General features: G+C 49.4%; 1 pseudogene; it reads left to right on the top strand.

Moving 5' to 3' along the window:
- Positions 1-13,007: 13,007 nt before the first annotated feature.
- Positions 13,008-71,320, top strand: LOC138287291 (zinc finger protein 850-like; annotated as a pseudogene).
- The last annotated feature ends 72,859 nt before the right edge of the window (positions 71,321-144,179 follow it).

Genomic DNA, 144,179 nt, shown 5'->3' on the forward strand with positions numbered 1-144,179 from the left:
TCATAAGCACCTACCTCTGCACCTCCTCTGTTTGTTCCTCACAAACACCAACCAGCCAGGGCACCTCCTTTGTACACTCAGACGAGTGTCTGTGATGGAGATTGGCATCTCCGTGCTGCCAACCAGGGCCGCTTGACTACCAGGCCATTATCTAGACATGGATATTAGAAAGACACAAAGGTATAAATGTTGCACCCACCTGGTGTCAGTCGTAGTGCAGACAACTGACACCTCCGACTGCTCTGTCACAGCCCATCTGTCCACGAAACATCCCCCTGGTTATCAAATAGAAAACATTAAGTCCAATATCAAGAAAAGGCAGAAGAAGGAAAAATGATGACTAGTCACACATCTGGTGCCTGCAGGAATCTGTTGGATAAATTATTGGTTGTAATGTATTCTCTGTAGTGAGGACTAATTGACTGAAAACTCGCTTGTTTAAGAAACCTTTCAGGGTCAGAACTTTGTTTTACACTTTACTGCAAAGCTCCTAGTGTGATTGTTATGACCAGGGCTCCCGTGTTCACTGTGTCACTGACACTAAGCTACAAGCTACATCAGATTGAAATACCCCAATAAGGGCGGAAATGGTTCCTGGTTGCCTATATTCCGGTTCCGGGACAACTTGGTCTGGCAGTTCGGGCTGGACTGACCCTATTGAAGCAGGGTCCAAGATGATTTGTATATGTCTGGGTCCAAACTGAAGTGGCATGGTGTGCAACAAATTGATGGTTTGGGATGCAGCCGGAGTAATTACCAGTGGCTGAGATTAATTGAAGCATTCTACACGTCACGTATTTGTATACTTCAGGGACAGACCCAGGCCTGCTAGTTTTAGTGAGATGCACACATATTTGGCAATAGAAAATCTATCTCTCCACACAATGATCTTCCCATCTTCTAGGTTAAAAGAAGCGAGGAATGCTTCAACCAGCTCCACAAGGGCTGGGGAAAGTGGTAAAGATAGCTTAACAAATAGCAAGGTAAGCACGAGTTGGTACTTCAGCTGATTCAATGTGAACAGGAAAGTATTGTGACTGCAGTGACCTTTGTTATATACTTCCTGAAGAGTTACCCTTGTTATAAACTTACTGAAGAGATGCTTCTGTTATTTACTTCCAGCACAGCTCCTTTGTTATACACTTCCTGAAACTGAAATAAAAGCTGCTCATTCAGATCCACCTCTTTTCCACAACCTGTTTTTGTTTAAATTAAATCTTCTCCATGCCTATTGTCCTAAATCTGTACTTGTAGAATGTGGGTGCTCGGGTGTGTGCCCGTTCTCTACTAAGTTACCCTGTAAACACTGGTAAATCACCTCATTTTCAGAAGTAAATAAGACGTGACGCGTTCATCAGAACGTTTGGTTCAATATCTGTGTATGGTGAAATATCACTTGCTAAGTCTCAAAGATGTCTTTTAGAACCAGATAAATATTGTGTATTCATATTACATTGCGTTTTTCAGCTAGTAATGTTAAATCTTTTTACATCCAACAGGAAACAAGTCTTGAATGCACAAAATGATTATGAATAAGATAATATTGACAATCTGCAAACAAATGTTGTGAAAAAATGAGCTCAAGTATTCAGGTAAAACATCAGTGTAGTCAGAGGAACCTCAGAGTAAACTGACAGATCCTGGAAGAAGCAGTCAAGGGCAGGTCAGTGAATGTGGGAGTCTGAGCTCTGCATCTTCATAAACAAGACAAAGAAATGATCTCTAGAAGATGTAGGCAACAACGTTGGTACGTCACCTCCTGTGTAAACCGGTGTTCAGCACCATCTTTGATAATGGGATCGATATGATGTGACTATCACAGTGCTCTGATTCCTAAAATGATAACAGACCATCATTCAGTGCTCTAGGTGTATTGTAAATGCTTTCGGTCCAAACACAGCAACAATAGAAAAGCACAACGGAGCGGAGCCAGGCAACTGAAGAGTAAAGAAAAGAGAGTTCTGCCGTCTGCAATACAACGGAGTGTCCCAGTATGTACCGGCCAGAAGGAAGACAAATATTTACCTACAAGCGAGCAAAACCATTATCACATCTAATGACAAAATTGACCAAAATCGAAACCTTATGAATATTCTGCACTTCACAAGTATTTAGCAACCGTGACATTTGATTGTTAAAACGGAAAACAAACATCCAAACTAGCACACTCATGCAGGGACTGTGAGAATAACACATGCTTTATCAACCATGTCGGCCCGTCAGGAAACACAGTCATGGGATGGAGACAAATATATCCCGACCCAGAGGCACCAACCAAAAAAGAAGAATCATACATGTGTAACGAGAGCTGCAGTTTGTCATCTCTACTAAAGCATCATCCATGAATACACATGGAGAAAAACATTTAAATACACTAAGGGGGTTATTCCAACTTTGGAGGAGGTGTTAATCCGTCCCAAAAGTGACGGAAAAGTGACGGATTTACCACCAGCCGTATTATGAGTCCATTATATCCTATGGAACTCGTAATACGGCTGGTGGTATATCCGTCACTTTACCGTCACTTTTGGGACGGATTAACACTCCTCCAAAGTTGGAATAACCCCCTAAGTGTGTGAAGAGCTTTTGTTACTTAACAATCCTATGACGACATGAGCAAATAAACACAGAAGAAAACCTATACATTTGCCCAAAATGCAAAAATAGTTTTGCCTTCAGCATTAAGGAATCATCAGCGTACACACACGGGGAAATCCACACTATTGCAGTGAATGTGTGAAGAGTTTTAGCCGATTACCAGACCTACACCAGCATCAAAGAACACACACTGGGGAAAAAACATATATGTGCAGCGAATGTGTGTAGAGCTTTAGCTGTTTATCACTCCTGCAAAGACATCAGTGAACACACACAGGGGAAAAAACATTAGAGTGCCCTGAATGTGTGAAGAGCTTTAATCAGTTGTCATACCGCCGAAGACATCAACAAACACACACAGAGGACAAACCAAACCACTGCAATAAATGTGGAACTAGTTTACCTTAGTCATGAACATTAAAGATTGATCAGAGAATATACACAGGAGAAAAGGATCTTTATTTGATTATTAAACCTACAAGGACATCAGCGAACACACATAAGAGACAAACCATACCATTGCAATGATTGTGGAAGTAGTTTTATTCGTTACTCAACATTAAGGAATCATCAGCGAACACACACAGTGGAAACACATTCAAGTGTAATGAATGCGAGAAGAGATTTAGCAACTCATCGACCCTAAAACATCATCAGCAAGCATACACTGGAGAAAAAAAATCAGTTGCAGTGAATGTGTGAAGACCCTTTGTCAATTATCAAACCCAAAAAATACCAGCAAACACACGCACTCACTGAACACATGTAGGAATAATTATAGAGATACAGCGAACGAAGAGGAAATAAGTACAGCAAATAATAAAATTATAATTATGTGGGCCATTCAACTACAGATGATAAACAGCAGATGATAGACGACCCAACTAGTAGGAAAGAACAAAAACACAGATATTTGTAGAATCATAAAAGTGTCTGTTCCTAGCGACTGCTCATTTGCTGAAACACCATGAAGCACATTGGAACATTAGCACAAAGCGGGGTGAAGAAGAGCTACAAAGAAACATATCAAAGCACACGCGATCATGCTACCTATAGAAACAACACTGTGAACAATACTAGGACTAAGAAGGGTTTTTTCAGATAACTTTAAGGATTAATTCACAAAGCACACACTGGAGAATATTCACAGCTGGTTGTGGTGTTGGTCATTTTATGCAACATTGATGGTTCTGTGACAGCCAGAGACCAGTGTCTGAAAGCACCAGAAATGAAAGACGGAAAATGTGTGCTGTATCTCTCAGAGTTAATGCTTGCAGTGCACGACAATTACCTCCAAAGCCCTTATGCGTGAGAAATGATGCTCATTTCCATCATCACTTGTGTCTGTAAATGCATCAAGCACCGTGGCACTTTCCCAGAAGAGTCCAACATCGAGCTGGTCCTTAGAAGAGTTTCTAGCTCGCCACTGACTATTTAAATGTTTCATGATAACATTCTATATAAATATATTTTATGAGTTTCTGATTTACAGAACACCATTCTCAACTAGTGAAAGGACAGAATGAGTGCATGATGGTGAAATTATTGATAGGCGACAAAGCTGTTGAAAAATTTAGTTTGGCTACATAAAGATTGATTTTTGAGCAGTAAAGAATTCCAGCTCTTAGCAGCCAGAATACAGCCAGAATACAGAACTATTGACTCCCTCTATACATTCCGGGATGGCCCACCACATCGCACTAAGCAAAAACACTGAGACTGTGACATCAACAATCACCAAAGGGCACATACTTTATAATAGGGGGGTGACTAACACTAAGAACCTACACATACACGTGTACGTCTTCCAATTCTATGGTATATTTGACACTGAGGTGGGACCACATTCATATTAGAGAATCCTTAACCTCCCTAAGTGAAGATTAGGTACATACACGTTTCGATCTTGAAGAAATGCCACTGGATCTTTTTTGATGATCCAGGAATGAAACATGTCGACCGTAAATCTGTATTAAATGGAATTTATTTGATCACACTCCTTCAGGAGAAGCTAGGATCATTGCATCTCTAGGCTTCCCACATCTTTTTTTAATGTTGGCTTAGATATTTTCACCCTAATTAAATTACTATTAAGAAAGCTCTATAGTAAATTTTAGTTCAAGTTCCATTCAGATCATTATACTGGGATACACCAAACATTTCTAGTATTCTTTTGCCCAGTGATGAACTATACCACCTTTGGGTAAGTGAGGGCACTTGCTTCTATGAGCAGAGCTCTTAATGGCCAATAACGCCCTGGGTCTCTAAAATGATACATCGAACTTAGGGGCTCGTTTACAAGAAATGACACACAACTGCTCTAGCGCAGTTGTGCATCAAAACTTTTATCATCGGCTAACGTCAGATACTAACACCATGCTTGTGCCATATTTACAAAACAGCGCTGCATGGCGTTAAGATCATGCTAACATAAAAAAAGGGTGCTAGCCTGTGCGCCATGCTGCAAAAAAACCAAACATTACCCTAGTGCTGCAAAAGTGACACTAGCTTGATTAGCGCCCATCTGCCACTAGTCAGCCGAGAGTCATATTCGCACCAAAAAGCGTTGTAAAATGTGCCGGACGTGTACGCCGGAGCACAAACAACCACACTGACAACACTGCTGAAGCTGACATGGACCCCACAGGAGGGCAGAGACCCCAAGACAACCTTAGTACAAGCCAGGATTCACAGTCAGAGTCCCAGGAGAAGGGCACGAGGAAGAGGAAGTGCAAATTCAGTCAGGAGGAGATCAACGTCCTGATCAAGGAGGTAACGGAGCATCAACACCAGCTCTTCGTCACCTCCAAGTTGCCATTAGGGAGGAAAGAGGCTACATGGCAGTACATAGTGGATAAGGTAAGCAGTGTGACTGAGGTCAAGAGGCAGTCATCTACTGTAGGAAACGCTGGCACGATTGCAAGCGCAGAACAAAGGAAAAACTGCCCACAACAGCAAGGCAGCACTGCAGGCCGGAGGTGGAAGTCCAGCACCCCAAGAGCACCTTGATGAGTTGGAGGAGATGGTGGCAGCGCTCATCCCTGAGGAGTTGGTGGCAGGAACCCCAGGACAGGACAGTGTGGTGTATGAAGACATACAACAACCACAGGGTAAGTTACAATGTGGGGCAATGTGGGCACTACACAATAGCATAAGGTGGAGGCAGCAATGCCCTGGCACTATAACACACACTCTGCAGGCCAAAGGCTAGCATGCTGGCACTTATATGGTGAAACAGTAATAAGATGTAATGCACACTGATCACCCATAAGTAGCACTGACCGTTACACAACCATTACTTCCCTCAACTCATTCTCTGAAGTGCAGCATTTGTCCACGTGTACCTCACAATGGTACCTCATGTATGAGGAAATTACACACTGCAGTGCAGAAGGACATGCTGTGTCAAATACTAAGGACAGGAACGCGCAGTATGTCATGAAACTCAGGGGAACATCTACAAGCTCCAAGGTGTGTCACTCATTCACATAGGAAAAGCGATGGAGTGGCAGAGCACGAGGCTTGGCTAAATTCCCCAGATTGTTCCTAGCTGCCACTAAAGGGACCACAGGAATTCACACCAAATCATCATTTAGAGGGGGGATCTAAGAGATGCACACCACTGGACCATCTGTGGATAAACTAATGAGCAAATCATCACTTGGAGGGGGATGTAAGAAGTGCACACCACTGGACCATGTGTGGATAAACTAATGAGTATATGTGGGTTCATCCCAAATCATCATTTGGAGGAAGATTTAAGAGATGCACACCACTGGAACATGTGTGGATAACCCAATTAGTATATGTGGATTCAACCCAAATCATCATTTGGCGGGGGATTTAAGAGATGCACACCACTGGACCATGTGTGGATAAACTAATGAGTATATGCGGGTTCATCCTAAATCATCATTTGGCGGTGGGAGTTAAGAGGTGCACACCACTGGACCATGTGTGGATAAACTAATGAGTATATGCGGGTTCATCCTAAATCATCACTTGGCGGTAGGAGTTAACAAGTGCACACCACTGGACCATGTGTTGATAAACTAATGGGTATTTGTGGGTTTATCCAAAATCATCATTTGATGAGGATTTCAGAGATGCACACCACTGGACCATGTGTGGATAAACTAATGAGTATATGCGGGTTCATCCTAAATCATCACTTGGCGGTGGGAGTTAAGAGGTGCACACCACTGGACCATGTGTGGATAAACTAATGAGTATACGTGGGTTCATCCCAAATCATCACTTAGAGGGGGATTTAAGAGATGCACACCACTGGACCATGTGTGGATAAACTAATGAGTGTAGGAAAGTACCATCTTGTCTGGCATATTACCCCCATACTTCACTGTATATATGTTGTTTTAGTCTATATGTCACTGGGACCCTGCCAGACAGGGCCCCAGTGCTCATAAGTATGTGCCCTGTATGTGTTCCCTGTGTGATGCCTAACTGTCTCACTGAGGCTCTGCTAACCAGAACCTCAGTGGTTATGCTCTCTCTGCTTTCCAAATTTGTCACTAACAGGCTAGTGACTAAATTTACCAATTAACATTGGCATACTGGTACACCCATATAATTCCCTAGTATATGGTACTGAGGTACTCAGGGTATTGGGGTTCCAGGAGACCCCTATGGGCTGCAGCATTTCTTTTGCCACCCATAGGGAGCTCTGACAATTCTTACACAGGCCTGCCATTGCAGCCTCAGTGAAATAATGTTCACGTTATTTCACAGCCATTTACCACTGCACTTAAGTAACTTATAAGTCACCTATATGTCTAACCTTCACCTGGTGAAGGGTGGGTGCAAAGTTACTTAGTGTGTGGGCACCCTGGCACTAACCAAGGTGCCCCCACATCGTTCAGGGCAAATTCCACGGACTTTGTGAGTACGGGGACACCATTACACACGTGCACTATACATAGGTCACTACCTTTGTATAGCATCACAATGGTAACTCCAAACATGGCCATGTAACATGTCTAAGATCATGGAATTGTCCCCCCAATGCCATTCTGGCATTGGGGGAACAATTCCATGATCCCCCGGGTCTCTAGCATAGTACCTGGGTACTGCTAAACTGCCTTTCCGTGGTATCCACAGCAGCTGCTGCTGCTGCAAACCCCTCAGACAGGTTTCTGCCATCCTGGAGTCCAGGCAGCCCTGGCCCAGGAAGGCAGAACAAAGGATTTCCTCTGAGAGAGGGTGTTGCACCCTCTCCCTTTGGAAATAGGTGTGAAGGCTGGGGAGGAGTAGCCTCCCCCAGCCTCTGGAAATGCTTTGATGGGCACAGATGGTGCCCATCTCTGCATAAGCCAGTCTACACCGGTTCAGGGATCCCCCAGCCCTGCTCTGGCGCAAAACTGGACAAAGGAAAGGGGAGTGACCACTCCCCTGACCTTCACCTCCCAGGGGAGGTGCCCAGAGCTCCTCCAGTGTGTCCCAGACCTCTGCCATCTTGGATTTAGAGGTGCTGGGGGCACACTGGACTGCTCTGAGTGGCCAGTGCCAGCAGGTGACGTCAGAGACTCCTTCTGATAGGCTCTTACCTGTCTTGGTAGCCAATCCTCCTTTGTTGGTAGCCAAACCTCCTTTCCTGGCTATTTAGGGTCTCTGCTTTGGGGAATGCTTTAGATAACGAATGCAAGAGCTCACCAGAGTTCCTCTGCATCTTCCTCTTCACCTTCTACCAAAGGATCGACCGCTGACTGCTCAGGACGCCTGCAAAACCGCAACAAATTAGCAAGAAGACTACTAGCAACCTTGTATCGCTTCATCCTGCCGGCTTTCTCAACTGTTTCCAGGTGTTGCATGCTCTGGGGGTAGCCTGCCTTCACCCTGCACCAGGAGCTCTTAAGAAATCTCCCGTGGGTCGACGGAATCTTCCCCCTGCTAACGCAGGCACCAAAAGACTGCAACACTGGTCCTCTGGGTCCCCTCTCATCCTGACGAGCGTGGTCCCTGGAACTCAGCAACTCTGTCCAAGTGACTCCCACAGTCCAGTGACTCTTCAGTCCAATTTTGGTGGAGTTAAGTCCTTGCCTCCCCACGCTAGACTGCATAGCTGGGTACAGTGTGATTTGCAGCTGCTCCGGCTCCTGTGCACTCTTCCAGGATTTCCTTCGTGCACAGCCAAGCCTGGGTCCCCGACACTCCTCCCTGCAGTGCACAACCTTCTGAGTTGTCCTCCGGCATCGTGGGACTCCCTTTTGTGACTTTGTGTGGACATATGTTCACTTTCCATCCAAGTGCCTGTTCAGGTACTTTTGCGGGTGCTGCCTGCTTCTGTGAGGGCTCCCTGAGTTGCTGGTTGCCCCCTCTGTTCCCTCCTCCAAGTGGCGACATCCTGGTCCCTCCTGGGCCACAGCAGCACCCAAAAACCTCTACCGCAACACTTGCGGCTAGCAAGGCTTGTTTGCAGTCTTTCTGCGTGGGAACACCTCTGCAAGCTTCATTGCGATGTGGGACATCCGTCTTCCAAAGGAGAAGTCCCTAGCTCTCTTCGTTCTTGCAGAACTCCAAGCTTCTTCCATCCGGTGGCAGCTTCCTTGCACCCTCAGCTGGCATTTCCTGGGCTCCTGCCCACTCTCGACACTGTCACGACTATTGGACTTGGTCCCCTTGTCTAACAGGTACTCAGGTCCAGAAATCCACTGTTGTTGCATTGCTGGTGTTTGTTCTTCCTGCAGAAACCCCCTATCACGACTTCTGTGCTCTCTGGGGGTAGTAGGTGCACTTTACACCTACCTTTCAGGGTCTTGGGGTGGGCTATTTTTCTAACCCTCACTGTTTTCTTACAGTCCCAGTGACCCTCTACAAGCTCACATAGGTTTGGGGTCCATTCGTGGTTCACATTCCACTTTTGGAGTATATGGTTTGTGTTGCCCCTATACCTATGTGCTCCTATTGCAATCTATTGTAATCCTACACTGTTTGCATTACTTTTCTTGCTATTACTTACCTAGTTTGTGTACATATATCTTGTGTATATAACTTATCCTCATACTGAGGGTACTCACTGAGATACTTTTGGCATATTGTCATAAAAATAAAGTACCTTTATTTTTAGTACTTCTGTGTATTGTGTTTTCTTATGATATTGTGCATATGACACCAGTGGTATAGTAGGAGCTTTACAGGTCTCCTAGTTCAGCCTAAGCTGCTTTGCTATAGCTACCTTCTATCAGCCTAAGCTGCTAGAAACACCTCTTCTACACTAATAAGGGATAACTGGACCTGGCACAAGGTATAAGTACCTCTGGTACCCACCACAAGCCAGGCCAGCCTCCTACTATGAGTATATGTGGGTTCATCCCAAATCCTCATTTGGAGGGGGAATGAAGAGATTCACACCACTGGACCATGTGTGGGCACATACATTGATTGATTGTGGTCATGGTGGGGCGCTGATACTGCTCCGCAAGCTAGGTGCTGACTGTGTATGCCAAAATGACATTTTATGTGAAGTGGGAGACCGTGGATACTGCAGGGGTGGGAATGTTTACTAAATGGTACCTACACAATTACACAAGGGCCACTGGGTCTGACTATGCAATGCCTGTAGCACACCTGGGAAGGGATTGCTGAGAAAAGACTACTGGGGGTATACAAGCTACATGTCATCTGGATTGGGGGGAACATGTGGCGCGTGCCAGGAGGGAGTCTGATGGAACATTGTCTCATGGTGCCACTAGTGCAATCTGGAGGATGTCAAACACGAACTTGACAAGGGATAACAAGAAACACCTAACCACCACAAATGATACAACCTATGGAAGAACACAGGCTGAAGTGGGTGGGCCCAATGATGTGGGACTCTGATGTCTGTACCACTAGTACGATGCTGGGTAAAACATCAACCACTGCCGTCCACACCAAAACAACATGTGGTGACACTGGATATGGACATGCATGATCAACATGTTGTAGGCATTTAAGAATTAAGGTTTGATCTTGGTATGAACACTGTGTGCCACTCACCTGTGTAGGTAATCTGAGGAGGTCCCTACAAATACACAGGTGTGGTCTAGAGTCAAATGATGTGTGACACTCTGCAGATGAACTACTCATAACTGGATGTCAGGGGGAGAATGTCAGTGAGATAAGCTAACCATCAGGACATGGTCCATCCCCTCAGAGCAGGCACAAAGTGCATGTGAAAACAATCCATATGTAATGGAAATGTTGCTAAACTGTGCATCAGTACCCATGGCCAACAGGTGTACCACACAACACTATTCAACTCAGGGACCTATGTAGGTGGAAATCACGTATTGTGGTTCTGCAACCCAGCTTACTGTGCTATGTAACAATACTTTTAAAATGCAGGGATGTGTTTTATCCACAAAAAGCAATTCATACCTGTGCATTCCATAATTCCAACAGCAACACAGGTATCCTTGCACCATGGTGGAAGTGTGCCTGTGTTGCAGGGTTGATTTACCATGTGCATGAAGGGACAATTGCCTGAACACTAACAAACAGGAATGCTGTCGACCACTTCAATGCGTGCTGCATAATGCAGCACACATTGCAAGAGAACATAATTCTGGAGAAATACCTAATTCCTCCCCTTTGGACCACTTCAGTGCCACCTCTGAGGGGTTCTAAGAATCTGACATTTTTCAATAAAACCAAATCTGGCAATGCGCAAAACTTCTCTGGCCTCCATGGGTGCTGTAATGGAACACCCTACGCAACACCCATGGAACTCACCTAACACGCAGTGGCATGTGTGAAAGGGGTACTTATTTACCAGCCGAGCAGCAAAAACAATGACACTCTGGTTACACAGTGTGCTGCTAGGACCACATAACTTTAGAAACCTCGATTATTAAATAGATTACTCATGTCAACATCTAGCAGAGGCTAACATTAACATACCTTTCTATCTTTGCAGCAGATGATGCCATACCTCCTGCCCAGCTGTCTGTCCTGGACTTTCCCAAGGATGGCGATGACCACCTGCAAATCATCCACCAAGACACCCTCCAACAACTCCTGGGTGCCATACAGACTCCATCTCCGGTCATAGGCAGGGTTGGCAGCATCCCAGGATCCCCAAATGATCTTCCCAATTTGCAAAAGACACCAGCTGCCAGCCCACACGGAGAACTGGACTCCCAGGAACCACAATTAATCTTCCAAAGGAGCGAGGTAGGGGTCCAGTGGGAGCTGGCAGATCAGGTGAGGGTGGGGATGGAGACCATGGTCGGAACACGAGAGGGAGTCCAAGGATGCCTCAGTCCGAATAAGGACAACTTGTCCCCCATATGAGGTACCTACTCTCCGCTCCATGGCCTCCAGCAATGTCTGGTTGACATCTCTGGTTGACATCTCTGGTGTCATGAGGCAGAGGCATGAACAAATGTCATGCCAAAGTGTCACTAGCGAGATGGCAAAAAAGCTGGGGACAGTAAGGAACATCCTGGTGCCCTGGATCTAAGGCTGGACTGCTTCATTGCCAGCTTGGGTGCCTACCACTGGGACGTTGCTGCTTTGCTGCTGTGTTGCAGAACCAGCATGTCATCCTTGCTGCTGTGCTGCCTTACGTGTGCCACCGATGAGAGCTAGGTTCATGTTGTTGCCTCCCTTCTGCCTCAGTGATTGTGGAACAGGACACACCCAGACACATCTGGAGGAGCTTGAAGAGTTTGCCCTGGAAGACATGGAGAGTAGCGGGGTAAAGTCAAAGAGCTGTTCATACAGTGCTTTGTGAGGGAGACACGACTCTAAGAAGGAGAAGTTAGACGGATGCCAGGAGCACAGCACACGCAGTGAGACCTGTGCATTCCACAGCGCCCGTGCGCGGCGTCACATTGTCTGCGACACAACATGGCGAGGAAGAATGAGAGTGGAGTGTGTGATGTAAATACACTTCAGTCCTCTACCTCAGTGTTTGGAAGATGCTCATGTGAAGTGAAGCTGTTAATACTTCTCTGCAGCAGCAACCACACACCAGGGAGGGCAGGACAACACAACAGGAAGCAACAGAAATCTCCAAAGCAACAAAACCTGCATTGATGTGCAATTTGGGTGCTCAGTGTGTGGAGTTTGAAGAATTCACGTTGCATAGCTTAATTTGTGGCAAAGTGTTGGAATGCTGTTTGAGGAGACACCGCCCTATTACCACAGGAACAGGGAAATTAGAAAAACGCAGCCCAGTTTATTTTCAGTCCCGTCCGCGGCCACCAGAGGGCGCTCCTCGCCTGCTTATGAAATCCACTGAGCACATTGTATGAAAGGGAGAAGGGTTTCCTCTTCCGGGTCAGCGGCGGCAGAGACAGCACCAGCAGCGAATGCTGACATCACTTCCGGCCTCTCCCTCTGTGTCCAGCCTGCTGCAGGGGAGGAAGGACCTCTGTCTGTCTGTGCAGTTATCTTCATCTTCAGACCCTCACAGACCCCCCAGACCCCAAATCTGCACCCGACCCCCCCCCCCCCCCGCCCCAGGAGGAGGAGAGAGCCTGGAAATGTCTGCACAGGTTCCTGCTCAGGTAGGAGATTGTCAGCACCTTCTGCTGTGTTTGTAGAAATAGACTGAATAATCCTGGAGGAAATCTCTGCCAGGAGCCGGGCTGAGCTGGGCTCTTCTATCCGGGGTCCTCTGGGGGCTTTCCTTCCGGCCCTGGGGGTGTTTGTGGTCATCATTTGTGTTAAAGAGGAGATCTGTGCACTGCACTGCATCTTACTGCACTGTGAGGAATCTGTGTACTGCACTACATCTTACTCCACTGAGGAATCTGTGCACCGTGCTGCATCTTTCTGCACAGTGAGGAATGTGTACACTGCACTGCATCTTACTGCACTGTGAGGATTCTGTGTATTGCACTGCATTTTACTGCACTGTGAGGGATCTGTGCACACTGCACTACATCTTACTGCACTGTGAGGATTCTGTGCATTGCACTGCTTCTTACTTCACTGTGAGGGATCTATAGACTGCGTCTTACTGCACTGTGAGGAATATGTGCACACCACTGCGTCTTACTGCACTGTGAGGAATCTGTGCACTGCATTGCATCTTAGTGCGCTGTGAGAAATCTGTACTCTGCATATTACTGCACTGCGAGGAATCTGTGCGCACTGCATCTTAATGCATTGTGAGGAATCTGTGCACTGCACTGCATCTTACTGCACTGTGAGGAATCTATGCACTGCATCTTATTGCACTGAGGAATCTGTGCACTGCACTGCATCTTACCGCACTGAGTGACCTGTGCACTGCATCTAACTGCACTGTGAGGAATCTGTGCACTGCATCTTACTGCACTGAGGGGTCTGTGCACTGCATCTTACTGCACTGTGACCAATCTGTGCACTGCTCTGCATCTTACTTCACTGTGAGGAAACTGTGCACTGCATCTTACTTCACTGTGAGGAAACTGTGCACTGCATCTTACCGCACTATGAGGAATCTCTGGCTGGAGCCAGGCTGAGCTGGGCTCTTTTATCCGGGGACCTCTGGGGGGCTTTCCTTCCGCCCCTGGGGGTGTTTGTAGTCACCATTTGTGTTAAAGAGGGGATCTGTGCACTGCACTGTATCTTACTGCACTGTGAAGATTCTGTACACTGCATCCTACTGCACTGTGAGGAATCTGTGCACACTGCACTGCATCTTACTGCACTGTGAGAAATCTCTGCCAGGAGCCACGCTGAGCTGGGCTGTTCTATCCGTGGACCTCTGGGGGACTTTCCTTCCGGCCCTGGGGGTGTTTGTGGTCATCATTTGTGTTAAAGAGGGGATCTGTGCACTGCACTGCATCTTACTGCACTGTGAGGAGTCTGTGCACTGCACCTTACTGAACTGTGAGTAATGTGTACACTGCATCTTATTGCACTGGGAGGAATCTGTGCACTGCACTGCATCTTACTGCACTGAGGAATCTGTGCACTGCATCTTACTGCACTCTGAGGAATGTGTCCACACTGCACTGCATCTTACTACACTGTGAGGAATCTGTGCACTGCACTGCATCTTGCTGCTCTGTGAGAAAGCTGTACGCTGCATCTTACTGCACTGTGAGGGGTCTGTGCACTTCACTGCATCCTACTGCACTGTGAGGAATCTGTGAACTGCACTGTATCTTACTGCTCTATGAGGAATCTGTTCACCTGGTGGCATTGGCCTTGCCTCACTGGCTATTTGTCCCCTTACAATGGATAAGTACAGGCAGTCAGTTTCAATAAATGGTGTTGAGGCCCAGGCCTACAGGGACACAGGTGCCAGTATCTGAAAACTTGATGTCACCTGCACAACATCTCCTTGGACAGAAGTACCAGGTTACTGATGTCAATACCTCCACTCAGTCTCCCCCCTTAGCTGTAGTTCAACTTAGTTGGGGTGTAGTAACTGGCCCTAAGCAGGTGGTGGTATCACCTACCTTACCTGTAGATTGTCTCTTAGGGAATTACCTAAAGGCCTCAGGTTGGGCTGAGGTAGAGTTTAGTACCCATGCATCCATGCTGGGTATCCCTGAGGAACTGCTTCCTCTAATTTCTGGTGAAAGGAAAAAGCAAAGGAGAGAAAAAGGCCTGAAATCTCAGGATCCTTCTCCAACAACAGGTAAAAAGGACATGAAAGTATCCCCTTCCGACCCTGCCATTAAGGATAACATTCCTGTGTAGGGAGAGACCTCTCCTGGGGTGGAACCTGTAACAAGGGAACCATCTGCTACTACAGCTGTACTCCCGGAGGTGAAAGTACCTCTCTGTGGGATAAATAATCCTGATGTGAAAAATTGCACCAGTTTAGTTAACACAGAGCGTCCCTCCAACCCTACCAGATAAACTAAAGTGCAGCAACCCTGCACTGCCTCACAACACTAAGGACAGCAGCCCTGCCCTAGTGTGGAGCTCATAGGACAGCATCCCTGCCCTGCTCCAACTCAAGAGAAACAGCAACCCTGTTCCCTCTTAGAGCCCTATGGACAAACTTTTTGCCCAGCAATGGCTTTACTGAGACAGCATCCCTGTCTGGCATTCTCATCACTTGAAATAGGCCCAGTGGACCAATTCCACTGCTCTAAACTAAAACATACTAATAGGAACTCTGAGAATATAACTTCACATTGTTGGCTAGCTAAAAAAACTCCAAACAGGGTGGTTCACATCTCCACAGGGAAGTAACCATACAGTGGATGATAAATGGAGAAACCAATCTATTGCAGAGCTACTCTCCACTTATCACCACTTAGACAATAAAGACTCAACTCGTCAATGTTAGCCTTATTGTCCTTCGTTTGGGGGGGGGGCTTGTGTAGCAAGGTAGCCTCTTTCTAGCCTTGTTACCCCCACCTTTGGCCTGTTTGTGAGTATATGTCAGGGTGTTTTTACTGTCTCACTGGGATCCTGATAGCCAGGACCCCAGTGCTCATAGTGAAGACCCTATTTGTCAGTGTGTTTTATATGTCTCAATGGGACCCTGCTAGCCAGTACCCCATCGCTCATAGTTTGTGGCCTGAATGTGTGTTCCTTGTGTAGTGCCTAACTGTGTCACTGAGGCTCTGCTAATCAGAACCTCAGTGCTTATGCTCTCTCTGCCTTTAAAATTGTCACTGCAAGCTAGTGACCATTTTCACCAATTCTATTTGGCACACTGGAACACTCTTATAATCCCCTAGTATATGGTACCTAGGTACCCAGGGTATTGGGGTTCCAGGATATCCCTATGGGCTGCAGCATTTCTTTTGCCACCCATAGGGAGCGCAGACAATTCTTACACAGACCTGCCACTGCAGCCTGAGTGAAATAAAGTCCACGTTATTTCATAGCCATTTTACACTGCACTTAAGTAACTTATAAGTCACCTATATGTCAAACCCTCACTTGGTGAAGGTTAGGAGTAAAGTTACTAAGTGTGAGGGCACCCTGGCACTAGCCAAGGTACCCCCACATTATTCAGGGCAAATTTTCCCGGACTTTGTGAGTGCGGGGACACCATTACACATGTGCACTACATATAGGTCAGTACCTATATGTAGTTTCACAATGGTAACTCCGAACATGGCCATGTAACATGTCTGAGATCATGGAATTGTCCCCCCATGCCAAATCTGGTATTGGGGTGCCAATCCCATGCATTCCCGGGGCTCCAGCATGGACCCCGGGTACTGCTAAACTAGCTCTCGAAGTTTTCACTGGAGCTACTGATGCCGCCAACCCACAGACAGGCTTCTGCCCTCCTGGGGTCTGGGCAGCCCAGTCCCAGGAAGGCAGAACACAGAATTTCCTCTGAGAGAGGGTGTTACACCCTCTCCCTTTGGAAATAGGTGTTAAGGTCTAGGGAGGAATAGCCTCCTCCAGCCTCTGGAAATGCTTTGAAGGGCACAGATGGTGCCCTCATTGCATAAGCCTGTCTACACCGGTTCAGGGATCCCCCAGCCCCTGCTCTTACGCGAAACTGGGTAAAGGAAAGGGGAGTGACCACTCCCCTGTCCATCACCCCCCCAGGGGTGGTGCCCAGAGCACCTCCAGTGTGTCCCAGACCTCTGCCATCTTGAATGCAGAGGTGTGAGGGCACAATGGAGGCCTCTGAGTGGCCAGTGCCAGCAGGTGACGTCAGAGACCCCTCCTAATAGGTGCTTACCTGACTAGGTGGCCAATCTTCCTCTGAGGACTATTTAGGGTCTCTCCTGTGGGCTTCTCCTCAGATAACGAATGCAAGAGCTCACCAGAGTTCCTCAGCATCTCTCTCTTTGACTTCTGCCAAGGATCGACTGCTGACTGCTCCAGGATGCCTGCAGAACTGCAACAAAGTAGCAAGAAGACTACCAGGGACATTGTAGTGCCTAATCCTGCCGGCTTTCTCAACTGTTTCCTGGTGGTGCATGCTCTGGGGGCTGTCTGCCTTCACCCTGCACTGGAAGACAAGAAAAAATCTCCAGTGGGTCGATTGAATCTTCCCCCTGCTAAGGCAGGCACCAAACTTCTGCTTCACCGGTATCTGGGTCCCCTCTCATCGGGACAAGAGTGGTCCCTGTAACACAGGAGCTGGATCCAAGTGACCCCGACAGTCCAGTGGTCCATCTGTCCAAATTTGGTGGAGGTCAGTCCTTGCCTCCCCATGCCAGACACTAATCCTGTGTACTGCATGAACTGCAGCTGCTAGGGCTTCTGTGCACTTTTGCAAGGAATCCTCTTTGCACAGCACAGCCCAGGTCCCCAGCACTCCGACCTGCATTGCTCAACTCGCTGAGTTGAACACCGGCTTCGTGGACCCTCTTTTGTGGTGTTGAGACAACCGCCGTGCTCAGTTTTCTTGAACCCGTGTTTAACTACTTCTGCGGGTGCTGCCTGCTTCTGCGTGGGCTCTCTGTGTTGCTTAGCGCCCCCTCTGTCTCCTCCTCCGAGGGCGACCTCCTGGTCCTTCCTGGGCGCGGGCAGCACCCATTTTCTTCAACCGTGACCTTTGCAGCTAGCAAGGCTTGTTTGCGGTCTTTCTGCGTTGAAACAACTCTGCATCCTCCAGCACGCCGTGGGACATCTTCTTTGCAAAGAAGAAGTTCCTGGCATCTTCCGTAAGACCACTGCCTGCTCTGAAAAAATGTTTACAGTGACATTCACAATGGGGAAGGGGTCCCTATGGACCCCTTCCCTTTTGCGAAAGTGTTAGCACCCATTTGAAATGGGTGCAAACTGCGATAGGTTTGCGCCCGCGTTCGCAGAACAATCCTACATTGCACTGCGAGTCGCAGTTAGGAAGGGAACACCCCTTCCTAATTGCGAGTCGCAAACCCGTTTTGCGATTCGGTAACCAGGCTACCGAATCGCAAAACTGGGTTTGTGCATCGCAATGTGCTTTTTGCACGTCGCACACAGCGAAAGTCGACGTTTGCGACATGCAAAAAGCTGCCTACATGTGGGTCTTGGCCCCTAATTAGGTCTGGTGTTAACAAAGACATTTTGTTAACATTAAACTTCTATTTCTCTCTCTTTCGGCTGGCTTTGCTGTGAGTAATTGCATTCTGCCCTTCCACAAGGAGTAGTTTTGTTCAGTGTCAGGAACTACAGTGGCAATCAGTGACGTAACGAAACTGGAGGGTGCCCCTTGGCAAAGAACATGGAGGAGCCCCCTATCCAGACTCACTCAGGGCAGGTGCTGTGCTGAAGGGGCCCCCTGGAGGGCTGCTGCGGGGCCTTTGTTATGCCACTGGTGGCAACGTGTGCTTTTAGAGTTCAAAAACGTTTTGGGGGGGTTTTGCAAGTGTTTGTTACAATGTTGAGGGCCTGGTAGCTCCCACAACAATAAAGTGTTACAAAAGCCATGTCAAAACAAGACACGCATTGATGAAACTAAAAGACTTATAAAAATATGTCAGATCAGTTGGCTTTGTCAGTGTTTGTTTATTTTCATGCTTTCCATAATCGTGTTGAAAATGGTTACACTGATTTTCCATTAGAAATATTTTTAGGAAATACTAGCATGCATCAAAACATTTTACTAAATGACACTTCATTTGCATCTAATCAGAGAGCATTCTGGGAGCATTATACTTAGCCTCATAGCCTAAACCTTTCAAACATGTGTATACACGTTTTTTTTTGTTTTGTACTGGAACCAACGTCAGTAGTGAAGTGTGACCTTAAAACATTTATTTACAGCACTCACCCTAATAATGAAGGTTTTCAAATAATGAACCATAAATAAAAGTTCGAACAGCATTGTCTTTTGGAAACACATTACCTCAACTGCAGAGAGTTCCACTCTCTGTAAACAGGCAGCCAAAGGGTTTGTGCTGCAGAGGGTTGGGCCTACTTGTCCCAAGGACAAAGTAAACATATGCACAAAGCACCGTTGTTTACTCGATTATGAGGAGTGTTTACAAAAGAGTGAATATGTGCACAAAGCACTGTTGTTTGCTTGATTGTGAGGAGTGTTTACAAAAGAGTGAATATGTGCAGAAAGCACCGTTGTTTGCTTGATTGTGAGGAGTGTTTACAAAAGAGTGAATCTGTGCACAAAGCACTGTTGTTTACTTCATTATGAGGGATGTTTATAAACAAGTAAATCTGTGCACAAAGCGCTGTTGTTACTTCATTATGAGGGGTGTTTACAAAAGGGTAAATCTGTGCACACTGCTCTTTATTTTCTTACACTATTTGTGCTGTTTACAAAAGAGTAAATCTGTGCCTTCTGCTCTTTGTTTTGTTACACTATTTGTGGTGTTTTCTAAAGTGTGCATCTGTACATTCTGCAGTTATGAAGGATGTTTGTAAACGACTAATTCTGTGCTCTTCCGTTTGGGTAAGGGTACCTACAGATTTGTAAAGTGCACTTATAGATTTATTCTGATATCCAGTCTTTCTGTTACATGGCCTGTACTTCCACATTACCAACATCAAAAGAAGATTTTTCCCATTTTTCTTCAATATTTTACTTTGAGGCTGCTGATTTCTAGAAAAATACAAAGTAGAGCTGTTGATTATAATCCTACAGAAAGTTTTTGAAGACACCCGGTGCTAAACTCTACATTTTCGAACTCAATGAGAACCTCAATAAACTTGTGAACATGTGAGGGCGGAGAAACTGGATTTTTCTCCACTTAAAGTTCAGCCCCTGTGCATGTCGCCTGCTTCTGATTGAAACCCTTGGTGTCTTTCCTGATATACCCCCCTGTTGTTTACCAGATGTCCATCATGGGATGTTGAATACACATCCGGCCTCCTGTGACCCTGCCTCCACTTCCATGAAGAAAGCCTGGCAGAGACAAATCTAAAACATTCTCTGTTATAGTTGGCTGACTCCTCCAAATTCCATAAAAGGCTTCATTGCTGAATAAGACTGATTGGAAGGCTCTCTGGTTGAACTTATCGTAGATCCCACCTGTTGTCCTGGGTGAAGGAGGGTGTGGCAGGCATAGTTTTCACAGAACTGCTCTGATGAGCGATTTCAGTGCTGGGAATCCGAAGAATCCATTTGGCCCCTTATCAGTGGAGGTTATTTGACCTGTTTATGATATATCTACCTAGCAGACTAGTGCTGTGTGACTCATTAGGTGTGTCACCTGAGAGTACATAAGCCTTTCAGCCTAGTTTAGTAGAAACCTTGTTGGCCAAAACTATGGAAAGGTACCAAGATATAGGGCCCGATTTACAAAGGTAAAGTTAGAGCAGAAGTCTTACTTAGACCAAAAGTCTAACTCTGCTACTTTCATTATTCACAAAGGTAAGTTACTACTAGTAACTTTAGCACTAGTAATTTTACTAGTAGTAACTTTACTGCTATCAAGAGGGGTATTCAATGTACAACTACAAGGCACTATAATGCCTTGATAATAAGCTGATCCAAGATAACTTTCATGTTTTGCTTCTGGCTTTAGAGGATATTGAGCCTGTTTTGGGGGCTCAGCAATGGCATATAGAATAGATTCTTTATCCACCTCTACTTGGTTTCTATATAGCCCTGGAGCTTGATTTGAAGCTCACACTTGCATACTTTACCCTGAGGTCCTCAGGTTTGTAGGAGGAAAATGCTAATACTTTTTCCTTCTCTCCTGAGGGTACATTCCTTCTAAAGATGGAGGACAGTGATCCTCTGCAAGAATGATGTTGTAGGCATCTGATAAATGTGTGCTTTAAATCTGTGTGGTATATCCCCTCAATTCGTATTTTTACAATCAAAACCCTGTCTGGAGAATGTGCATGTCCGTCTGGAGCAAACCTCTATGTAGTCTTCAGTCTGATTCACCAACAGATGTTTTCGAAGAGTCTGGTGCACTATTTTCACTCAGTTTGACTGTCCACTAACCTTGTCACCTAAGTCCTGTTCTGCAGAAGTATTCAAAGTTTGTATGTCATTTTTTAGTTAAGCAAGTAATTTTCTTACTTTTTAGGTTAAAACCTGCCCCAGGAATGCTTTCCACCTGTTGCTTACCATTGACTTTATGCTTTGAGGCTCACATTTTTTGGTTTTCTATTTGCTGGTTTTATTTGCTTTAGGCTGTCCAGCTTGAATTTGTTCCTCCTGTTGCCCAAACATTGTTGCTGTATTCTTCCACAAACTCGCTTTCTTTAAACTGGCCTTTAAATCCTGTTCTTATCTTGTCACATTTGCTGTGCATTCAGAGGCAGAGGTCAACTGTTAGGCTCTCTTTTCCAGGGAACATAGTGTTTATTTTTATTTTTCTGACTGCTGAGTATCCATGCAAGAGATGAGGTTATTGGATGTTTTTTGCTCAGCACACAATAAAGAAAAATATACTGATGTTGCAGTACATTTCAGAATTAGTACAAATGAAGCACATTTTTTTTGTAATTCTGTAGCGTAGTGGAAACAAATATTTGAATACAATTAAAACACATCGATACACTAGGTGATTACATTTGCATACATTATGATTTGTGTGGAGTAAAACCGAATTTCTATGCAAATGTAATGGTCATTTCAATTGAAAATGTGTTGTCTGTAATGGCAATGTGCTATAAAACTATGCATATTCCATATTACTCCACTTCACTCTATGCCCTTCCACTCTATGTAACGTCACTCCATTCTATGCCATTCCACTCTACGACATTCCACTCACTTTACGCCTCTCTGCTCTAAGTCACTCTCCAATATGCCACGCCACTCAACTCCACGTCACTCTAACCTACGTCATTCACTCCATAGCACCACTTCATCCTACCCCACTCCACTCCAATGCACCCACCCACCTCACTCCACGTCTCTAAAATCTACTCCACACCCATTGCCCAGCTCCACTCCACCCAATCTACCCGCTCCTCTCTACTCTACCTCACCCCAGTTTACCCACCCCACTCCACCCCAGGCTAATCTATACCACTACAATCTATCACACTCCGCTCCACTATAATCCAATCTACCACACTCTACTCTATTACACTTCAAACTACCCCACTCCACTGCAATCTATCCCACTCCGCTCCACTATATTCCAATCTACAACACTCTACTCTATTCCACTTCAAACTACCCCACTCCACTGCAATCTATCACACTCCACTCCACTATATTCCAATCTACAACACTCTACTCTATTCCACTTCAAACTACCCCACTCCACTGCAGTCTATCACACTCCGCTCCACTATAATCCAATCTACAACACTGTACTCTATTCCACTTCAAACTACCCCACTCCACTGCAGTCCATCACACTCCGCTCCACTATAATCCAATCTACAACACTGTACTCTATTCCTATTCAATGTACCCCACTCCACTGCAGTCTATTCCACTCCACTCCACTATAATCCAATCTACCACACTCTACTCTATTCCACTTCAATCTACCCCACTCCACTGCAATCTATTCCACTCCGCTCCACTATAATCCAATCTACAACACTGTACTCTCTTCCTATTCAATCTACCCCACTCCACTGCAGTCTATTCCACTCCACTCCACTATAATCCAATCTACCACACTCCACTCTATTCCACTTCAAACTACCCCACTCCACTGCAATCTATCACACTCCACTCCACTATAATCCAATCTACAACACTGTACTCTATTCCTATTCAATCTACCCCACTCCACTGCAGTCTATTCCACTCCACTCCACTATAATCCAATCTACCACACTGTACTCTATTCCTATTCAATCTACCCCACTCCACTGCAGTCTATTCCACTCCACTCCACTATAATCCAATCTACCACACTCTACTCTATTCCACTTCAATCTACCCCACTCCACTGCAATCTATTCCACTCCGCTCCACTATAATCCAATCAACCACACTCCACTCTATTCCACTTCAAACTACCCCACTCCACTGCAATTTATCACACTCCACTCCACTATAATCCAATCTACAACACTGTACTCTATTCCACTTCAAACTACCCCACTCCACTGCAATCTATCACACTCCGCTTCACTATAATCCAATCTACAACACTCTACTCTATTCCTATTCAATCTACCCCACTCCACTGCAATCTATCACACTCCGCTCCACTATAATCCAATCTACAACACTGTACTCTATTCCACTTCAAACTACCCCACTCCACTGCAATCTGTCACACTCCGCTCCACTATAATCCAATCTACAACACTGTACTCTATTCCTATTCAATCTACCCCACTCCACTGCAGTCTATTCCACTACAGTCTACCCCACTCTACTCATTCTAACCCAGTCAACCCCACCCCACTGCAATCTACTCCACATCACCCAACTCCTCCAATTTATCTCACTTCAGTTCAACCCACTCCAGTGTACCCCAATCAAATCCACTCCACTCCAGTCTACACCATTCCACTCTGCTGCACTCCACTCCAATCTACCCCACTCCACTTCAATCTACACCACTTCACTGAGGTCTAACCTATTATTTTTTTGTCATTCTTTTCATTGAATTTCCAGCAAAAATAAACAATGCACATCATAGTGGCTGGAATAGTGAATTCACAATACAACAAGGACATCAAGTCAGACTTCACAAATTAGAAGGATGTACGCCACTGTATCAAGAGACAATAACCATAAATTGAGAAGCAACCTTACAGGAAGTGAGAAACAAACCCAGTTCATGTCAAGGTGTTAGGTACGGGGTGGCTGACCCTTCTGGTGACTCTGCATCCTGTAGTGATCTGAGGTAAGCACGCAGGGGCTGCAAGATATCTCCCTAGAGTGGGAAGTAGGTGGTTGTGGAGGGGCATACACTCCTCTGGTCATTGCACAATATATAAGGCTTTTGGGTCATGCTTGATTTTGAGGAGGGGACTTGAAGCCCCAATAGACAGCTATGTCACTTTTGGCCAGCATTAGCACCTTGGCTGCATATTACCACTGGGGCTGAGGTATGGGTTCCATGTACCCTAGTAGGGCCAGCAGGGGGGTCCTGCGGGACCCGACTGTCCAGCATTGAGGATAACATGATAAATACTTCGTTCCAATATGCCAAGATGTAGGGATAGTTCCATGTCATATGGACCAAATCTGCATTCTCAGCATTACATTTCGGACAGGTGGAGGACCACATGGAATAAAATTTGGCCAGTGCAGCGAGTCCATGTAGATTCTACTAAGGAATCTGTAATGGAGCAGTTTATGTCTATGGTTTGGGGATACACTGCGGGTCACAAAGCATCAGGCGTACCAAACCCTGTCGGGTAACGATCGTCCCAGCTCCACTTCCCAGAAAGTGCCCCACACACCCCTAAGCCCCTCCCCCCATCTCAGACCGGGAGCAGAGCTAGACAAGTGCGATACAGTTTTGAAACCAGATTGTGGCTCGAGTCAGCAGTGATCAGAAGAGTGAGGGGGTGAAGTCAGACAGCACAAGCGGATAGGAAGCAATCCATGCACGCAATGTACTCTGTAGATGACTGAGGATGAAGTGGTCCATCATGGTCGCGCTATGAAACCGAGTGTCACCCGGTCGCAAGAAAATGTGACCATCTTGGGAAGAGATCCCCCCCATTGACCAAAGTGTGTGTGTGTCAAGGGTAGAGTGCACCAGTCGTCTTTTAAGGGGAGAACAGAAGAGTAGAGCATTGTTCCCTCCAAGAGGTGCACCAGCCTGTGCCATGCGCAGCATGTTGTGGCTAAGGGTTGAATGTCAGTGGGGTCCAGTGGCGTAACGATCGGGAGCAGAGTTTTTAGATCAGTGGGATACACTAGGTCCCTTTCCAGAATTGTGTAGGGCAATCGTGAGTCAGGGTGATACCAATAGTAAGCGTAGTGGCATTGAGCTATTAAATAATATTGTTGGAAATGGCACCAAACACCAAAGCCCCCACTGTTCTATGGGAGCACCAAAATGTCCCATCACTCCGCCCGCCCAGACCAGTCATGTCAAGGATGTCCGTAAAGTTGCAAAGGAGAAACTTGTGAGGGGAACGGAGATGTTTACTAGCAAACGCAGGAGCACTACCATTTTGAGCAGGGCAATGCAGCCCACCATGGACAGGGGAGGCAGATCCATTGGTCATTCTGGACATTCAACTTATCCAGTGCTGGACCGTAATTAAGACATACCTGCTCGCAGTCCCCATGAATATGAACTCCCAGGGTCTTGACCTGGTCGTCATACCAAGAGAGTGGGTATTCGCATGTAACAGGGGACGTGGCCGATGTGAGGGGGAACAGTTCGGACTTGCCCCAGTTTATCCTGAGGCGCGAGTACGTTCCAAATCTTGATATCTCTCGGAGCACTGGGTCGAGGTTGACTGCAGGGTGGCGAAGGAACAGGAGAATGTTGTCCGCATAGAGAGAAATAAACAAGGGGCTTGTTTTGAACTGTAGTCCACGTGGAGATGTTTGTCCTGTAGATGTCGGACGAGTGGGTCCATCGCAAGTATAAAGAGCAGGGGGGAGAGAGGTTATCCCTGTCTCGTCCCTCTAGAGCTGGGGAATGGCTGTGTTAAGGTGCCATTACCCCGGAGACAAGAAGTTGGGGAAGAGTATAATAACATAATTAGGGATGTGAAGCCATGGGGCACACCAACCTTACAGAGTGCAGCCTCACAGAACGGGCACTCTAGGGAGTCAAAGGACTTTTGCGGTAGGTATAGGTCCGGTAGGCAATACTCTGTGTAAGAGTGCAAAAACAGTCCGCAGGTTAATGGACGTTGATCTATGCAGGACATCTGCTGATTGTAACAGTGAAATTATTTATATACGAATTCTTACCCATCGTCAGAAAACTTGTTTTAGTTTGGATGATCAGTCACTATTCTTCCCCATTCCACAACTGCCAATGCATTTTCCTTTCTGTGCAACCCAGGCCGACTGTTCATTAAATGTTTTTTTCTCTTTCTCTCACTTGATGAACACTAGATCTGCCCAGAATCTGATCCTTCTGAAGTATCTGTACCTTTTTTTGGTGAATGCTTTTTTGCCAGTCCCATTATATACACCCACATATCCTCCCATTCCCCAACAACCCGGCCTCACGTTCACCACCCCACCTGCCCACCTGTTCACCACCACCTGCCTGCGTTCCCATTTACCGCCAACCATCCACCATCCAGTTCACTTCCCACTCCCCCTTCTCGTTCACCACAACCCCAACTTCCTCCCGTTCACCACCCCCACCCGCCCTCTCATTCACCACCCCCCACCCGATTGTCAAAGCCAATAGCTCATCCATAGGAGTGACGTATTGGCTTTGCCAATGCCTGTTTGTTTTGAGATGTGGTTTGATGGCTCATGACCTCAAGGTGTCACAGCCCACAGATGTATACGCTTCCAAACACGCTTTTGAACGGGGACTGTTGAGAGCCTTTAGCACATGGCCAAGGCTGCTGCTTCTCTGCTCTGAATGATGGAGGAAACTGTTTGCCCATTCATTTCATTCCTAGATCTACAGCTGATGCAGCTTTGTACTCATTGGTACTTGCCTTAGTACACCAGTAGTACCAGTGAGGGTCTGCCATGTGTAGTAGAGTAGCTACTTCCCCAGGTGGTGCACTCTTCTGAAGGTGGCACGTAGTCAAAATGCTGCTTGTCTTGTTAGTGTTGCAAGCAACCCAGAAGGCAATTTTGTCGCTTTGCCCATAACAACGCTTATAAAGTCAATGGATTGATTGCCTGTATGGAACCTTCTGTTTATGTTGCACGTCCTACTCGAACTGCTGTGCCTTCTTTCTTCTGCTGTACACACTGTCTGAGTCACCTATGTAGGATACCGTGTGTACCCAGCCAGTATGGGTTCAGGAGGCCCCTGAATTAGAGAACCCAGTCCGACATTCCAAGGTGTGTGTGGTAAGTGACCAACAAACAAATTTTACTGATCTTGATAGGTAAGCAGGCCTCAAGGTCATGAAATGCTTGGTGCTGTGCAGTAACGGCTGCATACTTGTACGTGTGGAAAGCCCAGTAGTGGTATTTATGGATCAAGGTTCAAGCATTAGGAAAACATTTCAAAGGCATATGCAGCACGTGCAGGTACAACAAATGTTATTGCATCCCCGTTATCAGTGACACCCCTGTCTTCACAGTGTTGTGTAACTGCTGCCCTGTAATTGACTCCTATAGTAGCAGGAGCTCCCATGTTTAATGAACTATTTCAACTAATTTGAGATCCAAAATGCAGAAACCACAGATTTGGATTAGTAAAATTCCCTTAATGGTCCACTCGGGTAAAACAATCTAGCTGAAATGTTTGTTGACTACTCATATTAACCCCTTAACTTCTGGACCTTCCCCGCCCCACCTATGTGCTGAGCCCCTTTTCAGGTATTTGCTGTAGTTTGTGCTTAGGTCTCCATAACTTGTTTGCACATAAGGTATCCATGGCAAATTTGCTTCCTCTTATTTCTAACATCCTGGGTATTGTAAAGGTACCCAGGGTTTGTGGATCACCTTGGAGGAGATTGTGATAATGGGCACAATAAAGCTAAATTTTGAGTTTTGTGGGCAAGAAAATAGGAAAAAAGTGCTCTGGAAAAAAGTGTCTGTTTTTTTCCCCTAAAAACGACATCATCGAACATTTGCTGCGTTAAAGTCACCATCTTCACAACTTTCAGGGACTTGCAGAGCTGAATTAAAGAGGTAGCCCATTTTTCCTCTTTTTGTGCCCTGAACATACTTCCACTGTGTGGTGAAAACCATTGTGAAACCCATGGGTGATCCAGGAAGTCCATAGATTTCTGAAAAGTAGACAAAACTCAGAATTCAGAAAGGGGTGTTATCTGTAAACACTTAAGGTTTCCCCAAAGATGCTAACTGTTGAAATAAAGAAATATTGAAAATGAGTAGGAAACAACAGCCATTTGTGAAAACATTTTAATCTGTACATTTTTGACACAATGGCCAATTTACAAAAGTGTTATTTATACAACTCTGAACTTTAGCGTACCCATACTAGCATATGATTTAGAAGGTATTTTTCAAAATGTCTTCTTTCTTACTCACTGGCGTAGTTTTGGAAGGCACAAATGTAGTGAAATCCAATTGGTAATAATAAGTGTTCTACTATTCTATTCTCCCACATGTCATCTGATAAAAATGGTACCTCACTTGTGTGCATCGGCATAGTGCCTACGATAGGAACCGGCACAAAATGTGAACATCGCATGTTTCCACTCAAAATAGACCCTTTTTTTGCAGAGTGGGTAGGTGTGGATTTTGGGCCTTGGCTCAGCCGGCGCATTTCTGAAAACTAGACACCTGGGTAAATCCAGGATGGGGTGACGTATGTGGCTTTCATCACGCTGCAAACGTCAAACTTTAACTATAAAAACACATTATCCTCACATTTCTGTGATGAAAAGTTCTGCAATCTGCATTGAGTTCCAAACTTCCCTCTATCCAGCGTTCCCCCAAGTCTCCTGATAAAAATGGTAACTCACTAGTGAGGGTAGGTGTTGTGCCTGCAACAGGAAAAACCCCAAAACACAGAATGGATGCATCACATTTTTTCACTCAAAGCTGTCCCTTTTTTTGTAAAGTGAGTAGCTGTGGGTTGTGGGCCCTAGCTCAGCCAGTAACTAGGGAAACCAAGCAAACTTGCACATTTTTTAAAACTAGATACCTAGGGTGGGGTAACTTGGTCAATGGGAGCCCACTCACAAGGGCTCCAATTGACCGTTATTTGATCCGTTCTTGTTGCAGGCACTAGGCTCAGCCACGTAGGAGGCACACTGCTTTTTTTCAGTACAAGTGGGGTAAGGCTGGATCCTAGGAATTTTGTGGATTCCTTCGGATTCCAAAAGTTTCAATCACAGAAATGTAGGGAAAGTGCATGATGTCAGGGAATGTTTGAGGTTTGCAGTCATTGAGGGTAAGAAAACCTCATGGGATCCATGCAAGGCACCCCACCCAGGAATCCCCTGGTTGTGTAGTTTTCAAGAATGTCTTAGGTTTGTTAGTTTGCATGGATGGCACCACAGCACAGCCCCAAATACCACAGCTAATACCCCTATTACTTAACTATCAACGTAGCGCTTTAGGGCATTTTGTGTTATGGTCTCTTGGCCCACCCACACAGATAGGGTACCGTTCTTATCAGTGGAAATATGGGATCTCTGGGTGGTAGGAAATTTGTGACTCCCTGCAGATTACAGCTGTTTTCCTTACAGAAATGTGAGGAAAATGTCTGTCTTTAGTCAATGTTTAGTTTTGCAGGGCATTGTGGGAAAGACAGTGTTGTGGGATCCACGTGAAGCACATCGCCCTGTACTCTCCCCCGTGTCTAGTTTTCAGAGCTGTTTTGTCTGGTAGGCTTTTCCAGATGGCAGCCTACCCAAGCCCAGAAAGTGCAGCAATTCCCCATTACAAGTGGACAACTTTGGGAGTTAGCCACACTCTCCTGGCCCATATGTGAAGACAGCATCCAAAAGAATCCAATGTCCCTTGTGGAGAAGAAAGACTATTGAGCCTTTAGGGGTGAGGATGGGCTTGATGTTAGGATGAACCGGACCCACTCCATTATTTTGTTTAAAATATATTTCTGCCATACAGTGGGCTTTCTGCCCCCAGAGACAAATTGGGCAGCAATCCTGTCTGTCCCAGGGGGAGTGGGGGGGAGGGAGAAGGCAGACAGACTCGTTTCCGTCATTTGGAGTGGGAGTGTGGCTAAAGCCAGGGTGCATCTGCATCACTTTCTTTTGCATGAATGTCGAAATTCCTGGGGTCAGGTGGACTTTCTACCTCCCTGGGAGACATATTTGGGTAAACCTTCCCAGTTGCTACAAACTTCCTACCTGTCCCTATAGGCAGAAAGGCACTATTACCCCTTCTGTGGCGGGTCATGGCTCCATGCCAGGTAGGTAGTACTTCCTTTTGTTTGTTTTGGCTCAGTTTTGAAATACCTGGTGTTTAGTGGACTTTATGTTCCTGGGGGAGCATATTAGGGATGAATACCCCTATTCACCTGCCATCGGAGAGCAGAAAGTCAATTGGACAGTGGGATAGAGGAGAGGGCAGGCTTATGCCCAGAGTAGCAGCTCCTCCACAAAAACACTGCATAAATGCAGTCCCTGGTGTCTTGTGGGCTTTCTGACCCTTCCCCCAGTTTGGGGGTAATTGCCCAGGCGGGGCAGAAAGAGTTTTTGGGATGGGGGCAGCCCCCGCCCCTATAAAAACATAAATTACAAACATTCCTTGGTATATAGTGGGCTTTTTGGCCTCACAGGCAGGCAAATTGAGGGTAATCGCCCCCATCGCCCCCCAGGTGGGGCAGAAAGACTCATGCTGTAGTTTTTGGGGTGAGGGTATGGACATTCTCATGGTAGGCAGTCCTCACCCATATATGTTCTCTTTTCCCTGGTGTCTCTAGTGGGCTTTCTGCCACCCCCTCTATTCCACCCCCCCCTGTGGCAGTTTGGGAGTAATAACCTCATCCACCCCCTCCCCCCCCCCCACCAAGGTGGCAGATTGGGGGTAATAACCTCATCCGCTCACCAGGGGGGAAGAAAGACCAAGATATTTTAGGGGTGGTGGGTGAGCACAATCCCTTTTCCAAGTTGCTCCTCTCCAATGTCCCTGGAACCTAGTCGATGGATCCCTGCTTGGGTATCTCTCTCCTATCGAGAGATCCACTGGGCATTGGTATCTTCAGGATGGAGAGATTATCTACTTTTCAACAACAACTCTACCAAAGGTACTGGGCATCTTGACCATGAGAGACAGAATGAGCTACAAGTCGTCAGTATTGGAGATTATGTTTTTGTGAGTACGGATGTTAGAAATGGGGTCTTTAGTTGGCAGAGTTATACACCTTTGTCCAAGTAGGGACCACAATCCTAGTCAAGGTAAGTCACACACAATCCAAATTATCATGTGCCCACCCTCTGGTAGCTTGGCACTAAGCAGTCAGGCTTAATTTAGAAGGCAATGTAAAAAGTATTTGTGCAATAAATCATATAGTAACACAGTGAAAACACCACAAAAATCCACCACTCAGGATTAGAAAAATAGATTATATTTATCTGAATAAAATACGTCAAAACGATAAAGATTCAATAAGCACAAGTTGAAATATAAATTTTGCAAGATTAAAAAGAGTCTTAAATCTTAGAAACCAACAGTTGTCTATTGAGTACACAAAGTACCTGGTTTGCGTCAAAAATAACACGCATGAGGACCGCAGAGGAGGAGATGCATGGAAAAATATGGTGTGCGTCTGACACAGCATTTCTTTTCACGCTACAAGGGGCTTACGTCATTTTTCGACGCTCAGTCTTGGTTCCTTACCACGATGTGGGGAACTTTTTGACGCCCAAGGACGATGCTGGAAAAACCTGGGCACGCTGGAAGATGTCGATTCAGTAGGGTGATGTGTCTAATTTTCAGTCGCAAGGCAGGTGCTGTGTCGAATTTCCACTTGGGAAGTCGGGCAGCGTTGTTCCGGTTTGCCTGTGCAGCCATTTCTCAGTCCCAAGGCAGGCTGTGTGTCGTTTCCAGCAAGCTATGTGTCGATTTTCGGTGCACAAGGAGTTCCATGAAGAGATGAAGTCTTTTTGAACTTGAGACTTCAGAAAACAGGAGGCAAGCTCAATCCAAGCCCTTGGAGAGCACTTATCAGTAATGTTAGAGGACAGCAGGGCAACATCAGGGCGACAGACCTTCTCAGCTTAGCTGTCCAGATAAGTCCGTTGGGCTGCCAGACAGTTCCTCTTGACAGGTTGCAGGTTCAGGTCCAGGAGTGTCTGAGTTGGTGGAGTCAGGGACACAGTTTATATACCCAAAAATGCCTTTGAAGTGGGGGAGCCTTCAAAGAGTGTTTTTGAAGTGCACAAATTCCCCTTTCAGTAGCGGTCTGTCTACCAGGGTCCTGGTGCGGGGTTTGGCAGTCCATTTTGTGAGGGCAGGCCACTAGCCTTTGATATGTAAGTGTCAGGCCCTCCAACCTTCCAGTCCAGGAAGACCCATTCATTATGCAGATGAGTGAAGGTGTGACTGAGTGTCATGTGTTTGTGGTTGTCTGGGTGAAATGCACAAGGAAGCTGTCAACCAGCCCAGCCCAGAGGTTGATTAACGACATGCTGCAAGGCACAGATGGTTTTTAAGTGCAGAAACATGCCCAGTTTCTAAAAGTGGCATTTCTAAAATAGTAATGTAAAATCCAACTGTAGGAAAGTACCATCTTGCCTGGCATGTTACCCCCATTTTTCACTGTATATATGTTGTTTTAGTTGTATGTGTCACTGGGACCCTGTTCACCAGGGCCCCAGTGCTCATAAGTGTGCCTGAATGTGTTACCTGTGTAGTGACTAACTGTCTCACTGAGGCTCTGCTAATCAGAACCTCAGTGGTTATGCTCTCTCATTTCTTTCCAAATTGTCACTAACAGGCTAGTGACCAATTTACCAATTTACATTGGCTTACTGGAACACCCTTATAATTCCCTAGTATATGGTACTGAGGTACCCAGGGTATTGGGGTTCCAGGACATCCATATGGGCTGCAGCATTTCTTTTGCCACCCATAGGGAGCTCTGACAATTCTTACACAGGCCTGCCACTGCAGCCTGAGTGAAATAACGTCCACGTTATTTCACAGCCATTTTACACTGCACTTAAGTAACTTATAAGTCACCTATATGTCCAACCTTTACCTGGTAAAGGTTAGGTGCAAAGTTACTTAGTGTGAGGGCACCCTGGCACTAGCCAAGGTGCCCCCACATTGTTCAGAGCCAATTCCCTGAACTTTGTGAGTGCGAGGACACCATTACACGCGTGCACTACATATAGGTCAATACCTATATGTAGCTTCACAATGGTAACTCCGAATATGGCCATGTAACATGTCTAAGATCATGGAATTGCCCCCTCTATGCCATCCTGGCATTATTGGTACAATTCCATGATCCCAGTGGTCTGTAGCACAGACCCTGGTACTGCCAAACTGCCTTTCTTGGGGTTTCACTGCAGCTGCTGCCAACCCCTCAGACAGGTTTCTGCCCCCCTGGGGTCAAGCCAGGCTTGTCCCAGGATGGCAGAACAAAGAACTTCCTCTGAGAGAGGGTGTTACACCCTCTCCCTTTGGAAAATGGTGTGAAGGCAGGGGAGGAGCAGCCTCCCCCAGACTCTGGAAATGCTTTCTTGGGCACAGATGTGCCCAATTCTGCATAAGCCAGTCTACACCGGTTCAGGGACCCCTTAGCCCCTGCTCTGGCGCGAAACTGGACAAAGGAAAGGGGAGTGACCACTCCCCTGACCTGCACCTCCCCTGGGAGGTGTCCAGAGCTCCTCCAGTGTGCTCCAGACCTCTGCCATCTTGGAAACAGAGGTGCTGCTGGCACACTGGACTGCTCTGAGTGGCCAGTGCCACCAGGTGACGTCAGAGACTCCTTCTGATAGGCTCCTTCAGGATTTAGTAGCCTATCCTCTCTCCTAAGTAGCCAAACCCTCTTTTCTGGCTATTTAGGGTCTCTGTCTCTGGGGAAACTTTAGATAACGAATGCAAGAGCTCATCCGAGTTCCTCTGCATCTCTCTCTTCACCTTCTGATAAGGAATCGACTGCTGACTGCGCTGGAAGCCTGCAAAACTGCAACAAAGTAGCTAAGACGACTACTGCAACTCTGTAACGCTGATCCTGCCGCCTTCTCAACTGTTTTCCTGCTTGTGCATGCTGTGGGGGTAGTCTGCCTCCTCTCTGCACCAGAAGCTCCGAAGAAATCTCCCGTGGGTCGACGGAATCTTCCCCCTGCAACCGCAGGCACCAAAAAGCTGCATTACCGGTCCCTTGGGTCTCCTCTCAGCACGACGAGCGAGGTCCCTCGAATCCAGCAACTCTGTCCAAGTGACCCCCACAGCCCAGTGACTCTTCAGTCCAAGTTTGGTGGAGGTAAGTCCTTGCCTCACCTCGCTAGACTGCATTGCTGGGAACCGCGACTTTTGCAGCTACTCCGGCCCCTGTGCACTTCCGGCGGAAATCCTTTGTGCACAGCCAAGCCTGGGTCCACGGCACTCTAACCTGCATTGCACGACTTTCTAAGTTGGTCTCCGGCGACGTGGGACTCCTTTGTGCAACTTCGGCGAGCACCGTTTCACGCATCCTCGTAGTGCCTGTTTCTGGCACTTCTCCGGGTGCTACCTGCTTCAGAGAGGGCTCCTTGTCTTGCTCGACGTCCCCTCTCTCTCCTGGTCCAATATGCGACCTCCTGGCCCCTCCTGGGCCACAGCAGCGTCCAAAAACGCTAACCGCACGATTTGCAGCTAGCAAGGCTTGTTGGCGTTCTTTCGGCGGGAAAACACTTCTGCACGACTCTCCAAGGCGAGAGGGATCCGTCCACCAAAGGGGAAGTCTCTAGCCCTTTTCGTTCCTGCAGAAACCTCAGCTTCTTCTGTCCAGTGGAAGCTTCTTTGCACCTACAGCTGGCATTTCCTGGGCATATGCCCATCTCCGACTTGCTTGTGACTTTTGGACTTGGTCCCCTTGTTCCACAGGTACCCTAGATTGGAAATCCACAGTTGTTGCATTGTTGGTTTGTGTCTTTCCTGCATTATTCCTCTATCACGACTTCTGTGTCTTTTGGGGAACTTTAGTGCACTTTGCACTCACTTTTCAGGGTCTTGGGGAGGGCTAATTTTCTAACTCTCACTATTTTCTAATAGTCCCAGCGACCCTCTACAAGGTCACATAGGTTTGGGGTCCATTCGTGGTTCGCATTCCACTTTTGGAGTATATGGTTTGTGTTGCCCCTATCCCTATGTGTCCCATTGCATCCTATTGTAACTATACATTGTTTGCACTGTTTTCTAAGACTATACTGCATATTTTTGGTATTGTGTACATATAACTTGTGTATATTTGCTATCCTCTCACTGAGGGTACACTCTAAGATACTTTGGCATATTGTCATAAAAATAAAGTACCTTTATTTTTAGTATAACTGTGTATTGTGTTTTCTTATGATATTGTGCAAGTGACACTTGTGGTACTGTAGTAGCTTCACACGTCTCCTAGTTCAGCCTAAGCTGCTCTGCTAAGCTACCATTATCTATCAGCCTAAGCTGCTAGACACCCTATACACTAATAAGGGATAACTGGGCCTGGTGCAAGGTGCAAGTACCCCTTGGTACTCACTACAAGCCAGTCCAGCCTCCTACACCAACCTCACCATTCTGGCCATACTAATATGATCTAGTTACCCCTTTCTGATCACAATGTACCACTCAAACAGTATGAGGGTAGTCCTAATGCTTTCCTATGAAAGGAGAAGGCCTCACAGTAGTGTAAAATGAATTTAGGAGTTTTCCACTAGCAGGACATATAAAACACACATGTTTATGTCCTGCCTTTTACCTACATAGCACCCTGCCCTATAGGTTACCTAGGGCCTACCTTAGGGGTAAGGTAGAAAAAGGGAAGTTTATGACTTGGCAAGTACTTGTAATTGCCAAGTCGAAGTGGCAGTGGAACTGCACACACAGGCCTTGCAATGGCAGGCCTGAGACATGGTTAAGGGGCTACTTATGTGGGTGGCACAATCAGTGCCGCAGGCCCACTAGTAGCATTTAATTTACAGGTCCTTGGCACATGTAGTGCACTTTACTAGGGACTTACGAGTAAATCATATATGCCCTTTGGGAATGAAACAATGTTAACATGTTTAAGGGAAAGAGCATATGCACTTTAGCACTGGTTAGCAGTGGTAAAGTGTGCAGAGTACTAAAATCAGCAAAAACAGTGTCACAAAAATAGTGAAGGGAGGGAGGTAAAAAGTTGTGGGATTTACACCCTAAGGCTGTCAGGTCTAAGAGCATATGATTTTGGCTAGAGGGAGCATGTATGGATTGAAGAGGGTCAGGCTCAGGGAGGATCCTTGCAGAAATGTGTTGATGAGGTTGAGGATATTTGAGGTGTACCGTGCCAGGCTAACTGACTTGGTTCTTCCACTGAGGAAGGAGCAGACCCATCGGAGTGCATCTCCTTGGATTCTGATCTCGTGTAGGCGTTGGATGAGGATGGGGTTGGAGACTGTCTCAAACTCTGCTGAGAGGACCAGCATAGGCCCTCATTTTGACTGCCAGGGTAAATGTGGCGGTCCCACCATCAACAGGCTGGCAGTGCAGACCGCCACATTATGAGAGTACAGACTTGGCAGTCGGAACCGCCGGGCCGGAGATGATCATCTCTTGCCAGGCAATCCACAGAAGACCGCCAGCGGTATTAGGAGCCAGCTTTCCGCCATGGTTTCCGCGGCAGTAGCACCACCATGAAAACCATGGCGGAAAGGCAACGGGTGACAGGGAATGTCTTCCCTGTCACTGGTAGACAGCTCCCCTACCCACCCCAAGAAAGCACTAGACCCTCCTTCAGCCACAGCGCCCCTCTTCAGCTACAGGGCCCCACCCCCCAACCCTCCTTCATCCAAACATGCATACTCACAAGCATACACACCTACATGCTGAGAGACACTCATTTTAACATTCAGACATGCATACAACCACGCATACACACATTAATGCACACACGCAGACACCACACACTGCCCTGCCAGACAGTCACCTTACCTGGACCGGGGAGAAGGTCCTCCGGCAGGGAACGGGAACGCCCCACCGGCAGGACACCGCGAGGCCGTATTGTTCAGTGCGTTCCTTTTAACACCTAAGTTGCACCCCATTCTGGACACTGCTACAGGTATAAGAGTTCCATTAAGCTTTTCTTTCTCTCTTCAATTGTTAAATGCCCCAGGTTAAGTCACCTACCTGACAGAACTAATATTCATGAATCAGGTTCTTTACTCTTCAGTCAAACTGGTTGTCTTTATGGAACTGCCTTCTCTCGAAAGTGTGTCTATCAATAATGAGCTTTACTTGTAGCGCAAGAAATTAGGTCACATTTAGGCCCTCATTACAACCCTGGTGGCCGGCGATAAAGCAGCGGTAATACCGCCAACAGGCTGGTGGTAAAAAAATGTAATTTTTACCACGGTGGAAACTGCCAACACAGACAGCCACTTTAACACACCGGCCGCCACAGCGGTAGCAACAAGCACCGCGACGGTAACGGCCAACAGCCAGGCGGAAGGCAATGTACCGCCCACAATATTACAACTGGCCTATCCGCCACCTTTTCCGGGGTGGTACCAACTACATCAAAAGCACAGTAGAAATAGTACACAGAAGGCAAAGGACTCACCTCTGGAGACTCAAGGAAGAACCACAACACTATGGAGCCCGAACTGCAGGTGTTCCCCATGCTGGTCTACCTCCTCCTACACCAGGAATACTAACACCAGCGACGATGACCACAGTGAGTACTGCCGCCTAGCACACAGGGGAGGGGGGAGGAAAAAGAGAATGACACACACCTGCAACATGCAACACGCCCAACCCCCAACACCATACACACAAACTGATGCAGTAACATTACATATTTACCCCGTACCCCTCAGGAATAATGCAAGGACAAAAAGATTTGAAGAAAGTGAGTGTAATAAGATAAAATACTAGAAATACTTACTTAAAAATCAAAACAGTATTCACAGATATACAAATGAAGGGACACTGCCCAGTCCATAATGTCTGCGGGCCACAGGGCCATGTCACATAGGCCAAAGCCCCACTTGACTCCTGCCTCAATACGGAGAGAACACTGCTGAGGCATCATGTCGAAAATACACAGGCACCTCAGGGGGAAGGGGATGGGGGGCCACCTCAGCCAAAGGAGGAGGGGACAACATGCCCTCTACAACGTCCTGGGGAGTGCAAGGCCACAGTCTCTCAAGTGGGTGGTTTGCCCACTGCGTGGTCCTGGGAAGTACCAGGCCACAGTCTCTCAAGTGGATGGTTTGCCCACTGCTTGGTCCTGGGGAGTGCAAAGCCACAGTCTCTCAAGTGGATGGCTTCTCCACTGGTTCTGGAGGGGGCCTTGTACCCAATGTGCTTCATCCTGGAAAGGATGCAGTTAGTGGATGCCTTCTTCCACTGGTTCTGGAGGGGGCCTTGTGCCCAGTGTGCTTCATCCTTGCAAGAAGGGGGTGAGTGGATGCCTTCTTCCACTGGTTCTGGAGGGGGCCTTGTGCCCAGTGTGCTTCTTCCTGGCAGGAAGGGGGTGAGTGGATGCCTTTGCCACTGGTTCTAAAGGGGGCCTTGTGCCCAGTGTGCCTCATCCTGGCAAGTAAGGGGTGAGTGGATGCCTTCTTCCACTGGTTCTGGAGGGGGCCTTGTGCCCTGTGATGTAGCACATGGGGAGTGCAAGGTCACAGTCTCTTACCTGGCTGTCAGCCCCACGTGATTTGCTGTGGGCAGGATGCATGACACTCCATGGAGGCAGGACTACAGTCCATCCGCAGGCAGCAACGGCTGCACAGTGGTGGCAGGGCCAGTGCTGTCAGTGGTGGGGGAAGGCTCCAGCCCTTCCCCTGCAGCCTCGGACGGCTGCCCACTGGAGCTGCTGTTGCTGCCAGTGGTGCTGGTGGCGGTGCTGCCAGTGGTGAGGGGAGGCTCCAGCGCTTCCCCTGCAGCCTTGGACAGCTGCTCACTGGGGCTGCTGCTGCTGCCAGTGGTGCTGGTGGCGGTGCTGCCAGTGGTGGGGGGAGACACAAGCCCTTCCCCTGCAGCCTCGGACGGCTGCCCACTGGGGCTGCTGCCAGTGGTGCTGGTGGCGGTGCTGCCAGTGGTAGGGGGAGGCACAAGCTCTTCCCCTGCAGCCTCAGATGGCAGCCCACTGGGGCTGCTGGTGCTGCCAGTGGTGTGGGAGGCTCCAGCCCCTCCCCTGCAGCCTTGGATGGCTGAAGTGCCATGGTTGGTGGTGGGGGCTCAGATCCTGTCACAGCACCAGACCTCATGTCCCTCCTGTCTACAGAGGCAGGTAATTTGCCCTTGCCTTTGACAGTTGGTGGTGCCTCTTTGCCCTTGGCAGCTGGTGGTGCATCCTTGCACTTGGCAGCTGGTGGTGCCTTTTTGCCCTTGGCAGCTGATGGTGCCTCCTTGCCCTTGCCAGCTGGTGGTGCCTCCTTGCCCTTGGCAGCTGGTGGTGCCTCCTTGCCCTTGGCAGCTGGTGGTCCCTTCTTGCCCTTGGCAGCTGGCGCAGTCACACTGCCAGTGCTGATGGGTGTCTCCTTGGAGCCTCTCACACCTGCAGTAGCTGCCGAAACTACTGTGGCCGTGGACTGGGTGGCTGAGGTGCTGGCCTGGGTTCTGCCCACCCTGGCCCGAAGTGAAGGACGGCGGGGGATAGGGAAGAGGTCAAGGGTGGAGAGGAAAAGCTTCTTAGGCATACTGGGGCGGGAAGAGGGTGAAGGTTTGGGTGTGGAGGAACAGGGAGTGGTTGTAGGATGTGTCTGCCTGCTGTGTTTGGGTGAAGGTGCATGGGCTGGATGATGATTTGAGGTGGATGGCTGTTGGGTGTCTGAGTGCTTGCATTTGTGTACTTTGGGAGGAGGGGGCACAGACACAGTGGGAGAGGACACAGGGGACGTGTGCATGGATGTTGGCATGGTGACTGCCAGTGAGGTGTGTGTTCTGATATGGTGATAGTGGATGAGGATGTAGTGCATGCAAGTGTGAGTGGAGACACTACTGGGAGGGAGGTGGACGAGGTGGAGGAGGGGGACACAGTGTAGGCAGTGGACGTTGGCATGTCTGCTTCTGGAAGATGTTTGTGTGGGTTCCTGTGTGGTGATGTGTGGTGCTTGTGTTTGCCTGAGGCACTCCTGTGTGTTGTCTTGGGTGCATGCTGGTCTGATTGTGTGCTTTGGATAGGATGGGGTTCAGGGGAATGGGACTGGGTAGAGGAAGTTGGAGGGGGGAGGCTAGACACAGGGACAATGGCTGCCATCAGGGAGGAGGCCAGAGCCTGGAATGATCTCTGTTGGGCCGCCACGCCAGAGTGACTTTCCTCCAGGAATGCATTTGCATGTTGCAAATGCCCTGCCAGTCCCTGGATGGCATTCACTATGGTTGACTGCCCAACAGAGATGGGTAGCAGGAGGTCAATAGCCTCCTCACTCGGGGCAGCAGGGCTAGATGGGGCAGGGCCTGAGGTGCCTGTGGTGAAGGAGATGCCCACCCTCCTGGGTGAGCGGGCACAGGAAACTCGCTGAGGGGCTGATGGGAGGGTGGTGCTGGTACGGGGTGGCAGTTGTACCTGTAGTTGGGGTGGCCACAGAGGTGTCCGACACTAGCAGGGAGCTTCCATCGGAGGAGGTATCACTGTCCGAACTGTCCCCTCCTGTCTCCGCTGTGGTGCTCCCCTCGCCCTCCGTCCCACTGGTGCCAAATGATGCTAATGCACATAAGGACAGGTTGACAAAACAAAAAGAGGGAGGGAAGATACAGAGGATACACTTGGTCAATGCCAGCAACAACCCCACCGTTGGTGTACACAACACACAGGGAACAGCCCTACGCACTAGGCGATGCACTACCAGTCACAATGCTAGTCACCAGGCCATGGACAGTAATACCTATCGCCAATAGCAGCATACCTGAGAGCCACAGATCCCTGCCCAGTAGAAGATGCTCATTAGCATGTTTGGGGGTGGAGTGCATCAGCCCCTTCCCATCATGGAACCTACCCTGCAATGTCCGGGCTGGCCTAGGGGCACCCACAGGCCCACATCCCCCACCCAGAGACCACCCCACCACTCACAATTTGCAGATTTGGAAGCTGTACTCACTCCCTTGTGGCTGCTGTGATGCCCTCAAGCGCCCATCCAGCTCCGGATAGGCCACCGCCAGTATGCGGAACTTCAGGGGGGTCAGGGTTCCACAGGCACCCCTTCCTCATTGGGAGGGCATCCCCAGCTGGGCCTCTGCCGTCTTCCTTGCCCAGCATCTCAGGTCCTCCCACCGTTTTGAACAGTGGGTGCTCCGCCTGCCATAGTCCCCCAGGGCCCGCACGTCCTTGGCGATGCCACGCCATATACCCTTTTTCTAATGGGCGCTGACCTCCAGAAAAATGAAAATAGAAAAAGAGATCAGTCATACCGTCCGGCCTCTTACACCCATAGCCCACCATATCCCTCCCATCCCCTTATGCACAGACATTGCCCACCAAACATGCAGCACGCTGCCCAGGACCCCTCCACCACCCCCCTCTTACACGAGGCCTTCACACACAGCACACCATGCACTCATGCCCCATGCATCGTGCACACAGTGTACTCACCTGTTGGTCTGGAGGCCCATAAACCAATCGGTACTGGGGTAGGACCCCATCCACCAGTTTCTCCAACTCCGCATCGGTAAAGGCAGGGGCCCTTTCCCCAGTGACTTGAGCCATGGTCGCTTCCAGACACAGGTCACAACAGCAGTTGCAGTGTAGGTCCTCTCCTGTTGAAAGTCAGGTAGCAAGTGACTGAACAGATAGAAAATGGCGGTCACTTCCGCGGCGGTGTGTACCATCACCGCCTGCATACATCACCATTGGCTACTGTAACCCCTAGGGCCCAATGATAACCAATGAGGAGTTGCACGGCGGTATTCGCCCACCTCCCACAATGGGGCACAACTTCAGCGGCATTAACTCATTTCCACCTGTCCCTCCACACAGGACAGGCTTCCGCCATTTCATGGGGGGGGCAGGACATGGCACCTAACTGCGTCACAGCAGGCATAAGCACATTCTGGGACTACACATAAACATACTGTTTCTGTCACAACATGCAATGCATTGTACATTGAGGAAATGTTGAAAACTGGCCAGATGCTCATCGTTTTGCCCCCTAGAGTACAACCGCTGAGGATGAATAGGAGATGGAGACATCCCCCCGTGTACAGGCCCCTGGTGGACTTAGCAACAATGAAGGACAGGCACATTATCCTCACCTACCGACTTGATAGGGCCACAATCCAAGAGCTGTGTGCCCAATTGGAGCCAGACTTGATCTCAGCTATCCGTCAGCCCACTGGGATCCCCCTTCTTGTGCAAGTCCTATCTGTGCTCCATTTCTTGGCCAGTGGCTCCTTCCAAGTGACAGTGGCCATGGTAGTAGGAATGTCCCAGTGAATGTTCTCAATAGTGCTGATCCGAGTGTTGTCTTCCCTGATGAATCACATGGGCAGCTGCATCGTATTCTCCCAGGTGGAGGATTTGGCCCCAGTGAAAGCTGACCTCTATGCAATGGGACATATCCCCAACATTGCTGGGGCAATTGATGGTACACATATTGCCCTTGTCTTCCCCAGGAGAAATGAACAGGTGTTCAGAAATCGAAAGAGCTTTCAATCCATGAATGTGCAGATAGTGTGCCTGGCGGACCAGTACATCTCCCTCTATGAATGCAAAGTATCCTGGTCTGTGCATGATGCCTATATCCTGAGGAATAGCAGCATCCCATATGTGATGGCTCAACTCCAGAGGCACAGGGTGTGGCTAATGGGTGAGCCCATGGTCCCCCACCCAGTGTATGTTGATATATGGGTGTGGGGTTGGCCCTAAGGGTGAGTGTCTGGCTAACAGCTATCCCTCTATATTTATAGGTGACTCTGGTTACCCCAACCTCTCATGGCCACTGACCCCTGTGAGTAATCCCAGGACAAGGGCAGGCAGAGGAACGTTACAATGAAGCACATGGGTGAACAAGACGAATTATAGAGCAAACCTTTTGCCTCCTGAAGGCTAGGTTTCGGTGCCTTCATCTAGCAGGTGGTTCCCTGTGCTACTCACCCAAGAAGGTGTGCCAGATCATCGTGGCATCTTGCATGTTGCACAACCTTGCCTTGAGACCCCAGGTGCCTTTTCTGCAGGAGGAGGAGGCTGGAGATGGGCGTGTCGCAGCGTTGGAGCCTATGGACTGTGACGAAGAGGAGGCAGAGGATGAGGATGTGGACAACAGAATATCTATCATTTGACAGTACTTCCAGTGACATACAGGTAAGACACTGTAATTTCACCTCCCATTGCAGTTTTGTGTTGTAAATTTTCACTGCCAGGCTGCTGTTCCCACTACGATGGCCACTTACTGTACCTTCTGACATGTCTATTCACATGTATTTGTGCCCTACTCTGGCTCCTGGTGTATTGACTGCAGCACAATAAAGGTCATACCTATGTATACATTACTGTACAGTCTACCTTCAATGTCCACAGATTGTTAAAGGAATACATACTTAAATCATTTGACATACTACATGCTTGTATTTTTTCAAAGGGTGTTTATTTAATTGCTGAAAATGTTATGGGGATGTGCAGTGGGCTTGGATGATGGTAGAGGAGAGTCCATGATAGAGTCCAGTCTCTTTGTATCACAGGTGCATTGTCCACGGGGGCATAGGAAGGGGAGCAATGGCAGTTCAAGGTGGACAGGGTGACAGAGTGGGACACAAGGGTGACATTCAGGAGAGTCTTATTTCCTGGCGGGGGTTTTGGCAATGTTCTCTGGCTTCTGCCTGGATCGCAGGGACCGTTTGCGGGGGTGGTTCTCCTTCTGCAGGGGGAGGGGTGCTGGTGGCCTGTTGTTCCTGTGGCGGGACCTCCTGTTCGATAGCGTCAGCGGAGGTGGAGGGCTGTTCATCGGTGTGGCTAGTGTCAGAGGCCCGTTGGTGTGCCACTGCCTCCCCCATGGTGTTGGCCATGTCTGCCTGCACCCCTGCAATGGTGACCAGGGTGGTGTGGATGTCCCTCAGGTCCTCCCTGATCCCCAGGTACTGTCCCTCCTGCAGCCGCTGGGTCTCCTGCAACTTGGCCAGTATCTGGCCCATCGTTCTCCTGGGAATGGTGGTATGCTCCCAGGATGTAGGTGAGTGCCTTGTGGAGAGTCGGCTCCCTGAGTCTGTCCTCCCCCTGTCACACAGCAGTCATCCCAGCTTCCCTGTTGTCCTGTGCCTCTGTCCCCTGAACCGTGTGCCCACTGCCACTGACCCCAGGTCCCTGATCGTCCTGTGTTTGTGGGATGGCCTGGAGTCCCTGTAGTGGTGTACACACAGCTGATTGATGTGTCCTGGGGACAGAGGGATGGGCTCGCTGGGTGGGTGCTGTGCTGGTGTTTCCTGAGGGGGGAGGCTCTGTGGTGGTATGGGACTGTGCCTGGGTAACCGACTGTCCGGAGGTCCCTGATGGGCCAGGTTGGTCATCCAGATCCAGGCGAGCAGAGCTGCTGTCATCACTGTGGACCTCTTCGGGGTGGGGGGGAACTGGTTGTTGCTGGCACCTCCTCTCCGGTGATGTTGGGTGTGGGACCTGTGGGGATATAAATGCAGTGTTAATGTTTCTGCCTGTGACATCTTGTGCATGGGTGTGTTGCCCTGTATGGTTGTGAGTGCCCTTTCAGCTGTGCCTTATGTGAATAGTGATTTTGTGGGATAGGTGGCTCTCTCTAGTGTGCATGCTGTGGTGATGGGTGTCCATGCAGGGCTGTGAGTGATGTCCATGCATTGGTGGTGGGAAACGCCCTGAATGCCGACTCTGGAACAACGAAGTTGTGGACAACAAAAGCGGAACAACGCTTTCGTTAACCACAACTTTGTTGTTTTTTGCCTTAACCACGCATGTGCTCAACAACGCACATGCGTGGTTAAGGCACAGAACAAGGGAGTCGGCTGAGGAGGACAACGCGATGAGTCAGATAAGTGGGGCGGGGGGTTGGGGTTTTAGTTTTAGGAGCGGGGCAGGGGGTCGGGGTATTTTTAGTTTTAGGGGCGGGGGGGTTGGGGTTTTAGGGGAGGTGGTGGGGGTTTGGGGTTTTAGTTTTAGGGGAGGGGCCATCGGGGCGGTTTAGGGGCGGGGAGGGAGGGATATTTTTAGTTGTAGGGGCAGGGTGGGGGGGTCAGGGTTTTAGTTTTAGGTGCGGGTGGGGAGGTCGGGGTTTTAGTTTTAGGGGAGGGGGCTATTTTTAGTTTCAGGGGCAGGGGTGGGTGGTCGGGGTTTTAGTTTTAGGGTCGGGGTGGGGGGTCGGGGTATTTTTAGTTTTAGGGGCGGGGTGGGGGCTTGGGGTTTTAGTTTTAGGGGCGGGGGGATCAGGGGATTTTAGTTTTAGGGGCAGGGGTGGGGGGTCGTGGGGTTTTAGTTTTAGGGGCGGGGTGTTGGGCGGTTTAGGGCGGGGGAGGGAGGGGAGGTGTATTTTTTGTTTTAGGGGCGAGGGTGGGGGGTCAGGGTATTTTTAGTTTTAGGGGTGGGGGGTTAGGCGGGTTAGGTTTGGGGAGGGGTATTTTTAGTTTTAGGGGCGGTGGGAGGTCAGGAATTTTGTGTATTTGGGGGTTGGGGGTCGGGGTGGTTTCGGTTTTTAAGGGTGGGGTGGGTTAGGTTTTAGGGGTGGGGGTTGGGGTGGTTTTAGGTTTTAGGGGTGGGGTGAGGGGTTGCGGTAATTTTAGGGGTGGGGTGGGGTGGTTTTAGGTTTTAGGGGTGGGTTGGGGGGTCGGGTAATTTTAGGGGCGGGGTGAAGGGGTTGGGGGGGTTTTAGGTTTTAGGGGTGGGGTGGGGGGCTCGGGGTAGTTTTAGGGGCGGGGGTGTTGGGGTGGTTTTAGGTTCTAGGGGTGGGAGTTGGGGTAGTTTGGGGTTTTAGGGGTGGGTTGGGGGGTCGGGTAAGTTTAGGGGCAGGGTGGGGGTTTGGGGGGTTTAGGTTTTAGGGGCAGGGTGGGGGGCTCAGGTTAGTTTTAGGGGCGGGGTGGTTTTAGGGGAGGGTGTTGGATTACTTTAGGTGTCAGGGATGGGGTGGGGGTTGGGTTTGTCTTAGGTTTTGGGGGTAGGGTGGGGGTTGCGGTAATTTTAGGGACGGGGTGGGGGTTGGGGTAATTTTCGGGGCAATGGTGGGGGGTTGGCATGGTTTTAAGGGTAGGGGTGGGGGGGGTCACGGTAATTTTTAGGGGTGGGGGCCCAGGGAGGACGCATGCTGGAACCATGCATGCCTATCACTAATGCCTTTACCAGGAATGCCTTTACAAAGAAAAATACTTATTTTTAGTTTTAGGGGCATGGGTGGGGGGGTCGGGGTTTTAGTTTTAGGGGCAGGGTGGGGGGGTCGGGTATTTTTAGTTTTAGGGGCAGGGGTTGGGGTTTTAGTTTTAGGGGCTGGGGTGGGGGATCAGGGAATTTTAGTTTTAGGGGCAGGGGTGGGGGGTCGGGGTTTTAGTTTTAGGGGCAGGGTGGGGGGGTTGGGTATTTTTAGTTTTAGGGGCAGGGGTTGGGGTTTTAGTTTTAGGGGCTGGGGATCAGGGGATTTTAGTTTTAGGGGTGGGGTATTTTTAGTTTTAGGGGCGGGGTGGGGTGTTGGGGTTTTAGCTTTAGGGGAGGGGGCGTCGGGCGGTTTAGGTTCAGGGCGGGGGAGGGAGGGGAGGTGTATTTTTAGTTTTAGGTGCGAGGGTGGGGGGTCAGGGTATTTTTAGTATTTGGGGTGGGGGGTTGGGGTGATTTAGGTTTTTAGGGGCGGGGTGGGGGATTGGGGTGGTTTAGGTTTTAGGGGTGGGGGTTGGGGGGGCTTTAGGTTTTAGCGGTGGGGTGAGGGGTTGCGTTAATTTTAGGGGTGGGGTGGTTTTAGGTTTTAGGGCTGGGTTGGGGGGTCGGGGTGAGGGGATTGGGGGTTTTAGGTTTTAGGGGTGGGGTGGGGGCTCAGGGTAGTTTTAGGGCGGGGTGTTGGGGTGGTTTTAAGGTTGGGGGTTGGGGTAGTTTAGGGTTTTAGGGTTGGGTTGGGGGGTCGGGTAAGTTTAGGGGCGGGGTGGGGGTTTGGGGGGTTTAGGTTTTAGGGGCAGGGTGGAGGGCTCAGGTTAGTTTTAGGGTCGGGGTGGTTTTAGGGGAGGGTGTTGGGGTACTTTAGGTTTCAGGGATGGGGTGGGGGTTGGGTTTGTCTTAGGTTTTGGGGGTAGGGTGGGGGTTGCGGTAATTTTAGGGACGGGGTGGGGGTTGGGGTAGTTTTCGGGGCAATGGTGGGGTGTTGGCATGGTTTTAAGGGTAGGGGTGGGGGGGGTCACAGTAATTTTTAGGGGTGGGGGCCCAGGGAGGACGCATGCTGGAACCATGCATGCCTATCACTAATGCCTTTACCAGGAATGCCTTTACAAAGAAAAATACTTATTTTTAGTTTTAGGGGCATGGGTGGGGGGGTCGGGGTTTTAGTTTTAGGGGCAGGGTGGGGGGGTCGGGTATTTTTAGTTTTAGGGGCAGGGGTTGGGGTTTTAGTTTTAGGGGCTGGGGTGGGGGATCAGGGGATTTTAGTTTTAGGGGCAGGGGTGGGGGGTCGGGGTTTTAGTTTTAGGGGCAGGGTGGGGGGGTCGGGTATTTTTAGTTTTAGGGGCAGGGGTTGGGGTTTTAGTTTTAGGGGCTGGGGATCAGGGGATTTTAGTTTTAGGGGCAGGGGTGGGGGGTCGTGGGGTTTTAGTTTTAGGGGCGGGGTATTTTTAGTTTTAGGGGCGGGGTGGGGTGTTGGGGTTTTAGCTTTAGGGGAGGGGGCGTCGGGCGGTTTAGGTTCAGGGCGGGGGAGGGAGGGGAGGTGTATTTTTAGTTTTAGGTGCGAGGGTGGGGGGTCAGGGTATTTTTAGTATTTGGGGTGGGGGGTTGGGGTGATTTAGGTTTTTAGGGGCGGGGTGGGGGATTGGGGTGGTTTAGGTTTTAGGGGTGGGGGTTGGGGGGGCTTTAGGTTTTAGCGGTGTGGTGAGGGGTTGCGTTAATTTTAGGGGTGGGGTGGTTTTAGGTTTTAGGGGTGGGTTGGGGGGTCGGGGTGAGGGGATTGGGGGTTTTAGGTTTTAGGGGTGGGGTGGGGGCTCAGGGTAGTTTTAGGGCGGGGTGTTGGGGTGGTTTTAAGGTTGGGGGTTGGGGTAGTTTAGGGTTTTAGGGTTGGGTTGGGGGGTCGGGTAAGTTTAGGGGCGGGGTGGGGGTTTGGGGGGGTTAGGTTTTAGGGGCAGGGTGGAGGGCTCAGGTTAGTTTTAGGGGCGGGGTGGTTTTAGGGGAGGGTGTTGGGGTACTTTAGGTTTCAGGGATGGGGTGGGGGTTGGGTTTGTCTTAGGTTTTGGGGGTAGGGTGGGGGTTGCGGTAATTTTAGGGACGGGGTGGGGGTTGGGGTAGTTTTCGGGGCAATGGTGGGGTGTTGGCATGGTTTTAAGGGTAGGGGTGGGGGGGTCACGGTAATTTTTAGGGGTGGGGGCCCAGGGAGGACGCATGCTGGAACCATGCATGCCTATCACTAATGCCTTTACCAGGAATGCCTTTACAAAGAAAAATACTTATTTTTAGTTTTAGGGGCATGGGTGGGGGGGTCGGGGTTTTAGTTTTAGGGGCAGGGTGGGGGGGTCGGGTATTTTTAGTTTTAGGGGCAGGGGTTGGGGTTTTAGTTTTAGGGGCTGGGGTGGGGGATCAGGGGATTTTAGTTTTAGGGGCAGGGGTGGGGGGTCGGGGTTTTAGTTTTAGGGGCAGGGTGGGGGGGGTCGGGTATTTTTAGTTTTAGGGGCAGGGGTTGGGGTTTTAGTTTTAGGGGCTGGGGATCAGGGGATTTTAGTTTTAGGGGCAGGGGTGGGGGGTCGTGGGGTTTTAGTTTTAGGGGCGGGGTATTTTTAGTTTTAGGGGCGGGGTGGGGTGTTGGGGTTTTAGCTTTAGGGGAGGGGGCGTCGGGCGGTTTAGGTTCAGGGCGGGGGAGGGAGGGGAGGTGTATTTTTAGTTTTAGGTGCGAGGGTGGGGGGTCAGGGTATTTTTAGTATTTGGGGTGGGGGGTTGGGGTGATTTAGGTTTTTAGGGGCGGGGTGGGGGATTGGGGTGGTTTAGGTTTTAGGGGTGGGGGTTGGGGGGGCTTTAGGTTTTAGCGGTGGGGTGAGGGGTTGCGTTAATTTTAGGGGTGGGGTGGTTTTAGGTTTTAGGGGTGGGTTGGGGGGTCGGGGTGAGGGGATTGGGGGTTTTAGGTTTTAGGGGTGGGGTGAGGGCTCAGGGTAGTTTTAGGGCGGGGTGTTGGGGTGGTTTTAAGGTTGGGGGTTGGGGTAGTTTAGGGTTTTAGGGTTGGGTTGGGGGGTCGGGTAAGTTTAGGGGCGGGGTGGGGGTTTGGGGGGTTTAGGTTTTAGGGGCAGGGTGGAGGGCTCAGGTTAGTTTTAGGGGCGGGGTGGTTTTAGGGGAGGGTGTTGGGGTACTTTAGGTTTCAGGGATGGGGTGGGGGTTGGGTTTGTCTTAGGTTTTGGGGGTAGGGTGGGGGTTGCGGTAATTTTAGGGACGGGGTGGGGGTTGGGGTAGTTTTCGGGGCAATGGTGGGGTGTTGGCATGGTTTTAAGGGTAGGGGTGGGGGGGTCACGGTAATTTTTAGGGGTAGGGGTAGGGGTGGGGGCCCAGTGAGGACGCATGCTGGAACCATGCATGCCTATCACTAATGCCTTTTTCAGGAATGCCTTTACAACGAAAAATCATTGTTAAGGCATTCGTGGTAAAGGCATTAGTGGTAACAACGCGGTCGTTGTTCCAACCTCGTTGTTCAGGCATGCGTTATTCCAGCATGGGTTGTTCCGACATACATTCATTGGTGGTGCATGCAGTGCTGGGTACTGGGATGGGTGGGTTGTGATGGTGGGGTGTATGTGAGGTGGTGGGGTGATGGGGGTGGCGGTAAGGGTGGGGGTATGTGATGGCATGCAGGTAGGGAGGTGATAGTAATAGAGATTTGACAGAGTCCAGTCCTCCAGCTACTCCTGCCAGGCCCTCAGAATGCAGTATTGCCAAGACTTGCTCCTCCCATGTTGTTAGTTGTGGGGGAGGAGGTGGGGTTCCACCACCAGTCCTCTGTACAGCTATCTGTTGTCTTGCACCTTCACCCGTTGGTCGTTCCACCTCTTCCTGATGTCATCGCTTGTTCTGGGGTGCTGTCCCACGGCATTGCCCCCGCCCACGATTCTCCGCCATCTTGCAATTGATGTCTGCTGCACATGTGATCCGAATAGTTGTGGCTCTACCCGGATGATTTCCTCCACCATGACCCTTAGCTCCTCCTCTGAGAACCTGGGGTGTCTTTGTGGTGCCATGGGTCAATGTGTGTGGGGTGATGTGTTGGGGTGTGTGCTGTGAGGTGCGTGGATGGTGTATGGGTGATGGTGTTCTGTGGCTCTGGTTGTGTGAGTGCTCTTGCTGTAGCTCTCTCTAGTTGCAAATGTTGTTAGTCTCAAAGGGATGTGGGTATTGTGGGGGTGTGTTTTATAGTGGTGTGGGTGTGGTGTGTGTATATGTGTCAGGTGTGTGTATTTTGAGTTGTCCAATGTGGTGCTGTTTTATATGTGTGTATGTATTTTCAGAGCGGCCGTATGTACCGCCCAAGGTTTACCGCGTTTGAATGTCCACCAGTGTGATTCGTGGGTCATAATGCTGTGGGCGTAGTTCTGTTGGCGTAATGGTGTGGGTGTTGGTACCGCCATTTCATCACTGACCTTTGGCCTGACTGACTTGTGTTTGTGTCCGTATAGTGACGGATTTGTATGTGTGTGTCATAATATGGGTAGCGGTATACCACCGCGGTCGCAGTATGTTGGCGGCAGTCGGCATGGCGGTAAGCGGGACTTACCACCAATGTCATAATGAGGGCCTTAGTCTCGTCCTCTGAGAAACAACCAAAACTGTGATGAGTCTTGAAACGCTGAGGAATTCAGCCGACTTGGCTCCTACCAGGGAGCATCCGCTCTGTCCCAAGTGATGGGCGGATCATTGGCACCATGAGCAAACTCATCACCAAAGTGCTCAGGTGAAGAAACGGTGGCCAACGAAGTCTGTCAACAAAACTGAGAGATCCAGTTTAGCGCGGGAGCCCAGAAAAGAAGCTGTTCCACTACCTGGAATAGTGAGCGCACTCATTGCTTCTGGATTTTATAGTGCTGATGTGTACTCCTTCTGTGGAACTAAATAATGGACAATATTAGTTCCCATACTGAATTACAGAATTGCAGCGTGGAATATTGATTGCATATTGCATTGCATGTCACCCCAGTACAGGCAGTGGTCCAAGGCGGCAACCACAGGCAATATTAGTTCCCGCATTGAATCTTAGCAGGCAGTATTATTTGCATATTGTAGTAAGTGTAAACCTCAACACAAGCAGGGGTTCAAGGCTCTCGCACTGAATGACAACAGGCACTATTGATTTCATATTGCAGGACATGTAGACCCCATTTCGGGCAGGGGTCAAGGCGTTAGCTGACACAGTGGAATTCATAACAGGACCACCATTTGGTGGTCTCTGCAAACCAGCGGGCTTTTCCACAGGATAGTTGCCCATTGCTCGAGTAGCCCTGAGGTAGGCAAGCGATCCACCCAGGCACAGGCCTTAGGCGCGCACCACCAAGATTCTGATGACCAAGGACCAGCATACATGAACCACTGCCTGAACTTTCATCAGCTCTCTAGAAACCTGCACTCCACCTCCATCGCTCACATTTCCCGCATCCGCTGAAGCAGCAGTGTAGGATGCTCCTTCTCCTACTTCTCTGGCAAGTCCTGGAACGATCTCCCCCTGCACCTCGGAATATCATCCTCTCTCCCTGAATTCAGAAAATGACTGAAGACCTGGTTCTTCAGCTGATCCAAGCAAAAACCCAGTGCCTGGATACCCTCACAGGTGATTAGACACACTCTATAAAACTGAGTTGATTGATACTCCAAATAAGAGGTTGCCTCTCACCATCTTTGCAGTTTAAGACATTCTGTAGCAGTAAGATGTGTTTTCTGAAGAAATGCCATGCTAGTCTGCGTCAAAAGTAAAAATAAATTAGGTGACAGCATCTGGGCTTGGCCATTCCCTGTATAGTTTAGGTCAGTATGTTATATGTGGTCATAAATGTGTGACATGTCAGCATGTTGGCGCCTAGGTTATCCATCCGCTCTCTTCCTGGCTCGAAATTCTAGAACCTGTGACCACAGCCAGTCCCTGACCCGGGTGTATAGAGTATTGTTGCTTGTCCATGAACAAAAACATAAAACATTTACTCCAACTGCCAGGTCCCTGGTTGTGTCTCATATGTGGCCATGACGAAAGGAAAACTAAAAAGGAAAACCGACAAGAGAGGAACATGTTCCATATGAGACCGGAGAATTACAGTCTCTTCGTTTGTCAAGGAGAGAAATGCACAATCTGTACCCTAATGGTGGTGCCCATTTTTCCTTCTCCTTTTCAATCTGCACTCTGAGAAGCCCCTCCACTCCAAAATAGAACACATTTTGTGGTGTCATATCACTTGGTCGTCTGATGTCATGGACATTAATTCCAGGACTATGCTCAGTTCTGCTGGAGTGAGAGCCAAATCAGAGATCACCTCCTGGTCTGGGGTGATGGAAGGGAACATAGAGATGGTCGCTGTTTGACTGTGGCAGGATACAACCTCTGCCACAACCATGGCATGTTCTTGGTCTTCCTACTCGCTGGAGGGCCTGCTCTTGGGGGTCCTGGGCTGATGCCTTTGTGGTGTGGGAGGTTTCCAGTCTGTATTCCATTGAATGTCGTGGGACATTGCAGACACCCCTTTCGTCTCCCCGGTCAGCGGCAGGCATTTGCCAGTGTTGTGAAAAATAGGGTGGCTTGAGAGTCCACCATAGGCAATTTGGCTGTGTATGTAAGAGAATATTTCAGGCCGAGTTGCTGGAGCTTCTGTGTGACCATCAAGAATGAACCTCTGAGTCTTTGTTCTTCTGTAGCATAGTCTGGATACATGTTCATTGAGGCCTTGGAGATTCGTCAGGGATCCTTGGACCTGGCAACTTGCATTATGTGATTGCAGTCCCAGTAGTTGAAGAGAAAAGCCAACTCCAGTGGGGATGGAGACCCTGTTGGGGGTCTGTCCTGGGTCTTGGTGGACCCGATCCAGTGTCCAGACTTGATACGTTTACTGCCAAGGACGCTATGAAGCAGACATTCCTCGAGTAAATGTTCCATATTTGGGCCTTCTGGGAGGCCCACCACTTGCATATGGTTCCGGCAAGATTTGCACTCAGTGTCCTCCACCATGGTTTGTACTTGTGATACCTCCATCTGGAGGGCGTTGGTGTGGGACAGAATCTCTGTCAGCAAGGGGCGTGTTCCGGGCAGCACCAATTTGCTCACATCTATTCTGTCCCTGAAGGTGGCCTGATCTGCTTGTAGGACCCATATATAATTAACTAAGGGTTCCAATTTGTTTCCAGAGTAGTTTTCATATCCCAGATGGTCTGTAAAGACAAGGTGAAGAGAGGAGGGGGCACCTGAGATGATCCAATGGGAACAGGAAAGCATTGAATTATGTGAATGCAGTTAACTTCGTTATATACTTCCAGAGAAGTTAACTTTGTTGTACACTTCCTGAAACTTAAGAAACAGCAGTACATCCTGAGTCCTCTTTTTCTACAATCTGTTTTTGTTTACATGAAATCTGGTCCATCTGCATGTACCATAAGCTGTACATGTAGCATGTGGGTGGTCCGTGCTCGCCCTTTCCATGCTAAGTTACTATGTGATCACTAATAAATCACCTCCTTTTCTGAAGTGGATAAGATGTGACATGTTCAACAGAACATTTAGTTAAATATCTGTGGATGGTGAAAAAAAACATTGCTAAGTTTCAAATATCGTAATTAAGAGATGGTGTTTATAGCCAGTTAAATATTGTTTTTCACATTCTGTTACATTTGCATTTCGTAATTTTAAATCTCTTTACATCCAACAGAAAACAAGCCTTGAATGCATGAAATGCTTATGAATAACAACAGTGATTCTGTAAGTCAACAAAAATGGTCAGAAACAATTACCTCCAATATTCAAGAAAACATCAGTACAGTCAGAGACTGAGAACCCTGAGCATAAACTGACAGACGCTGGAAGAAGCTCTAAAGGACAATTCAGTGAACACAAGAGTGTAAGCTGTGCACCTTCACACCACAAGACTGTGAAATGATGTCAAGAAAATTAAGGCAACAGCACTGACAAACCACCTCCTAAATAAACAGGCGACCAACACCAGTTTTGATTCATGGGATCTGTATGATGTGTTTACCACGGTGCTCTGGTTCCTAAAATGATAACAGACCATAATTCAGTGCACCAGGTAAACTCTTCCTGGCTACACCACAAGAACCAGAGAAAAGCACAACTGAGTGGAGACAACAACTGAAGGATAAAGAAAAGAAGAGTTCTACTGTCTACAATACAACTGACTGTCCCAATGTACACCAACCAAAAGGAAGAGGATTAATCTTTACCCACAAGCCTTGAAAATGCTAACCAATCTAAAGGCATAATCTCTCGTAAGGAAGCCTTGCTCATATTATGAGTCTGGCAAGTATTTAGTGACCATTGTACTTTACTTTTAAATTGGAAATCAAATGTCCTTAATACGAACAAATACAGGAAAGTGAGATTAATACAAGTGCTTTAACAACCATGTTGACCCATCAGAAAACACAGTCATGTGCTGTAGACAAATATAGACCCGACCCAGAGATTCTAACCAAGAAAGAAGAATCATACACATGCAGTGAGAGCTTTAGTTTGTCATCGCAATTAAAGCCCCATCAGCAAACACACACAGGAGAAAAGCCATTCAGATGCAGTGAATGTGCAAAAAGTTTTAGTCGATTATCATGCCTGCAAAGACATCAGCGAACGCACACTGGGGAAAAACCATACCATTGCAGTGAATGTGTGAAGAGCTTCAGTCAGTTATCACACCTACGAATACATCAGCGAACACACACAGGGGAAAAACCATACCATTGCTGTGAATGTGTGAAGAGCTTTAGCCACTTATCAGCCTTACAAAAGCATCAGCGAACACACACTGGGATAAAACCATACCATTGCACTGAGTGTGGAAAGAGCTTTACTCTGTTATCACACCTCCAAAGACATCAGCGAACACACACGGGGGAGAAACCATATCATTGCAATGAATGTGTGAAGAGCTTCAGTCAGTTATCATATCTCCAAAAACATCACCGATCACACACAGGTGAAAAACCATACCATTGCAGCGAATGTGAAAGTCGTTTTAGTGAATCTTCAACATTAAGGAAACATCAGCGAATACACACAGGAGAAAAGCCTTTTAGGTGCAATAAATGTCTGAAGAGCTTTAGGCTGTTATCAGATTTGCAAAGCCATCATCGTACACATACCGGGGAAAAACCATACCATTGCAGTGACTGTGGAAGTAACTTTAGTGGCTCTTCGACATTAAGGAATCATCAGCGAATACACACAGGAGAACAGCCATTCAAGTGCACTGAATGTGTGAAGAGCTTTAGTCGATTATCAGCTCTCCAAAGCCATCAGCGTATACACACCGGGGAAAAACCCTATAATTGCAACGAATGTGGAAGTAACTTTAGTAGCTCTTCGACATTAAGGAATCATCAGCGAATACACACAGGAGAAAAGCCATTCAAGTGCAATGAATGTGAAAAGAGATTTCGTTTTTTATCATACCTAAAACAGCATCAGCGAACACACAATCAGGAAAAACCATACAACTGCAGTGAATGTATGAAGAGCTTTAGTCATTTATCACATCTCCAAAGCCATCAGCGAACACACACAGGGGAGAAACCATACCATTGCAATGAATGTGTGAAGATATTCAGTCAATTATCAGATCTCCAAAAACATCAACAAACATACACAGGCAAAAAAACATACCAATGCAGCCAATGTAGAAAAAGTAGTTTAAGTGCATCTTCAACATTAAGGAAACATCAGCAAATACACACAGGGGAAAAGCCCTTCGGATGCAGTGAATGTGTGAAACGTTTTAGTCGATTATCGTGCCTGCAAAGACATCAGCGAACGCACACTGGGGAAAAACCATACAATTGCAGTAAATGTGTGAAGAGCTTCAGACAATTATCACACCTACGAATACATCAGCAAACACACACTGGAGAAACCATACCATTGCAGTGAACGTGTGAAGAGCTTTAGTCACTTATCAGCCCTACAACAACATCAGCAAACACACACCGGAGTAAAACTATACAATTGCAGTGAGATTGGAAAGAGCTTTAGTCTGTTATCCCACCTCCAAAGGCATCAGGGAACACACATGGGGGAGAAACCATTCTATTGCAATGAATGTTAGAAGAGATTCAGTCATTTATCAGATCTTCAAAAACATCCGCGATCACACACAGGTGAAAAACTAAATCATTGCAGCGAGTATGGAAGTAATTTTAGTGAATCTTCAACATTAAGGAAACAGCGAATATACACAGGGGAAAAGCCATTCAAGTTTAATGAATGTGTGAAGAGCTTTCGTTGGTTATCACACATCCGAAGCCATCAGTGAACACACACCGGGGAAAAACCATACAACTGCAGTGAATGTGTGAAGAGCTGTAGCCAGTTAACAGAACTACAAACACATCAGTGAACACACAAAGAGTAAAAACTATTCAAGTGCAGTGAATAAGAGAAGAGCTTTAGTTGATTACCAAGTGTACATAGCTATCAGTGAATTTCAGAAGATGATAACATTACAATAATGCGGGATATTCAAATTCCAAGTGATGATAAGAAGATGATAGAAGCCTTGGCTAGTAAGTAAAGAAAAAACACGCAGATAGTTGTAGAATCATAAAAGTGTCTGTTGTCAGTGGTTGCTCATTTCATTTCTCTACATATAAGAAAAAGAAAAGAAGTTGCAATCAACACATTAAGACATCAACAGAGTGTGGACTAAAAGGAAAAGTGTGTTTTTTCTTTGATGAAGTAAAGTTCTAAAGAAAAACATCCAAGCACACTTGATCATGCTGCCTGTAAAAGCAACACTATGACCAATGCTTGGACTAACACGTGTATTTCAGCTAACTTCTGGTATTAGTGCTAAAACCTATACACCCAACCCACTGAAACCGATTAAACAAGCACACACTGGAGAATATTCATAGCTGAATGTGGTGTTTGGCGCTTTATGCAAGATTGATGGTTCAGTGACAGTGGCAAGAGAACAGTGTCCAAAAGCATAAGAATCGAAAGTAGGAAAATGTGAACAGTAACACTCTGGGTTAATGTTTGCTGTGCTCAGCATTTACCTCCCAAGACCTAATGCGGGAGAAGTGATGCTCATTTCCATCATCACATGCATTTGTTAATGCACCCACCATAGTGGTACTTCCACAGTGGTGTTCAACAGCTCCATCCTTGGGAGACTGGATGGCTCACCATGGACTATTTAAATGATTTATTGTTAGATTAATTGTATGTAAATATACTTTATGGTTACATAAAGAACATTACAATATCTCCCACCTACAACCATTGGCCGGTGGGGGGGAAACAAAAACAGAAGGAAAGATGAGAAGGGAGAGGGGTGTAGAGGCGGGGGATACCTTATTTCAGTGGTTTGCTGTTGTCAATCTTTGGCCCAGCCAGAGCTCGGATTATCAGCCGGAATTGTTTGTCAGGGGTAAGTTTATTGGTACAGTCATGAGAATTTACTGTCCTTGTCAACCGCAGGATGCGGAAGTATGAGTGGCCGGTCAGTTCCCTAAGCTCTGCTGCCATATATCTGAGAGCCATGAGGCACCATGTTTTATCGAAGCAGGGTAGTGTACCGGTTGCTGCTGCCGTCAGTTTTTCCATGCCCATAAGTGTCCACAATTTGTGTAACCAGTCAGTGTGAGTGGGGATAGACTCCGAGCCCCAGCGCACCAGCAGTAGCTGCTTAGCATCTCCCAAGGCCAGAGTAATAGCCCGGCCCCTAGCGGAGCAGAGCGGGCATGTTTGGCGGTTGGGGAGGCCCAGCAGGATATAACTAGGAAACTGTGGTATGTTGGTGTTATAAATATCATCTATTGCTTGGAGAATTGGGCCCCAAAAGGGGGTAACTTTTGGACAGTGCCACAACAAGTGAGTGAGTGTGCCCTGCAGTCTGCATCCACACCAACACTTACCATCGCTATGCACCCCCCATTTAGCCATCCAAGCGGGTGTATAATACACGTAGTGGGCTATTTTCTAGGAACATTTCTTTGGTGGTTGTGGCGCGGGCTGTCACTCGTGCTCTGTGTAAAATATCCTGCCACTCTCGATCTGTAAAGGTGCACTCGCATTCGAACTCCCATCTGCGTTTGGCTGGTGTGGCGAGAAGCGTGGTCGGCGTAACCAAAAAGGTGTAAATATCGGACAGGATTCGCTTGTCCGTTTCCCTAGTTAGGAGCCACTGTTTGAAGCAAGTTAGGGGTCTGCTCGCATGCGGACGTATTGCGGGGGAGGTTACCCAGTGGTAGACAGCTAGGTATTGCCAGTATGCGTTGTCAGGGAAACCATACTCTGCCTATAGTCAGCTAAAGTCCATGACACCTTTCTCATTAAAGAGGTCCACGATTCTCTTGCACTGTGAGTCCTGCCACGTTAGAAAAGCAGGCTCCCCAATTGCGGGGTTGCCGATAAGCGGTGTCTGGGGGGAGATCGGCATGGACAGTCCCTTTGCCATCTATACCCTGTCCAATGCTCCCATCGTAACCCGCAGGACTGGGGAAACATACACTCCGGGCGGTCAGTGCCTTCTAGGTAGCCATGGCACCTTCCATATGTGCATTCCCGCTACTGCCTGGTCGATAAAACACCAGTATTTTTACATGTGCTGGCAGGACCATTTGACCATATAGTGCAGCTGAGCTGCATAGTAGTAGCTAAGCAGATGCCTGACACCCAGGCCTCCCTCTGCCTGAGATAGGCATACCAGGCCCTTTGACATTCTAGCCCTCTTGCCACTCCAAATATACTCCCATATAAGTGACTGCAACTTGTCTAGCAGGTGGGAAGGTGGCTGCAGCGGCAGTGTCTGCATGAGGTAAAGTATTTTAGGCAGAAGAGTCATCTTAATCGCAGCTATACGACCCAGCCACAAGAGGCTGTAGGCCCTCCATTTCGTCAGTTCAGTGCGAGCAGTATCCAATATACTTGTGTAGTTGCATGCTGCCGTCGCTTCGGGCATGGGATCTTTTTTTCAGGCCCAGATACATGATTTCTTGTGCGGCCCATGAGAAGGGGAGCCTCGCCTCTAGAGAGCACCTCTCCGTCTCTGGGATAGTTAAGTTCAGTATCGATGATTTGGTGAGATTGGTTTTAAAGCCTGAGACTTTACCAAATGTTATCAGTTATGTCATGACACCTGTCAGGGAGATTTGAGGTTGAGAGGGATGGAGCAGCACATCATCTGTGTAGAGAGCCAGTTTATGCGTTCTACCACCCATCGGTAGCCCAGTTATATCTGGATGATTGCGTATACATTCAGCAAAGGGCTCCATGTATAGGGCAAAAAGTAGAGGCGAGAGGGGGCAGCCCTGCAGTGTACCTCTAGGTTTATCATAATTGCACCGTATCCAGTCGCGTAATCTGGAACCAAGCCCGAAATGCCTCAGAACCTCATGGAGGTAATACCAGTGGAGCCGGTCAAAGGCCTTTTCTGCGTCAATACAAAGAAGAAGGGCTAGGATTTGGGCGCGATGTACCTTGTCCGGTAAATAGCATAATCTTTTATTATTAGCGCTACAGGAGTGCTCGGGGCTGAACCCAGTTTGGTCCGGGTCGATCAGGCCCTGCAGGTATGGGTTCAGCCTGTGGGCTAGGACTCCCGTAAAGATCTTGGCGTCCACATTCAGTAATGTGATGGGTCGGTATGAGGAGCACAGGCGCGGGTCCTTCCCCGGCTTAGGGATAACGGTCACCACGCCTAGTTGCATTGTGGGGGAGGGGGAAGCTGTGCTTAAAATATTGTATAATTGAGCCAGCACTGGCGCTAGCTGGACATCAAAGGACTTATAGAATTCCGATTGAAAGCCGTCTGCATTAGGCGCTTTACCTGGTTGTAAACGGTGTATGGCCGCAAGGACCTCCGCTGTAGTGATATCCCCGTCCATTAGTTCACTATCAGGTGGGGGGATTCGGGTCAGGGGGACAGAGTTCAGATAGCCTTCCACTCCCTTCTCATCAAGTTCTTCCGCTGTGTACAAGTCAGAGTAGAACTGTTCAAACTGGTGTAAAATTAGCTCCTCTTGGCAGGTCCATGTGCCATTAGGCAATTGGAGCTCCACCACATGTCGTCCTGCAGCCTGTACACGGAGTCGGTGAGGCAGTAGGTGGCCCGCTTTATTACCCCCTGCATAGTATTTCTGCTTAGTCTGTAATAGGGTGTATTCTGCCTTATTCCCGTCTAAGGTTTGTAGCTGCTTACGGAGAGTGCGAAGTTGTCTCCTCACTACCAAATACCCAGTCCGGCCATGGGTGACTTCCAGACTCCTTATGTCATCCTCTAGCTGCTGGCGTTTTTCCCGTCTGGCCTTATTTAGACTCACCGCTATCGCTATGCCATGTCCCCTAATAACTGCTTTAAGAGTTTTCCATAAAGTGGCAACACTGACCTGAGGGGTGTCATTTTTGTCTAGGTAATGCTTTATTGTGTCCTCTGTTTCTGCTAGTGTCCTTGTATGATAGGAGTCTCGTATTAAGGTGCCAACGTTTTGCATCTGGGGCGTGTGGTGAAAGGCTGAGCGACAGCTTGAGCGGGGTGTGATCCGACAGGGATGCCATCCCGATCTTAGTCTTGGTTACCCGGTTGGTAACGCGTGGTGAGGTGAGGAAAAGGTCAATGCATGCGTAGGTCTGGTGCGCAGCAGAGAAGAAAGAGTATTCCCTCTCCATCGGGTGCTGCTTGCGCCAGACTTCTATGAGTACTGCCGCCCCACCCACTCCTGGAAATTCTTTGGGAAGGCACCCACATGGCCATATCTCTGAACTGATCTGTCAAGCTGGGTGTCTGGCACTAGGTGAAAGTCTCCCTCCACCACAATGTCCTCGTCCAGGGTAGCCAGAACCCTCCCCCGGGCATCTCTTAAGAATCGTGCCTGCTGTTCGATCGGAACGTAAATGGTAGCTACCATCAGCCTATGGCCTCGAAGGTCTATGTGAAGGGAGAGAAGTGTCCCAGGAATCTAGGCTTGTACACCAAGTGCCCGTCCCAGGAAGTTGGTGGCCAAAAGGATTGCTACCCCTGACCGCCTCCCGGGGCCTGAGGAGTCAAATTGTCTGTCAAACCAGCGTGATCTCAGCCTTTTCCAGTCTGAGCGAACTAGATGAGTTTCCTGTAGCAGGCAAAGATCAGCCCTTGCGTCTCTGAGCTGTATCAGCAGTGCTTGACGTTTCACAGCTGCATCAAGACCCTGAACATTTAGACTAAGGATAGTGGTCATGGGGAAGGTGAGGCTTACCGATACGGTGTTGATTGAACCCTTTACCCAATAGGACAGATACCCAGGTATGTGTACCCGTGACTGGCAAGGGGGTAAGGTGTGGCCCTGCAAACTCAGGATAGAGGGATAGGGAATAGGGAAAGAGAGAACAAACAACAAGGTATAAACCTAGAAGTGTTCCCCGTCTGAGAACAAACGTAGATCAATCTGGGGGTGAGCCCGGTCCTCATTCCGTCGTCAGGCGACCACCACTGTTGAGGGGATTGGAGCTCCGCCACACAGCGGTCTCAATCAAGTGTCCCTTTGCCTTCACCAGATTGTGCTCTGCTTCTCTAACTGCCCATCGGGCCGCAGTTCTTTGTCAAGATTGTATGTGGATCTTCATTGGTCCGAATCCACTTCTGAGACGCTGTCATGGCTGCGTAGGCTTTTAAGTAATGTCGCCCTCTCTGCCTTTGTGAGCTTATGATGTTTGGTTCGTCTGGCCTCAGTTTTTGAGCGCCCCCCCATCAATTTGCGGATGCTGCTCTCGTTCCTTTGGCGACTGTGCCATGTCTCTCAGGGGGGATGGCATTCCATCCATGGCCTGTGCCTCCTCCAACGTGCAGATGCTGTGGGTTTCATTTTGTCAGACGAAGTGGAGGCGGGAAGGATGGCCCCACTTATATCTATTACCACTTTCTCATAGGAAGTCCGTTACAGTTCAGAACACTCTACAATGCTGTAGCGTCAGCGTCAATAAGTCCTGGAATAAGCCAACTCGAAAACCCTCAAAGTCAATTAATGGTTGGTCTCAGACCACTGACATTATGGTCTCCCTTTGTAGTGATGCAGGCAGGTCAGTGTGTCCTGAGCTTGTCCTTGTGAGCAGACCGGACGGCCAACCCTGTGTGTTCTGTCAAGCATCACAGTCTGATCCTTTAGGGCTGGAGCTACATGTTGGAAAAGGCGAACCACAAAGTCCTCTAGCACTCCCGTCACCGTTTGCGATGGTACACCCTTTATTCGAATATTGGAGTGTCTCCAAGTCCTCAATCTGGTATTGCAGTTCTTTATTCTTGTCCTGTAGGGTAAGAGGCTCCCTCTTGTAGCAGTCCAGTTCTTCCTCTCGCGCATCACAGGCTTGTTCTAGTGTGTCTACTCATTGACCCAGATCCACAACTTCTCGTTTAATTTCTTTGACCTCCGCCACTTTCTTGTTTCAAGTCTCCACGTAGGGACCCAAATAGCTGCTCCATGAGGGAACTAGTCAGGGGTGCTTCTCCGTCTCCCTATGTTCCTTGGTCTACCGACTCTCCACGTTCTGTCACCGGGGGCTCGAATGGCTGCGCCTTCTTGGCTGGAATTTTGTTGAAGAGGTCCTTGAGGGAACCCTCCTTCTTGTTATGTCTCTGGGACATCATTGCGGCCATCCCGTGAGCGATCTCTGACCTTATTGGAAATATAGTCCACCAGCTGCGTCCTCGGCTCGTTGAGTGTCTCTGTACCGTCGCTGATACTTGAGTCGTCAGGTCCGAGCTGTGCCGAGCGCCCCGTTCCTAGTTCCAAGTTTGCCCCAAATTTGGACTCTGTTGCAGTTCTTGTGCTGGGGTTAAGGTGCCCAGGAATGTCCCACGTAATTCACCTGCCTCTCCGTTGGTGGCCAAACACAGCAGCAGTCACGTAGGTCTCTGGGTCGGGGTGTCCGCTCACCCCTCCCTCGCCTACCCGTAGCCCAGGGTCCCAGGCAGTCTCTGAGTCTCTGGTCTGATCGGTAAGTCGCCCCGTCCCAGATCCTCACGTGGAAGACTGGCTCGCTTCTCTGGCCGCGCAACGCAGCCGCTCTTATTTCACATCCCCCAACGGCCTCGGTGCTCCCGCTCTCTGCCGTTTGATTACGTCACCTTCTACCTGCCCTGCAGCCACTCAAGCGCCCATGGGCCTCCGACCCGCTAGGCCTGTCTTGTCCTTCCTTTAGGCCAGCACGGCTCCGGCTTCTCTCCTTCGCCCGACCGGCGATCAGGGGGGAAGTCTGACCACTCCTCGGCATCCAGTTGGGCCTCGAAAGCCCCCAGTTTCCGCGACACACACGGTCCTCCTCAGTCCCCTTCCGTAGGCAACCAGTCAGCGCCCCCGGCGCCACACAAGGGCCCCAGGAGACACTCACCAGGCCGATGGGTCGTGCACCGGGGGTGCCTCCACACAACATCCCCCCGCAGACCGGGCCTCCTCACCCCGGCAGGGACCCGAGAGGCCTCCACGCCATTCGCGATCTGCCTCAGCCCTGCTTTCGCCATCTGCCGGGCCACGCTCCGGTTCTGCGGCCAGTCTCAGGGGCCCGCACGGCACCAGGGGACACTGCCTGTGGCTACTGGTTGCATGACAGGGCGCACAAGCTGGTGTTTCTCAAGGCCAATGGCGGAGCTCAGGAGAAAGGCTCCTCAGCGGTGGCCATCTTAGCCACTCCCGTAAATATATTTGATGAGTTTGTTATTTGCAGAGAATCATTCAACCAAATTCTGACTGGTGCAAGGATAGAATCAGTGTAAGATGGCAAAACTGTTGATAGGAGCAAAATATGTTGAAACGTTTAGATCCTAATAGGTTTCTGAAGGCTTGACCGTTAAGTAAAGATTGAATCTTTAACAGGAAAGAATTCCAGCTCTTAGAAGCTAGAATCCAGAACCATTGACTAAATTCTATACATTTCTAGAACCTTGGCACAGGAAAAGAAATCTGGATTGAGAAGAAAAGAAACACAAATGATATTCAGATTTATGTTTAAAAGCAAAAAGGAACTCTCATTTTTTATAGCTCTGCTGGTGAATGCAAGGACTTAAGGAGTGTGTGCTGCCTTGTGAGTAAAAAATGTACATTTGTGATGCAGTTGTGACTTTCTCGGACCACAAGTAAGATAGACCGCAGCTTTCTGAATCATCTTAAATGTGCATGTGTGTTGCTCGAGCCGCCAAATAGAGTATTCTCATAGTCCAGCCTTGTGTAGATGAATTAGTTCTCTGATAAAATATTCATGTGAGAAGAAAGAAATGGAAACATCTTCAGTAGCCTAAGATGGATAAAAACTAATGCATTTCATTGAATTAATAGTAAAGTCCTGAGTCCCTGCTGCTGACCACCATCACTTGATCCTAGTAGTGGTAGTTTGGGATGAGGTCACTTTCAGAACTTGAAAATGAAACTGTTACTTGCTGTTAACTACCAGAATGAACACAGCACATCTATGTTGCCAGAGTTCTGTACATCCTGGCATGTTTCGTATTGAAGGTTTTTTGACCCAATGAGAGTCAAGTGTCTCAGCACCTGTCACTAAAGAGAGATCACTTCTGATGGATACTCCTACCTGATGATTCCTCCCCATAGCGTAATCTGCAGGTGCCAGTCTGGACCTGGAATCTTCAAGGCTAGTTGTGAGAAAGAAGCCTCTTTCTAGCATGGTTACCCCCACTTTTGGTCTGTTTGTGAGTGTGTGTCAGTGTGTTTTTACTGTGTCACTGGAAGCCTGCTAGCCAGGACACCAGTGCTCATAGATAAAAACCTATATGTCAGTGTGTTTTGCCTGTCTCACTGGGATCCTGCTAGCCAGGACTCCAGTGCTCATAGTTTGTGGCCTAATGTATGTGTTGTCAGTAGTGCTTGACTGTGTCACTGAGGCTCTGCTAACCAGAACCTCAGTGCTAATGCTCTCTCTGCTTTTAAATTTGTTACTGTAGGCCAGTGACTTCATTTACCAATTTAAATTGGCACACTGGACCCCCCTTATGAGTCCCTAGTATATGGTACCTAGGTACCCAGGGCATTGGGGTTCCAGGAGATCCATATGGGCTGCAGCATTTCTTTTGCCACCCATATGAAGCTCAGACAAACCCTTACACAGGACTGCCATTGCAGCCTGCATGAAATGGTGCACACACTATTTCACAACCATTTTCACTGCACTTATATGACTATAAGTCACCTATATGTGTAACCTTCACCTGCTGAAAGTTAGGTGCAAAGTTACTAAGTGTGAGGTCACCCTTGCACTAGCAAAAGTGCCCCCACATAGTTCACGGACATTTCCCCGGATTTTGTGAGTGGGGGACACCATTACACGTGTGAACTACATTTAGGTCAATACCCATATGTAGCTTCACAATGGTAACCCCGAATATGACCATGTAACATGTCTAAGATCATGGAATTGTCCCCCCGTTCCAAATCTGGTATTGGGGAGCCAACTCCATGCATCCTGGGGGCTCCACCATGGACCCCCAGTACTGCCAAACCACCTCTCTGAGGCTTGCTCTGCATCTGCAGCTGCTGCCACCTCACAGACCGGGTTTGGGCCTCCTGGGGTCTGGGCAGCCCAGTCGAAGGAAGGCAGAACAAAGCATTTCCTCTGAGAACAGGGTGTTACACCCTCTCCCTTTGGAAATAGGGGTTACAGGCTGGGAAGTGGTAGCCTCCCCCAGCCTCTGGAAATGCTTTGAAGGGCACAGATGGTGCATTCTTTGCATAACTCAGTCTACACCGGTTCGGGGACCCCTTCTTTCCTGCTCTGGTGGGAAACTGGGCAAAGGAAAGGGAAGTGACCACACCCCTGTCCATCACCACCCCAGGGGTGGTGCCCAGAGCTCCTCCAGTGTGTCCCAGACTTCAGCCATCTTGCTTTGCAAGGTGTGGGGGTACTCTGGAGGGCTCTGAGTGGCCAGTGCCAGCAGGTGACGTCAGAGACCCCTCCTGATAGGCCCATACCTGATAAGGTAGCCAGTCCCCCTCTCAGGGCTATTTAGGGTCCCTGCTGTGGGTTCTTTTCAGATTCTGCTTGCAAGTTTCCTTCAGGACTCCTGTGAAACAACTTCTGCATCCTCTGACCTAGGATCAACCGCAGCCTGCTCAAGAAACGCTGTAACTGCAACAAAGTATCCACAAGAGATACTTTTCTTCTGCAACCTCAGCTCCAAGTCAGCAGCTGCAACAGTTTCCACGGTGTGCTCACTCTGGGGACTCCCTGTCTTCAACTTGCACCAGAAGGGCCAGTGGAGTGACAAAGTCACTCCCCTGCTCCAAGCAGGCACTGGTACGCTTGGACTCCTCTCACAGAAACAAGCTTGCTCCTAAGGACACAGAGGGTGGGAATCATCGACATAGACTGTCCTGAGGTCCTGCTGACGCCATTTGGAGTAGGTAAGACCTTGCCTTCCCTGAGAGCGTCGTTACCCCTGTGTACTGCGTTTTCTTCACCTCCTGAGGCCTCTGTGCACTGTTTGCAAAATCCTTCGTGCACAGCCTGGCCCATGTACCCAGCACTCCATCCTGTGATGCTCAACTTGCTGAGTTGTTCTCCGGTGGCGTGGGACCTTTTTTTGTTGTGGTGCATCAACCGCGTTTTGCACCTCCTTTGTCCCCGGATCCTGTGACTCCTGGGGGTGCTGGCTGGCATCCGGAGGGCTCTCTAAAATGTTGAGAGCTCCCTCTTCCTCCTCACACAGAGTTGAGGCCCCCAGGTCCCTCCTGGGTCCATCCAGCACCATTTTGATGCAAAACGCACTTTTGTCGTAGCCAAGGCTTGTTGGTGACTTCCAACACGAAATCACGTCTGCAACGATCTTCACGTTGTGGGACATCCTTTGCATCACACAGAAACCCGCTGGCATGTTCCTAGTCTTCGACTAACTGGGTACTCTTCTTTTGTACCCTCTTCTGGGTTGGCAGGGGCTCCTGTCCTTCCCGGAACTTCTTTTGACTTCTGGACTTGGTCCTCTTCCTTTGCAGGTCTTCAGGTACAGGAATCCAGCAGTTGTTCTTTGCAGACTTGGTTGGTTGCTGCAAAATCCCAATCACGAGGTGTAGTGTGTCCTAAGGAAACTTGCAGTACTTTACTCCTGGTTTCCTGGGGTTGGGTAATTTACTTACCTTTACTGTATTCTTACTCTCCCAGTGATTCTGCACACACTACGCTTGTCTAGGGGGGAATTTGTGATTTGCATTCCACTTTCTTAGTATATGGTTTGTGTTGCCCCTAGACCTATTTTCTCCCATTGCAATCTATAGCATTTCCTATTGTTTGCATTGTTCTATGACTAATTACTTGTCTAATGTTGGTGTCTAGTGTATATATTGTGTAGAATAATACCCACCTCCAGAAGGAATATTGTCTCTAAGATATTTTTGGTACTTGGTCACCCAAATAAATACCTTTACTTTTGGTAACACTGAGTATTGTCTTTACTTGTGTATAAGTACTGTGTAACTATAAGTGGTATTGCAGGAGCTTTGCAAGTCTCCTAGTTCAGACTAAGCTGCTCTGCTACAGCTACCTCTATCAGCCTAAGCTGCTAGAACACTACTACTTCACTAATAAGGGATACCTGGACCTGGTATAAGGTGTAAGTACCCAAGGTACCCACTACAAGCCAGGCCAGCCTCCTACACTAGTACACTACTGCTAGGGGGCCTGGCATTGTATTGGTGCCAAAAGTAACATTCATTGGTGTCACCAAAGCCATATAGCGCTTACACCAGTACCAGGACATCAGTTACTTTTGTCTACTCTTTCGATGCAGATATGGAGCTCGCTCACTCAAAGAATCTTGAGTTTTCCCACAGGAATTTTTCCAACAAGCGCACTACTATGTCCCGTCCCAAGATATTAGTGTTCAGGCCCTGTAAGGATTGGGAAGGACTGGTGTCCCTAATAGATCCGCACTTCATCTGCCACAAGTGCCTCGGTTCAGACTACGACTCCTGGTCCTGTAACTCCTGGCAGAGCAAGCCCTCAAAGGCCATCAAGGACATGAGGCAAGGCTCTTCATGGCCCGGGTCGGGGACAAGAAACACAGTTGACACTGCTTCTGACCACACTACAGTTCAAAAAGAAAAAGTTAAAGCGGCAGGCCCTAGCTCAAGTGTTGCTAGCTTTGGAAGCTGGAGATTGTATGGTGTCACTCAACCAGCAGTATAGGTACTTCCACATCCCGATCCTGCATTTGCATCAGAGGTATCTTGTTTTGTTGTAAGTTCTATGCGCTACTAGTTTGTTGTGCTCCCATTTGAGTTAATATCAGCACTTCAGTTGTCACAAAGGTGGTGGCAGTGTTTACAACCCATTTGCGAAGGTTGTGCACACCTATATTCCCGCCGTACCTGGATGACTTCCTAATCAGACTTGGATCGCCAATGGTGGTATCTCCCAGTCTGCAGTCAAGAGTAGCCCTACTGTTCGACCGGAGTTTCTCAACAAATGAGCCAGAATCCCACCCAACGTCCTTCCAACGACTCCGCTTTATAGGGTCAGCACTGGACACCACTCTTCCCCATGCCGTTCCTCCACCTCAAAGGATTGCAGACATTCAGGGGAAATGGTTCCCTCTTTTCAACACAGTGCAAAGGTCCCAGTTCTGTAGCTCCTCTGACTCCTAGGTCTGATGGGTTCCTGCATTCTCCTAGTCCCATATGAATGTTGGTACATGTACGCCGTACAGTGGTGCCTCTGTGGGCAGTGGCTACAGTACAGGGGAGATCTGTTGGTCTCCATCATAATCTCCAGAAGTGCTGCAGGAGAAGCGGTTGAATGGGGACATTAGGTAAAACTGAGTTGCAAGATGGCCTTTGCTCCCCCTTCAACCGTGGCTACAGTAGTAACAAATGCTGCCACTTCAGGGTGGGGGGCTTGCCTAGAGGATCTGGTGATCAGAGTTTTTGGTCTCTGGAAGAACAGGCTCTGTTGGAACTGCAGGCAATGTGGCTGGCACTCAAGGCCTTCTTCTCCTCCACCCAAGGTTGGTCCGTCCAGATCCTAGCAGACAACTACGGAGTGGTGTGCTATGTCAATAAGCTAGGGGGAATACGGTCTCATCTATTTTGCCTGCAAGAATTAAGACTGGTCTTGGGCACACCACCAAGGACTTTGGATCACCATTGGCCACCTATGGAGTTTCCTTGAATTTCAGAGCTGACAGTCTCAGCAAGCATTATCTTGCCGGCCAGGAGTGGCATCCACTAGGGATATTAGTCCAGGACATCTTCACCCGGTTAGGTACTCCTCAGGTGGGCTTGTTCACTTTTTGGGAAAATGCTCAATGCCACAAGGGCTGTGCCCTACAGTATCCATTCATGGGTGTATTGGGGGCCACGTTTCAGTTTAGGTAGAAGTTTTAACTGCACTACACATTTCTTTTGATTTCTTGGGTTCTGAAGAAGTTACACCAAGATCAGTTGCAAGTCTTTCTCATCGCCCCTGATTGGCCAGCAGGAGTGTGGTATGAAGACCTTCAGCGCTTCTCCATATGTCCCCTTCGGAAGCTGCCATGCAGACTAGACCTTCTCTCCCAGTCGGAGGGAATGCTGCTGCATCCCAGTTTCCAAGGCCTTCACCTTCGTGCCTGAAGATTGAGCAGGGACATCTGAACTCCATGCAGCTGCCACCAGAGGTGATAGACATAATCTTGTCAGTGCGTCGACCCACCACCAAGTCCATCGGAGCAAGAGGTTACTAAGCTGTGGTAACAGTCTTTCTGGGGTTTACTCTATCTACTTGCAGATTCCTCATTGATCCATCCACCTCGCCGTTTGATGGATGTGTTATAGGGAGAGTTAATAAGGTCCCAAATTAATTAATGTCAATGTTAGTTAATCTGCTGGCCTTGAAGCTGGGAAAAAATGGATGGAAACTGATGTGCTTGTGCGCTATATTGCTCTGGTGGCATCATCAAATGCCACCTTTGGGCCTGATGCGAACCAACTCTCCCTACCGGCGATGTGAGAGCTTTGAAGTTTCCATAGTGGCGCCTGAGAGTATTCTACAGGTGGGGAATCTGCAGGCAGATAAGAGTATCCACCAGAAAGATTGTTACCACAGTTTTTCTTCCTGCCTCATGCCTACCTGTCTGCATGACATGGCGGGGGTTCACTGAGAATTGTCTTCTGCACCTGGGCAGAGGGCAGTGAGGATGTTTGAATAATTTAAATGGTTTGTTGATTGATAAGAAATCTGTCTCTAGCTTTCAGTGCAGATGTGCAGAATAATGAGCTGCACACAGTCGCTCACACAGCCAGTTGTGTGACTCCAAGGAGACAAATAACAATAAAACAGGATTGCATTTTGCAAGCTGCTTTTGTCAATGTATTGTTGGCCTTAAAATGAAAATAACGCTATTAAAAAAAAAAAAAGCTAATGTGAGAAACTGTAAATATGTAATAACTTTCCTCCTAATATTACATGACCCAAGTGTTCTGTGATACTTTCCCAAAAGTATGAAACATATTGAAACTAGAGAGTGTGTGAGTTTAAGTCATAAATTATTGTCATTAGCCTAACAATTCACGTCATCCATAGGAAGGAGGAAGCTGCTGGAACATATTTCTGCAAGTGCCATTCAACCATTGATATTTTAAACTACAGTATTGATTGCTTTAAGTTAGTTTTTAGACATTAGATGCAAGTTATACTTTTGGTGCAGTAGTTCCTTGTTTCCCTACTACCGTTTATGAATAGATTAACTAATGTTAAATGCATTTTTGTCATTGATGTATTCTTCTGTACTATTGATGTAACACTTTAATGCAACGTACACTAATGCACATTAATTCTAAAATAATTCTTGATTGATTCATTCACTCACATTCTGTCAACTCTTCAGTGATTTTGTTATTTAAGAAGAGAAAATACTGAAATGTATGTCTAGGGCAGTGATTCTTAACCTGTGGTCCAGCAAACCGTTGACGTCTGTGAAGCCTGCTCAGGGGTCCCTGTGACTGCTTAGAAAACCAAGTATTATTTAGAGATTAATAAAGTGTATGTAAGAAAAGGCTCAAAATGTACAATTGAAAATTTTGTAAACATTCTGTAAATGTGAATGAATGTGAGATTGGTGGCAGAAAATTAAGTTGCTGTCCTCAGATTGATTTGTGGGAGCAGTGCAAGCGCAACAAACAGAATATAGTATGGACGATGAGTGGCCTCAGATGGATTAGAAAAGCTGAATCATGTCCCTCCTCCCTTGTTCAGATGGACCACTAGCTCGGTGAGTTCATCATGCATTTCAAAATCAAGGCTTCATGATGTAAAAAGTAAAAGCAAGACAATCTTGTAAGCATTGAGGAGGAGGGTTGAGGCAACACCAACTTCTCTGTGACTCCCCCTACTCAAGTACTGCAAACAGGAGTGTGATAATTTAAATGCTAACAGCGCCCGTTTATGAGCATCTCTCTCTGTCAAACCCGACCTATTCTTCACTCTGTCCAGCAGCACCTGTAGACGGCTGGAGGGTGAACACCAGACACTTTATTTCAAACCAAAACTATTATACACCCTCTCTGGCAGCACCTGTAGGAGACTAGTGGGTGAACACCGGACACTCTTTATGTCAAACCCAACCTATTCTCTACCTCCTGCAGCACCTGTAGAAGACTCGTAGGTGAACATTTGAGGCAAATAAAATAAAACTGGGACTACTGTCCGACCCGATCACAGGCCCTCAGTGACTGGTCCTAGAGACCGACCAGTGCTTGTTTGGTCACACAGTGGTAATCCTTTAGACATTGGTGACTACTGCCCCAAAAACTAAGGGGGTCATTACAAGCTTGGCGGGCGGCTACCGCCGCCTGCCAAGCGGTAACCGCCGCGCGCCGCGCGCCCGCACTCCCGCGGACCCCATTACAACATCCCCCCTGGGCCGGCGGGCGCAAACCTAGTTTACGCCCGCCGGCCCAGCAGGGATGCGGCCACAACATAGGAGCCGGCTCCTAATGGAGCCGGCGGTGTTGCGGCCGTGCGATGGGTGCAGTAGCACCCCTCGCGCTTTTTACTGTCTGCTATGCAGACAGTGAAAAGCTGCACGGGCCCTGATAGGGGGCCCCTGCACTGCCCATGCAAGTGGCATGGGCAGTGCAGGGGCCCCAGGACTCCCCTTACCGCCAGCCTCTTCCTGGCGGTGCAAACCGCCAGTAACAGTCTGGCGGTAGGGGAGTAATGACCCCCAAAGTCTTGACACAACCAGTGGTTGGTCAATTGATTATTGTAATGTGTGATAAGTCTTTATACCTGACCTCCAGTGGGGAGATTGACTCCTGGCTTGGATTAGGAGCCCTCTGTGTGTAAGTAACCCTAAATTTGTAGGGTGCTTCATAGGGTTACCATTAGTGTTGGGGTGGGAATGTCAGGTGCATGGTGTCAATTTGTTTTATCCTGCCCTGAGTGCCTACCCTCGACCATCTGGCGTCATGGTTTTTCTTTTTTTCCCCAGTGTCACACTGATCTGATGTATGTGTGTAAAGGTTTAGGCTTGTCCCTTGACCTGGACCTGGAGGGGCAACCAAAGCATGCCCTCATTTGTTGGACAGTTGCCTAAAATCCCTGTCATGGTTTTATCATGTAGAGCAACGGTACTCAAAGTACGGCCCGCGGGCCGCCAGCGGCCCCACGGACCTAGCTTGGCGGCCCGCGAGACGCACGCCAAACGCCATATCATAATGGCAGCAGTATGTAAACATAGAAGAGGGCCGCGGGAGCATGCTCCCGCGGCCCTCCTCTATGTTTACATACGGCGGCCATTGTTTATGGCGTTGCCCTAACGATCCTGGAAGCCAAAGCCCCATAAAAGTCAGCGCTTGCAGCTAACTTTTACGGGGCTTTGGTCGTCTGCTTCCTGTCACCGGCTCCACGTCTGCTGCCCGCCTGCCTGCCTGCTGTTCCACATTTGTGGCATCTTTACAGTGCTTTGAGTCAGGTAAGGCTCTTTGGTTATTTATTTATTTGTTTTTAATGTAGTGTGTGTTACTGGGGTAGGCGTGAGAGCAGATTGCGCTGTGTGTGTGCGCTGTGTGTGTGTGTTACTGGGGTAGGGGTGAGAGCAGATGGCGCTGTATGTGTGCGTGCTGTGTGTGTTACTGGGGTAGGGGTGAGAGCAGATGGCGCTGTGTGTGTGCGCGCTGTGTGTGTTACTGGGGTAGGGGTGAGAGCAGATGGCGCTGTGTGTGTGCGCTGTGTGTGTGTGTTACTGGGGTGGGGTGAGAGCAGATGGCGCTGTGTGCAGATGGCGCAGTGTGTGTTACTGGGGTAGGGGTGAGAGCAGATGGCGCTGTGTGTGTTACTGGGGTAGGGGTGGGAGCAGATGGCGCAGTGTGTGTTACTGGGGTAGGGGTGAGAGCAGATGGCGCTGTGTGCAGATGGCGCAGTGTGTGTTACTGAGGTAGGGGTGAGAGCAGATGGCGCTGTGTGCAGATGGCACAGTGTGTGTTACTGAGGTAGGGGTGAGAGCAGATGGCGCTGTGTGTGTTACTGGGGTAGGGGTGAGAGCAGATGGCGCTGTGTGCAGATGGCGCAGTGTGTGTTACTGGGGTAGGGGTGAGAGCAGATGGCGCTGTGTGCAGATGGCGCTGTGTGTGTTACTGGGGTAGGGGTGAGAGCAGATGGCGCTGTGTGCAGATGGCGCAGTGTGTGTTACTGAGGTAGGGGTGAGAGCAGATGGCGCTGTGTGCAGATGGCGCAGTGTGTGTTACTGAGGTAGGGGTGAGAGCAGATGGCGCTGTGTGCAGATGGCGCAGTGTGTGTTACTGAGGTAGGGGTGAGAGCAGATGGCGCTGTGTGTGTTACTGGGGTAGGGGTGAGAGCAGATGGCGCTGTGTGCAGATGGCGCAGTGTGTGTTACTGGGGTAGGGGTGAGAGCAGATGGCGCTGTGTGCAGATGGCGCAGTGTGTGTTACTGAGGTAGGGGTGAGAGCAGATGGCGCTGTGTGTGTTACTAGGGTAGGGGTGAGAGCAGATGGCGCTGTGTGCAGATGGCGCAGTGTGTGTTACTGGGGTAGGGGTGAGAGCAGATGGCGCTGTATGCAGATGGCGCTGTGTGTGTTACTGGGGTAGGGGTGAGAGTAGATGGCGCTGTGTGCAGATGGCGCAGTGTGTGTTACTGAGGTAGGGGTGAGAGCAGATGGCGCTCTGTGCAGATGGCGCAGTGTGTGTTACTGAGGTAGGGGTGAGAGCAGATGGCGCTGTGTGCAGATGGCGCAGTGTGTGTTACTGAGGTAGGGGTGAGAGCAGATGGCGCTGTGTGTGTTACTGGGGTAGGGGTGAGAGCAGATGGCGCTGTGTGCAGATGGCGCAGTGTGTGTTACTGGGGTAGGGGTGAGAGCAGATGGCGCTGTGTGCAGATGGCGCAGTGTGTGTTACTGAGGTAGGGGTGAGAGCAGATGGCGCTGTGTGTGTTACTGGGGTAGGGGTGAGAGCAGATGGCGCTGTGTGCAGATGGCGCAGTGTGTGTTACTGGGGTAGGGGTGAGAGCAGATGGCGCTGTGTGCAGATGGCGCAGTGTGTGTTACAATGTTTTGAAAAAGGGGGTGGGGTGGTTGTTCCCCCTCTAAGCCCCGACCCCTCTACACCCGCCCCCCCCCCCACCCCCCCCGGCTGTCACTTCAGTGCGGCCCTCGGCCGCAAACCATACTGCAATTTTGGCCCCCGAGAAAAAGTTTGTGAGTACCCATGATGTAGAGAGATGGTTTCTCAGAGTTTTGTAAATCAGTAGTTGTGAACTGTGTCACATGAATGTAGGGCTTACTGCCCACTCATGTAGAGTTCCGCTTCTGTGCACTAACCCAGATCCTGATGCTAACATCCTGTGCATGTTATGTGTGTGCGTTCACGTGTTACCTGTATGAGACATTTATTGTGTGTATGAGTAAACCAGAGAATTAGTGTGATGCTATTAATGGTGTTTGACCAATGACTTTGTGTTTCACACTGCACATATTAGTTGCTCAATGTTCACCAGTAGCACATTAAGGGGGTCATTTTAACTCTGACGGGCGGCGGAGGCCGCCCGCCAGAGTTCCCCCCTCCAGAACACCGCTCCGCGGTCATAAGACCGCTGCGGTGATTCTGGGTTTCCCACTGGGCTGGCGGGTGACCGCCAAAAGGCCTCCCGCCAGCCCAGTGGGAAACACCCCTCCATGAGGATGCCGGCTCCGAATGGAGCCGGCGGAGTGGAGGATGTGCGACGGGTGCAGTTGCACCCGTTGCAAATTTCAGTTTCTGCTCAGCAGACACTGAAATTCTTTGTGGGGCCCTCTTACGGGGGCCCCACGACACCCCATACCGCCATCCTGTTCCTGGCGGGCGACCCGCCAGGAACAGGATGGCGGTATGGGGTGTCAGAATCCCCATGGTGGCGCAGCAAGCTGCGCCGCCATGGAGGATTCTGCAGGACAGCGGAAAACCGGCGGGAGACCGCCGGTTTTCCTGTTCTGACCGCGGCTGAACCGCCGCGGTCAGAATGTCCTGAGGAGCACCGCCAGCCTGTTGGCGGTGCTCCCGCCGACCCTGGCCCCGGCAGTCCGTGACCGCCGGGGTCAGAATCAGGCCCTATATGTTTTGTTCAGTTTAGCTGCCTATTGCCTTTACCAATGAGTTAGCCATTACATTTTGCATTCAGTTTAGCTGCCTATTGGCTTTAACATGGCATTAGCCATTACATTCTGTATTCAGTTTAGCTGGCTTTTGGCTTTGACATGGCATTAGCCATTACATTCTGTATTCAGTTCAGCTGCCTATTGGCTTTGACATGGCATTAGCCATTACATTCTGTATTCAGTTTAGCTGCCTGTTGGCTTTGATATGACATTAGACATAACATTTGATATTTAGGTTAGCTGCCTATTGGCTTTAATGTGGGGTTAGACATTGCAGTTGAGACATTGCAGATGAACTGTGTTTTTTCCAAGCTGTGTTTTTCCACATGGTAGACCAAGGAGTGTTTTTCACACCAGACCTTAGCTGATAAGAGCACATAGATTTTGTGTTTACCTCGCAATCCAGTCTGAGAACGAGTGAGCTCGGAGCATTGGCCAGAGTCATCAACTTGCAGACCCCAGAAAGTTGAAGCTGAATATAGGCCCTACAGCCTTGCCCCTACGGTGATGAATTTTGACTTTTATGCTTTGCTTTGAAGTTATGCTATAATACAATCACATGTATTTGCTGTGTACATTGCAACCGAGAAGTACTTTGATATATTTTGCTTTCATTGCTGCGACTACTTTTGAACGCGTGCTTCCAATCTACCAATTTTGTCTCTCAGGAACCTTGCGGTGAAGTAATAATAACAATAAATGTCTTCTTTACACTCAGAAGTGCATTCCAGAGAGGTTCTGTAAGCTCGGTTATGAGATAAGAGCAGGAAAGCAGAACAATTGGAGACCTTTGGGTTTCATTTTGTAAGTCCTGGACCTGGTCAAGTGTACAAAATTGGGTTGTGTTTTTTCTTGGAAATTCATTAAGCTCTGGAGGAGAAGTTAGGGCTCCCTTTTGAAATTAGAGTAGCTTCTTTTGCTGTGAGCGTAGGTGATTTATCTTCATGAGCTCTGCCATTTGGTAGATGGTGGAGGCAAAGTGTGGGACTGCAGTCTCTGTTGTTCAGGGTGTGAAGGTTCCTTTCGCTGAGGCCATTTTTTGTGTGTTTCGTGGCCGCTGTAATCTACCTCGGCCATCATGTCATCCATCCATTCGAGGACATTCACCAACTCATGCCCCCACCACCTGTTCCAAGTCTGAATCAACCACATCAGCATGGAACCTACCAGCTTCCTCCACACCTTCATCACCTTAGGTGTTTGTACGGACAAATGGAAGCTCTTGGAAAGCAAACCCTCCACCAACCCCAGACAACAAAAAAATTACCAACCCATTCCTCTGCTTCCCTACCCTGCCAAAGTTCTCGACAAGGCCATTGTTGAAAAGCTCACCAGGTACCTGGAAGAAAGCAACTTGATCACAGGGGAAGACTCTCCCCTTATCCTTTTTGACCTATCAGCTGCTTTCAACACTGTCTCCCATCACACCCTCATCAACAGACTCCACAGCATTAGCATACAGGAAGACGCCTTCAAATGGATCACCTCCTTCCTGACAGGACATACCCATAGTGTCAGGCTGCCGCTCTTCACATCTACACCCAAGAACATCATATGTAGTCTACCCCGAGGATCATCCCTCAGCCCCACTTTGTTCACACCTACATGATCACCCTGGCTGACATCATCAGATTCCACGGACTCAACATCATCTCCTATGCAGACGTATCCCAGCTCATCTTCTCGCTCACAGAAGACCCCTTCACCACCAGGACAAACTTGGCTAACATAGCCGACTGCCTCAAACTCAGCTGTGACAAAACGAAATTGCTGATCCTCAGAGAAACACATCCATATGGGTCCATAGCTGGTGGCCAGCTGAACTCTGACCCACTTCCACAGCTACAGACCACACGTGCAACCTCAGCATCATCCTTGACAGCAAACTCCCCATGAATTACAAACAACACAGTTGTCTCCCGACCTACACCCTCCCTATGTTCTGCAGAATCTCTACTCCGGCATCTCTTCCTAGCTCCTCAGGATGCTCTAGACCATAGAGAATGCGTCAGCCAGACTCGTCCTAGACCTCCCCAAATGCACCCACATCACCCCGACCTCACAAACCTCCAGTGGCTCCCAGACGAGATGCCGGTTCAAGCTCTTCATGCTCGTCTACAAAGTTCTAAGTGATCAAGGACCAGCCTACATCAACCACCGTATAATCCTCTATCAGCCCGCCAGACACCTGCGCTCCTCACTGGCCTTCAGGTACATACCCAGAATCCAGCACAACCACAACGGTGGCCGCTCCTTGTCCTACATCGTCTCCAAAGCATGAAATGACCTAACCCTCCCCTTCCGAAAATCACCCTCACTGGCGGACTTCAGGAAGAGACTCAAGACCTAGCTGTTTGGCAGAGACATTGCTCACCAGTGCCCAGATATCCCCAGGGGTGACAGTGCTGTGCTCTACAAATACTGATTAATTGATTGATTGGACGAGGAGTGTCTTATGATATATGAGTTAGGGTTACCACCTGGCCAGTTCTTTACAGGCATGACCAGTATGTTAATGTCCCGGCCAGAAAAAAGCAGAAAAAAATCACCTAAAACCAGTACTTTTCCTCTTTTCAGCCGCACTTAATATAGCTGCCTTAATAATCCATGACTGGCAGTTAAAGTAAACAAAACAGTAAAGCCATGTTAAAGGTAAATACAGACAATTTCATGAAAAGTCTAGTTTGAGTATCCAGTTTAGGCCTTTGTAGAATCTTAAAACATGAACAAATTGTCAGTATTTTTCTCTGGAAAAGGTGGCAACCCTTGCTTTTTTGCTTTGTAATTCAACCATTGTTTGGAGGGAGGTGATCAGTGGCGTGACTTGACAGTTTTATACCGGCATGGCTAGAATTGTAACGCCCCGGTCGTAATAAAATTTTTAAAAGTCACTTCAAGCTGGTATTTTTCACCTTATCTTTGCATACTTTCAAAAGTAATGTAAATATGCTTTCCATATCACACCTGTCTGCTAAATAAAGTAAATAAAGATAGAGGCCATGTTAAAATTAACAGATGATTTCATACAAAGTCTACTGAAGAACCATGTCCGGCCCTTTTCAGAGTGTGAAAACTTTAACAGACGGCCAGTATTTGTCTATGCGAAAGGCGGCTATCCTAAAGGTCAACAAAGCAGCAAACAGGCAGTCTCTGGTGTCACACCTGAAATCTAGCTAAAGGGGGAATTAGAAAAAAGCTGCCCAATTTACTTCAAGCATGTATCTAATGAAATACAGGCCGTCATCTCTAGTTGCCACCTTTCGGTAAACACCAGATACAACTCAACCCTCTGCACCGGTGTTTGGAAGATGCTGATGTGAAGTGAAGCTGCAGCCCTTCCAAGTAACACACATCAGAGGTTAGACTAACACATTTGAGTGTGGTGGTGTAGTGCTTTCCTCTTATCTAGTTTTTAAAGCACTAACATAACACAACAGAAATGCACTTCTGAGGTCAAAGAAGACTTTTATTGTTGTTAATTCTTCCCCAACAACAATATTTATGAATGACGAATTAGTAGCTTTCAAGTCCGCGTTAATCAAACAAAATATATCAGTTTGCAATATACACAGCAGGTTATATTTATAAGATATTGAATGCAAAGCAAAACAAATACTTCACCGTGTGGGAACTATCTACAGCTTCATCTTTCTAAGGTCTGCAAGCTGATGACCCCTGTCAGCCGCGAGAAAGAGAGATTCATCTACCCACACGGGATTGCTGGCAGCCTGCGCCAAGCTCCAGCACGAGGTCCGGCAGATTCGAATCTGACCCTCTGCAGCCTGTTACATTCGTTACAAAGGTGTGCCCCCTCCTCTCAGACCTGGGAAACTGAGCAAGCCTTTTGGAGACTGGCCAGGTCTCCAAGACTACTCCTGTTCCCAAGCTCAAGCAGAGAGAACAACACCCATGTACTCTCTCTTATCATGTCTAGTCTACTGTGAGAAAAACATCTTGGTTCTCTTGTGCAAAAACACAGCTTGGAAAAATACAGCTTGGATTCTCAACTGCAATGTCTAACTCCACGTTAAAGGCAATAGGCAGCTAACCTAAATATCAAATGCAATGTCATGTTAAAGGCAATAGGCAGCTAACCTAAATATCAAATGCAATGTCTAGTGTCATGTCAAAGCCAATAAGCATCTAAGCTGAATACAAAATGCAATGTCTTATATCATGTCAAAGCCCATAGGCAGCTGAGCTGAATACAAAATGCAATGTATAATATCATGTCAAAGCCAATAGGCAGCGGAGCTGAATATAAAATGCAATGTATAATATCATGTCAAAGCCAATAGGCAGTTAAGCTGAATACAAAATGTAATATATGATATCATGTCAAAGCCCATAGGCAGAATATCTAATAGCATGTCAAAGTCAATAGGCAGCTAAATTGAATACATCATGTCAAAGCCAATAGGAATGCAATGTCAAAGCCAATAGGCGGCTAGACTGGATACAGCATGTCAAAGCCAATAGGCAGAATACAGAATGTAATGACTAATGCAATGTCAAAGCCCATAGGCGGCTAAACTGAATACAGAAAGTAATGGCTAATGCCATGTCAAAGCCCATAGGCGGCTAAACTGAACAAAACATACCATGTGCTACTGGTGAACATTGAGCAACTAATATGCGCAGTGGTGAAACACAAAGTCATTGGTCAAAACAAACTTTATCAAATGGCAGTACAGGTGGTCCGTATTACCACACAAAAATGCATTAGTCACACAGGTTTAGGTTCTTGGTACCACCTGTGCACTGCGATGGAGAAGCTAGAAGTGACCGCAACCGTCAAAGTGTGGAAACTGGGTAACAAATCAATTTTGTATTTCCTCAGGCTTCTCCTCATTCTGTGATACTCAATGATGATGCATTTGCAAAGGGCTGGATGACCTTTATTAAACTAATGTACCCTGACATCTAAGGCTTGCTTGAAACAGACACCTCACGCGACATGAATTGCTTCATTTGCCCAGCAATAAACAGCTATCTGGATGTCCACATTGGACAGGGTAGGGGTTGACGCCTTGGAAAGTCCCAACCATTTGAGTAATGTGAAGTTCACGCTTGTGGTCATCTTGCATCATGCTGCCATCATGAATTGGTTAGATACCTAATATATGTGTAAAACCATGCAACTTCTGATCCACATCATGCCATGTACTTGAAGAAATTAAGTTTCTGTTATTCTGATCGGACAATATATTTTCACGTCTTTGTGGTTTTCATGTATAAAAGATCTGATGGAAATTCTCCAAATTGGACACTTTGGTGGTCATTATCACATTTACGGTCTTTACCAAAGACTGCCGTGGAGGCGGTAATCCACCCGCCAGATTATGACACACAAACAGAAAACTGACAGAAACCAGCCACAACCACAAGTCCGCCAACGAAGGCGAAAAACTCTCAGACCCACCACCCTCACCGCCACGCCATCAAAACACCACCATCCAAATTATGACCCACAAATCACCACAGTGGATATTTAACGGCAGTGCACACCGCCACAGTGGAATTGGGCACCCAACACCACTTCAGGCCAACATTGGTCAGATCAAAAAACCCACACCTGACACATATACACACACACGCACCAACAGCACAATAAAACACCCCCCCACAATCCTTTGTAAACACGAAACGACTGCTACACCTTGCCAGGTCAATCACTTAGAGAACCGCTCACACACACATCTACCTATACATCAGACACGCATCACACACCTCACACCCTACCACAACACTGAACACCCACTGCATAACACACACAACAGACAATAGGCATGTCCCCACAAAAGCACCCCTGTTTCACAGATGAGGAGTTGCGGGTGATGGTGGAGGAAATTGTCAGGGTAGAGGTCCAGCAGATCTCCATTGCCAGGAAGATGGAGCTATGGAGGAGGCTTGTGGACAGGGTGAACTCCCTGGGACAACATCCACACACAAGGGAAAACATTTGAAAGAGGTGGAACGGCCTACGGGGCAAGGTGCGTTCCATTACATCAAGGCACCAGCTCGCCATCATGAGGACTGGCGGTGGACTCCCACCTCCTCCCCCACAGTTCACACCATGGGAGGAGCAAGTCTTGGCAATCCTGCATCTTGAGGGCCTCACTGGAGTCACTGGAGGGCTGGACACTGGTAAGTCACATTAATACCTACCTCCACCAATAGCTGCATGGCATGTCTCCCTGTCACCGACTCTCTACACCCCACTCCATCCCACACAGTGCACCACCCTAATGACCAAACTTAAATTTGTACCCCTGCATGCACTACCCACTGCAAGCACACCCCTCCCAGCACTGCATGGACAGCCTGTAGAACAACCAATCCCACAATCCATAATCATACAGGACCAAAGGTATGAGGACAACAGCAAACCCATAGGGAAAGTAGAAATGCAGAAAATGTGACAGACAATTAACCTAACAAATCACTTACATCCCCACAGGTGCCCCAGCCAATGTCAGCCGCGAGCAGCTGCCACTTCAACCCAGTCTTCCTCCAGAAGATGCCCTCAGTGATGACAGCAACTCTGGATGTCCCGAGCTGGATGAACTCCCTGGCCCATCTGCGACCACAGGTCAGTTGGCTTTCACATCCTACAGCCAGTCCACCAGAGCCCCCCCACTCTGACTCCAACACCACAGCAGCCAGCCAACGTCCCCAAACCCCTGTCCCCAGGACATGTCGCTCAATAGTATGCCCACCTGCACCGGGACCCGAGCCGAGACCACACAGACAAGACAATGAAGGTCCGGGTGTAAGTGAGAGTGGGCACACTGTTCAGGGGAAACAGACACAGGGGCAGTAGGAGGTAAGCTGTGCTCCAGGGCAAGGCCAGGCCCAGGGAACCAGCTGCCCAGGAGACACTCTCACATGTCTTCGGGTATACCAGAAATCACAGGACAGGATGGGCCAGGTGATCAGCATCATGCAGGAGTACCAGCGCCTGCAGGGGTACACCACCAAGAGGTCAGGCAGCAGTTGCAGGGCCTAAATGCCAACATGGCCTCCATTGTAGGGGTGCTGGGTGACATGGCCAACACCATGCAGGAGAACAGATAATACCAGCCCACTTCCACTAGCCAGTCCACTCACCAGCCATCAACATCTGCTGCAGCCAGTGGCCAGGAGGACCTACCACAAGACTCACAGTACAACAGCACCCCTCCCTTTGCAGCAGAAGAACCACCCGCAAAAGTTCCCTGCGACCTAGACTGTTGCCAAGAGCAAGACCACCGCCAGAAAATGAGCCCCTCAAGAGTGTTCCCCACATGTGCCACTGAGTCATCTTGTTCACTTTGGACTGCCATTGCTTATCTTCGGCCTATGGACACTGGACCTGAGCTACACACAGAGTGAGCCACCACACTGAAGTTTTCTTCAACCATCACCCCACTCCATAGCACTATCCCATTATCATAGTAACTTAAATAAACACCCTTGAACAAAGCTTGTGTAATAGTGCTTTATCAGACAGAAATGTGCAATGAAATTAACTGTATCATCCTGTGCAAATGTCCTGTAATGTGTGATTCCATCCAACAAAAGTGTTAAAGCAGTCTGTAGTCATCACATCAGCACACAGTTATGACCACACCAACATCTGCAAAAAGGGAATGCATAAGTGACAGTCAGTAGAAATGTATAAGCAGTGATTGCCACAACACAGCTGGCACACAGCACTTAGCTTAATAAGAGATATGATGAGATCTACAGTCTTATTTGAGTGTCATTGAAAGTACTGATATATGATATGTGTCCTGTCGTTAACATCCTCCTCCTCACTGTCTTCAGTGTCAACTGCTGCCACAGGTGCATTGTCAACCCCCTCCTCCTGCAGGCAGGGCACATGGCATCTGAGGGCCAAATTGTGCAGCATGCAGCAGACCACCACAATCTGGCAGACCTTCTTAGGGGAATAGCATAGGGACCCACCATTTCAATGGAGGCACCTGAACCTGGCTTTAAGTAAACCAAATGTGCGTTCTACAACCCTCCTGGTACCGCCATGTCCCTCATTGTACCGATTCTCAGGCCCTGTTCTCTGATTCCTAGCAGGGCTCAACAGCCAGGACAGGTTTGGGTAGCCTGAGTCACCTGGAAGTAGTGAGGGACACGCATTACCAATGTAAAATTGCCTAGAGTACAACTCCATTTGGCATACACTGACATACATTGTGTGAAGATTCAGTCTCACTTATGAGCCACACTCTGTGCCTCTGTAGTTGTGCCATCACCTGTGGGACTCTGCTATTCCTCAATACATATGCATCATGCACAGATCCAGGAAACTTGGCAGTGACGTGGGAGATGTATTGATCAGCAAGGCACACCATCTGGACATTAATTGAGTGGAAACTCTTCCGTTTCCTGTAGACCTACTCACATGCCCTGGGAGGGACCAAGGCAATATAGTTCCCATCAGTTTCCCCAATCACATGTGGTAAGTGTCCCATGGTGTAGAATCCTGCTTTCACAGTGGGCAAATCTTCACACTGGGGGAATGAGATGTAGCTGTCCATATATTTGAGCAAGGCAGCCAAAACCTTTCCAAGCACTACAGAAGACATTGGCTGTGACCTTCCTACAGCCACGCCCACTGTCACCTGGAATGAACCACTTGCCAGAAGTGGAGCACTGAGAGTTTCTGCACTACAGGGGGAATTGCTGCAGTGCTACGGATAGCAGGAATTAGATCAGGCTGTAATTGTGCACACTGCTCAGTAATTGTGGCCCTGCCTACATGGTAGGTGAGTATGATATGCCGTTCCTCCAGTGAAGCCAAGTCAACTAGGGGTCTGTACACAGGAGCTTGCCTCCTCCTCCTCACCCTCTGCAGTGGTTGGTACCTAAGTGAGCCAAAAAACAATTGTGTGACTACAGGAAGTATGAACACACAATATCACAGTACACAGTACATATATATAGGTAGAGGACTGGAATTGTCAAGGTGTGTACTATCGATACCAATGACGCACAATATTGTGTGCAACATGAGTACTACTATCAGGAAATGGCAACCGCATGTCCTGTATGCAGGGACAGGTGGAAGTGACCTCACTCTGGCGGCGATTGGCATCATGGCGGACGCCGGTCTGCACCCCTGTGCAACTCGTCATTGGCTAACATGGAGCTCTATGGTACACAGGAACCAATGATGATTAACGCCGGCGGTGACGGTGTTCACCACAGCGGACGTGACCGCCATTTTCTCTGTATCACTTCACTTGATTCCTGACTTTATAGAGTTGAACATCTCCACTGCGTGTGCTGCTGTGACCTGTGTCCGGAACCTGCGATGGCCCGTGTTACAGGGGAAAGAGCCCCAGCCTTCACATCCATGGAGTTGGAGAAGGTTGTGGATGGGGTTGTACCCCTGTATGGGCAGTTGTATGGGCCTCCAGACCAACAGGTGAGTACATAATGGGTACGTTGGATGCGACATGGCTGCATGGCGAGGTATGTGTGTGCTGGCTGCATGAAATGTGCATGCAGAGGTAAGGGTCATATGTGTGCTTCATGTGGGTCATATGCTGGATGTAAGCCATTTGTGTAACAGAATGGATTGTTGAGTTTATGGTAGCCTTCTGTCAGGAGTCCCCAAGGTGCCTCGTGCGTTATCTGTCAGCATCCCCAGGGATTAGGGTTAAATCATATCTCTGATCTTGGTTAAACCTTCATGTTTCTAAGTAAACATAAAGTGCTGTGTTACACAATTGGTTTTATCAATGTTTGTTCTGCCAATGCTTGTTTGCTAATGTGAGCAGGTGTAGACATGTGCTTCTAATTGGGTGTGGTGCAGACATGTGCTTCTAATTGGGTGTGGTGACTCATCCACATGTGGAAACTTAACTGCTTTCCTGATTGGCTATAAATAGCAGAGTGAAGCATGCCTCCCTGCTTGGCTTTGTTTTGCTTCCTGATCTCAGCATCTGATTTGGCAGTCCAGCCCTTGCTGTCAACCTTGTATTCAGGACTTTCGAGGCAATTCTTTTCTTCGCTCCTATACCAGCTGACACCAGGCATTCCTCCAGCACTCCGGAAAAGACTGCAGCTAAGTGACTAGTATTCTCCAGGGAGTTTGTTCTTTGAGCGCCGCGCTTTCCTATAACAGCTTGTGTATTTCAGACCTTGTAGTTTGGCAGAGTGCTTATCGTGAAGAGACAATTGCATTTCTGAACATTCTACATTATTATTGCAGTTACTTGCCTAAATGTGCTTCAGGAAATCTGCTTGAGCTGAAGTACTACAAAAAGTGACTGCAATTTTAAAAGAGCATTTACGTGACTTTTCTTTCTCTAATAGCATAACTCTTGGATTTAAATTGTGTCATTCATGCCTGTGTTTCAGTTTTGAGGAATTTGCTTTTGAAGGGTTTTCACACACACAGTGAAACCAAGCCAAACTGTGCCACCCTAACTGTTTAAACTCAGAGTGGACATTTGTATTTCTTGGATTGTTTTTGTTCCTTTTAGTTTAACCCTATCCATGCAGGAAAGTTATACGTGATATAAAAAATACCCTTGTTTATCTCTCTTGTGCATGACAAGTGCAACCACAGTTCTAATTGTAGTGTGCAACAGTGAATCTCTGTGAAGCCAGCCCTAGTGTCGCAGTACTTATTGTTATGGTACTCAGTTTGGGTTTTTGGTAATGCAGTGTTAGTAATTGTGCCAACAGTTATTATCCAAGAAAAGTATTGGAGCATCCCGGTGTTATTCTACCGCTCCCATGCCCATATCAGAAAGACAGATTCAGTTTCAAGGAAGTTGAGTGCACTAACTCTACTATCACTCTGTCAACAATGATCTGCCCCCCGAAGATTCAGGGTGCCTGGCTGGACCGGCAAGACGTGGCAGTGTTTTGTCTCTTTCTCTTCCACTCCGCCTTTACTTTTGGGACACCTGCCGGGGTTTCTGTGTACACCAGGAAGTGCTGAGAGGTGCTCCAGGAGGTTGGGGGCATACCATTGACCCTGCAGACATCCTGCTTTTCTGGTGAGTGGCCTCGTCTCAACACCTTCTGTCTGTGTCTCCTCTGCAAGTCAGCGCCCATCAGAAGAAAGGGTTGTAGCATGCCATCGCCAAGGACGTGTGGACCCGGGGATCCTGAGCCAGCAGAGCTCCCACCGCAGGAAACGGTGGGAGGACCTGAGACTCTGGGCCCAGAAGACCGCGGAGGCCTAGATGGGAAGGCCTCCCAATGAGGGAGGGGTGCCTGTCGGAGTCTGACCCCACCCCAATGGCCTGCATACTGGCGGGGGTCAATCCTGAGTTGGATGGGAGCTTGAAGGAAACACAGCAGCCACAATGGGGTGGTTTTTATTTATTTGGGCAGGCATGGGGCTTGGGTGCAAGGTTCTAGTCAGTGGGTGCTACTATATGCCAGTTTAGCTTTTCATGTGTGGTCCTACTAAGCTATGTAGTGTAGAATGTATATTTGGTATTGATGAGCAGCTTGCATGTCATGGCAGACAGAGCTTAATGAGTTCCAGTAGGTGTGCAGTTGGTAGTGTTTGGGTTCTTTACTGCTGTTTTACCTAGGTAATAGTTTGTCAGTGTTGTCCATACTGCAACATTGTTAGTCCCAGTGAGTGAATGTGATGTTTATGCCAAATGTGCTGTTGTTGCTGTAATTGATCCTGTGCTCCCTTTCTTTCTCCCCCACCCTCTCTCCTTTTCTCATCCTGTCCTTCTGTGCATTAGGATCATCTGGCGAATGAGCAGGAGCACCGGCGAGTGGGGGAGCTGCAGCCAATGGACCCAGGAGGTGGAAAGCACAGACGCTGAGGGGACCAGTGGGTTGGAGGGTGAGGGGAGAACCAAGGGGGAGACAGGAGCGACGACTACAGACTCAGATTCCTCCTCTGATGGAAGCTCCCTGGTGGTGGTGGACCCCTCTGGGACCACCCCAGCTACAAGATCTTCTGCCAACCTGTACCAGCACCAACCTCCCAGTAGCCCCCCACCCAGTTGCCCATGCCCGCTCACCCTGGAGGGTGGGCATCTCCTTCGCCCCAGGCACCTCAGGCCCTGTCCCTGTCAGCCCTGGTGCCCTCAGTGAGGAGGGAGATCCATCTCTGTATGGCAGTCAACCATAGTGAATGCCATCCAGGGGCTGGCATCCCAGATGCAGCAATGCAGTGCCTCCCTGGAGAGCATTCACTGTGGCTTGGCAGCCCTACTGAGATCGTTTCTGTGAGAAAGTAGCCTCTTCCTAGCCTTGTTACCCCCACTTTTGGCCTGTTTGTGAGTGTATGTCAGGGTGTTTTCACTGTCTCACTGGGATCCTGCTAGCCAGGGCCCAGTGCTCATAGTGAAAACCCTATGTTTTCAGTATGTTTGTTATGTGTCACTGGGACCCTGCTAGTCAGGACCCCAGTGCTCATAAGGTTGTGGCCTATATATATGTGTTCCCTGTGTGGTGCCTAACTGTCTCACTGAGGCTCTGCTAACCAGAACCTCAGTGGTTATGCTCTCTAATTTTTTTCAAATTGTCACTAACAGGCTAGTGACCAATTTTACCTATTTACATTGGCTTACTGGAACACCCTTATAATTCCCTAGTATATGGTACTGAGGTACCCAGGGTATTGGGGTTCCAGGAGATCCCTGTGGGCTGCAGCATTTCTTTTGCCACCCATAGGGAGCTCTGACAATTCTTACACAGGCCTGCCACTGCAGCCTGAGTGAAATAACGTCCACATTATTTCACAGCCATTTTACACTGCACTTAAGTAACTTATAAGTCACCTATATGTCTAACCTTTACCTGGTAAAGGTTAGGTGCAAAGTTACTTAGTGTGAGGGCACCCTGGCACTAGCCAAGGTGCCCCCACATTGTTCAGGGCCAATTCCCCAGATTTTGTGAGTGCGGGGACACCATTACACGCGTGCACTACATATAGGTCACTACCTATATGTAGCTTCACAATGGTAACTCCGAATATGGCCATGTAACATGTCTATGATCATGGAATTGCCCCCTCTATGCCATCCTGGCATAGTTGGCACAAACCCATGATCCCAGTGGTCTGTAGCACAGACCCTGGTACTGCCAAACTGCCTTTCCTCGGGTTTCACTGCAGCTGCTGCTGCTGCCAACCCCTCAGACAGGTTTCTGCCCCCCTGGGGTCAAGCCAGGCTTGTCACAGGATGGCAGAACAAAGGACTTCCTCTGAGAGAGGGTGTTACACCCTCTCCCTTTGGAAAATGGTGTGAAGGCAGGGGAGGAGTAGCCTCCCCCAGCCTCTGGAAATGCTTTCTTGGGCACAGATGTGCCCAATTCTGCATAAGCCAGTCTACACCGGTTCAGGGGACCCCTTAGCCCTGCTCTGGCGCGAAACTGGACAAAGGAAAGGGGAGTGACCACTCCCCTGACCTGCACCTCCCCTGGGAGGTGTCCAGAGCTCCTCCAGTGTGCTCCAGACCTCTGCCATCTTGGAAACAGAGGTGCTGCTGGCACACTGGACTGCTCTGAGTGGCCATTGCCACCAGGTGACGTCAGAGACTCCTTCTGATAGGCTCCTTCAGGTGTTACTAGCCTATCCTCTCTCCTTGGTAGCCAAACCCTCTTTTCTGGCTATTTAGGGTCTCTGTCTCTGGGGAAACTTTAGATAACGAATGCAAGAGCTCATCAGAGTTCCTCTGCATCTCTCTCTTCACCTTCTGCCAAGGAATCGACTGCTGACCGTGCTGGAAGCCTGCAAAACTGCAACAAAGTAGCTAAGACGACTACTGCAACTCTGTAACGCTGATCCTGCCGCCTTCTCAACTATTTTCCTGGTGGTGCATGCTGTGGGGGTAGTCTGCCTCCTCTCTGCACTAGAAGCTCAGAAGAAATCTCCCGTGGGTCGACGGAATCTTCCCCCTGCAACCGCAGGCACCAAAAAGCTGCATTACAGCACGACGAGCGAGGTCCCTTGAATCCAGCAACTCTGTCCAAGTGACTCCCACAGTCCAGTGACTCTTCAGTCCGAGTTTGGTGGAGGTAAGTCCTTGCCTCCCCACGCCAGACTGCATTGTTGGAAACCGCATCTTTTGCAACTACTCTGGCTTCCGTGCACTTCCGGCGGAAATCCTTTGTGCACAGCCAAGCCTGGGTCCACGGCACTCTAACCTGCATTGCACGACTTTCTAAGTTGGTCTCCGGCGACGTGGGACTCCTTTGTGTAACTTCGGGTGAGCACCGTTTCACGCATCCTCGTAGTGCCTGTTTCTGGCACTTCTCCGGGAGCTACCTGCTGCTGAGAGGGCTCCTTGTCTTGCTCGACGTCCCCTCTCTCTCCTGACGCAATTTGTGACATCCTGGTCCTTGCTGGGCCATAGCAGCACCCAAAAACGCTAACCGCACGATTTGCAGCTAGCAAGGCTTGTTGGCGTTCTTTCGGCGGGAAAACACTTCTGCACGACTCTCCACGGCGAGAGGGATCCGTCCACCAAAGGGGAAGTCTCTAGCCCTTTTCGTTCCAGCAGAAACCTCAGCTTCTTCTGTCTAGTAGAAGCTTCTTTGCACCCACAGCTGGCATTTCCTGGACATCTGCCCATCTCCGAATTGCTTGTGACTTTTGGACTTGGTCCCCTTGTTCCACAGGTACCCTAGATTGGAAATCCACCGTTGTTGCATTGTTGGTTTGTGTCTTTCCTGCATTATTCCTCTATCACGACTTCTTTGTCTTTTGGGGAACTTCAGTGCACTTTGCACTCACTTTTCAGGGTCTTGGGGAGGGCTATTTTTCTAACTCTCACTATTGTCTAATAGTCCCAGCGACCCTCTACAAGGTCACATAGGTTTGGGGTCCATTCGTGGTTCGCATTCCACTTTTGGAGTATATGGTTTGTGTTGCCCCTATCCCTATGTGTCCCCATTGCATCCTATTGTAACTATACATTGTTTGCACTGTTTTCTAAGACTATACTGCATATTTTTAGTATTGTGTACATATAACTTGTGTATACTTGCTATCCTCATACTGAGGGTACACTCTGAGATACTTGGGCATATTGTCATAAAAATAAAGTACCTTTATTTTTAGTATAACTGTGTATTGTGTTTTCTTATGATATTGTGCAAGTGACACTTGTGGTACTGTAGGAGCTTCACTCGTCTCCTAGTTCAGCCTAAGCTGCTCTGCTAAGCTACCATTATCTATCAGCCTATGCTGCTAGACACCCTATACACTAATAAGGGATAACTGGGCCTGGTGCCAGGTGCAAGTACCCCTTGGTACTCACTACAAGCCAGTCCAGCCTCCTACCGTTTCAGGCTCTGGCCTCCTCTCTGATGGCAGCCAGTGTCCCTTGTTCTTCCGTCCCTCCTCAAACTACCTGTTCCCAGTCCCACAGCCCTCTCTACCAACCCATCACACACACGCAATCTGAGAAGCATTCACTCAAAACAACAGACAGGACTCACACAGACAAACGCAGACACCATACTTCACTCCACAAACACACACACAGCCAATACACAGATGCACATATTACAACAACCACTGCTTCCACTGTCTCACCCACCTCCTCCTCCCTCACAGTCACATCATCACTCACACCTGCATGCAGTGCATCATCAGCCCAAGCTTCTACCACCTGTGCAGTCTTGCCCACAGTCACCACAACAGCAAACTCGCAGACATGCATCCCAAACCACCATCACAACCTCATGCCACACACCCACCTCACTTGCAGACACCAACACAAATACATACACACGTCCTGTTTGTCCTCTCCCACCCTGTCTGCCCGCCAATTAAACATAAATGCTCCCACTCAGACAACAAACAGCCATCCACCTCACACACGCACTCTGTCCATGCACCTGCACTAAAGTCCAGCACACCTACTCCTCATACAACCACTCACTCTACCTCCACTTCCACTCCTCCTCCCACAACCCGCCCCGTGGTCCTAAGAAGATTTTCCTTTCCCGGTTGACCTCTTCCCTCCCCCCCTTCCTCCATCCCCCATGCTGTCCATAAGAGAAAAATCACTCCCCCCAAGCCCAGTACCTCCAGCTCCCAGTCGAATGCAGTTCCTCCCTCTAAAAGTGGTCCTGCCACTAAGTGACACTCTGGCCCCCTGCCCTAAGGCCACTCCTCCACACCCCTGACAGAAGGGTAAAGACCTGCCCCCTCCAAACCCAAGCCCAAGGACCCCCCTCCCAAGAAGAAACCCCCCCATACACCCCCACCCCCTGAGGTGCCTGTCTCCATCATGATGATGCCCTTCCCAGCGGAGCGACTGGGCTGTCAGGAGTCAAGTTGGGCCCTGGACTTTGCCCAGTGGCCATTTGTTCACTGTGGACTGGCCAATGACCCTTGCTGTACATATGTATATATTTATTTATTTTAAATTGGGCTTGTTTGCCAACATCATTACAGTGGTTGGACCAGAGGTACATGTCCTGGCTTTCTTTGCTCCTGGGTTATGTTGCTGTTGATTTACTCTGCAGATTGTTCTCGGTGTGTGGTATGTGTGTTTGGTGCATTTTGTGCGTGTGTGTGTTTCATTTTCCCCTCCCTTGTGTGCTAGGCGGCTCACCGTCATTGTCTTTGTTGGTGCTCCTGGACTGCCATCGCGTGGTACAGCATCGCCAGGACTTCCAGTTCGGGTTCCAATGCGGCCACGGACTCCTCTGTGTCGCTGGAGGTGAGTGTCTCCTTTTAAGTGATGTTCTTCCGTCAGGCTTTTGGTGACGGTGGTTCTGCCCCGGAAATCCTGGTGAACTGCTATGTCATAATATGGTGGGCGAAACGTTGTCTTCCGCCTGCCTGAAGATGGCTACCGCCGTGGTCAGTGACCGGACCGCACTGACGGTTCGGGTGGTACATTGGCTGTCTATGGGAGGGATCACTGACATGGTCAGAATTTGCGGTCTTCACCGCCAGCCTGGCTGACTGCCAATGTCATAAGGAAGGCCTTTGTTTCTAAACACATGGCCCCATGAATTCATGAATAATAACATTGAGTTTGAAATGTGACTTTGCCTGTGCCTCTTTATTTAGCTTTGACAGAAGGAGCTGCTTGGACAGCAACACGGTGAGTGCTGTGCACTGCAGGTAAGACTCATAATGGCTTCAGTCAGATCTCTGCGTGCCAGTAGACTGTGGTGGCTGCAAGCATGATCTGTTTATCATATTTGGTACCCACTGCCAGAGTGGGGCCCCTGAGGTCCACATTTCAAGGGTCCAGTCGGCGCAGGCATGATGTTTTTAATTTGAAATTCGTGCTGGCCCGGGCCACTAGGAATTGCTGCTGTCACCCACTGGAATTAAATCACAAGACGTCCTTCTGACCTGAGCGCCTGCTTACCTGAAGTGCAACCCAGTTCTGTGGGCTGAGGAATCTGTGCACTGCACTGCGTCTTAGTGCACTGTGAGGAATCTGTGCACTGCATCTTACTGCACTGTGAGGGTTCTGTACATGCTTCACTTCATCTTACTGCACAGTGAGAGATCTGTGCCAGCTATGCTGCATCTTACTGCACTGTGAGGAATCTGTGCACACTGCACTGCATCTTACTGCACTGTGAGGAGTCTGTGCACGCTGCACTGCATCTTACGGCACTGTGAGGAATCTGTGCACTCTGCACTTTACTACATTCTACTGCACTAAGAGGAATCCGTGCAGTGCATCATACTGCAGTTTACTCCACTCTGAGGAATCTGTGCAGTGTGTCATACTGCAGTACCTGGAATCTGTGAACACTGCGCTGCATTTTACTGCCCTATGAGGAATCTGTACTACTGTGCAGCTTTGTTACTGCACTATGAGGAATCTGTACATGCAGTGCTGCATCTTACTGCAGTGTGAGGAATCTATGTTTACTGCACTGCATCTTACTGCACTATGAGTGGTCTGTGCATGCAGTGCTGCATCTTGCTACACTGTGAGGAACCTATGTTCTCTGCACTGCATTTTACTGCACTGTGAGGGATCAGTGTGCACTGCATCTTAGTGCACTGTGAGGAATCTGTGGAGCTACACTGCATCTTACTGCACTGTGAGGGATCTGTGTGCACTGCATCTTACTGCACTGTGAGGAATCTATGCTCCCTGCTCTGCATCTTACTGCACTGAGGAATGTGTACACACTGCATTGCATCTTACTACACTGTTAGGAATCTGTGCACACTGCACTGTGAGGGATTTGTTTGCACTGCACTGCATCTTACCACACTATGCGGAATCTGTGCATGCTACACTGCATGAAGAATTTGTGCCACTGCACTGTATCTTACTGCACTGGGGAATCTGTGCACCCTGCACTGCATCTTAACTGCACTGAGGAATGTGTGCACACTGCACTGCATCTTTCTTCACTGGGAGGGATCTGTGTACACTGCACTGTACCTTACTGCAGTATGAGGAATTAATCAACAGTACACTGCATCTTACTGCACAATGAGGAGTCCTCACCACCGCACTGCATCTTACTACACTGAGGAATCTGTACACCCTGCACTGCATCTTACTGCACTGAGGAATCTGTGCACCCTGCACTGCTTCTCATTGAACTGAGGAATCTGTGCACACTGCACTACATCTTACTGCACTAAGAGGAATCTGTGCACTGCATCTTACTTGACTAGGAGGAATCTGTGTACCCTGCACTGCATCTTACTTCACTAACAGGAATTTGTGTACCCTGCACTGCATCTTACTGCACTAAGGAACTTGCGTGTCCGAAAAATTATAAACAAAGTGATCTTGTAGTTGAAAATATTATGCAGAAGAGACTGTGTTTGTTCATTTAAATCGGCAGGTCTTGTTGATAAAGATTGGTCCAAGGCTCATAGATCGTACTCTTTCCTGATGCACCTATAGAGACGCCCTACATCAAGTGTCACACAGCTCTTGTGACACTTATCCCAGACGACATCCTCAACTTTACTCAGGACGTTTATTGTGTCCCTGATATAGGAGATAAATTGATTAGAAATGGCTTGAGGAACATGTAGTAAATGTTCAGTTGGTGACCCACAATAATTGGGCAGCCAGGTGGCCCTTATTACCACCTATAATACTTCCAGCCACCAGATTCAGTAATCGGGCGACCAGGTGTGACATCAGCTGGCCTTTATTACCACCTATAATACTTCCAGCCACAAGATTCAGTAATCAGGCGACCAGGTGCGAAGTCAGCATGCCTTTATTACCACCTATAATACTTCCAACCACCAGATTCAGGACTCGGGTGACTAGGTGGAAGTCCGGTGGCTTTTATTACCACCTATAATACTTCCAGCCACCAGATTCAATAATCGGGCGACCAGGTTGAAGTCAGCTGGCCATTATTACTACCTATAATACTTCCAGCCACCACATTCAGTACTCGGGTGACCAGGTGGAAGTCAGCTGGCCTTTATTACCACCTATAATACTTCTAGCCACCAGATTCAGTACTCGGGTGACCAGGCGGGTGTCAGGTGGCCCTTATTACCATCTATAATACTTCCAGCCACCAGATTCAATACTGAGGTGACCAGGTGGAAGTCAGGTGGCCTTTATTACCACCTATAATAATTCTAGCCACCAGATACGGCAGATACTCAACAGACACTGTTGGCTTCTTTTTGGAGGTCCCACACTAGAGGCCATTTTAACTAATAATCCCATGGTGACCTATAGGCGGTGCTGTACCATGAAGGACACAGTCAGCCCCAGTTATATTGTCCCACTTGGTTACAAAAGCAACTTCTGGGTTTTTACTTATGTGTGACATGTTCTGTGTGCAGTTTTGGTGTGAATAAAATCACTTCTTTCAAGTATAAACCAAATTTTAACCACAAAATCACTACTTATAAATTGTAGACAAAATATGTGATTTATGTGATCATTTGTGGCTTTGACAAGATTTATGTGGGAATTACCACCAGAGTGTTGAGGTTCAGGACAGCGGTACATGAGATCCACCCTATCCCCGTTACATCATGATTGCATGAGAGAGAAGGACGGTCCATTCCGCTTTCATGGAATTGATGTGGTTTCTAATGCTGTATGAGGTGGAGACCGAGAACATCTCCTTATGTGGATTCCGTGTTTGAGGGCAGCTGATCGAGGTTTAAATAAGCATAGCTGCCAAGGTTTCAGATTGCTGTGCGTGACATTGTCATAATTTCAGTGTAATTATGAAAGACATTTCGTGACTATGAGTGACACTTTCAGAACTGCCTCCTGATGCCATAAATGAAGTATGTCCTATGATACATAAAAAAAAGTTACTTACATGTAACCCTCATTCTTAATCATTAAAATCGCTGCTGAATTCACGAAGAACACTAATCAAAACATAGCTTGGATTAAAGCAGTGTGTCTTTGGCTGGCCGGCGGTAAATGCACTAAATATTTGTATACCGTGGACCTCATTTACTAGGCCCTAGCGGAACACTGCGCCACCAGAGCTTCATTTTGTTTGATGTTCCAGTGTCGCAGTGTGCCGCCCACATTGTCAAGGCCACGCAAAGACTGGCTTTCCATGGCCTTGTAAATATGGGCCCCTATCATGAATATCACTGCGTGAAAGGGGCGTTGCATGGGTGTTGCTAGGGGTGTTTCCACACAACACCTATGGAATCCCGAAGAATCTGACGCATTACCATATTTACAAGTCTGGGAATGCATTCTACAGCACACATAGAAGGAAGAAACCCTCATTAATTATTGTTTATATGCAGGAAGGTGTCATTTCCTGCACATAAGCAATCATCCCTGCAATGCAGGCACCCTTGCATCATGTGTTGGCGCTAGGCAGCAATTTGTGCACCAGCACAGGGGACAAGGACAGGGATGCGCCATTTCTTACTGATCTTTTGCTATCTCAGCGTAGTGTTTGGGTTTTCTGCATGCTTTTTCACTCATCAACACTGCCAGAGCTAATGAACCCTTTTGTGTCACAAGGGCCCTCATTACGACCCTGGCGGTTTGTAACCGCCAGGGCCGCTGGACGCGGAGGCACCGCCGACAGGCCGGCGGTGCCCCGCGGGGCATTCTGACCGCGGCGGCTTAGCCGCGGTCAGAGAAGGGAAACCGGCGGTCTCCCGCCGGTTTCCCGCTGCCCCCAAGGAATCCTCCAAGCCGGCGCAGCTTGCTGCGCCGGCTTGGGGATTCCGACTCCCCCTCCCGCCATCCAGTTCCTGGCGGTTCTCCCGCCGGGAACCGGATGGCGGGAGGGGGAGTCGCGGGGCCCCCGTAAGAGGGCCCCAAAATGTATTTCACTGTCTGCCTTGCAGACAGTGAAATACGCGACGGGTGCAACAGCACCCGTCGCACCTTCCCACTCCGCCGGCTCTATTACGAGCCGGCATCCTTGTGGGAAGGGAGTTTTTCCCTGGGCTGGCGGGCGGTCTTTTGGAGACCGCCCGCCAGCCCAGGGAAAAACTCATAATACCCTCCGCGGTCTTCTGACCGCAGAGCGGTATTACGGAGGGCGGAATTCTGGCGGGCGGCCTCCGCCGCCCGCCGGAGTCATAATGAGGGCCAATGTCTTCTGCACACTATCCCCTTTAGACTGTACAGCAGGTCCATCAGGATGGGGGTGATGTGATCATATTTCTTCAAGCCCTGGATGATACGTACTGCGGCATGTAGGAGGCCCATAAGGTGTGCCATTGTGGGGTCTGGAAGGCCATGGAGTAGGGTTAACCCACATCTATATGCGAGTGTCTGAGCGCTTGAACAGCAGTTCTGAATTTGCATCTGAAGTTGCTTTTTGGAAGAAACTGTTTCACTTTCTTTAGAAGAGATCATCTTTATTTTGCAGTCAGTGTATCCCTTGAACGTGAAAATGATGTCCAGATTGAATCTGAGCATCTTAGCTTTTATTGAATGCTGGGGTTTGAAGCCATCAAGGTTTAGGTCATTGAACCTGTAGGAAAGTACCATCTTGCCTGGCATGTTACCCCCATTTTTTCATGTATGTCAGTTTGCTTTTGCCTGTCTCAAAGGGATCCTGCTAGCCAGGACCCCAGTGTTCATAGCTTGTGGCCTGAATGTGTATACCTGTGTAGTGACTAACTGTGTCACTGAGGCTCGGCTAATCAGAACCTCAGTGCTTATGCTCTCTCTGCCTTTAAATTTGTCACTATAGGCTAGTGACCACTTTTAACAATTTCAATTGGCACCCTAGAACACCCTTATAATTCCCTAGTATATGGTACGTAGGTACCCAGGGTATTGGGGTTCCAGGAGATCCCTATGGGCTGTAGCATTTCTTTTACCACCCATAGGGAGCTCGGACAAACCTTTACCCAGGACTGCCACTGCAGCCTGAGTGAAATAACGCACACATTATTTCACAGCCATTTTCACTGCACTTAAGCAACTTATAAGTCACCTATATGTCTAACCTTCACTTGCTGAAGGTTAGGTGCAAAGTTACTAAGTGTGAGGGCACCCTTGCACTAGCAAAGGAGCCCCCACATAGTTCAGGGCCATTTCCCCGAACTTTGTGAGTGCAGGGACACCATTACACGCGTGCACTACATTTAGGTCAATACCTATATGTAGCTTCACAATGGTAACTCTGAATATGACCATGTAACATGTCTAAGATCATGTCATTGTTCCCCAATGCCAAATCTTGTATTGGTGTGCCAATTCTATGCATCCCGGGGCTCCACTATGGACCCCGAGTACTGCCAAACCAGCTCTCTGGGGTTTTCTCTGCAGCTACCGCTGCTGCCACCCCACAGACAGGGTTCTGCCCTCCTGGGGTCTGGGCAGCCCAGTCCCAGGAAGGCAGAACAAATAATTTCCTCTGAGAGAGGGTGTTACACCCTCTCCCTTTGGAAATAGGTGTTAAAGGCTGGGAAGGGGTAGCCTCTCCCAGCCTCTGGAAATGCTTTGAAAGGCACAGATGGTGCCCTCCTTGCATAAGCCAGTCTACACCGGTTTAGGGAACCCCCAGTCCCTGCTCTGGCACGAAACTGGACAAAGGAAAGGGGAGTGACCACTCCGCTGTTCATCACCTTCCCAGGGGTGGTACCCAGAGCTCCTCCAGTGTGTCCCAGATCTCTGCCATCTTGGATTCAGAGGTGTGAGGGCACCCTGGAGGCCTCTGAGTGGCCAGTGCCAGTCGGTGACGTCAGGGACCCCTCCTGATAGGTGCTTACCTGACTAGGTGGCCAGTCCTCCTCTGAGGGCTATTTAGGGTCTCTCTAGTGGGCTTTTCCTCAGATAACGACTTGCAAGAATTCACCAAAGTTCCTCTGCACCTCTCTCTTCGACTTCTGCCAAGGATCGACCACTGACTGCTCCAGGACGCCCGCAAAACTGCAACAAAGTAGCAAGAAGACTACCATCCACATTGTAGCGCCTAATCCTGCTGGCTTTCTCGACTGTGGGTGCATGCTGTGGGGGCTGCCTGCCTTCATCCTGCACTGGAAGCCACGAAGAAATCTCCCGTGGGTTGACGGAATCTTCCCCCTGCTTCAGCAGGCACCAAATGTCAGCATCACCGGTACTCTGTGACCCCTCTCATCCAGACAAGCGTGGCCCCTGGAACACAGGTGGTGGACCCAAGTGACCCAGACTGTCCAGGGGGCCAACTTGCCAAATTTGGAGGAGGTAAGTCCTTGCCTTCCCTCTCCAGACAGTAATCCTGTGCACCACATGAACTGCAGCACATTTCCATGAAATCCTGCAAGCACAGCCGAGCCTAGGTCCCCAGCACTCTGTCCTTCGATGCTCAGCTGCCTGAGTTGATCTCCGGTGTCATGGGACCCTCTTTTGCAGTGTTGAGACGACCGCCGTGTTCAGACTTTTTGAACCCGTGTTCAAGGACTTCTGCGGGTGCTAACTTCATGTGTGTGGGCTCTCTACGTTGCTGAGGGCCCCCTCTATCTCCTCTCCCAAGTGGCGACATCCTGGTCCTTCCTGGGCCTGGGCAGCATCCTTTTTCTTCAACCGTGACTCTTGCAGCTAGCAGGGCTTGTTTGCGGTATTTTGCCAAGGAAACAACTCTGCATCCTCCAGCACTCCATGGGACATCTTCTGCACAAAAGAGAAGTTCTTAGCACCTTTCATTGTTGCAGAATCTTCAGCTTCTTCCATCCGGAGGCAGCCATTTTGCACCTTCATCCGGGGTTTAGTGGGCTCCTGCCCCCCCCCCCAGACACTTACCCGACTCTTGAACTTGGTCCCCTTCCTTTGCAGGTCCTCAGGTCCAGGAATCCATCTTCAGTGCTTTGCAGTCTGTTGTAGTCTTTGCAAAATCCTCTATCACAACTTTAGTGTGTTTCTGGGGAAATAGTAGTACTTTACTCCTACTTTCCAGGGTCTTGGGGTGGGGTATCTTGTACCCCCTTAGTGTTTTCTTACACTCCCAGCGACCCTCTACACACTACACCAGCCTAGGGGTCCATTCGTGGTTTGCATTCCACTTTCTTAGTATATGGTTTGTGTTGCCCCTAGGTCTATTGCATCCTATTGTATTCTACAGTGTTTGCACTACTTTCTGACAGTATTACTTACCTGATTTTGGTTTCTGTGTATATTTTTTGTATTTTATTTACCTCCTAAGGGAGTATAGCCTCTGAGATATTTTTGGCACATTGTCACTAAAATAAAGTACCTTTTTAGTAACTCTGAGTATTGTGTTTCTTATGACATAGTGCTAAATGATATAAGTGGTATAGTAGGAGCTTTGCATGTCTCCTAGTTAAGCCTAAGCTGCTCTTCTACAGCTACCTCTATCAGCCTAAGCTGCTGGAACACCTCTAATCTACTAATAAGGGATAACTGGACCTGGCACAAGGTGTAAGTACCATTTGTACCCACTATAAGCCAGGCCAGCCTCCCACAGAACCTGGTTTGTTTTGTTTCGTTTGTTGCTCGTGTTGATCCTGGACATCCAGGTCTGGATGGAGTACAATCAGTGGTTGAAGTGTTGGGTTTCTGAAGCAAAGTAGACTTTGAAGTAGAGTTGTGTATCATTGGCATATTAATGAATCCTCGTGCTGTTATCTGTGAGTAAAGCACCAGCCAGCTCCATACAAAAGCTAAAGATGACAGAAGACCGTGTAGAACCCGGGGGCCTCCATAGGCGATAAGTATCTTTTGTGTCCTGGAGATGCCCCTGTGAACAAACCCCTTCTGGTTTTAGAGTTCCGCCTCAACTGTATAAATGCACGACCAGGGGAGGGTGGCTTCATATATATAATTCATGTATTGTCCGTCCAGCCATGAGGTGCAACTGGGATTCTGCTTTAGAAGAAAGTTCAGCTTCTGCTAATTGCCCAAAAATCATCAGTGCGCCATACGGCCATGTAATTTATTTTGCGTTTGTTTGGGGAACACATTGGTCATAAGGGGGTTAGGTGAAGCCACTATGGGGCTTATTTACAAGCCCCTAGCGCCACCAGAGTGTCACTTTCAGTGATGCTGCAGTGGCACTGTGCCATTTTCAATATTTACAAGGCTGGGCTAAGCCACTTTTCGTGACTTAACACCACCTTGTGGATATGGGCCCCTCGGACGCAGCTTTCTGCGACAGAGGAGTGTGCAGTGGGTGCTGCTGTGGGCGTTACTCCACAACACCCATTTCTTTTGACGCTGCCGCAGATTTACTAGAAATCGTAAACCTAAGGCAGCGCCACAAAGTAATGCCACCCCAGGAGTGGCATTAGCACGGTGCAACAAGCAGAAATATTTTTATTTCTCCTCGGAAAATCACCATTAAAGATAGTTTTTTGTGCAGGAAGGTGTTCCTTCCTGCACAGAAACAATATCCCCTGCAACGCAACCATCCTTGCACCATGGCGCTAGAGTGGCTCTGTTGGTGCAAGGCAGCGAATTTAGTGCTGGCACAGGGGGAAACACAGAGGTGCACCATGTTGCTGTAAATATGGCGTATCCCTGTATTGTTGGAAATGTTGGAGTGCGGCGCTGCCAAATTTGGCACTGCACCGGCTCCGACTTTTCCTTGTAAGTGAGGCCCTATGTTTTGTGTTTATTTTATATCCTGAGACTTTACCAAAGACTTTGAGGATGAGAACGTTTACGGGTCACGGTCCGATATGAAAAACACGATCTAATTGTAACAGGGAAAGGCTATATTGCTAAGGCAATTCTGAAAGGAGAGTGGGGGGAGGTGTGGCCTAGATGGTGACCGGAGCAGAAGCCTAAGACGGAGCTCCGATCCAGGCCTGATTAATATTCGACCAAATCTACCCTGCCTGGGCACCCAGCCATCCTGAATTAAAGCTGACTGGGTCCCCTGGAGGCCACTGCACGAAGCGGAGTGAAAGCGCCTAGACGAGGCCTCTGCCAGAGTACGCTGTACAGCCACCTTCCGATGGTCGCTGCAGAAAGTAGAACACGGGAACCAAAACGTAACCATTGAACGCGAGGTGCCGCTGACGTGGGCACTGAAGATGAAGCCACTGTGAACCTCAGAGATTACAAGTGACAGTGCAGACAGCGATGCGGAGACAAACGGGGTGCCACCAAGTGCCGCAGTGGTGCAACACGAGGCAAACTGGTGAGTCGGGGGAGCTGAGACATCCTAATCAGGCTGACGTTGGCGACGGGGCCCCCGAACTGAGAGATGGGCGCACCCCGCATTCGAACCTCCGAGTAGCATTGACCGCAGGAGGAAAAGGAACCGCCTGAAACGACCATTACCCCAGAGAGGCACAATATGACTGCCCTGCTTTGACGCCCTGCTGCGCAGGGCTACTATTCAGAGTGGACGAACTGGCCGACATGGCCCCACACCAAATATATAGGTCCTAGGGACCCCAATTGAGAGCATCAACTTCACTGAAAAAAACACCCACAGTATATGGCCCATCCTACGGACATTAAACTAGAGACCAGAAGACAGGCAGAACGGTGAGGCCTACTGCTGGTGGTGCTGGAAACAAAGGGAGCTGCGTAGAGGGGTCGGGCCCTAGAGTCAGCTACTGAATGTTTAAGAAATCCCTGGCATATTGTACCCAAACACCACAATATTGAGAGGGCTGCCAACGGAGAACCTGGAACTGTGGGCACAGAATTGCCAGAGCGAAATATGGTGAAGCCCAAAATGGCGAAGCTCTCCTACCATTAGGAGGGACCATGTAATGGCGCCATACTCCAATAGATGAATATCACGCTTCAAACTCATTCCGCACAATTTGAGAAACTCCTGCAAGCAGTACTAGACACTAAAACTGCCTTAGAATCAAAGATTGAATCCGTGTCACATGAAGTTAACTTACTTCGAGTGGACCAACGCAAATTGGTCGATAGAGTAGATGATACTGAGTCATCTCTGGTGACCTTGCAGCCTACAGTACAGAAACTCCGCAGCATGGTAACGCAATTATAGATGGAAGTGGCTTCCCTGCAGTGCAGGGCCAAGGACGCAGAAGGGTGATCACGGAGGAACAACATCCGATTCCTGGGGTTCCCGGAATGTGTGAAGGAAGCCAATGCCGAACTCTTCCTGGAGCAGTGGTTGACGAACACAGTACTGGAGAACAGGGTGCCGGCTTTCTTCTCCATCGAACGAGCACACAGGATCCCCTGCAGACCACCACCACCCGGTGCCCCACCCAGGCCACTGATATCCTGCCTCCTCAACTTCCGTGATCGAGACCTCATCCTGCAGAGCTTTCGAACAAAGGGCCCATGGAGATTCCATAATGCACCATCACAACCTATCCAGATTACACGCTCGAGGTACTGCGCAGGAGAAGCTCATTCTCAAAGGTCAAACAACTCCTACACGAACATGGCATCAAATATGCACTGCTCTTTCCAATGAGGCTGAGTGACAGACGGAGAGAAAAATCACATCTTCCCAACCCCAGAAGATGTCTGGACATGGCTGTACGCTAAAGGCTTGGCACAATCAACACAAGAGGGATCTCAGTCCGAGGGATGGATGATACCCTGACACAAAAGGAAACCAGGAGCCCGGGTGCGACTGCCAAAAGCTCAAGCGGCGGAAAGTCAAGCCCAAGCACTACTGGAAGCCACACAGCTCATGTCCAATTGCTCCACAACTCTACAGGAGGGCCGCACATCCGATACTGATTCCTCAGAGTGTCATTCAAATGTCACGACGACCAGTTCTAAACAGGGACCAGGTATCACCCCACTCACAGCAGCACATCTTAACATGTAAATTGACCACATTAGAGACGGACCTGCATGCACTAGAATGCGGGGTGGCGTGAGGCACTGCAGACCCTGAACACTCCGTGAATTACGAGCACGACACAAAGATGCGGACTCGCAGCTACGACGGCACAACACTATGACCCTTATTACAACCCTGGCGGTCAGTGTTAAAGCGGCAGTAAGACCGCCAACAGGCCGGCGGTAAAAAAAATTTAATCACGACCATGGCGAAACTGTGAACATAGACAGCCACTTTAACACTACGACTGCCACGGCGGTACAAACAAACACACCGGCGGTCACCGCCAACAGACAGGCGGAAGACAATGTACTGCCCACACTATTATGACAGGCCAATCTGCCACCTTTTCCGGGGCGGATTCAACGCGAATAAAAACACAGCAGAAACAGGACTTGGAAGGGAAAACACTCACCTCTACACAAACCACAAGGAACCAGGACGCCATGGAGCCTGAACTCCAAATACTCCCTGCGATAGTATTCCAGCTCCTCTACCAGGAGCACGAAAGACGACTACGACGACCACGGTGAGTACTGCACCTACAACACAGGGGAGGGGGGAGGGAAAAGAGAGTGGCACACACACGCAACACGCTACATCCCCACCCTCACCCTCACCCACAACAACATACACACCAATACATGCTGCAACATTACATTTACACCCCCCCCCCACCCAGTGGAAGAACGCAAGGACAAAAGGAAATGAGTTGAATGATTGTAATCAATAAAAATCCATTAGTCAAAACTTTATATACAGTATAAACAATTATGTACACCAACCAATCAAGTCCGGGTAGTGCACCATTCATAGTCTGTGGACCACTGGGCCCAAAATGCATGGGCGAGGCCCACACCAGATACCAGACTCGAAACGGAGAGAATACTGCTGGGGCATCAGATCGAAATGAAACAGGCACCTCAGGGGGAAGGGAAGGGGGCACCTCAGCCGGATGAGTGCACGACGCCAGCTCCACGAGGGCGCTCCATGCCTATTGATGTATCCTGGGGAGTGCAAAGCCACAGTCTCTCAAGTCTTTACAGTGGGTGGGTTGCCCACTGCTTTACCTGGGGAGTGCAAAGTCACAGTCTCCCAAGTCTCTCCAGTGGGTGGTTTGCCCACTGCTTTATCCTGGGGAGTGCAAAGCCACAGTTGTAGAAGGCTGGACTGGCTTGTAGTGAGTACCAAGGGGTACTTGCACCTTTAGTGAGTACCAAGGGGTACTTGCACCTTGCACCAGGCCCAGTTATCCCTTATTAGTGTATAGGGTGTCTAGCAGCTTAGGCTGATAGATAATGGTAGCTTAGCAGAGCAGCTTAGGCTGAACTAGGAGACGGGTGAAGCTACTACAGTACCACTTAGTGTCATATGCACAATATAAGAAAACACAATACACAGTTATACTAAAAATAAAGGTACTTTATTTTTATGACAATATGCCAAAGTATCTTAGAGTGTACCCTCAGTGAGAGGATAGGAAATATACACAAGATATATATACACAATAGCAAAAATATGCAGTATAGTCTTAGAAAACAGTGCAAACAATGTATAGTTACAATAGGATGCAATGGGGAAACATAGGGATAGGGGCAACACAAACCATATACTCCAGAAGTGGAATGCGAACCACGAATGGACCCCAAACCTATGTGACCTTGTAGAGGGTCGCTGGGACTATTAGAAAATAGTGAGAGTTAGAAAAATAACCCTCCCCAAGACCCTGAAAAGTGAGTGCAAAGTGCACTAAAGTTCCCCTAAGGACAAAGTAGTCGTGTTAGAGGAATAATGCAGGAAAGACACAAACCAGCAATGCAACAACTGTGGATTTCCAATCTAGGGTACCTGTGGAACAAGGGGACCAAGTCCAAAAGTCACAAGCAAGTCGGAGATGGGCAAATGCCCAGGAAATGCCAGCTGCGGGTGCAATGAAGCTTCTACTGGACAGAAGAAGCTGAGGTTTCTGCAGGAACGAAAAGGGCTAGAGACTTCCCCTTTGGTGGATGGATCCCTCTCGCCGTGGAGAGTCGTGCAGAAGTGTTTTCCCGCCGAAAGAACGCCAACAAGCCTTGCTAGCTGCAAATCGTGCGGTTAGCGTTTTTGGACGCTGCTGAGGCCCAGGAGGGACCAGGAGGTCGCAAATTGGACCAGCAGAGAGAGGGGACGTCGAGCAAGACAAGGAGCCCTCTCTGAAGCCGGTAGCACCCGGAGAAGTGCCAGAAACAGGCACTACGAGGATGCGTGAAACGGTGCTCGCCGAAGTTGCACAAAGGAGTCGCCGGAGACCAACTTAGAAAGTCGTGCAATGCAGGTTAGAGTGCCGTGGACCCAGGCTTGGCTGTGCACAAAGGATTTCTGCCGGAAGTGCACAGGGGCCGGAGTAGCTGCAAAGTCGCGGTTCCCAGCAATGCAGCCCAGCGAGGTGAGGCAAGGACTTACCTCCACCAAACTTGGACTGAAGAGTCACTGGACTGTGGGGGTCACTTGGACAGAGTCGCTGGATTCGAGGGACCTCGCTCGTCGTGCTGAGAGGAGACCCAAGGGACCGGTAATGCAGCTTTTTGGTGCCTGCGGTTGCAGGGGGAAGATTCCGTCGACCCACGGGAGATTTCTTCTGAGCTTCTGGTGCAGAGAGGAGGCAGACTACCGCCACAGCATGCACAAGCAGGAAAACAGTCGAGAAGGCGGCAGGATCAGCGTTACAGAGTTGCAGTAGTCGTCTTTGCTACTATGTTGCAGGTTTGCAGGCTTCCAGCGCGGTCAGCAGTCGATTCCTTATCAGAAGGTGAAGAGAGAGATGCAGAGGAAATCGGATGAGCTCTTGCATTCGTTATCTGAAGTTTCCCCAGAGACAGAGACCCTAAATAGCCAGAAAAGAGGGTTTGGCTACCTAGGAGAGAGGATAGGCTAGCAACACCTGAAGGAGCCTATCACAAGGAGTCTCTGACGTCACCTGGTGGCACTGGCCACTCAGAGCAGTCCAGTGTGCCAGCAGCACCTCTGTTTCCAAGATGGCAGAGGTCTGGAGCACACTGGAGGAGCTCTGGACACCTCCCAGGGGAGGTGCAGGTCAGGGGAGTGGTCACTCCCCTTTCCTTTGTCCAGTTTCGTGCCAGAGCAGGGGCTAAGGGGTCCCTGAACCGGTGTAGACTGGCTTATGCAGAATTGGGCACCTCTGTGCCCAACAAAGCATTTCCAGAGGCTGGGGGAGGCTACTCCTCCCCTGCCTTCACACCATTTTCCAAAGGGAGAGGGTGTCACACCCTCTCTCAGAGGAAGTTCTTTGTTCTGCCATCCTGGGCCAGGCCTGGCTGGACCCCAGGAGGGCAGATGCCTGTCTGAGGGGTTGGCAGCAGCAGCAGCTGCAGTGAAACCCCAGGAAGGGCAGTTTGGCAGTACCAGGGTCTGTGCTACAGACCACTGGGATCATGGAATTGTACCAACAATGCCAGGATGGCATAGAGGGGGCAATTCCATGATCATAGACATGTTACATGGCCATATTCGGAGTTACCATTGTGAAGCTACATATAGGTAGTGACCTATATGTAGTGCACGCGTGTAATGGTGTCCCCGCACTCACAAAGTTCAGGGAATTGGCTCTGAACAATGTGGGGGCACCTTGGCTAATGCCAGGGTGCCCTCACACTAAGTAACTTTGCACCTAACCTTTACCAGGTAAAGGTTAGACATATAGGTGACTTATAAGTTACTTAAGTGCAGTGTAAAATGGCTGTGAAATAACGTGGACGTTATTTCACTCAGGCTGCAGTGGCAGGCCTGTGTAAGAATTGTCAGAGCTCCCTATGGGTGGCAAAAGGAATGCTGCAGCCCATAGGGATCTCCTGGAACCCCAATACCCTGGGTACCTCAGTACCATATACTAGGGAATTATAAGGGTGTTCCAGTAAGCCAATGTAAATTGGTAAAATTGGTCACTAGCCTGTTAGTGACAATTTGAAATAAATGAGGGAGCATAACCACTGAGGTTCTGGTTAGCAGAGCCTCAGTGAGACAGTTAGGCACCACACAGGGAACACATACATATAGGCCACAAACTTATGAGCACTGGGGTCCTGACTAGCAGGGTCCCAGTGACACATAACAAACATACTGAAAACATAGGGTTTTCACTATGAGCACTGGGCCCTGGCTAGCAGGATCCCAGTGAGACAGTGAAAACACCCTGACATACACTCACAAACAGGCCAAAAGTGGGGGTAACAAGGTTAGAAAGAGGCTACTTTCTCACACAACCCCCCCCCAAACGAAGGACAATAAGGCTAACCTTGGCCAGTTGAGACTTTATTGTCTAAGTGGTGATAAGTAGAGAGTAGCTCTGCAATAGACTGGTTACTCCCTTTATCATCCACTCTATGGTTACTTCCCTGTGGGGATGTAAACCACCCTGTTTGAAGTTTTTTAGCTAAGCAACAATGTGAAGATGTATTTTCAGAGTTTCTATCAGTAAGTTTTAGTTTAGAGCAGTGGGAATTGTCCACTGAACCTATTTGTAGTGATGGAAATGACAGACAGGGATGCTGTCTCAGAAAAGCCATAGCTGGGCAAAAACTTTGTCCATATGGCTGGAAGAGAGAACAGGGATGCTGTTTCTCTTGAGTTGGAGCAGGGCAGGGATGCTGTCCTATGAGCTCCACACTAGGGCAGGGATGCTGTCCTAAGTGTTGTGAGGCAGTGCAGGGTTTCTGCACTAAAGTTTCTCTGGGAGGGTTGGAGGGATGCTCCATGTTAACTAAAATGGTGCTTTTTTTGTCACCAATGTTAGTTATCCCACAGAGAGGTACTTCTACCTCAGGGAGTCCAGCTTTGCCAGCTGATGATTCCCTTGGAACAGGTGCCACCCCAGGAGAGGTTTCTCCCACCACAGGAATGGTATCCTGAATGGTAGGGTGGTTAGGGGATACTGTGATACCCTTTTTACCTGTTGATGGAGAGGGATCCTGAGTTTTCAGGCCTTCTCTCCTTTGCTTTTTCATTTCAGTAGAAATGAGAGGGAACAATTCCTCTGGGATGCCCAGCATGGCTGCATGGGCATAAAACTCTACATCAGCCCAACCTGAGGCCTCTAGGTCATTACCTAAGAGACAGTCTACAGGTAAGCTAGGTGATACCACCACCTGCTTAGGGCCAGTAACTCCACCCCAACTAAACTGAATTATAGCTAAGGGAAGAAACTTAGTGGAGTTATGGACATCAATAATTTTATACTGTTGTCCAATGATGTGTTGTTCAGGAGCCACAAGGTTTTCAGTCACCAAAGTGATACTGGCACCTGTGTCCCTGTAGGCCAAGGCCTCAACACCATTTATTGAAACTGTCTGCCTGTACTTATCCATTGTAAGGGGACAAGCAGCCAGTGTGGCAAGGCCAATGCCACTAGGTGTGACAGAAACTGTCTTGGGAGTGACTACCCCAGTTTCTACTATGGACCCAAAAGTGAACCCAACTACACCCTTCACTTGACTGTTGCCAGCAGTCCCACCACTAGTACCACTACTGCTAGGGGCACTAGAGCTTGATGTATTAGTGGTGGTAGGCTCAGGGGGTTTACCTGGACAGGACTTATCCCCTGGCCTATGGCCTCTGTTTTTACACACAAAGCACCAAGGCTTTTTAATGTGTGCAGGTTGGGAAGAAGAGGAAGAATTTGTTTTATCCCCACCCTCTGAAGAGTGTTTAAGATTTGAAGTGGGATCTTTGGTTTTACCCTTATCTCCATGCTTATCTTGAGATTTTTCACCATCTTTCTTCTTATTGCCATCTTTGTCACCCCCTGTATGAACTTTTCTGTTCACCCTTGTTCTGACCCATTTGTCTGCCTTCTTTCCCAATTCTTGGGGAGAGGTCAGATCAGAGTCTACCAGGTACTGGTGCAACAAATCAGACACACAATTATTAAGTATATGCTCTCTCAGGATTGTGTTATACAGGCTTTCATAATCAGTAACTTTACTGCCATGTAACCACCCCTCCAAGGCCTTCACTGAATGGTCAATGAAATCAACCCAGTCTTGTGAAGACTCCTTTTTGGTCTCTCTGAACTTTATCCTGTATTGTTCAGTGGTTAAGCCATAACCATCCAGGAGTGCATTCTTAAGAACTTGGAAATTATTAGCATCATTTTCTTTCACAGTAAGGAGCCTATCCCTACCTTTTCCACTAAATGATAGCCATAGGATAGCAGCCCACTGCCTTTGAGGGACATCCTGTACAACACAGGCCCTCTCAAGTGCAGCAAACCACTTGTTAATGTCATCCCCCTCCTTGTAAGGGGGAACTATCTTGTGCAGATTCCTGGAATCATGCTCTTTTACAGGATGACTATGAGGAATACTGCTGCTGCCACCATGGGTTTCTAAACCCAACTTCTGTCTTTCCTTCTCTAGTTCAAAAGACTGTCTATCCAAATCCAGCTGTTGCTTTTTAAGCTTCAGTCTGGTTTGTTCCACCCTCAACTTATTGAGTTCCCTCTCTAACATTCTGTCATCAGGGTTGGTGGGAGGGACATTCTTAGATACAGAGGTATGATGGGAATGAACAGAAGGAGACCTGTCCCTTACAGAAGCCACCCTAACAGCTTGGTTAACAGAAACATTACTACCACTATGGTGAGAATAAATGCTTTTGCTATGATGTGAGACAACACTATTGGTATGGTGTGGCTCATCATCATTACCAACTATGCCAGACTGTCTAGTAATGGGCAGGCTAGGAAGTTTCTTTCCTGAATCTTTTCCTGGGGGAGTCCCTGAATCAGATTGAGAACTATTAGGTACTTTTTCAACAGATGAGGCACCTATGGCCTTATCTTGTTCTCTAAGCATGTTAAGTAACAGTTCCAAGGAAGGATTCTTCCCTACACTCAAACCTCTCTCTATACAGAGACTCCTTGCTCTTTTCCAGCTAAGGTTGTCATATGCAAGTTTGGACAGATCAACATTTTGGCCTGTGCCAGACATTTTTAGAGAGAGTTAAAGTGATAGTAAAAGATAAAAAGTTTGTCAGAGCTTTTAGAAAGACAGAGAAAAAAAACTTTAAAAACTTTTTAGAACTTTTTAGAAAGTTAGAAGTACTTTTCAGCACTTAGAAAAGAGTGAAAAGAGGAAATGCAAAACTTTTTGGCTATGTGTATATACACTGACCTTGTTTTGTATATTTTTCTCTTATGAAAAGTACAATGACAAGAGTGGTAAGTAGTCTCAAAGCACTTATGCCACCACTGCACAACCAATGTAGGAGGCTGGACTGGCTTGTAGTGAGTACCAAGGGGTACTTGCACCTTGCACCAGGCCCAGTTATCCCTTATTAGTGTATAGGGTGTCTAGCAGCTTAGGCTGATAGATAATGGTAGCTTAGCAGAGCAGCTCAGGCTGAACTAGGAGACGGGTGAAGCTACTACAGTACCACTTAGTGTCATATGCACAATATCATAAGAAAACACAATACACAGTTATACTAAAAATAAAGGTACTTTATTTTTATGACAATATGCCAAAGTATCTTAGAGTGTACCCTCAGTGAGAGGATAGGAAATATACACAAGATATATATACACAATAGCAAAAATATGCAGTATAGTCTTAGAAAACAGTGCAAACAATGTATAGTTACAATAGGATGCAATGGGGAAACATAGGGATAGGGGCAACACAAACCATATACTCCAGAAGTGGAATGCGAACCACGAATGGACCCCAAACCTATGTGACCTTGTAGAGGGTCGCTGGGACTATTAGAAAATAGTGAGAGTTAGAAAAATAACCCTCCCCAAGACCCTGAAAAGTGAGTGCAAAGTGCACTAAAGTTCCCCTAAGGACAAAGTAGTCGTGTTAGAGGAATAATGCAGGAAAGACACAAACCAGCAATGCAACAACTGTGGATTTCCAATCTAGGGTACCTGTGGAACAAGGGGACCAAGTCCAAAAGTCACAAGCAAGTCGGAGATGGGCAAATGCCCAGGAAATGCCAGCTGCGGGTGCAAAGAAGCTTCTACTGGACAGAAGAAGCTGAGGTTTCTGCAGGAACGAAAAGGGCTAGAGACTTCCCCTTTGGTGGACGGATCCCTCTCGCCGTGGAGAGTCGTGCAGAAGTGTTTTCCCGCCGAAAGAACGCCAACAAGCCTTGCTAGCTGCAAATCGTGCGGTTAGCGTTTTTGGACGCTGCTGAGGCCCAGGAGGGACCAGGAGGTCGCAAATTGGACCAGCAGAGAGAGGGGACGTCGAGCAAGACAAGGAGCCCTCTCTGAAGCCGGTAGCACCCGGAGAAGTGCCAGAAACAGGCACTACGAGGATGCGTGAAACGGTGCTCGCCGAAGTTGCACAAAGGAGTCCCACGTCGCCGGAGACCAACTTAGAAAGTCGTGCAATGCAGGTTAGAGTGCCGTGGACCCAGGCTTGGCTGTGCACAAAGGATTTCCACCGGAAGTGCACAGGGGCCGGAGTAGCTGCAAAGTCGCGGTTCCCAGCAATGCAGCCCAGCGAGGTGAGGTGAGGCAAGGACTTACCTCCACCAAACTTGGACTGAAGAGTCACTGGACTGTGGGGGTCACTTGGACAGAGTCGCTGGATTCGAGGGACCTCGCTCGTCGTGCTGAGAGGAGACCCAAGGGACCGGTAATGCAGCTTTTTGGTGCCTGCGGTTGCAGGGGGAAGATTCCGTCGACCCACAGGAGATTTCTTCGGAGCTTCGGGTGCAGAGAGGAGGCAGACTACCCCCACAGCATGCACAAGCAGGAAAACAGTTGAGAAGGCGGCAGGATCAGCGTTACAGAGTTGCAGTAGTCGTCTTTGCTACTATGTTGCAGGTTTGCAGGCTTCCAGCGCGGTCAGCAGTCGATTCCTTATCAGAAGGTGAAGAGAGAGATGCAGAGGAACTCGGATGAGCTCTTGCATTCGTTATCTGAAGTTTCCCCAGAGACAGAGACCCTAAATAGCCAGAAAAGAGGGTTTGGCTACCTAGGAGAGAGGATAGGCTAGCAACACCTGAAGGAGCCTATCACAAGGAGTCTCTGACGTCACCTGGTGGCACTGGCCACTCAGAGCAGTCCAGTGTGCCAGCAGCACCTCTGTTTCCAAGATGGCAGAGGTCTGGAGCACACTGGAGGAGCTCTGGACACCTCCCAGGGGAGGTGCAGGTCAGGGGAGTGGTCACTCCCCTTTCCTTTGTCCAGTTTCGCGCCAGAGCAGGGGCTAAGGGGTCCCTGAACCGGTGTAGACTGGCTTATGCAGAATTGGGCACCTCTGTGCCCAACAAAGCATTTCCAGAGGCTGGGGGAGGCTACTCCTCCCCTGCCTTCACACCATTTTCCAAAGGGAGAGGGTGTCACACCCTCTCTCAGAGGAAGTTCTTTGTACTGCCATCCTGGGCCAGGCCTGGCTGGACCCCAGGAGGGCAGATGCCTGTCTGAGGGGTTGGCAGCAGCAGCAGCTGCAGTGAAACCCCAGGAAGGGCAGTTTGGCAGTACCAGGGTCTGTGCTACAGACCACTGGGATCATGGAATTGTACCAACAATGCCAGGATGGCATAGAGGGGGCAATTCCATGATCATAGACATGTTACATGGCCATATTCGGAGTTACCATTGTGAAGCTACATATAGGTAGTAATTTACATTGGCATACTGGAACACCCTTATAATTCCCTAGTATATGGTACTTAGGGACCCAGGGTATTGGGGTTCCAGGAGATCCCTATGGGCTGCAGCATTTCTTGTGCCACCCATAGGGAGATCTGACAATTCTTACACAGGCCTGCCAGTGCAGCCTGAGTGAAATAACGTCCACGTTATTGCACAGCCATTTACCACTGCAGTTAAGTAACTTATAAGTCACCTATATGTCTAACCTTTACCTGGTAAAGGTTGGGTGCTAAGTTACTTAGGTGGTCATTCTGACCTCAGCGGTAAAAGGCGCTTACCGCCGGTCAGAAGACCGCCATAACACCACCGCGGCCGCGGTAAACCGCCACGGTCATTCTGACCCGCAACTGGCAAACCGCCAAAAACCCGACATCCACAAAAGTCCGTCACACCAACGGCCAGCGAAAAACTGGCAATGACCAAACCTCCACCGTCACGCCAACAGAAATACGCCCATGCCATTCCGACCCACGAATCCACGCAGCGGTCTTTCAACCGCGGTATTCCATTGGCGGTACACACCGCCGCGCTCAAAATACCCACACAGCTTCAAAACACAGCCACATTGGACAATTTGAAATACACACACCTGATACACATACAAACAACACACCCACACACCCAATACAATATAAAACACACACCCACATCACCCACAAACCCCTACGACAAAAAAAACCGACAGAAAGCCAGAGATAGACAGCACTGCTTAGACAACACCATCACACATAGGCAAACCACACCATCACCCACACAATATCCACGCACAAAACACCACACATCACCACACTCACCACACTCTACAACACATACACCACCCCACACCTCATCCACACCACCCTATGGCACCCCAAAGACACCCCCGGTTCTCAGACGCCGAACTCCGGGTCATGGTGGAGGAAATAGTTCGGGTAGAGCCCCAGCTCTTCGGGACACAGGTGCAGCACACCACAATTGCCAGGAAGATGGAGCTATGGCAAAGGATAGTCGACAGGGTCAACGCTGTGGGACAGCATCCACGAAATCGGGATGACATCAGGAAGCGCTGGAACGACCTACGGGGGAAGGTGCGTTCCATGGTATCAAGGCACAACATCGCGGTGCAGAAGACTGGCGGCGGACCCCCACCTACTCCCCCAGAATTCACAGCATGGGAGGAGGAAGTCTTGCACATCCTGCATCCTGAGGGCCTCGCAGGAGTATCTGGAGGAATGGACTCTGGTAAGTCAAATCTTAACTACTTCTTCCCACCCCCACCCCACCTGCATCCCAAATCATACCCCCACCCTCACCCCCACCCCCATCACACCTACTCCTTGCAAATGGCTCACCATCACCACCCACCCATCCCAACACCTAGACCTGCATGCGTCCACAAAGCATGGACACCCATCACCAAAGCATGCCCACTGCACCAACAAATCTCCCCCACAAGCCACCCTCACAAACGCCCACACACAGAAATGCCAGCACTGGGGTACACGGTCACCCACCCATTGACCGATATGGCACACACTGAAGCAATAACCATACCTCTATACCCCTGCAGGACCCGAACGCCACAGCATCGCCCAGGAGGGTCCAGAAATGTCCATTTCATCCCCAGAAGAGGCCACCAGTGATGACAGCAGCTCTGTCTCCCTGGACCCAGATGACCAGCCCGGACCATCGGGGACCTCTGGACAGTCGGTTCCCCTCACACAGCCACTGGCCACAGCAGACCCAACCCCCTCTGGGAACACCAGCACAGCTCCCACCCAGCGGGCCCATGCCTCTGTCTCCAGGACACGTCAATCAGCGGTGTGTCCACCACTACAGGGCACCCAGGTTAACCCACCACCCCAACAACAACAGGGGCCTGGGGCCAGTGGTAGTGGGCACACGGTCCAGGGGACAGAGGCCCAGGGAAACAGGGGAACTGGAAGGACTGCTGTGCGACAGGGGGGGGGGGCAGGCCTAGGGAACCCACTCTCCACAAGTCCCTCTCCTCCATCATGGGAGCATACCACCACTCCCAGGAGACGATGGCGACGGTACTGGCCAGGTTCCAGGAGATCCAGGTCTTGCAGGAGCAACAGTACATGGGGTTCAGGGAAGAACTTAGAACCATCAGTTCCGCAATGGGCACCATCGTAGGGGCACTCAACCAGATTGTCACCACATTGCGGGACCATGTGGCACCACAAAGGGCCCCTGTCACTAGCATGGACCAAGAACAGGCAACCACCTCCGCCGGCGCTAGTGGACAGGAGGCCCCCACACAACAACAGGCCACCCGAAACCCACCTCCTGCAGAAGAAGAACCACCCCGCAAGCGGGCCTGAGATCTCGTAAGAAGACAGAGTAGGATGTCAAGACCCCCGCCAGCAAAGGATACCCCCTGATGTTATCCCACTGTCCCACATTGTCACCCTGTCCAACCTTGAACTGCCCCTGCTCCACCTTCCACAGGCATATGGACAATGCACCTGTGAGACTGAAAAGCTGGACTCTGCCATGGACATTCCTCCACCATCACCCATCACCGATTTCCCACCATGTCCCTAAATTCAGCTTTTTAATAAAAACACGTATTGCACAAAAACAATCTGGAGTCTGCCTGTATTGTGAACAAATGTATTAAACATAATGCTGCCAAAATGTCCAGTTACACAGTGATGAAAACATACCACTGTCACACAGCTGTAGTCCATGGGGAAACAAAGCAGAGGTCACGCAGTGGGGGCCACATCTCTGAAATTTGAAGGGAAAGTCACAACTCAGTTAACTTACACTGGGGGAATAGGACAGACAGTAGAGAGGCAGGAGACTGTATGTAATTGTAAAATGCCGGTGTTGATTCTTACCTGTGTGTTATTGAAAATACTGTAGTATCACTCTGTCCCTGTTGTCTGTGTCGTCCCCGTCGTCTTCCTCCTCTTCACTCTCCACAGGTTCCACCGCTGGCACAACACCAACATCTGGACCATCCTCCTGCAGGAAAGGCACCTGGCGTCGCAAAGCCAGGTTGTGAAGCATACAGCAGGCGCCGATGATATGACACACCTTCTTTGGTGAGTACATTAGGGATCCACCTGTCATATGCAGGCACCTAAACCTGGCCTTCAAGAGGCCGAAGGTCCGTTCGATCACCCTCCTAGTCCGCCCATGGGCCACATTGTACCGTTCCTCTGCCCTGGTCCTGGGATTCCTCACTGGGGTCAGTAGCCATGACAGGTTGGGGTAACCAGAGTCACCTATTAGCCACACACGGTGTCTCTGTAGCTGTTCCATCACATAAGGGATGCTGCTATTTCGCATGATGTACGCGTCATGCACTGACCCAGGGAATTTGGCATTTACATGGGAGATGTACTGGTCTGCCAAACAGACCACCTGGACATTCATGGAATGATAACTTTTTCTGTTCCTGTACACCTGTTCACTTCCTCTGGGGGTACCAAAGCCACATGGGTCCCATCAATGGCACCAATGATGTTGGGAATATGTCCAAGGGCATAGAAATCACCCTTCACTGTAGCCAAATCCTCCACCTCAGGGAAAACAATGTAGCTCCGCATGTATTTCATCAGGGCAGACAACACTCTGGAAAAAAAACCTTAGAAAACATAGGCTGAGACATCCCAGATGAAATGGCCACTGTTGTTTGGAATGATCCACTTGCCAAAAAATGGAGTACTGACAGAACCTGCACTAGAGGGGGAATCCCTGTGGGTTGGCGGATGGGTGACATCAGGTCTGGCTCCAGCTGGGCACACAGTTCCTGTATAGTGGCACGGTCAAGTCTGTATGTGAGTATGACGTGTCGTTCTTCCATTGTCGACAGGTCCACCAGCGGTCTGTACACAGGAACAGCCCTCCATCTCCTCACAAGTCCCAGCGGACGGTGCCTAGGAAGGACAACATGGAGCACAGAGTCAATCAACCCATAGATACGTTCACACAGCTTGCACAGTACACGATTCTCTATGCATTGAATGGCTTGTATGAGTGGCAATGCAAGGCCTAGGCCTGTGTGACGCAGTAGAAATTAAGCCATGTGGGCCTTTGAAATGGCGGCTGCCTTACCTGTGAAGTGTGACAATGGGATGTGAGCTCATTGCGATGGCGTGGCACACCGTGGCGGTAGGCGGTCGAAGACCGCGGTGCAAAGCCGCATTGGTTAACATTGAACCCTATGGGTTTCAGGAGCCAATGAGGATGTGCGCTGGCGGTCGCGGTACGCACCGGAGCGGGCGTGACCGCCATTTTCTATCTGCTGAATCACTCGAGACCTGATCATCCACAGGAGAGGACCTATACTGCAAGTGCTGCTGTGACCTCGGTCTGGAAGTGACAATGGCTGCTGCGACTGCGGAAAGGGCCCCTGCCTTCACTTCAGAAGAGTTGGAGACACTCGTGGATGGGGTCCTCCCCCAGTATGCGCTACTCTACGGTCCTCCAGACCAACAGGTGAGTACACTGGGACCATGCTTAGTGGGCAATGCCTAGGTTGAGTGGGGTGAATGAACGATGGTGGTGAGGGGAGCGAATGAGGAATGCATCGCACAACAGATGAGAGCATGTGCCACATGGCAAGGTTGCGGAGGGGGGGCCACTCACATCGACCATGCAGAAAAGTGATGATATTTCTTTTCCCACCCTGTACATGTCACATAGGTCAGCGCCCATCAGAAGATCGACATTTGGCGTGCCATCGCCAAGGACGTCCGGGCCCTGGGGGTCCACAACAGACGGGGTACCCACTGCCGCAAGAGGTGGGAGGACATCCGCCGCGGGAGCAGAAAGACCGCCGAGGCTCTGCTGGGGATGGCCTCCCAACCTAGGAGGGGTGCCACACGGCAATTGACCCCCCTGATGTCCCGGATCCTGGCGGTGGCCTACCCCGATTTGGATGGGCGCGTGAGGACATCACAGCAGACACAAGGGGGTGAGTATCAGCACATTCTGCTATATTAGCGCACAGTGGAGGTGTCTGGGTGGGGGAGAAGGGTTGTGGCTATCTCTAGGCCAGGGCGGTTTCTGTAGGCTAGGCCCCTCCGTAAGGCATGGCCCTGTGCCCCCGCCCCCCACCTCTGTAGGGTGCTAAGTACAGCTATCCATGGCCCGGGCTCACTTATGTGTGCATTTGTCATCGATAGACTTGTAGGCCAAGTCACAATAATGCGGTGTCGCCAATGCATGCACTCAACATGTCTTTATTTCTTCTCCCCCCCCCCCTTTTTTTTGCTTTTCCTGTTCATGTGTGCATTAGCATCATCAGGCAGAGGAGAAGTGGCATCGGCGCACGAGGTTGCTGCATCTCACATGGCCCCGGAGGGCCATGCAACCGACTCCGAGTTCACCAGTGAGACGGAGGGCGAGGGGAGCTCCACAACGGGGACCTGTGGAGACGTCAGCGACACCGACACGTCCTCGGAAGGGAGCTCCCTTGTGGTGGCGGCAACATCCGTGCCCACCGCAACAACAGGTACAGCCGCCACCCAGCGCACCAGCTCCGCCCTCCCAGCAGCCCCTCCGCATTCACCCCGTGCCCGCTCGGCCAGGAAGCCGGGCATCTCCTTCGCCCCAGGCACCTCAGGCCCTGCCCCAGTTACCCCTGCTGCCCTCAGTGCGGAGATCATTGACCTCCTCCAGACGCTCATTGTTGGACAGTCTACCCTTTTGAATGCCATCCAGGGGGTAGAAAGGGAGGTGCATCGGAGCAATGCATACCTGGAGGGCATTCATTCGGGTCAGGCTGCCCATCAGCGATCGTTCAACGCTCTGGCCTCAGCACTGACGGCAGCCATTGTCCCTGTCTCCAGCCTCCCTCCTCCAACTCCCTCCACCCAGTCCCACTCCCCTGTTCCTCTGCCTATCCCAGACACACCTACAGACCAGCCTGCACACACATCAACACCCAAGGGCAGCTCATCCAGACATAAGCACCACAGATCACACAAGCATTCACCCAAGCAACATCCACATGCAGACATGCCAACAGCCACTGCCTCCTCTGTGTCCCCCTCCTCCTCGTCTCCCTCCTCCCTCCCTGTGACGTCTCCACTCACACCTGCATGCACACCACCATCAGCCAGTACGTCCATCACCAGCACACCCACCAGAACACTCCGCACACGTGCAGACACCACCCCCACTGCCATTTACACGTCCCCTGTGTCCTCTCCCACTGTGTCTGTCACCCCCTCTTCCAAACCACACAAACGCAGGCAGCCACCCACCCAACAGCCATCCACCTCACGACAGCCTCCGTCACAAGCACCTGCACCCAAAGACAGCACACTTGACTCTCCTACAACCACATCCTCTTCCTCCACTCCCATACCCACTGCACCTACCCTTCCCATTCCTCCTAAGAAGTTTTTCCTCTCCAAAATTAACCTCTTTGCATCACCTGACCCACCCCCTCCATCTCGTAAGAGTCCAAACAGCACCTCAGCCACCACAAGCCCTGCACCTACTAGGACCATAGTTCAGGGCTATTGGAGTCCACCAGCTCCTAGGGCAGGAACATCGGCTAGCAGCAAGGGGACAGCCAGCCCACCCCCTGGGAAAAGAACCAAAAAAGGGAAGGGCTGGCGCGACAGGCCTGAGACGGCTGCCCCCAAGGACACTACCCTTGCACCGTCACCTGGCACATCCACAAAGGGAGGCAAGGGCCCCAGAGATTCGGTGAAGGAGGGCAAGGGCAGCAGGGCGGACAAGTCCGGCAGCAGGCGAGCTGCCCAGGAGGGCCCCACCAGCCCCATTTTGGGTGTGACGGAGGACACCCACGGGCCCAGGAGGGCCCCGCAAGCGAAAGGTCGGATGGCGACTGAGTGGGAAATATTGGCCAGATCTGGTTCCCTAGGAACACAAGACAGGCACCGCTGAACAGGGCCCCACCGTGACAAGCACCGCTGAACAGGCCCCGCCAAGACAGGCACCGCTGAACAGGGCCCCGCCAAGGCAAGCAGCGCTGAACAGGGCCCCGCCGTGACAAGCACTGCTGAACAGGCCCCGCCAAGACAGGCACCGCTGAACAGGGCCCTTCCTGTCAAGCACCGCTCCGCTGGGCCCTTCCTGTCAAGCACCGCTCCGCTGGGCCCTTCCTGTCAAGCACCGCTCCGCTGGGCACCGCCGTCTCTGAACTGCTGCGCTGGGACCTTCATCTCAAGCACCGCTCCGCTGGGCCCTTCCTGTAAAGCACCGCTCCGCTGGGCACCGCCATCTCTGAACTGCTCCGCTGGGCCCTTCATCTCAAGCACCGCTCAGCTGGGCACCGCCGTCTCTGAACTGCTCCGCTGGGCCCTTCATCTCAAGCACCGCTCCGCTGGACCCTTCCTGTCAAGCACCGCTCCGCTGGGCCCTTCCTGTCAAGCACCGCTCCACTGGGCACCACCGTCTCTGAACTGCTCCGCTGGGCCCTTCATCTCAAGCACCGCTCCGCTGGGCCCTTCCTGTCAAGCACCGCTCCGCTGGGCACCGCCGTCTCTGAACTGCTCCGCTGGGCCCTTCCTGTCAAGCACCGCTCCGCTGGGCACCGCCGTCTCTGAACTGCTCCGCTGGGCCCTTCATCTCAAGCACCGCTCCGCTGGGCCCTTCCTGTCAAGCACCGCTCCGCTGGGCACCGCCGTCTCTGAACTGCTCCGCTGGGCCCTTCATCTCAAGCACCGCTCCGCTGGGCCCTTCCTGTCAAGCACTGCTCCACTGGGCACCGCCGTCTCTGAACTGCTCCGCTGGGCCCTTCATCTCAAGCACCGCTCCGCTGGGCCCTTCCTGTCAAGCACCGCTCCGCTGGGCCCTTCCTGTCAAGCACCGCTCCGCTGGGCACCACCGTCTCTGAACTGCTCCGCTGGGCCCTTCATCTCAAGCACCGCTCCGCTGGGCCCTTCCTGTCAAGCACCGCTCCGCAGGGCCGGATCTGTGTCGGGCAGGGCTTCAAGAAGCACTCTGGCCAACATGCCTCCTCCATAACCAGTGGAGTCTGTAATCCACCTGATGGACTGTGGGTTTGCACTTCCCAGGATGTAACAGTGGTCAACCCACCCACTGTAGAGACTTGAGAGACTGTGGCTTTGCACTCCCCAGGATGGCACAGTGGGCAATCCACCCACTGTAGAGACTTGAGAGACTGTGGCTTTGCACTCCCCAGAATGTAACAGTGGGCAATCCACCCACTGTAGAGACTTGAGAGACTGTGACTTTGCACTCCCCAGGATGGTACAGTGGGCATGGAGGCCCCTCATGGATCTGGCGTCGTAGACTCATGTGGCTGAGGTGCACCCCCTTCCCTTCCCCCTGAGGTGCCTGTAGTTTTATTATCTGATGCCCCAGCAGTGTTCTCTCCAATGGAATCGGGTCTCATGTGTGGGCTTTGCCCATGTGTTTATGCACATTGGCCCACGAACAATGGAAGGTAGCCAATATGTGCCGGACTTTTGGGCTATGTATATATTGTTCATGATGTAATATATTTTATTTATATATTTCATATTTCACTTAACTTCAAATATGCTATAATATACTTCAATTTTAATGATCATTTTATTTTGTCTTTGCATTATTCTGGGGGGTTTGGGGGGGGTCACTCTGACTTGTTGCTCTGCATTGGTGTGTAGGGATTTGGGGGGGAGTGGGGGGGGTGGGTGTGTCGCGTATGTGTGTGCCCGTAACCTTTTCTCCTCCCCCCTCCCCTGTGTCGTAGGTGCAGTACTCACCGTTGTCGTCTGTGCCGGCGTTCGTGCTCCTGGTAGAGGAGCAGGTAGACAATAGCTGGTAGGATGTTTAATTCAGGTTCCATGCTGTCCAGATTCCTCGTGGAGTGTATAGAGGTGAGCGTTTTCCCGTTCGTAGTCTGTTTCCGCTGTGTTTTTATCGGCGGGGCTCCCGCCCCGGAAAAGGTCGCGGATTGGTGGGTCGTGATAGGGTGGGCGGTACATTGTCTGCCGCCTGTCTGTTGGCGGTGACCGCCGCGCTGTTTGTTTGTCCCGCCGTGGCGGTCGGAGTGTTAAAGTGGCGGGCTGTGTTGGCGGTTCCCGCCAGGGTCAGAATTCCATTTTTTTTACCGCATGCCTGTTGGCGGGTTGGCCGCCGCTTTAACACCGACCGCCAGGGTTGGAATGACCCTCTTAGTGTGTGGGCACCCTGGCACTAGCCAAGGTGCTCCCACATTGTTCAGGGCAAATTCCCCGGACTTTGTGAGTGCGGGGACACCATTACACGTGTGCACTTTACATATGTCACAACATATGTATAGCGTCACATTGGTAACTCCGAACTTGGTCATGTAACATGTCTGAGATCATGGAATTGTCACCCCAATGCCATCCTGGCATTGGGGAGACAATTCCATGATCCCCCGAGTCTCTAGCTCAGACCCGGGTACTGCCAAACTGCCTTTCCCTGGGTTTCACTGCAGCTGCTGCTGCCAACCCCTCAGACAGGTTTCTGCCCTCCTGGGGCCCAGCCAGGCTTGGCCCAGGAAGGCAGAACAAAGGACTTCCTCAGAGAGAGGGTGTTACACACTCTCCCTTTGGAAAAAGGTGTTAGGGCTTGGGAGGAGTAGCCTCCCCCAGCCTCTGGAAATGCTTTGATGGGCACAGATGGTGCCCATCTCTGCATAAGCCAGTCTACATCGGTTCAGGGATCCCTCAGCCCTGCTCTGGCATGAAACTGGACAAAGGAAAGGGGAGCTCCTCCAGTGTGCTCCAGACCTCTGCCATCTTGGAAACAGAGGTGCTGCTGGCACACTGGACTGCTCTGAGTGGCCAGTGCCAGCAGGTGACGTCAGAGACTCCTTCTGATAGGCTCCTTCAGGTGTTGCTAGCCTATCCTCTCTCCTAAGTAGCCAAACCTCCTTTTCTGGCTATTTAGGGTCTCTGCTTTGGGGAATACCTTAGATAACGAATGCAAGAGCTCATCAGAGTTCCTCTGCATCTCTCTCTTCACCTTCTGCCAAGGAATCGACTGCTGACCATGCTGGAAGACTGCAAAACTGCAACAAAGTAGCAAAGATGACTACTGCGACCTTGTAACGCTGATCCTGCCGCCTTCTCGACTGTTTTCCTGGTGGTGCATGCTGTGGGGGTAGTCTGCCTCCTCTCTGCACTAGAAGCTCTGAAGAAATCTCCCGTGGGTCAACGGAATCTTCCCCCTGCAACCGCAGGCACCAAAGAACTGCATCACCGGTCCTCTGGGTCTCCTCTCAGCACGACGAGCGAGGTCCCTTGAACTCAGCAACTCTGTCCAAGTGACTCCCACAGTCCAGTGACTCTTCAGTCCAAGATTGGTGGAGGTAAGTCCTTGCCTCCCCACGCTAGAATGCATTGCTGGGAACCGCGTGTTTTGCAGCTGCTCCGGCTCCTGTGCACTCTTCCAGGATTTCCTTTGTGCACAGCCAAGCCTGGGTCCCCGGCACTCTAACCTGCAGTGCACGACCTCCTGAGTTGTCCTCCGGCGTCGTGGGACCTTAATTTGTGACTTCGGGTGAGCTCTGGTTCACTTGACTTTGTAGTGCCTTTTCTGGCACTTCTGCAGGTGCTGCTTGCTTCTAAGTGGGTTCCTTGTCTTGCTGGACGCCACCTCTGTCTCTTCACGCAATTGGAGACATCCTGGTCCCTCCTGGGCCACAGCAGCATCCAAAAACCCTAACCGCGACACTTGCAGCTAGCAAGGCTTGTTTGCGGTCTTTCTGCACGGAAACACCTCTGCACGACTGTTCACGACGTGGGACATCCATCCTCCAAAGGGGAAGTTTCTAGCCCTTGTCGTTCTTGCAGAATCCACAGCTTCTACAATCCGGTGGCAGCTTCTTTGCACCCACAGCTGGCATTTCCTGGGCATCCCGCCCACTCCCGACTTGATCGTGACTCTTGGACTTGGTCCCCTTGTTCCACAGGTACTCTTGTCAGGAAATCCATCGTTGTTGCATTGCTGGTGTTGGTCTTCCTTGCAGAATTCCCCTATCACTACTTCTGTGCTCTTTGGGGAACTTAGGTGCACTTTGCACCCACTTTTCAGGGTCTTAGGGTAGGCTATTTTTCTAACCCTCAATGTTTTCTTACAGTCCCAGCGACCCTCTACAAGGTCACATAGGTTTGGGGTCCATTCGTGGTTCGCATTCCACTTCTAGAGTATATGGTTTGTGTCACCCCTATCCCTATGTGCCCCCATTGCATTCTATTGTGACTATACATTGTTTGCACTGTTTTCTATTGCTATTACTGCATATTTTGGTATTGTGTACATATATCTTGTGTATATTTGCTATCCTCATACTGAGGGTACTCACAGAGATACTTTTGGCATATTGTCATAAAAATAAAGTACCTTTATTTTTAGTATATCTGTGTATTGTGTTTTCTTATGATATTGTGCAAGTGACACTAGTGGTACTGTCTCGTCTCCTAGTTCAGCCTAAGCTGCTCTGCTAAGCTACCTTTTCTATCAGCCTAAGCTGCTAGACACCCCTCTACACTAATAAGGGATACCTGGGCCTGGTGCAAGGTGTAAATACCTCTTGGTACCCACTACAAGCCAGTCCAGCCTCCTACATTGGTTGTGCAGCGGTGGGATAAGTACTTTGCAACTACTTACCACTTTGTCATATTGTACTTTTCATAGGAGAAAAATATACAAAACAAGTTCAGTGTATGTACACATAACCAAAAAGTTTTGCTTTTCTTCTCTCACTTCTTTGCTAAGTGCTGAAAAGTACCTCTAAACTTTCAATAAGTTCTTAAAAAGTTTAAAAAGTTTTTTTCTGTCCTTTAAAATGTCCTGAAAACTTTTTACTCACTTTTTCTGTCCCTTAAACACTTTCTATAATGTCTGGCACAGGTCAAACTGTTGATATGACCAAACTTGCTTATGATCACCTTAGCTGGAAAGGAGCAAGGAGTCTCTGCACTGAAAGAGGTTTAGGGGTAGGGAAGAATCCCTCTAGAGAACTGTTGGTTAATATGCTCATTGAACAAGATAAGACCTTAGTTGGCACTTCTGTTGAGAAATTAGCTGATGGTTCCCAATCTGATCCTGGGGCACCCCTAGCAAAAGATTTAGAAGGGAACCTTCCCAACCTGCCCATTAGCAGACCACCTAGCATTGCTGGTACTAACGTGAGTTCTCATCACAGTAGGAGTGTTATTTCTGTTAGCCAGGTTGTTAGAGTGCCATCTGTTAGGGACAGGTCTCCCTCTGTTCATTCTCATCATACTTCTGTGTCAAGGCATGCCCCACCCACCCACCCTGATGACAGAGTGTTAGAAAGGGAGCTCAATAGATTGAGAGTGGAATAATCCAGACTGAAGCTCAAAAAGCAACAGCTGGATTTAGATAGGCAAGCCTTTGATTTAGAAAGAGAAAGACAGAGGTTGGGGTTAGGACCCCATGGTGGCAGCAGCAGTATTCCAAATAGTCATCTTGCAAAAGAGCATGATTCTAGGAATCTTCACAAGATAGTTCCCCCTTACAAGGAGGGGGATGACATTAACAAGTGGTTTGCTGCACTTGAGAGGGCCTGTGTTGTACAGGAGGTCCCTCAAAGGCAGTGGGCTGTTATCCTATGGCTATCTTTCAGTGGAAATGGTAGGGATAGGCTCCTTACTGTGAAGGAAAGTGATGCCAATAATTTTGCAGTTCTTAAGAATGCACTCCTAGATGGTTATGGCTTAACCACTGAACAGTACAGGATGAAGTTCAGAGAAACCAAAAAGGAGTCTTCACAAGACTGGGTAGACTTTGTTGACCATTCAGTGAAGGCCTTGGAGGGGTGGTTACATGGCAGTAAAGTTTCTGACTATGAAAGCCTGTATAACGTAATCCTGAGAGAGCATATACTTAATAATTTTGTGTCTGATTTGTTACACCAGTACCTGGTAGACTCTGATCTGACCTCTCCCCAAGAATTGGGAAAGAAGGCAGACAAATGGGTCAGAACAAGGGTGGACAGAAAAGTTCATACAGGGGGTGACAAGGATGGCAAGAAGAAGGATGGTAAGTCTTCTGACAAGAGTGGGGACAAATCTAAAAATGAGTCTTCATAAGGCCCACAAAAACACTCTGGCGGGGGTGGTGGGCCCAAATCCTCTTCAAATCAAAACAAAGATAAGAAACTATGGTGCTATTTATGTAAAATAAAAGGCCATTGGACAACTGATCCCAGTTGCCCAAAGAAAAGCACCAAGCCTCCTACCACTACAACCCCTGCTGCTACACCTAGTGCCCCTAGTAATAGCAGTGGTGGTGGGAGCAAACCTACTAATAGCCAATCCAAGGGAGTAGCTGAGCTCACTTTTGATAATTTAGTTGGGGTTGGTCTTGTTAGGGAGACCACGGAGGCTGTGTTAGTCTCTGAGGGGGCCATTGATTTGGCCACCTTGGTTGCTTGTCCCCTTAATATGGATAAGTACAAGCAACTTCGCCTAATAAATGGTGTTGAGGTTCAGGCCTACAGGGACACAGGTGCCAGTGTTACTATGGTAATAGAGAAACTGGTCCACCCTGAACAACACCTACTTGGTCACCAGTACCAAGTGACTGATGCTCATAACAACACTCTTAGCCACCCCATGGCTGTTGTGAATCTCAACTGGGGGGGGTTACTGGTCCAAAGAAAAGTTGTGGTTGCCTCAGATTTACCTGTAGATTGTCTACTAGGGAACGATTTAGAGACATCAGCTTGGGCAGAAGTGGAGTTGGAGGCTCATGCAGCAATGCTGGGCATTCCAGGGCATATTTTTGCTTTAACCAGGGCTCAGGCCAAAAAGCAAAAAGGACAGGCTGACTTTTATCCTGGAAGAATGGACCAAGTGCTCCCTAAAGCTAGGGTTAGTAAAGGTAAAACACTACCTACTATCCCTCCCTCTACAGTGGATTCAACTTCTGAGGAAGAAGAATTTCCACCCTGTGCAGAACCTACACCAGAGGAGCTGGAAGCAGACACTGCTGAGCTTTTGGGTGAAGGGGGGCCTGCCAGGGAGGAGCTGAGTGTGGCACAGCATACCTGTCCCACACTAGATGGTCTAAGGCAGCAAGCTGTCAAACAAGCAAATGGGGATGTCAGTGATTCTCACAGAGTTTACTGGGAGGATAGCCTTTTGTATACTGAAGCAAGGGATCCAAAACCTGGAGCTGCCAGGAGATTCGTGATTCCTCAGGAATACAGAAAGTTCCTCCTAACTCTAGTCCACAACATTCTCTTAGCTGGACATTTGGGGCAAATGAAAACTTGGGACAGGCTTGTCCCCTTGTTTCATTGGCCTAGAATGTCAGAGGACACAAAGGAATTTTGTAAGTCCTGTGAAATCTGTCAAGCCAGTGGCAAGACAGGTGGCACTCCAAAGGCACCCCTTATTCCACTGCCTGTGGTTGGGGTTCCTTTTGAAAGGGTAGGGGTTGACATAGTTGGCCCCCTTGACCCTCCTACTGCTTCAGGCAATAGGTTTATTTTGGTGGTAGTGGACCATGCCACCAGATATCCTGAAGCAATTCCTCTAAGGACCACTACAGCTCCTGCAGTGGCAAAGGCCCTCCTGGGAATCTTTTCCAGGGTGGGCTTCCCAAAAGAGGTGGTATCAGACAGGGGAAGCAATTTCATGTCTGCTTACTTAAAGGCCATGTTGAAGGAATGTGGTGTGCCATACAAGTTCACCACACCCTACCATCCACAAACAAATGGACTGGTTGAGAGGTTTAATAAAACTCTCAAAGGAATGATAATGGGACTCCCTGAAAAACTCCGCAGGAGATGGGATATCCTGTTAACTTGCCTCCTTTTTGCTTACAGGGAGGTACCCCAAAAAGGAGTGGGCTTCAGCCCCTTTGAACTCCTATTTGGACACCCTGTAAGAGGTCCTCTAACACTTGTGAAGGAGGGTTGGGAACAACCTTTAAAAGCTCCAAAGCAAGACATAGTGGACTATGTACTTGGCCTAAGATCTAGGATGGCTGAGTACATGAAAAAGGCCAGTAAAAACCTTTAGGCCAGCCAAGAGCTCCAAAAGCAATGGCATGACCAGAATGCTGTTTTGGTTCAGTACCAACCAGGGCAGAAAGTGTGGGTCTTGGAGCCTGTGGCCCCAAGAGCACTCCAAGACAAATGGAGTGGACCCCACATAATTGTTGAAAAGAAGGGAGAAGTCACCTACTTGGTTGACTTAGGCACTGCCAGGAGTCCCCTTAGGGTGCTCCATGTCAATCGCCTGAAACCCTACTATGACAGGGCTGATCTCACCCTGCTCATGGCAACAGATGAAGGACAGGAAGAAGAGAGTGACCCTCTCCCTGATCTCTTCTCTTCCACAGAACAAGATGCTCTAGTGGGAGGTGTAGTGTTAGCAGATTGTCTTACTGCTGAGCAGAAAGACCACTGAATAAATCTCCTGGGTCAGTTTTCTGAACTCTTTTCTACTGTGCAAGGCACCACTTCTTGGTGTGAGCACACTATAGATACTGGAGACAGCTTGCCTGTCAAAAGTAAGATCTATAGGCAGCCTGACCATGTCAGAGACTGCATAAAACAAGAGGTGCAGAAAATGCTTGAACTGGGAGTGGTTGAGCACTCTGAAAGTCCATGGGCCTCTCCTGTGGTACTTGTACCAAAACCTCATTCCAAAGATGGTAAAAGGGAAATGAGATTTTGTGTTGACTATAGAGGTCTCAACCAGGTAACCAAAACTGATGCTCACCCTATACCCAGGGCAGATGAGCTAATAGACACACTGGCATCTGCCAAGTATCTAAGCACCTTTGATTTGACTGCAGGGTATTGGCAGATCAAGTTATCAGAGGATGCAAAAGCAAAAACAGCATTTTCAACCATTGGAGGCCATTACCAATTCACAGCAATGCCTTTTGGATTGAAAAATGCATCTGCCACTTTTCAAAGGTTGGTGAACACAGTCCTGCAAGGGCTGGAAGCCTTTAGTGCAGCATATCTAGATGATATAGCTGTCTTTAGCTCCAGCTGGGATGATCACCTGGTCCACCTATGGAAAGTTTTGGAGGCCCTGCAAAAGGCAGGCCTCACTATCAAGGCTTCAAAGTGCCAGATAGGGCAGGGGAAAGTGGTTTATCTGGGACAGCTGGTAGGTGGAGAACAGATTGCACCACTTCAGGGGAAAATCCATACTATTATAGATTGGGTTCCCCCTACAACTCAGACTCAGGTGAGAGCCTTTTTAGGCCTCACTGGGTACTACAGGAGGTTCATAAAGAACTATGGCTCCATTGCAGCCCCTCTTAATGACCTCACATTTAAGAAAATGCCCAAGGAGGTATTATGGACAGCAAACTGTCAGAAAGCTTTTGAGGAGCTGAAGCAGGCCATGTGCTCTGCGCCTGTCCTGAAAAGCCCCTGTTACTCCAAAAAATTCATTGTCCAAACTGATGCATCTGAATTAGGGGTAGGGGCAGTCTTATCACAACTTAATTCTGAGGGCCAGGATCAACCTGTTGGTTTTATCAGCAGGAGGTTGACCCCTAGAGAAAAGCGTTGGTCTGCCATAGAGAGGGAGGCCTTTGCTGTGGTCTGGGCACTGAAGAAGTTGAGGCCATACCTGTTTGGCACTCACTTCATTGTTCAGACAGACCACAAACCTCTACTTTGGCTAAAACAAATGAAAGGTGAAAACCCTAAATTGTTGAGGTGGTCCATATCCCTACAGGGAATGGACTATACAGTGGAACATAGACCTGGGAGTACCCACTCCAATGCAGATGGACTCTCCAGATATTTCCACTTAGACAATGAAGACTCATCAGGTCATGGCTAGTCTTATTGTCCTTCGTATGGGGGGGGGAGTTGTGTAGGAAAGTACCATCTTGCCAGGCATGTTACCCCCATATTTCACTGTATATATGTTGTTTTAGTTGTATGTGTCACTGGGACCCTGCCAGCCAGGGCCCCAGTGCTCATAAGTGTGCCCTGTATGTGTTACCTGTGTTATGACTAACTGTCTCACTGAGGCTCTGCTATCCAGAACCTCAGTGGTTATGCTCTCTCATTTTCTTTTCAAATTGTCACTAACAGGATAGGGACCAATTTCACCAATTTACATTGGCATGCTGAAACACCCTTATAATTCCCTAGTATATGGTATCGAGGTACCCAGGGTATTGGGGTTCCAGGAGATCCCTATGGGCTGCAGCATTTCTTGTGCCACCCATAGGGAGATTTGACAATTCTTACACAGGGTTGCCAGTGCAGCCTGAGTGAAATAACGTCCACGTTATTTCACAGCCATTTACCACTGCACTTAAGTAACTTATAAGTCACCTATATGTCTAACCTTTATCTGGTAAAGGTTGGGTGCTAAGTTACTGAGGGGCATATTTATACTTCGTTTGCGCCGAATTTGCGTCGTTTTTTTCGACGCAAATTCGGCGCAAAACTAACGCCATATTTATACTTTGGCGTTAGACGCGTCTAGCGCCAAAGTATGACCAATGTGCGTCATTTTTTTGCGTGAACGCCTTCCTTGCGTTAATGAGATGCAAGGAAGGCGTTCCCGTCTAAAAAAATGACTGCGTCGCAAATGCGTCGTATTTATACTCCCGGGCAAAAATCACGCCCGGGAGTGGGCGGGTCAAAAAAAACCGCATTTGCGCCACTTTTTAACGCCTGGGTCAGGGTAGGCGTTAAGGGGCCTGTGGGCTCAAAATGAGCCCAGAGGTGCCCTCCCCTGCCCCCAGGGACCCCCCATGCCACCCTTGCCCACCCCAGGAGGACCCCCAAGGATGGAGGGACCCATCCCAGGGACATTCAGGTAAGTTCAGGTAAGTATATATATATATTTTTTTTTGTGGCATAGGGGGGCCTTATTTGTGCCCCCCTACATGCCACTATGCCCAATGACCATGCCCAGGGGACAGAAGTCCCCTGGGCATGGCCTTTGGGCAAGGGGGCATGACTCCTGTCTTTACTAAGACAGGAGTCATTTAAATGGCGTCTGGGCGTCGTAAAAAATGGCGCAAATCGGGTTGAGGCGATTTTTTTGCCTCAACCTGACTTGCCCCATTTTAAGACGCCCTAACGCCATTTTCCCCAACGCCGGCGCTGCCTGGTCTACGTGGTTTTTTTCCACGCACACCAGGCAGCGCCGGTCTGCTAGCGCCGGCTAGCGCCATTCCATAAATACGGCGCCCGCATGGCGCTTCAGAATGGCGTTAGCCGGCGCTAAATTTTTTGACGCTAAACTGCGTTAGCGCAGTTTAGCGTCAAAAAGTATAAATATGGGCCTTAGTGTGTGGGCACCCTGGCACTAGCCAAGGTGCTCCCACATTGTTCAGGGCAAATTCCCCGGACTTTGTGAGTGCGGGGACACCATTACACGCGTGCACTATACATATGTCATGACATATGTATAGCGTCACAATGGTAACTCTGAACATGGCCATGTAACATGTCTAAGATCATGGAATTGTCACCCCAATGCCATCCTGGCATTGGGGAGACAATTCCATGATCCCCCAAGTCTCTAGCTCAGACCCGGGTACTGCCAAACTGCCTTTCCCGGGGTTTCACTGCAGCTGCTGCCAACCCCTCAGACAGGTTTCTGCCCTCCTGGGGCCCAGCCAGGCTTGGCCCAGGAAGGCAGAACAAAGGACTTCCTCAGAGAGAGGGTGTTACACCCTCTCCTTTTGGAAAAAGGTATTAGGGCTTGGGAGGAGTAGCCTCCCCCAGCCTCTGGAAATGCTTTGATGGGCACAGATGGTGCCCATCTCTGCATAAGCCAGTCTACACCAGTTCAGGGATCCTTCAGCCCTGCTCTGGTGCGAAACTGGACAAAGGAAAGGGGAGTGACCACTCCCCTGACCTGCACCTCCCCTGGGAGGTGCCCAGAGCTCCTCCAGTGTGCTCCAGACCTCTGCCATCTTGGAAACAGAGGTGCTGCTGGCACACTGGACTGCTCTGAGTGGCCAGTGCCAGCAGGTGACGTCAGAGACTCCTTCTGATGGGCTCCTTCAGGTGTTGCTAGCCTATCCTCTCTCCTAAGTAGCCAAACCTCCTTTTCTGGCTATTTAGGGTCTCTGCTTTGGGGAATTCCTTAGATAACGAATGCAAGAGCTCATCAGAGTTCCTCTGCATCTCTCTCTTCACCTTCTGCCAAGGAATTGACTGCTGACCGCGCTGGAAGCCTGCAAAACTGCAACAAAGTAGCAAAGACGACTACTGCAACCTTGTAACGCTGATCCTGCTGCCTTCCCGACTGTTTTCCTGGTGGTGCATGCTGTGGGGGTAGTCTGCACTAGAAGCTCCGAAGAAATCTCCCGTGGGTCGACGGAATCTTCCCCCTGCAACTGCAGGCACCAAAGAACTGCATCACCTGTCCTCTGGGTCTCCTCTCAGCATGATGAGCGAGGTCCCTTGAACTCAGCAACTCTGTCCAAGTGACTCCCACAGTCCAGTGACTCTTCAGTCCAAAATTGGTGGAGGTAAGTCCTTGCCTCCCCACGCTAGACTGCATTGGTGGGAACCGCGTGTTTTGCAGCTTCTCCGGCTCCTATGCACTCTTCCAGGATTTCCTTTGTGCACAGCCAAGCCTGGTTCCCCGGCACTCTAACCTGCAGTGCACGACCTCCTGAGTTGTCCTCCGGCGTCGTGGGACCTTACTTTGTGACTTCGGGTGAACTCCGGTTCACTCCACTTTGTAGTGCCTTTTCCGGCACTTCTGCGGGTGCTGCTTGCTTCTGAATGGGCTCCTTGTCTTGCTGGATGCCCCCTCTGTCTCCTCACGCAATTGGCGACATCCTGGTCCCTCCTGGGCCACAGCAGCATCCAAAAACCCTAACCGCGACTCTTGTAGCTAGCAAGGCTTGTTTGTGGTCTTTCTGCACGGAAACACCTCTGCGCGACTCTTCACGACGTGGGACATCCATCCTCCAAAGGGGAAGTTGCTAGCCCTTGTCGTTCTTGCAGAATCCATAGCTTCTACCATCCGGTGGGAGCTTCTTTGCACCCACAGCTGGCATTTCCTGGGCATCTGCCCACTCCTGACTTGATCGTGACTCTTGGACTTGGTCCCCTTGTTCCACAGGTACTCTTGTCAGGAAATCCATTGTTGTTGCATTGCTGGTGTTGGTCTTCCTTGCAGAATTCCCCTATCACTACTTCTGTGCTCTTTGGGGAACTTAGGTGCACTTTGCACCCACTTTTCAGGGTCTTGGGATAGGCTATTTTTCTAACCCTCACTGTTTTCTTGCAGTCCCGGCGACCCTCTACAAGGTCACATAGGTTTGGGGTCCATTCGTGGTTCGCATTCCACTTCTAGAGTATATGGTTTGTGTTGCCCCTATCCCTATGTGCCCCCATTGCATTCTATTGTGACTATACATTTTTTGCACTGTTTGCTATTGCTATTGCTGCATATTTTGGTATTGTGTACATATATCTTGTGTATATTTGCTATCCTCATACTGAGGATACTCACTGAGATACTTTTGGCATATTGTCATAAAAATAAAGTACCTTTATTTTTAGTGTATCTGTGTATTGTGTTTTCTTATGATATTGTGCAAGTGACACTAGTGGTACTGTAGGAGCATCACTCGTCTCCTAGTTCAGCCTAAGCTGCTCTGCTAAGCTACCTTTTCTATCAGCCTAAGCTGCTAGACACCCCTCTACACTAATAAGGGATACCTGGGCCTGGTACAAGGTGTAAGTACCTCTTGGTACCCACTACAAGCCAGTCCAGCCTCCTACAGACGTGGACCTGCCTTTGATTTTCAGGCTCTTCCCCACCTTGGATTGTGGCGCAGCTGTCTTGCCACTTTCAATTTTTGTCTTGACTGAGCCCTTGGTAGCAGGTGTTTTGGCCTTCTCCCTCCGGAATGTGGGCAACCTTTTCTGTCTTAGAGGTGGCGGAATGTCCTTGACCTTGCTCCTTGGGACACTGGCAGCCCTGTTGCTTGGCGCACTCCAAAATCCCGTTATTGCTGGCACCACTGTGCCCGGTGATGTGGTGGCTGAGGTGCTGTGTTGGAACCTGGAGAGGCGGGCCCTAGGGGATGGACGGGGGGGGAGGTGTAGGGAAGAGGTCAACATTTGATAGGAAACATTTTTTAGACACACTGGGACGGGTAAATGGAGGGGGTATGGGAGAGGAGGTGTTCGTTTGGTGACTTTGGGTGAAGGTGCATGGGCTGTAGGCTGTTGTGAGGTGGATGGATGTTGGGTGGGTGTTTGACTGCGTTTGTGTAATTTGGGAGGAGGGCTCACAGACACACTGGGAGAGGACACAGGGAATGTGTGAATGGTAGTGGGGGTGGTGAGTACACGTGAGCGGTGTGTGGTGATGGGCGTGCTGGTGATGGAGGTAGTGGCTGAAGATGTAATGCATGCAGGTATGAGTGGAGATGAGACTGGGAGGGAGGAGGGAGACGTGGAGGAGGGGGACACAGTGGATGCAGTGGATGTTGGTATGTGTGCATGGGTATGATGCTTGTGTGAGTGCCTGTGGGATGTGTGGTGCTTATGTTTGCATGAGACACCCTTGTGTGTTGAGGTGTGTGCATGCTGGTCTAATGGTGTGCTTGGGATAGGCTGAGGTACAGGGGATTGGGTCTGGGTGGAGGAAGTTGGAGGGAGGAGGCTGGACACAGGGACAATGGCTGCCATCAGTGCTGAGGCCAGAGCCTGAAATGCTCTCTTTTGGGCTGCCTGGACAGAATGAATGCCCTCCAGGTATGCATTTGTTTGCTGCAACTGCCTCTCTACACCCTGGATGGCATTCAGAATGGTAGACTGCCCAACAGTGAAGGATCTCAGGAGGTCAATGGCCTCCTCACTGAGGGCAGCAGGGCTGACTGGGGCAGGGCCTGAGGTGCCTGGGGCAAAGGAGATGCCCACCCTCCTGGGTGAGCAGCCATGGGACACACGCTGAGGGGCTGCTAGGAGGGCAGTGCTGGTGGGGGGGTGGCGGCTGTACCTGTTGATGCGGTGGGCACTGAGGGGCCCCCCTACTGCAAGGGAGCTCCCATCAGAGGAGGAGTCGGTGTCGCTGGTCTCTGCTCCTGTAACCGCCGTGGAGCTCCCCTCGCCCTCCATCCCATTGGTGACCTCATACTCCTTTGTCTCGCCCTCCAGGGCCATGTGGGATGCAGCTCCCTTCTGCTCCAGTGGCACTGCTCCTCCCCCTGATGATGCTAATGCACCCAAGAACAGGGAGACCACAAAAAGGGGGGGGGGAAGAAGAAAGACATGTTCAGTGTATGCAATACCACTACCTTTGGCGGACACTACAGACACAGCAGCCCTCTGCACTACGCCGTGCACTTAGAGTTCCCTAATTAATAACAGGGACATATGGGGTACTAGGCCTATGCCCGATTGCTGCACACATGGAGGTCACAGGAGCCTGACTAGGTGTAGATGGCTCTTACCACTGGTGGGGTTGGGGTGCCACATAGCCTGCCTCACAAAGGGTCCTTGCCTACAAAGCTCGCCCTGGCCTAGGGGAACCCACTGCCCACCTCCCCCAACCAGACACCTCCTAATGTGCGCAGAGTCAGCTGAATCAGAGTGTACTCACCCCCCTTGTGACTGCTGTGATGCCATCAAGCGCCCATCCAACACCGGATACGCCACCGCCAGGATCCGGAACATCAGGGGGGTCACGGTGCGACGGGCACCCCTCCCACGTTGGGAGGCCATCCCCAGCTGGGCCTCCGCCAACTTCTTGCTCCAGCGGCGAATGTCCTCCCATCTTTTCCGGCAGTGGGTGCTCCGTCTGTGGTGGACCCCCAGGGTCCGGACTTCCTTGGCGATGGCACGCCAAATATCCTTCTTCTGGTGGGCGCTGACCTAGAGGAATAGTACAGTGGAAAAGGAAAAACTTTAACCGTCCGGACCATCACAGTCATTGGCCCACGTTCCCAACCTTGTCCTGACGCACATACACTCACTGTCCGCTCATGCGGGCCTCAGTCCCCCCCGTATCTTCCATCCACACTACTCCAAACAGGCATTGCCCATACAGCATGCTCACAGTGTACTCACCTGTTTGTCTGGAGGACCGTAGAATAGCGTGTACTGGGGGAGGACCCCATCCACTAACTTGTCCAACTCCTCTGAAGTGAAGGCAGGGGCCCTTTCCCCGGACACATGAGTCATTGTCGCTTCCAGACTGAGGTCACAGCAGCACTTGCAGTGTAGGTCCTCTCCTGTCGAAGGTCAAGTATCAAGTGAGTGAACAGAGTGAAAATGGCGGTCACGTCCGCGGCGGTGCGTACCGTCACCACAGGCGTACATCGTCATTGGCTCCTGGGACCCATAGGGCCCAATGTTAACCAATGCAGGATTGCGCCGCAGTCTTCGACTGCCTACCACAACGGTGTACAACGCCAGCACAGTTACCTCATATCCCCTTGTCCCACATTACAGGTCAGGCAGCTGCCATTTCAGGGGGCCACATGGCATTATTTTTTAAAGTGTCACAAATATCTAGGCCCTGCATACACACAGAGACAGGCACATAGCGGATTGAAAAATGTGTGCAAGAAATTATTTTTTTACTACCTCAGTGCTGGCTGACTCTGTGCTCGCTGTTCTCGTCTATCGGGCATGTCCGCTGGGGCAGGTGAGGAGATGGCGGCATCCTCCGGTGTACAGACCGCTGGTGGACCTGTCGACAATGGAATAGAGACATGTAATAGTCACCTACAGACTTGATCGTGCAACAATCCATGAACTGTGTGCCCAGTTGGAGCCAGGCCTGATTTCAGCTATCCGCCATCCCACAGGAATCCCCCCTCTAGTGCAGGTCCTGTCAGTACTCCATTTCCTGGCAAGTGGGTCTTTTCAGACTACAGTGGCCATAGCATCAGGGATGTCCCAGCCTACGTTCTCAAACGTGTTGTCCAGAGTGTTTTCTGCCCTGCTTAAACACATGCGCAGCTACATCGTTTTCCCTCAGGTGGAGGATTTGCCTACAGTGAAAGGTGACTTCTGTGCCCTTGGACATATCCCCAACATCATAGGTGCCATTTATGGGACACATGTGGCCTTGGTACCCCCCGCAGGAGTGAACACGTGTGCAGAAACCGGAAGTGCTATCATTCAATGAATGTGCAGATGGTGTGTTTGGCCGACCAGTACATCTCCCATGTGAATGCCAAGTTTCCTGGCTCAGTGCATGACGCTTACATTCTGAGGAATAGCAGCATCCCTTATGTGATGGGGCAACTCCAGAGGCACCGTGTGTGGCTAATAGGTGAGGAAAGGACCCTATACCCTGTGAATAGTTGTCTGGGTCTGGTGTTGTCCCTAAGGGCTAGTGTGTGTCTAACAGCTGTCCCTCGACATTTGCAGGTGACTCTGGGTACCCCAACCTGTCCTGGCATGTGTATCTGGCACAAAGGGGAACTGGGCGAAGTCATGTTTGTTTCCAATGGCCCCCGTTCAAGAGCAACTGCGGCCTGATCTCCCTGAGTACCGATTATCATGGTGTCATGTTACCTTCAAATACCTAGGCATTCAAATATACCATACCACAGAGGATTTCAGGGAAGGCACACTTAGGACATACGGGTAAATGGTATGGACATACCCGTCCATACGAAGGGCCTGGCACGAAATAGTTACACTAACGGAGGAACTCACAGGTCACCAACTGCACACTACTCCGGAATCCTGCCTATTAGGCATTCACACCAAAAAGAAGGGTGATAAACAATTACATAGATTCATAGACCTGGCTTTCTTCTTCTTTAAACGTCTAATAGCAATGCAATGGAAAGCACCAGCCACTACAGATATCAAAAAATGGCTAAGAAACGTATTGCAATGGGCTGGAGCCGAGGCTCAGGTACTGCGACAGGGGCGTGACAATAATGGGGCGAGGCACTGGGACACTTACCTGGTTGGGACCGAAGCCAAAAACGACATCCACCCCCCCTGAATTACAATGCATGCCATTAAAACCAAGAACACCTGACAACCATGCAACACACCACAGGAACACATTCTACTATGAGTGGCACACACACTAATTATACAAACCCTCATAGTCCAACTTGGAAAATCATGTCATGCATAGCAGTGCAACATACCACGCCACACAACATCAATCAAAATCAGGGCGGATTAGTGAGTTAGGTATCACACTCACACCCAGGCACCATCACAGTAACCGGACAGTAACTGTAGAAAAGTACCTTCTGTTTGCCATGGTTACCCCCATTTTCTCCCTGATGTCAGTGTGCTTGACTGTGTTCACTGGGATTCTGCTAACCAGGACCCCAGTGATTATGCTCTCTCGTCGCTAAATTTTGTCATTGCATACTGGTAACCCAGTAGTTCACCTAAAATTGGCATACTGGTGCCCCCTTATAAGTCCCTATAATATGGTACCTAGGTACCCAGGGCATTGAGGTTCCGGGGGATCCCTATGGGCTGCAGCATTTCTTTTGTCACCCATTGGGAGCCCATGCAAAGGCTTCTGCAGGACTGCCATTGCAGCCTGCATGAAAAGGTGCATGCTCCCTTTCACTGCCATTTACACTGTGCCATGCCACTTATAAGTCACCCGTATAGCAGGCCCTCCAGCTCTGAGGGCACAGTGCAGAATACCTATGTGTGATGGCACCCCTGCACTAGCAGAGGTGCCCCTACGACCTCCTGGACCATTTTCCCGGACTTTGTGAGTGCGGGGACACCATTTTACCCGTGACCTGGAAATAGGTCATTACTTATGTCCAGCTACATAATGGTAACTCTGAACATAGGCATGTTTAGTATCAAACATGTTGGAATCATACCCCAATGCTTTTACAAGCATTGGTTGTATGATTCCCTGCACTCTGGGGGCTCTTTAGATGACCTCCAGTATTGCCATTACTGCCTTCTGAGGTTTTCCAGGCAGCCCCAGCTGCTGTCACCTCTCAGACAGGTTTCTGCCATCCTGTTGCTTAAGCAGCTCAAGCTCAGAAAGGCAGAACAAAGCATTTCCTTTGGGAGAGGGGTGTTACACCCTCTACCTTTGGAAACAGGTGTTCCAGGCTTGGGGGGTAGCCTTCCCGAGCCTCTGAAAATGCTTTGAAGGGCACCTGAGTGGTCAGTGCCAGCAGGTGATGTCAGAGCCCTCCCCTGATAGGTGCTTACCTGTGTAGCTGACCAATCCCCGTTCAGAGCAATTTAGGGTCTCCCTCTTGGGTGGTTCTTCAGATTCGATTGCATGAATCCCGCAGGAATCCTCTGCATCCTTTACTTCACCTTCTTACTGAAGAAACTGCATCTGGACCCTCCAGGAACTCTACAAATTGCTACAAAGAAGCAAACACAACTTCTGCGACATTGTGGGGGTCATTCTAAGTCTGGCGGGCGGCGGAGGCCGCCCGCCAGACTTCCCCCTCCGAAATACCGCTCCGCGGTCGAAAGACCGCGGAGGGTATTCTAAGTTTTTCCCTGGGCTGGCGGGCGGTCGCCAAAAGACCGCCCGCCAGCCCAGGGAAAAACTCCCTTCCCACGAGGATGCCGGCTCGTAATCGAGCCGGCGGAGTGGGAAGGTGCGACGGGTGCTGTTGCACCCGTCGCGTATTTCACTGTCTGCCAAGCAGACAGTGAAATACTTGTAGGGGCCCTCTTACGGGGGCCCCTGCAGTGCCCATGCCAGTGGCATGGGCACTGCAGGGGCCCCCAGGGGCCCCGCGACCCCCCCTACCGCCATCCGGTTCCCGGCGGGCGGACCGCCGGGAACTGGATGGCGGTAGGGGGGGTTGGAATCCCCTCGGCGGCGCAGCTAGCTGCGCCGCCTTGGAGGATTCAATAGGGCGGCGGTACACTGGCGGGAGACCGCCAGTGTTGCCGGTCTGACCGCGGCTTTACCGCCGCGGTCAGAATGCCCTTCGGGGCACCGCCGGCCTGTCGGCGGTGCTCCCGCCGACCCTGGCCCCGGCGGTCTAAGACCGCCGGGGTCAGAATGACCCCCTGTATCTTCAGCTCCTGCCAGCAACTTCAACTGTTTCCCGGTCATGCATCCTCAGAGGACAGCATGTCTTCAGCCTGCACCAGAAGAACTAAGGAATCTCCCTTGGGGTGAAGGAGTCACTCCCCTGCTTCAGCAGGCACCTCTCTGCATCAATGACAGGCTGTGTGGGACCCCTCTCCTGATGAGTTGCGTGGATCCTGCATTACAGGTGGTGGACTGAAGTGGTACCGACAGTCCTGACGTCCAACTGTCCAATTCTGATGGAGGTAAGAGCTTGCCTCCCCACGAAAGACAGTTCCCCGTGCACCAAGTGTTTTGCAGTTGCCAAGGCTTGTTGGCATCCTTCCGCTAAGTTCTTTGTGCACCATGCAGCTCTGGCCCCCAGCACTCTTTTCTGCGACGCACAGCTTCCTGCGTAGTTCTCTGGAGGTGTGGGAACCTTTGATGTAGTGCTGCATGGGGCTCCCTTTGCACCATCTTTGTCCCTGTGCTGTGGGACCTCTGTGTGTGCTGCCTGGTCTTCTGTGGGCTCTCTGAGTTGCTGAGAGCCCCCTCTGAGTCCACCAGGTCCTTCCTGGTCCCGGGCAGCACTATTTTCTGCTAACTGCGAGCTTTGCAATTGACAAGCCTTGTTGGCGGAATCCAGTGACGCAAACCAGACTGCAATTATCCATCCAGCGTGGGACATCATCTGCACCAACCAGGAACCCGCATCCATCTTCTTGGGTGCAGTACTGACTGATGTTCTTCACTGGCGGTTCTTCTTTTGCACCTTCGTTGAGGTTAGCAGGGGCTCCTGTTCTCCCTGGACTCTTCTGTGCTTCTTGGACTTGGTCCCCTTCTTCCACAATTCTTCAGGTCCAAGACTCCATTGTTGGTGTCTTGCACTTTCTGCTGGTTCTTGCATAATCTTCTTTCTCGTGTTCTTGTGTGTCCTAGGAACATTACTGTGATTTACTCCTGCTTTCCCGGGCTCTTGGGTGGGTTCTATTACTTACCTTTGGTGTTTTCCAATACTCCCAGCACCCCTCTACGTGGGAAAATTACTTTCGCATTCCACTTTCTTAGTTAATGGTTTGTGTTCCCCCTCGGCCCATTTCTAACTATTGTGATTTTCACTATTTGAACTGTTTCTAACTGTTTTTATAGGTATTTCTGCATGATAGTGTATATCATTTGTGTATTACTTACCTCCTAAGGGAGTATAGTCTCTATGGTATTTTTGGCATTTGTGCCACTAAAATAAAGTACCTTTATTTTTGTAACACTGAGTATTTTCTTTCATGTGTGTGATTACTGTGTGACTACAGTGGTATTGGATGAGCTTTGCATGTCTCCTAGATAAGCCTTGGCTGCTCAGCTACAGCTAGCCCTAGAGAGCCTGGCTTCTAGACACTGACTACATTTCACTAATAAGGGATAACTGGACCTGGTATAAGGTGTAAGTACCATAGCTACCCACTACAAACCAGGCCAGCATCCTACAGTAACGCACCTTCTAGTCAACACACCAGGCTGTCGACACAGAATAAGCACAATATACGCAAACCATCCGAAACAGAACTACTACCTATGTACAACATTAAGGAAATGAGAGAATACAAACTGCTATATGTAGCCAAGAAATGCCAAAAAAGTATTACCACTTATCTTTACCAGACACCTCAGAAGCCCAGGTCCTTCTCCCTTCTCCCTTCCCCCAAGAACACTTGTTAACGAATATTTACAAACTCATAATGTGCACCCAATGTACTGCATCAGTTTGAAATGTTGTAATGATCAAAATAAAAAAGATTTGAAAAACAAATACTGAAAGGAGAGTAAGGCCATCCTTACCTCCCTCCTCTGCTCAGTGCCATTCAGCCCGAGAGAACTCCATCGCCCATAAGCGTGCGGGGGATGCATCTTGCTCACAAGTCTGGTTAACTCTGGATGGAATTCATCTGTATGAGCACAGCCTGTATGAAGGGACACTGCGTGGTTGGATGCTTTCTCCGAGTCGAGCCTCATGAACGCACACATCTGATGCTATCCTACCGTACTCCACCTCCCACGATACCTGCCTGGCCAGAGTCATACAAACCCTCATACATCCATCCAATGTCTCTGATACCATTTTGGTTACAAACTTGATGTCTGGATTTAGTGATGACCTGGGCTGGTAAAAACCTGTCTCTTCTGTTTTTGGCCGCTACAGTATGAAGGTTACCATGACTTCCAATTAGGTGTCAGGAAGAGGGACGCTGAGAAGCCAAACTCATTCAGCATCTGAAGCAGGACTGCGGCCAAGAGGCTGCTATGTTTTTTAACATGTTTGTTCTTTCGCATTGGGGTCTCCGGTAGGAGGGATATGTTGCAGATTTTCCTCCTGAGATTGCCCAGTAGCTTGGTTCTCTTGATTAGGGTACAGTGGCCACGATCAGACGCAGTAGCCTTCCATCACCTGACATGAATTCTGAGGGTGGTCTCCAGAGCTGCAAGGGTTGGATTTCTAACCCTTTGATGCAAGAATTTCAGGGCAGCAGGACTGGATTAGAAAGCCAGTTGGACCAGAGCTCTGACAGACCTGCTGAGCAGTCTTGCACAGGCAGTGTTTTCATGTCACTATCAAGTTTCAGGGATGCAGTGGAAATCAAACAATCTTTTATGAATATCACATTTAAAATTAAGAAACAGGGACATATAGATTAAAATGTTTATTTTAAAATCCGCAGTCTAGTGCATTTAATATGAACCGAACCCACACCGAGTGTGAACATAAGAGCAAGTAGGCAAGTCACGGCCAGCAAAAACAAATCGAATATTTCTAGCACTATAAAGAGCTGCTGCTCTGAACTGGGCCAGACTGGGAACCCAAAGCCCTTCAACTTTGTCACACTACCCTTTGGGGTGTGGGGGGAGGTGGGGTACTGCAAAACCGGCCTCCGGTAACAAAACCAGCACCCACTGCTAAAACAAAAATGGCCCCCACCCTTCCAGCCCCCGGAAAATCACCTGATGCCGCCACGGCCAGTCCAGCCCAGACCCCAGAGCTATTCAGAAACACAATGCTAACATGGAACTGAGGCGTTAAACATCAGAACTTGACTCACAAGTTCCTTGAGATGGACTGCACATCATACCTTTGATCAGTCAGTGTAACTGTTCCTTATCAGAGCTCTGCCAAGGAGTGAGGATGTCTGCATCGGTCAAACCTACCTTCAGCACACATCCCGGAGTCAGGAATCATCTCTCGACTGGCAGGAGCTGGATCTGTTGTGACCTCTGGTGAGAATGCTAGCATGAAAACCAATTCATAGGTAAGTATTGGAGATGCTAGCATGAAAACCAATTCATAGGTAAGTATTGGAGATGCTAGCATGAAAACCAATTCATAGGTAAGTATTGGAGATGCTAGCATGAAAACCAACTCATAGGTAAGTATTGGAGATGCTAGCATGAAAACCAATTCATAGGTAAGTATTGGAGTTTGTATAGGATTTGACCATTGATTTGAGCTCATGTTTTCTAAGTAAAACAGGGCTCGGAAACAGAAAAGCATGTAAAAGGCTA

This window comes from Pleurodeles waltl, chromosome 4_1 (genome assembly GCF_031143425.1).
Source record: "Pleurodeles waltl isolate 20211129_DDA chromosome 4_1, aPleWal1.hap1.20221129, whole genome shotgun sequence".
Lineage (NCBI taxonomy): Eukaryota > Metazoa > Chordata > Amphibia > Caudata > Salamandridae > Pleurodeles > Pleurodeles waltl.